At 40.9% G+C, this 144,179-nt stretch overlaps 7 protein-coding genes across 22 annotated transcripts in view; 5 read left to right on the forward strand and 2 right to left on the reverse strand.

Moving 5' to 3' along the window:
- The window catches only part of slc25a22a (solute carrier family 25 member 22a), a 15,176-nt gene extending 9,287 nt beyond the window's left edge, over nt 1–5,889 (forward strand). For both annotated transcript variants that reach the window (XM_079681109.1, XM_079681110.1), the window contains exons 6-11: nt 42–96; nt 755–815; nt 1,053–1,197; nt 1,287–1,441; nt 1,519–1,594; nt 2,041–5,889. In XM_079681109.1, coding sequence (XP_079537235.1) covers nt 42–96; nt 755–815; nt 1,053–1,197; nt 1,287–1,441; nt 1,519–1,594; nt 2,041–2,194 — 646 coding nt within the window. In that variant the 3' untranslated portion in view covers nt 2,195–5,889. The remainder of the gene's footprint in view (nt 1–41; nt 97–754; nt 816–1,052; nt 1,198–1,286; nt 1,442–1,518; nt 1,595–2,040) is intronic.
- A 3,348-nt stretch (nt 5,890–9,237) lies between these two features.
- Nucleotides 9,238–93,716, forward strand: syt7a (synaptotagmin VIIa). Of its 6 annotated transcripts, XM_079684134.1 has the most exons (13): nt 9,238–9,413; nt 41,162–41,265; nt 56,272–56,351; nt 57,656–57,790; nt 61,112–61,279; nt 63,794–64,192; nt 67,950–68,081; nt 77,023–77,116; nt 79,526–79,793; nt 80,659–80,828; nt 81,614–81,728; nt 82,360–82,559; nt 84,180–93,716. In XM_079684134.1, the coding sequence occupies exons 1-13, from the start codon at nt 9,380–9,382 to the stop codon at nt 84,282–84,284; spliced, it is 2,004 nt and encodes a 667-aa protein (XP_079540260.1). In that variant the 5' UTR covers nt 9,238–9,379; the 3' UTR covers nt 84,285–93,716. The 6 variants fall into 6 exon arrangements, 5 of the variants coding, with proteins under 5 accessions (XP_079540260.1, XP_079540261.1, XP_079540262.1 ...); XM_079684135.1 differs by lacking the exon at nt 57,656–57,790; XM_079684136.1 differs by lacking the exons at nt 57,656–57,790; nt 61,112–61,279.
- Nucleotides 93,717–99,069: 5,353 nt separating this feature from the next.
- saxo4 (stabilizer of axonemal microtubules 4) lies at nt 99,070–101,245 on the forward strand. The gene is made up of 8 exons (XM_079681467.1): nt 99,070–99,163; nt 99,620–99,743; nt 99,963–100,125; nt 100,232–100,277; nt 100,426–100,523; nt 100,654–100,716; nt 100,837–101,075; nt 101,168–101,245. Exons 1-7 carry the CDS (start codon nt 99,082–99,084, stop codon nt 100,978–100,980), a joined length of 720 nt encoding a protein of 239 aa, XP_079537593.1. The 5' UTR covers nt 99,070–99,081; the 3' UTR covers nt 100,981–101,075; nt 101,168–101,245.
- A 119-nt stretch (nt 101,246–101,364) lies between these two features.
- On the forward strand, nt 101,365–115,291 carry fads2 (fatty acid desaturase 2). Of its 2 annotated transcripts, none has more exons than XM_079681466.1 (13): nt 101,365–101,449; nt 110,074–110,345; nt 111,395–111,505; nt 111,684–111,881; nt 112,449–112,550; nt 112,620–112,745; nt 112,820–112,880; nt 112,962–113,038; nt 113,240–113,337; nt 113,718–113,814; nt 113,904–113,983; nt 114,427–114,552; nt 114,773–115,291. In XM_079681466.1, exons 2-13 carry the CDS (start codon nt 110,136–110,138, stop codon nt 114,822–114,824), a joined length of 1,338 nt encoding a protein of 445 aa, XP_079537592.1. In that variant the 5' UTR covers nt 101,365–101,449; nt 110,074–110,135; the 3' UTR covers nt 114,825–115,291. The 2 variants fall into 2 exon arrangements, with proteins under 2 accessions (XP_079537592.1, XP_079537591.1); XM_079681465.1 differs by lacking the exon at nt 101,365–101,449 and adding an exon at nt 109,333–109,519.
- lrrc10b (leucine rich repeat containing 10B) lies at nt 103,687–106,083 on the reverse strand. The gene is made up of 2 exons (XM_079683880.1): nt 105,648–106,083; nt 103,687–105,509 (listed from the first exon to the last, which is right to left on the reverse strand). Exon 2 carries the CDS (start codon nt 105,301–105,303, stop codon nt 104,119–104,121), a length of 1,185 nt encoding a protein of 394 aa, XP_079540006.1. The 5' UTR covers nt 105,304–105,509; nt 105,648–106,083; the 3' UTR covers nt 103,687–104,118.
- A 2-nt stretch (nt 115,292–115,293) lies between the features above and the next one.
- Nucleotides 115,294–136,686, reverse strand: eps8l2 (EPS8 signaling adaptor L2). 4 transcript variants are annotated; one of them, XM_079681462.1, is made up of 21 exons: nt 136,440–136,686; nt 133,046–133,096; nt 132,576–132,622; nt 127,685–127,749; nt 125,968–126,129; nt 124,549–124,698; nt 123,465–123,544; nt 123,128–123,237; nt 122,956–123,026; nt 122,733–122,859; nt 121,676–121,764; nt 121,502–121,576; nt 120,536–120,684; nt 120,163–120,331; nt 120,043–120,077; nt 119,841–119,946; nt 119,559–119,678; nt 118,492–118,564; nt 118,218–118,389; nt 117,278–117,410; nt 115,294–116,177 (listed from the first exon to the last, which is right to left on the reverse strand). In XM_079681462.1, exons 2-21 carry the CDS (start codon nt 133,078–133,080, stop codon nt 116,100–116,102), a joined length of 2,046 nt encoding a protein of 681 aa, XP_079537588.1. In that variant the 5' UTR covers nt 133,081–133,096; nt 136,440–136,686; the 3' UTR covers nt 115,294–116,099. The 4 variants fall into 4 exon arrangements, with proteins under 4 accessions (XP_079537588.1, XP_079537589.1, XP_079537587.1 ...); XM_079681463.1 differs by lacking the exons at nt 133,046–133,096; nt 136,440–136,686 and having other exon boundaries at nt 122,763–122,859; nt 132,576–132,790; XM_079681461.1 differs by lacking the exons at nt 133,046–133,096; nt 136,440–136,686 and having other exon boundaries at nt 132,576–132,789.
- A 6,432-nt stretch (nt 136,687–143,118) lies between these two features.
- The window catches only part of myrf (myelin regulatory factor), a 22,478-nt gene continuing 21,417 nt past the window's right edge, over nt 143,119–144,179 (forward strand). For 2 of the 6 annotated variants that reach the window (XM_079684659.1, XM_079684663.1), the window contains exon 1: nt 143,153–143,759. In XM_079684659.1, coding sequence (XP_079540785.1) covers nt 143,714–143,759 — 46 coding nt within the window. In that variant the 5' untranslated portion in view covers nt 143,153–143,713. Of the gene's footprint in view, nt 143,760–144,179 lie in introns of all 6 variants that reach the window. The other 4 variants (XM_079684658.1, XM_079684664.1, XM_079684661.1 and 1 more) reach the window with 4 other exon arrangements.

Consider the following 144,179-nt stretch of genomic DNA (forward strand, 5'->3'; position numbering starts at 1 on the left):
TTGCTTTAATCTGATCTTTCTATTTATCTTCTTTCTTTCAGAAAACTCACTCTGGTCAAGGAGATGCTGGCTGGGTGCGGAGCGGGGACATGCCAGGTGAGTGAGTGAGGTGCTGCTTTAATTGCATCCTCCTGTTCTCCATCTGGAACCGCTGCCTTTAGGCCTGCCAATGTCAACTCTCAAATACACCACTGGGCTTCAGTCGTCGCCTCATTTATCTCTGCCTGCAGCTTCAATTAACAAGGACCACATTTGAAGGAGAGGAGTTAGTCGCAGGAGCTAGCTCGCAGTTTGTCTCTGTAGATATGACGGTTATCTCTGACCTGAATGTGAGCTGTAACGTTCCGTTTTCATGAATGATTTCTAATCACTGAAATGCTGTCCTGTTAGCAGGCGATACACTGGCAGCTAGATTTGAGTGATCAGATCAAATGCTGTGAGAGTACTTGGCCATGTGCTTGAGTGAGTGAGTCAGACGGAAATGCCTCTTGTCAATGAGGGCAAAGGCTTCAAACCATAGGAACGTGATTAGATTAAGTGCAGCAGACCTTGGATTAAGATTGCACTGAGAGCACGGCCATCTCACCCTTAATCCAGTTAGTTAGTTACCACTGTGTGGATTACAGAGGAAAACAAGAGTGGACACAGGATGTCAGCAGATTGACAATGAACACATGTTTTGCCTTAGACACCAATAAACTGACCAATCATGTGTACGTATTTTGACACTGTACCTTTATTTGTTTTGTTGCAGGTTATTGTCACAACTCCTATGGAGATGCTGAAAATCCAACTCCAAGATGCTGGACGAATTGGTAAAAATAAATTGAATCCAGATGGAAATTAAAGCAGGAATGAAGTGTAGGGAATAAACTAGAACATAGTGGCCTCTTGTGGTCATGTCAGATATTACAACAGCCTTATTCTGATTTCTTCTTGCTGCTATGAATTCAAAATGTCTGCCCACAAACCTATTCTTAGCATTGCATGATTCTAGTAGCTTTATATAAAGCTGTTGCTTTTATTAATGTTATGGTTTTCATGCTCCACAGAGGCTCAGAGGAAGCTGATGCCAGAGACGGTGGCAGCAGGTACTCTGGAGACCAAATCCCCAACAGCCATACAGCTCACCAGAGAATTGTTTAGGGAAAAGGGCATTGCTGGTCTGTATAAGGGCCTCGGTGCCACACTGCTCAGGTAACATCTGTCTTCTAGCTTCACCAACCGACTGCAAAGAACTTCACATGACTTGCTCTGATCGTGTGTCTCTATTTCTCCTTTTCTAGGGATGTTCCTTTCTCCATGATCTATTTCCCGCTTTTTGCCAACCTGAACAACCTGGGAAAACGAGGCAAAGAAGGACCGGCTCCTTTCTACGTGTCGTTTATATCAGGCTGCCTTGCAGGGAGCACAGCGGCTGTTGCTGTCAACCCTGTCGATGGTGAGCAATGGGACTGTGTGCGATGTTAAGTGGCGTGTCAGCTAATGTTATATGTTCACCTGCGCTCTGTGTTGCAGTGATAAAGACCAGACTGCAGTCTCTGAACCGAGGGAGCACGGAAGACACGTACAGTGGAGTGACTGACTGTATCAGGTGACCTCATTATGTCTCTTCTGTTGCAGCAGGTGTGGCGCTGTTTGTATTTGTAAGAGTGTCTCGATACACTTTACAGAGAATCTATAAAAACAAACAGCAGAACCAACAAACTGTAATCTGTTATTAGGAAACACAATTGAAAAATAAATAAAATAGAGAAAAAACACCATCAATATCATACACGCTGGTTCATAGTTCACTGTTTTGCATAGTGCTGGGCAATGTCAATATTATTTAGATATCCTAAAATTAGCCTAGATATTACATTAAAGGGATGTTATTTAATATCATATATATCTAATATCTCATTGTGTATATATTTTGTAGAGGCAACCAAAGATAACAATCCAAAATCAATATTTAGCTATTTGATCAGAAAGAATTTGATTTGATGTAATGCCCACTCCTAGTTTGTATTAATGAGCTTTTTATTTGATCTCCAGGAAAATCTTGAAAAATGAGGGTCCATCAGCCTTCCTGAAGGGAGCCTACTGTCGAGCCTTGGTCATTGCACCGCTGTTTGGCATCGCCCAGGTGATCTACTTCCTGGGTGTGGGTGAAATTATCCTCAGCTATTTGCCTAAAAGAGACAAATAAGAAGCACATCCTTTCTGCCTTTCCCTCCCACAATGCATCACGCCAACTTTGTGTGGGTTCATCTCATTCTGAAAGAAATGTTCAATCGGTCGAAGTATGACCGATCAGTACATGTTGTTTTAAATGTGTTATTTTGAATGTCGAAGTAGTTTAAGGAGGGAGCCTTTGTTTGCCAAGCTGCCTGTGGTGGCACACACAAATCCAGTAGGCATGCTAAGCTAGCTCTCTGGAAATGAAGCCACACATATCAGTTAAGGTTTTAATGGAATATTGCTTTAATAAATGCATTTTATTGCATTTTTGAATATGATTGTCAAATTTTCATAGTAGATGTACTGCCCTAGGTTGCTGCAGGTCTGCAAGCCCAACACCAACTCATTTAAAACAGCGCTAGTCTGTAGAGAAACAATAGGGAACCATTGAAAATGCTAGAACATACCTAGCTAATTGGAGTGCACGTACTTTACTTGGAAATATATCTGACAACATTAGAATTACAAAAGATTTACCAAATAATATTCAAAGATTTCCCCCGACCTTATGTCTTAAAAAAATAGTATATATAGAATTAGAGAAAAATAAAGGCCTCTGTCTCAGGCAAAGACCCAGGGAATGTGTTGATGTGATGCCAGCACAGCCCCTCTGATCTTTCCTGAGGAACCACATCCCTTCCTGTAAGTGGTTATAATGAACTCAGCCATTCAGCTCTGAGCAGGCTTTGATAGCCTTGGCTTTTTAAGTAGATCAGGTTCCATCTGATATTTAGTGCTACCACAATGGTTTGACTGTTTTGCCTCTGTGAAAAAGATATCTCCTGTTTTGTAGTCTAACCCTAGACTGAAGGCTCAGGGTACAGCGTTTGGGCTTTATGCACTACTAACCTGCACGTACATATTGTTAAAATACTGCCTATACGGTTATTTATGGGTCAACTGTCAAGCATGTTGTATTTGTTGCCACACCTCAATAAGTGAAGTCACAGCGGGGGCTTTGCCTTCGAGGGATGATGACAAATCACCTGCTGTGATATCACTGATTGGATTGTGGCCAAATTGCTATGCGCTTTTAAAATTGCAGTCCACAGAGAACTGAGCGACAGCTGTTTTCTGCCTGTGTGATTCATGTTGGGCTCAAATGAAAGCTGTGAACACTGAATGGGTTGAGAGTAATTTTAGTAGAATAATATCCAGATTATTAGCGGCCATTTAGTAATTATGCTGACAAACGGTCAGAAATCACATGCCGAGTACAGTCGTCCATTGTGGAGCCAGTTACTACAGTAAGAGCAGTTCAAACCCCTTAGAACCAGACATAATTAATATTGTTTACAGATGATTACATCACATTTAATTCACATTCTTTGAATTCAGTGGCAGGACCCAAAGATCTAATGAATAACGTTCATTTATCAGAAAATTAAACCAATGTGTTTTCAATGTTTTATGATTTTGACCAAACATCTCGACTTATTTGCTTTAGAGGTTTTTGTTTGCTTTAAGCTGCCATGGGAAGCAGCCCTGTCCTATCTTGTTTATGCATCACAACACTGAAGCCTTGCCATTGGTTTATCCCTCCGGAGATCAAGGTGACTTTGATGTGAATTATCCAATCACATTCCTTTCTCACTCCCACTGTTTAAGCAGCTCGTCAACTGCACTGTAGAAACGGGATGCAACTTTCCAATGTATTATCATTTGTGGGAGTGAGATCTGCTTATCAATATTCCTTTCGATAGGCAGTATAGCACTATATATTTGTATGTGTTGTTTTTTCTGTGTCAAAAAAAGTGTCCACCTTATCTTTATTGTAGATATTCAGATGATATGAACTCTATGTTTTAGGATGTGTTGTTTGTTTTGTACATGATGGCTTATTTGCACACCTACCTCTCCAATTCCCCCCTCAATCCGTATTGTGGTGATTTCATTTTATGACGATGTGGACATATCAAATGAAGGAAAATGTTTTAATGCAACAAGGGTAATTTCAACTTTAATGCAGCACATTGATAAGTGTTTTTTACTGTATGCAAAGGGGAACACTAGTGTAGATCCAGGATGGTTTTTAGGGGTGTCAGCCGATTGTCTAGTTTCCTACAGTTTTATCAACTAGGACCAAACGGAGCAAAATATAAGGTTGATTGGAATTTAGCTAGTTTTAAGTGAATGACCTCTGGCACTAATCAAACCGTTCTGAAAGGGAAATAGGGAACCTGCTGACATGTAAATCTAACATCTGTGAATGGTGCTTTTTCCACGTGGTAGCTGCAATATGACATTGATGGCACCAACGATCAAGGCTGACACATGCTAGCTAGCATTATCAATGTCTTTACTGAAAGCCATAGGTCAGGGAGGGACATCACATCTGTTAGACATGGACTGGCGCCTCCAGCCGTGTTTACAAATGACAGCTGAGCCACAGGAAAACGGCAAAAAGACCTGCCTCTCATGTGAGCTTGTCTTTATAAATTACTGTTGTAGTTCTTCAACATTCCTAGTTCATCTCATAAATGCTGATATTGTGATCGTGCCTATTTTTTTGTGTTGTTGAGAATGAGATTATTGTTATGATTTTGAAACCTCCCACAACTCCTAACTGCCCTCTGTTTTTTCTTTTTTGGTTAAATCTTGAAAATGTTAATGTGCAAGTTATTTTCTTTTTCTCCGATGTGAATTTTCGCTGACCTTGTGAATTTGGTTTTGTATGTGCGTGTGTGTGTCTGACTGTGTAGTGCTGTAGTTGATGTGTAGTTGTTAGTGTGACACTGCGGTATTTTTCTCTTTGATTGTCAGACCCATGCTCTCGCCCCTCTTTCCTTCTATCTTTCACACTCCTCTGCCATCTACTCTCCGCAGCATCCACAGCTGCAGGTATATGTGGAGGAGCTCTAAAACACCAAATGTATGACTAAGAGTGTAAACAATCAAAGGAAAGCACACAGAAATATTAGGCACAAGAAACCACATGGCCCTCTTTAAATACACTCAAAGTCCTTGGATCTGCTGCCTTTGCAGACCTGGATTAAAGTCTGATTAATTTCAGTGGAGATGTCGATTGAGATTAACTTTGTAGTCTTGTAAGAAAGTTTATCTATGTCTGTAAAACTTGATCTATAGGGCTGAGACGACGGTCATTATAATAGACCCATGTGATGGTCCACTATGTCACCCATCAGCAGTTATTCACAAAAGGTATATCGCCTACATATTCTAAATGAATCAGATATAAGAATGTATCTTAGATATTATGAGATGTATTATAATTATAGTGAAGAGTTTATTACATTTTAATCGAAAGATTTGTGCTTTACACATTCACCGGGAAAAAAATCACGAACCAGCTCACTGATATGCAATAAGTAGAGTCAACACACAAACACACACTTGAAACAAATATATATACACGAAGCAAAACACAATGTATGATGCAAGTGGGGACCTTGAAGGCCTTCTGGGGTCTCCTCTCAGCCTCTGTTGTCTTCCTCCAAGAGGAATTGTGCATTATTGCACTTTAAAATATGAAGGACCCTCACCATATTCTCCATCTACTATGTCTCTCTCTGTGGAGGGTGTTTATGAAATGTTTGGTGAGTGACGCATTTGTCCAAGGCATTGTTGACAATGCCATTAAAAATAAATAAATATTGTGTTCCCTGTCACAATTTGCTGTTCAATAAACTGACTGTCCTAAAATTGCCTGCTGTAGTCTGTGCTTTGGGTTACAGTTTTGACTCACATCTGCTTTCAGGGTGCAGCACATACCAGAATACAACAGTCTGCCGTTTTAATCTGTAATAGTGTGAAAACCAAACAGCAGTGTGAAAGTTTTGAAGAGCGTGAGGATGACGCTGTGGTTCCTCGGGGCGTATGAGCAGCTAAGACTGTTTTCTGATGTTCTGCCTTGTGGAGCCACCAGGTGTCAGTGTGGGGTTGCAGAAGAGCTGTTAGTCCTGCTGTGGTGGGAGTGTAAGCAATGCTGTGTGAACTACAGGTGTATGCTAAACCTGGGTGGTGTGGCAGTAAATCACGCACACCTATGTCACTCAGTCACGCTACTTTCTATCTCTTGCAGCTTAGATGTTCACAGATGTGCCTCTACAGTCTGTGGGGTTTTACTCGATAAACAGAGTGTTTAAAAAGTGGTGATAAGGATGTGAAAATGTGCCTTTATGTGGATTTCACTGGGGGATGAAATGTATAAACCCCCCATATATCCTGCTCATTTCAGCAGAAGTGATGCTATGACAGGGGGTTGTTCATTGTTAATCCCTGGCTCTTTGCCATGTATTCAAAATGGTTGTTTATAGCATTAGTTACCTAGAATGCTATTTTAAAGTATAATGAAATCTTAGCAACTTCAGATATAACCCTGCACACACACACAGACACACACTGCTTCATTGTTCACATGTCTTATTTCAGCCAGAGTCAGATTTCATATTGAATTGTGTGGCTCTGAGACTCCTTTCATTAGACTTTATACGCCAGTGTTTACACACTCGAGAGATTAGCAAAAGGCTCAGTTTACCACAATGAGAAGACTTTGAAATATAGAAATGAGCACCAGCCACTGTTCTTATGCTCATCCCTTTCATGTGTCATGACTTGAGCTTCCACGATGAACTATTATTAGTCTTCCATGCTTTCTAGCCAGAGGAGGAGAGAAGGTGGAGGAAAAGGTAGTCTCAAATTGAGCTTAAAGGGTGAGAATGATGGAGAGGAAATCAGAGGTGCAGACAGTGAAGGGCCATTGATAGAAGGAGCAGAGAGCCGGAGGAAGAGAGGGGATGGTGTTGATGTGTATATAGGTCACTAAATCAATGGGAATCAGGTTTTTGAAGGGTAGAGAAGGGGGTATTTATAGATACCAGTGGAGACAGATGCATCTGTGACAGGCACAATGATGCTGGGAGGACAGGAGGGGGATATCTAAGACTCTGGTCAAATTAGTCTGCAGACAACTCTCCTCACAAATGGCAAATCATTCTCAATTGTGAACAAATAGCACTGAGCGCAGGCAAAATATAATCAAATGGAAATCACTGCGGGATGCTTTGAGAAAATGACCTTCCCAGCTTTATTGACAAATCGCAGGCAAACCGTTATTTGCGATATTGCTCACACAGCATTTGCATCTACAGTAGGGCTCAATTCATATCCTTTTGAATTGTAATCTGTGATATCATAGAGCCACAAAATTGAATGGAATATTAGCTTTCCATTTTGCAGGCTTGTATGGAGAACTTGCATACTCATTACTCAGGCGCAGTGAGAGACACGATAAAAACATCACAGAGCACGATGCAGAGATTTCAGGTCAGAGGTTATTGGTTGATGTGCATGCACTGTACGTTTTTCCATATTTCATAACAGCATGATTACACAACTTTTGTTTAAAACATTTAAATGCTGGACTTGTGCAGTAGTTGTAATAACTGTCATGACTTATCCCATTTATTTTATAATGTCCCATGCCTTCATCTGACAGCTTCATGTAACAAGAAGTCCCATTGCAAATTGGAAATGTACTCTGAGAACAAGAAGGAAAAATAATTGAAGAAATTGTTTCAAATTGCCTCCTTGCTGGATTTTTTTCTAGGACTAAGTCAAGGTCACAGACACATTGTTCCCTCACCACTTACTGCCTATGTGTGATGTAAGACAGCCTGAATACTGAGTGTTAGAATAATCTACATCTCATTTCTGCATCACATTTAGGAAGCATTTGCATAGCAGCCACATCACCTTGCATCAAAAACTGGCAGAGGACGCATACAATTACTCCTCAAGAGCTCTTAATCTCTGGCTGCAGTCTAATAATGTGGTCAATAAACTCACACACAGCTTTATGATGCAGGAACATCTGACCACCATTTGTGAAGGGATGAGGATATGGACAAGCAGCAGGTTGAGCATGGCTGAAGTGACAGGGCCAGGTGGGTTTGTCTCTCCTTATATCAGTGTTTACTGTCACAGGATGTTGTTGCTTACTTGTTTAATTTGTCATTGTAGTTTAGGAGGTAAAGTGCATAATATCTCAATACATTTACTTTAGTACTTTGCATGAGTATGATGCCTTTTGAAAGAAATTGGCACAGACAAATAGCAAACATTCATAAGAATCATAGTTTCGGAGGAATTATGATGTGACAAATGTAATGTTTTATCCAGCACACGTCTTAAATTAAATACAGCTAATTAACACAACAAATCCTTTCATAGGAAAAGCTAAGCTTTTTAATTTTTTCTTGATAAATCACTAATCAATTATCAAAATAGCTGGCAATCGGTTACAATGATACTGCACAATGCAACTAAAATCAGCTTTATGTTGACCAGGTACAACATTGAATCACAATAAAGGACTCTACTGCTTTTTAATTATGGGATTTTTTAAGAATTTAAGTATAAATAAACAAAACACATACGAAAGAAACTGTGATAATTCAATTATTATTTGTAGATTTTGTGAATTGCAACTTTTTCTCTAATTACTTCACTAATATGTTTTTTCTTACTTTAGTTTCATTTTTATTTATTAAATTATTATTATTTGACCCATGGGCTACATTATCTTTGTTACACTCATGCATATTGAATATATAATATATAACATTTCTGCAGGATGAATACTAATGTTGGATGCAAGTAAAGCCTGGCGTTGAGTGTAGGACTTCTGCAAGTAATTGAGTACTTTTCCACTTTTGCTTCATTAAAATCCGAATACTTCTTCCAGCACTAATGAGATTCCCAATTAAGCCATGCAACTCGGGTGCAAGCTTTGTATACATCCCATGGGTGGATCCAACTGAGCCCCTTATTACACGCACAGCTATACAAACTGACACATGGATGCACAAACAAATCAATAATCACAAGTGGCAGCAGAGAAAAGATAGGCTACTTCTTAACAGCAGAACTGCAAAAAGTCACTTTTTCCCATTTTGTCCTCTGAGCCACAATGAAACGGTGGTTAGAAGAGAGAAAGAGGGAGAGTGCGAGAGAGAGATAGAGGGAGAGAGAGTCTCAGACCAGCCCACCTATCCGCTAGGAGGAGAGGAGAGGCTGTTGAGGAGCAACAAAACAATAAACAGCTACTACTACAAACCACATCAGCGGAGTTCACGATACAGAGGAGTACCAACAAATAATTCAGACAACGCCTCGGAGTGAAGTGACAGCCATGTATCTGAACAGGGAAGAGCACAACAGCAAAGGTAAGATCCTGTCAAGAAATGCCACTCTTTGCGGAGAGCACCCTGACAGTTTCAAGGTGTTTCATTTCTGACCCGCTGTTTCTCTTGGAGCTCACTGGCATGAAGAGGTGGGGATGTACTGCCACACCATTTATTACTTATAAAAAAACAGCCTTCTCCTTTGACATGCACCGGTTGTGTTAGTGTAAAGTGTGGGCTGTCATTATGTAACATCAGTGCAAATAATTGCCTCCTAGGAGGATGTTTATCATTTAGCCCAAATCGTGCATTTATTCCAATGCACCGTGAACGATTCATTGTGAACCTGTGGGCAGAGCCACTTTATCATATGCATATTTTTCCCGGTTTGTATTGCCTTGTGTTGTTATAGTTTCAGACAATTACAATACCTACTTAAGGGCAACATAACACAAGGTCAAAGCTTCTAGCTACAATGAAACCCAAGAGTATAAAGCTTATTTGTGGTGCTGTACAGCCTCAGACATCCTGCATAAAAAAGAGTACCGTAATGGATCTTATTGCTTAACAGGGAGCGATAACCGTGCAGCAGCAAGAAGGCTAAAGAGGGTACAAAGGAGGCATATTTGAGTAATCTCTCCCACGTGTTTTTGAGGCGTGATTTCTTCTCTCATCGGGTGCCCAGAAACACATTCGAGTCGTGTCTCCTGCTGTTTCAATGAAGCATGAATAACTCTCTGGGGCTAAGAGGTAATGCTAATTACCAGCTAAATCTTCAGGTTATGAGAGAATAACACCTGCTGCTACCGAGGACCGGGGGAGAGGAAGGGGAGGAGGGGAGCGTAAGGAGCAAAAGGAGGAGTGGGAGGAGCCATCTTTGTAATTTCCCTGTGATGTGAGATAATGTGATCTCACCACACACGGACAACATCATGATACTGTACGGGGATGTGTGCGAGCAGCAGCATCCGTGGGTAGGGAGAGGAAGGTGGCTTACAATGAGAGCAGCTCCTGTGTGTGTTGCCAGAAATACAAATGTACCTAGCCCTTTAGAAAAAGAGGCTCCAATCAATACTTAATTTAAAGGATACAATACATTGTGGCACTGACGTCCAGAACAAGTTATTTAAATAGATGTTTGTCCTATTCAGTAAAAAAAAACTCTGGAAGGTCACTTTAAACTGACCTCCACATAAGTCCCATCACGAAAAAAAGAAAAGAAAAGAAAAGCTCCAGCACTCAGGATTTAGGGGCAGTATGGGTTGAGGTTTGCTACCAACTGAATACCCCTCCACTCAACCCTCCCTTTCCAAGCGAGTTTAAGTTTAACCTAAATTGGCCTTGAGGTAAAACACGGCAGAATTGAGTTTGTCTGTTCTGGGCAAGCAACATGGAGATCCACTCCCTATTGAGGAGCTTAATCTTATGCATAGTTCACACTACACTACTTTACCCCTGATTTTCCAGATAAAAGATAAAATCCGGAGGACAGAGGCAAATCAGCATCAGCGAATCGCTCGCAAATTGGCGCTCCTGTGTAATGTGTGAACTCTTGAAAAACACGAGCTGTGCTGCTCACCAATACGCAGCAGACACATTCCAGATATCTACTTTAAATTGTCATCTGTCCACCCATTTGGATATGCCCCTGTCAGCTGCAACCCCAATCAAGGAAACTATTAGATTCCAGACAACAAGTCCTAATATTTGTTGATCCCCTGACATGGTTGATATCTCTGGACCTGAAAACATTTTATGAGCCTCTGACTTTTCATTTTATGCCATCTGGTCAACATTTAAACTGCAATGCTTTACAAAACTAATGACATTACCATCAGCCTTATGTCCTTTATGTTTACAATACACTTAACAATTACATGCTGAACATAAGCACGCTAGCATTCTCATTGTGTGCATAATGTTTAGCTCAAAGCACCATTGAGCCTTTGAGTACAGAATCTTTATAGAGCTGCTAGCGTGGCTAGATATGTTTCCTTGTTGAAGGTCAAATAGAGATGCAGCGGGAAAATGTTTGGCGCATAACAGACTGTATGGTGTATGGAACTTCACGATACAGAAGGTCATGTTGGTTAGTGGTTGTTGTTGGGTGAGGTAGGAGCATTGAGATGTTGAATTTAAACCTGTTGTAGGACTTGGTGGTTATTCGGCAGGCTGGAATAACCTCTTCCATCGATTAATGGACTGCAAATAGAGCAGTAAAGTTATGAGTTGACTAGCTACTAATGTGTTGGGGGTATTCTTTTTAGAAAGGAGCTCAATACCTGATTGGCACGCTTTTAATTGATTTATGTGAGTGGGTGTTCCTTTCCGCCGGGTGTTTTCCTCGCCGCACTGATGTGGCCTTTAAATTCACACCGCGTCTCAAGGTGGAGTGGCAGGGAGAGGGAGAAAAGGTCTACGAGGGATATATCGATTATGGCCTCAGAGGATTAAAGGGGATTGAGGACAAACAGGTTGATCATGTGTGAGCCTGACAATCAGACAACCGCTGGCTACTGTCAACTGAACATCGGAAATACGACTGGATATGGGCTCCAATCAATACTAAACTTAAAAATAAAGTAAATTGTGCAAAAATAAATAGGGATGAATGCTGGGCTTACCATTGTCTCTTAGGCAGACAGTTAAATGGCTCTTTATTTATACCCACTGGAAAACATTCACTGGCTATTTAGACTGCTCACTGATGTTCAAAATGCAGCATGTGGGGCTCCTTAAGGGTTTGATTGTAGGTCATTAACCGACAACCTGGGGATGTGCAAACCTAACAGCCCACATAAAGGCAACTTTTTTTTAACATGGTGAGAATAATTTTGGAAAACTGTATTTGATTTCTTTAAAGGGGGTCCTTTAGAATATGTGTGCAGAAACAGAAACTAAAAAATGACAGAGACAAATAGTTTTAGATTGGCAAAGCAGTCATCACTTGCTGTGCTTTACTGTTTCTTTTGGGAAAAAGAGGAATTTACTTTTTGGAACCAATCGTTTCAGGTGAAAAGGCAAATTAATAGTAGTATGAAAATGCTGAAGATGTAGAACCACTGACCTTTTTAAAGACAGAACAATTAAAAGCCCATTCCACAGTTTATTGATGTGTGTTCATTAAATGTCGGTTAGTAATGGTTCTTTTCATTATTACTTATTCTAACAAACATAGTTACTTTTTTTTCTAAAATGCAAGTAAATGGCAAAGCATTCCTATTTAAATTCCTTGAGTCCAAGGTACCCAAGATGAAAATGAAAAAAACAAAACGTTTTTGTTCCACCAACCTTCAAAAGACCAAGTCCACATCATTGGAGAATGAAATGCAGCAAATCCTCATATTTGATAAACAGCAAATAGTTGGCAGTTTTTTGCTTGTAACGTGATTGTCATTGCTACAGTACCAATGTATGGTAGACTCTGCCTCCATGTGAATGTGTGATTGTATGTATGTAAGCGCTTTTATGTGTCACAAAGACTGAAAAAAGCACAGTATAACTGCAGTCAATTTAACATTTCATTATCAAAATTATTTAAATTATAACTTTATCTTAATTAATGATAATGATGCTATGTGTCACCATTAGTAAATTAAGAAAATGTAAGTTGGCTTGGTTTGAGGCTTTACACATGACATGATGGAGTGTGCTTCAACCTATTAACCGTCACAGGCAAGTGTGAAAAATCTGTCAGGCGGGTGGCATCAACACCCCGTGCACTAGAATAAGATCGTCCCTACTTGTGAAATGTCTGCTCTACAAAGATTTACTTCTTTTCCCACTTCAGCAGGAATTTAAGCCAGAACCTGAAGGGTTTATTTTAAACTGAAACGCTGTGCAGTTTGATCTTGTCAAACGGCAGGGGACAAGTATAGAAGAGCTTTTCAACTCCATCTATTGATGACCGTTTTGATGAAGTGACTGTAGTAGATTTGTTGGACAGGAGCTGATGCCGATCGATTTGATTCTAGGACGAATGGTGCAGGTACAGGTTGGGTTTGGGTGGACGTGTGGTGGACTGACTTAATGTATTATGCATGTAATCACCCGGATCTGTATAACTGACAACAAGAGCTGGATCAGTAGTTCAGCTTTATGGCCTCTCATGGTGGAGCAGCATCGCCTAAGAACATTTTACCCTGTGTTGCTGCAAAGTCAAAGTCTGTTCAGTCCAATCCTAAATAGCCCAGTCACAATATTAATGAAGACATCTGTGTAGCTTCCCTTGTTTGCCTTGAAGCAAAAAGTGTTTCTTTCTCTGTGTGGACATTTTGTTATCCCCCTCCTTTTTGTAGTGCCAAGTCATGAGACAGAGTTAGTGCATCAGGGAAAAATTGCCCTACATTTATCTGATGTGTGGTCCTGTACTCTGTCTGGCACCCCACACTACCTACCACTTGAATATGATGTATTGTCATACACCAGGCTCCCTATTGATTGGGTTGCTGCTGGCCTTGAATTTGGGCCGGAGTCTAAGGGTGTTTCTCAATGTCGAGGACACTTCCTTGGTAGGTCATGTCTTCAGAGTCAGGTCCTTCAGAAGCGAGGCAAGAATCCTTCCTAGGCTCGGAAAACGAAGAATGGTGGAACAGGCTAACAGGTGTGCGTCATATGTGAGGCCCGCCTTAAATGGTGCATGATTTCCGCCAAATATTTTGGAAATTGGTCTGTGCGCAAAGCATTGTGGGGATTTTAAGACCGCGAAGGATACACATGTGCAGCCTCAAAAATTCCCGCAAGGAAGGACGCCGGCCTCTGTAGAATTCCAAGGATCCTGGACATTGGAACAGTCCTTCGTCGGGACTCGATGAAGTAGCATCCTTGAAATAGTGGCTCTGGAGGAGCCTTCCTCAACTTTGAGAAACACCCTAAATGTTAAAAAAAAAGTTTAAGAAAAAATGTTATGGACATTTTCCTTTGTTCCAAGACTGACTGACCTAATTGCTCTTTTTAAATGGCATGCTAGTGGCTCTTGTTGTGTTCAAAATTCCAGGAAAGACAGACGGCTTCTACGTTTAACTATTTATTATGAGAGAGCAAAAGATATAACATGGCCAAGGACTCCGTCACGTCATAGAAATCACAGACAGCAAAGCTGTAATCTGTCAGTCTATTTCCGGACAAGAGCCTCGAACCTTGTGCGTGCATACATTTTATTACACAGGGCGTTGCCCGTTCATTTATGATTGGTCAAGACTAGCTGAAGAGATACCATGGTTTAGACTTGGTTCTCTTTGGTAGGCGCAGACTTAAAAAAAAAGTCTCTTGGCAACACGATCCTCCAATCATCATTTGGCCGGCCTGTGGATGTCCCTCCCTACTCTGGCGCCATCATACGTAATTTGTTTTTTCTGAAGCTTTCTGCAGATATAGTGGAATCAGATGTGTGTGGGAGCGAAGTTCAAGGCCGGAGCGATGTCCTGTTTATGAATAACTCTTTGTATTCTGCCAGTCTCTGCACCTGACCTTGCTACTCTGTATTGCAGGCTAAAGAGGTCTATTTATTCCAAAGTCACAGCCACATAAAATCAGCACAATAAGCTATATAATGTAATAATAAGAATCAGTCTTTCTAATGTTATATAAAAATAGCCTCCACACTATAGAGAGCTCAGAGCTGGTTGATGCCAGGGAAAAGAAAGTTTGGGGCTCTCTGCTGGAACTGCTACCTCCGCGACCCGACCACGGATAAGCGGGAGAAGATGGATGGATGGACTATAGAGATGGCAATATTGGTCACTTCACCACTTTGGTCCAGAATTTATTATCTTAGCAACTATTGGTGGCAATGCCAGGACATTTGGCACAGAAAGTCACAGTCCCGATAGGTTGAATTGTTCACATTTTCAGTTATCCCATTATGTTAAAACCCCTGCCATCTTCAGATCTATGAAGAACCACGACATTTTACTCACCCAAATTAAATTATAAGGTTGATAATATAACCTATGCATACAACTGCTTCAGAGCTTTTCACATAAAACTTTCAGCATCATGGTGAGTGCAACTCTGTCCAAGAGACTCTGCCATCTCCTCCCAACTGCAGGATTATATAACCATGCTGGTCAGCCCATAGTTTAATTCAGGGAAGAGAAAACATTGCGCTTCTTAAAAATAGGTGGCATAGATGAAGTGGCTCTTGTGAACACCCCTCTGGTTTTAGTTAGAATGGCACAGTCCAATCACCCAGGGTCATTTACATAAACAGGTGTAATTCAGCAGCTCAGCCTTTTGCCAGGAGGTGAGCTTTGAGACACTGATCAGGTTAGCACATTTAACACCTTACTAAATTAAAAAGGTAGGGTGCACTCAAGGTAGTAAAATAAAGTGTATTAAAAAGTGTCTGGGTTTATATGTTAAACAAAATAACTGAAAAGCGCCTGGTTGATTATGCGGCCTGCAGTTACAGCCTTCACAAGGTCAACATTTAGTATGGAATTACCAAATACACTCAAAACGAATTACATTTATGGATTTTCTTACTGCATATTAGCACATGTTAGCATGCTAATATGCTAAACTGAAGTGGTGAACATGGTTAACATTGTACATGATAACTATTAGCATTTCCGCATTAGCAGTGGGAGCATGTTAGCATGTGTATGAGGCTCCATTGTGCAGCCTTACAGAGTTACTAGCATGGCTATTGACTCTTGTTGAAATTACACAATACAATTTGGATTTTATTAGTCTCACCTAAAATGGCAGGTGGTAGCAGTAACCTCTTAAATAACATATTTAATGGTGTGGTTAGTGCCTTTGTATAGGTTTGATTTACTGTAGGTACTTTCAGCTTATTGAAAATGCCTACATTATGCCCTTGGTTTGGCAGTTCTTTGTATACTAGCTTGGGGATGTATGACAATTCTCTGTAAGCATCAAAGCACTTTAACTGCTCAGGAAATGAAATGTGGAACTGAGTCTCTAACATGGTGTGAAGTAGAAGTGTCAGCCGTTGACTGGGAGTTCCCATTCTCTTTGTTATTATTGCCCTGTAGAAATTGATTTATTTTATTTATAGAAGGACCATGCATACTGATACCTGTTCTGATGATGTCCGTCTACTTTCATGGCTATTTTACTAATGCAGGATGTGCAATGTCAATGCCTCTTAGAGCAAAAATAATTTAAACGGTGGCTGATACTGAGAAAAGGGGTATTTCTATGGGCTGCACACAACAAAACAATATTTCTATGTAGTTAAGTAAGTAAAAAAGGAATATTATCAGATATTTTTTTAAGAGAATTTTTTTATCTTTTCCATATTATGTAAAGCATAATGCCGCCAGCTATTCTGTAATCCTGATAGCTGCGTTATTTATATCAATGTAGAGTTCTTTATAATGTCATATTTTACTACAATCCTTAATCAAATGCATTGGATTCAATCTGTGAACATCAGATTGGTGAACAAAGTCGCAGCGAGACCTTTAGATATGTAAGGTAGGCTATATAACAGCGTAGTTGTAGCAAGCCTGTTTGACATTTAATAGATCACTGTCACTTGAGCTTAAGTTATTTAACTTTTGAATGGATAGTCTAATAGCTCCAATTTATTAGACAGATGTATGTTGTGAGCTAAGCCTTTGGGAACATCTCAAGGATCACTGGAGTCAGAGGAACAGGCTACAATGCAGCGATGGAGGCAATTAGATGCTTTTGTAGGAGCACCTGCATTGAAACACGGATGTGGACCTGCTGTTCCACTGAGAGCTCATCATCTCCCTGGTGAAACAGGAAGACGGACCCGCTGATTAGAGCAAAGCCTAATCACACTTTGAATGATCAAGCAATATGCGCTGCAGAGAAATAACAGCTGTAAAGAGGGACATTTATTTTGAGTTTTTATTGATTACCCTGCAGAATGCCTTAAATACAGCTTGGATAGCTTGAAGTTAGTGTTAGGTAATGCTGGATATCAGTTTTTGATTTGATAACACTTATTTGACCTCATAATAAATGAATGATGGAACAGGAGACAGGATGCATATGAGTGACTTGTTGATAGTTATTCTTATGCTGGACTCTCTCTCAGCTGACCAGATTGTGAAAGAGGAGGAGGGGGAGGTCTTTCACTTCTCCTTTCTCTGCCATGTTCTGTCCCTTTCTCCTCTGGAAAGGACAAGAGGTAGAGAGGCAGACAATAGAGTGGAGGCGAGTGGGAAAAGATGGGAGAGAGAAAGGGAGACAGAGGGAGAGAGAAGCAGAGAACAGGCCCCGGAGTGCTAGCCAGTCAAGGTCATACAGAGGAGAGGAGGGCCTGCGTGGATATCTCTGTGTGTGTGTTCAGGGAAAAACAGAGGGGATGGGAGGCCTACATAGTCAAGAATGAAGGGTTGGTGACGGCGGATTGGTTTGGTCTGGGATCGGGATTTATGGGGGAGGGGAAAAGAAAGGAGGCAGAGGAGGGAAAGAGAAAGATGGAAAATGCTTGTAATAAGACTTCACAACACTCTTTTGATACTTAATAGTCTCCTCAACCCTCTATTCATGTCAGGAATGGCTTAATACATTTTTAACATAGTTCAACCAGAGGCAGTCTTGGGGTCAAATGTATGAATATCTGCCTGTATTTGTAGTGGACCTTTCCATGTATGCATTCCCGTTGTGTTGGTCCATGTTGTCTTTGCAGTCTTTTTCTCTTATCCTCTCTGTTGCCCCCCCACTCACCACTTGATGACCCCTGCTGTCTTGTTGCAGCTACCACTTTTAAAGATGCCACAATGCATTTAGTTAAGTATATGCGAATAGCTCTGCAGGTACACCCTACCACCTCCCTGTCCTCTGAAAGCAGAGGCAAGAGGAATAAACCGTTAATCCTTTCCAGAGAACTTGCTATAGATTTGAGTAGTGTTGGAGAAAGGGAGGCTATTGCATAATGGATAGCCCGGTGCTTGTCATCTTAGGATCAAGTGTTTTGAAAGCGGCATTGTGGTTTGCTGAGAACATTCTTTATTCGGTTATCCTAGCAGGATGCATGGAGTCACTTGGAAATGTGATCACTGCTGTCTCTTCAAACATATTAGCCCTGTTTACATCTCCCACCCAGGAGAGATTACGTGTGAGCAGTTGCCATAATGTTTTGGAGCACCTGCGGGTGGCCTCTTGAGGTCACTCTCAGTTCTTACTGTCATTGTTTCTCATAGTCTCTGTCTTAAAGGGATCGTGTGGATAGTTTGACGTGGGGTTGCATGAGAACCATGGAAATGTTGTTGGGCACCCCGCACATTTTGAGAAACACACAGAAGTACTGGAGTCTATAAGCTATATACTGCATTACACGGGGGCCGCAGCAAAGCTTCTTTTAGATACATAAAAACAAGGGTCCACCCAAAAAATGTACTGTATCGTTTGTTTTATTGTGTGATTTTGGTAAAGCAATTAAAACACTATGTGCTAATATGTGGTGATAAGTACCTCATGAAACCCAACCTAAAAAGAAATGTGTTCATGGACCATATTTTCAAAAAAAGAAAGAAGAAATGTCCCTCTTCCTCTCTGTCATGCTAAAACGTATTCACCACCACTAATCCTCACATTGAAACCCCAGTGGTCACACAATCACATTCAGTTGAAGACTCCCAGCTAATTCTTGTCGAATTATCGTGTTTACTGTACAGACATCATTACTATTTTCTAAGAAGTCATTAATATTTCCACACCATGAGTTTACATAGATGGAGAGTAATGGCTTCTGTAATAATTGGTTCAAAGCATTTTGACAGCTATAGTGTAATTATACTCATCTTAAAAAGACCCTGCAGACCTGAAGTATACGCTGCTGTTCAAATGACCCTATTATTATATTGGAAAGCTAATTGAATAGAGATGGACAGGAAACTAGGGGAGAAAGACATGCAGGGGTATGATGCGCAGCAAAGGTCCACAGCTGGAATCAAACCAGGGGCTTTGCAGATATATTGTACACTATCTAGATTACCGTCATCCATCCACAAGAGCATTGCGACCCTTAGCTCGAAACTGCCCGAAGTCATTAACGAAATGCGCTTAAGGTGCCAAAATACTCTGTCAGAACTGATGTATAGATTCTGATCACCCCACTCCTTTCCGACGTTGTCTCTTTTACGAAGCACAGGGATGTTTACCTAAGAATCATGCAAACATTTTACTGATTGAAATACATGCCAGTTCATACAGTAAAAGATAATCATCTCATTGAGGTCATAAACACAATCAAATTTAAGAGTATTTCAAGAAATTAACAACCCTTTGATTGAGCAAAACATTAATTATTTTAATACTAGTCAAAATATCTATCCAGTCTTTTATTTAAAAATAACACTCAATTTGGTCACCATAAATATTCTCTATTTCGAACTAGGGCTGCACGATATTGGAATAAACTGACATTACGATATTTTCTCCCCCTTGCGATATGAACAAATACAGGAATTGAAGAAAAGACAGTTTTTCTTGCCGCAAACCATCCTTTCTTGAACTTTAATGCTACTGTATACAATTGGTATTTATTTTTACAATATTTAACCGGATGAAGGATTTTAGTCACGGACTTCTGGATCTTAAGTTATCAGAGCAACAAGCTGAGCTAGCTCGGTTATCCAGCTGTGATCTGATCAAGAATGGTTGTGATAGGTGGTTTAGGGTTACGGCTCAGAAGCGTCTCGGCGCTGGGCTCCGCTAAAAATAGGATCCAAGTCTATTTTCGGCGTTGCATAGCGCCGGGCAGGAATTGGACCGGTCAGAGCATCCAGTCAATCCCCAGAATAAACTAATTTTGCAGACCCTATCCCTCCGTCGTCTTTCAAGTAGGAGGAGAAATGCCAGCGTTCTCCTCCGGTTTACAGGCACTGTGTAAATTATATATAATAATTATGATGATGAATGCATTTTTTTACCACTAAAATACAGCAACACACCTTTGATTCATGTCGTTTATAACTGGAATATTACAATTATTATTATTAACTTTGTCTGTACAAAGTAGCCTGTCCAGGAAATATGCCCAAATCAACAAAAACTGTGAGCCGGCACGCAAGATGCTCCGCTTCTGAAATGCTTAAGCAGCAAAATAATTGTAACATGACGTGTTTGAGTTCATTTGCCTACTTAATATCGCACGTCCTAAAAAAAATTTATCGCAAATCCTGCGATGTCAATATCGCGCATGCGCATAACGCGATTATCGTCACGACACGATATATCGTGCAGCCCTATTTCGAACCATATATTTTGGAGTTGTGCAACTACTCTTAAAGGTGAGCTGGAGCAAGTACAAATAAACAACATGCATTATAAACACAAGTAGCAAGATAGCCCAACTAAAGTGCATAGTGACTGTGACATTAAATCTAAACTAAAGGGAGAATCTATGAGAATGTGTCACAAGGTCTCAGAAGACAAGGGTGGGCTTTAAGCAAGGTGTTGCAGGCAGTGCTGAAGTAGATTTGGACAGGAGTATGAGTAGACAGGTGAACATCTGAAAAGTAATGCATTTTTACTAGTAAATATTTTTTAAGGAGATTAACCACACCATTTGTTTCAGTACAGCGTGTTCCTCGAGTTTGTGTATGCGCGCAAGTGTTTGTGTGTTCAGCAGCACTGTCTCTTGGTATTTAGCAAAAAAGTGTGTGATTTTGTATGAGCCACCCTGTATCTGGCAAGGTAGTCAGACTGACAGATTGGGCTGTATGAGTGCCATCTCCTCAGCTTGGCTGCCTGAGCGTTCCTCCCTCGTTCCTCCTTCCTCTTTCCTTCCTCATCTCCCTATTACCTTGCTTCACTGGTGACCAGCGGGGCAAGGCATATTTTTCCTTCATTTGACTTATCTACCTAGCTGTAGGTAGGCCCTCTCCCTGGATTAAGTCCACTCACTGTTCCATAACTGTGGCTACAGTAACTAATGGATCAGCCGTCTGTCTCCCTGCGCTTGAACCAGGGAGAGAGCTTGTTACAGGGTGAGGTTAAAATGCCAGCGAGCGCTTGCTGTGTCCCTGCATCACTCCCCTTCGTTAGAGCTGTTCTCACTTTGTGGCTGCATCAGGAATAGTTGTTACAAACCTACAGATACCAGCCAGAACTATTTTTCTGTAAGGGCTGGTTCATGAAAATGATTCAACATAGGGATGTGTGTGGACTCTCAGCACATGTGTATGTGGTGAGAGTCCACACACATCTCTATTTGCAGTCATGCTTTAATTAAACCTGTAGTGATGACGATAGAAAGATTTGTAGCTCTCAGTAAGTCCTCATTTTGATCTTTTTAATTTGGGACTCTTGATATTCAAGTTGACACAATTACACAGTTATCATGTTTCATATCTGCTTTAGTTCTTTCTAATAATTTGGGCAAATAAGGCATTTTAAAATGTGTCTTTTGTGCTTTTGGTAACCCTCTGCTTCCAGTAAATAACAGGATGGAGGGAGTATGAGAGGGAGGAGGAGGAGGAGGAGGAGGAGGAGGAGGCAGAACAGGGAGTAATGAGCCCAGGCAGGAGGGACAGATGATTTGGGGAAAACTGACACTGACAAAACAAATACTCAGTCCCAACTCAAATGAGTTCATGTGACTGATTAGGAAATGGGTAACTATAGGAGGGAGGGTTTTCTTAGAGGCTTTAAGATTCATCAGCTTTAGTTTAGCTATGAAAAGCAATGACCTACCCCAATAACAGTGTATCTGAGTACCTTTTATGAACACAAACAGTTTTGATTTACCAATACCAGCAGCTGGGAGGCTCTTGTTATTGTTCTCTCTCCAACTACTCCATCTCCCAAAATGATCTGGATTACTGTTTTTGTTGCTCCTCAGGATTCCCCAACAGTCATTTAACTTTTTGCGGATGCAGGCTTGGCAGCGGTGTGAATTGATGCAGCTGGAGAGCACAATGGATTGGATGCAAGCAATTGTGCATGCATGGGATTGAGCCGAGAGATCACCCCCGGACTCAGAGAGCTGAGACACACCAGATTGGGCTGGCTCGCCCAGGCAATACATTTCTGATTGGTCTGGGCCTCAAAGCTGAAATATGCCTTTTGTGCCACTTGTCCACAATCTGATATGGTGTAGAAATATCTCTCACTGTTTTTCCCACTCATACTAATGAACAGCAGGGCCTTTCAACATCCTCGGATCATTTTTCATGTAGGCAACATTCATTGATTAATTCCTTGCGCCCTGAGACCTTTTCTCAGTCATTATGGCTCTCATGCTTGGGAGGGGCCATTGATAGGCTTAATGAGTCATAAAAGGCGTACAATTATGCACTCCAATAGTCTTGACATTGGGTGATATTTCAATATTTGGTCACTCACTGTTGGAGTCTATTTGCCCGCTGAGTTGGCACACGCTCAAATGCTCACAGACATGCATTTGCACAAGTAAACAGACAAATCTTGACTTTCCAGTCCCTTGGTGTGTTCCAGGATATTTGGGTATAGGGAGCGTCCTGCTGCACAGCCCGGAAAAACAAACATGCGGCTCAAACACAGAGCTCCCAGAATGCACTGTGATTCAGCTCAGCTCACTCACCACCAAAATAAGCATGTTGATTACATAATCGAAACAAGAAGCCTGAATGCCACAAACACTATAAAATAATTGTCATGCTATCATGCAAAGTGCTGACTCTACACCGCATCCTGCCTGTGGCGATGCTCATTCTGGGTGGTAATGTTTTTGAGCCGCTATATGAGACTGATTGTGCTAAATTATGTTTTCTAATATGTGATTATCCACTTGATAATGACAACGTATTGTTTGCCCATTGGTGACGGTCAGCACTCTCTTAACGAGATGATGGAGGTCTTCACTTGTTAATTGAGCTATCATAGAGAGGGCTAATGCTTGCATGGGACGTCATAGTATCTGCTTTCACACCATCTTTCCCTCGGGAATCTCAGTTCCTCCCTTGTCTGTGAGTCCATTGCCCTCTAAAACACACTGCTTAATTAGAGAGCAACAGAGGGAGGAGGTGAGGGCAACATGGGAGAAATGAGAAAAAGCCACAGATGCGCAGGAGGAAGCGCTGAGCGTGGAGCTAGAGGAGGTAAAAATGTTTGCACGAGAACAGCTGTGAGAAACTGATGCTGATTAGAGAGAATGTTTATAATTAGGATTGTTTTAGCATTGCTTAAAATCACTATTCATATCTGATGATGGCTGCACTGAGCTGCCCCACTGAACAGCCTCTGTCTCTGAGGCAAACGGAGAATGACTGCACATCAGACATGGCTGAAGATTGACAGGCATGTGGCTCCCAGCTTCTTCCGACAGTCTTCCTCTTTCTTAAAGCGCCTGACAAACCTCATTAAGTAAGGTTCACGCAGGCTCTATTGACATCAGACATACCATCATGTATAAAACATGAGTCGCCCAAGGCTATATAGTCGAGCCTATACATGGATCAATAGCGTTTTGTGGTTTATAAGCTTTACCTCAAGTGCAAACACATGACATGTGTCGTATATCGCCAGTCCCTCGTGTAGTGTAACATATTTGTGTGTGAGGGGTAAAAAATGATGAGCACTGTTTTTAAATAACGGTGGGAATATTATCATTCAGTGCAGACAGATTTTTTCTCTCACTTCCGTTTCAGTCGATCTCCCAGAGCCCTGCACTCGTCTGAAATATTCATAAAACGTAATAGGCTATTTGTGTTAAATATATAATTCTGTATCTGTCATATTTGCATCTCATAAACGGCCAGTCTCTAGTACTCACGATTACCTTTGAAATTTTAAAATATTTGCAGGACTGATAGAATGAGAGTGGTTGGAAGAGGAGGGGGTGTGCAGTGTGTGTGAGCTGATATTTGGGAAGTTCACTGAAAAAGGCTTATTGTGTCCTATTGGCTGCTCCAATTTTCTCTTCATCTTCTTCTTGTACTAAACACAGTGTTTTCAGATTCTTCTCCCTCTGTTTACTACCCACTGTTTGCAGCACTTTATGTAATGTGCATCAGACCGATTTGACAGGCTGGATGTGAATGATAAAATACCTCTTTAAAGTAAACTGTATCTAAGAGATAACATGTCGTGGTTTAGGTAGATGAGGAAACAAAAGATGTTTAAAGAGGGCAGGGTAAAGCCCCGTTCATGAGGACACCACAAAAGTAAATATATCCTTATGTAAATAATACACATCCGTTAATTTAAATAATCTGGCAACTCCTAAACAGTTCCCATTTATTTTCTTTTTACTTTGTTGCTCTCCCTTAAGGGCCCATACAAAAATGAGTCTAATACATTATCAAGAAAATAAACAAAAAACACAATAAACAACTTTAAAGATACATTTGGCTGATATTATCTTTATAGTTTAAAAAAAAAATGTATTCCGATAAAATGATCATCATAATTGTGTTGAAATATAATCAAGTTTAATTTGAATTACATGCTTTTCATTTTAGGTTAAATTGGTAATATTCCAGTAGAGAAACAAATGATCTTAAAAGTTGTAAAGAACCCAAACCCAAACATGCACAATGTTTGATGCTCGTTTGATGCTTGGGTTTTCATAAAAGCCTCTTATGAGCTTGAATGTGTCTTGTGTGGTGGTTATATTGAAGCGTATGATCATCTTTATAGTGCTGACCTGAGGTTATTGCTGTGTGCACTGATGGGGAAGGAACATCCGCTGCGTGCAGCCATTGTCGTGCTGTTTTATTGGTTTAAGGCGGTGCTGCTGGACGTTAAGTTGTAATATCAGGCCTGTTTGTGCACTTGATGCTCCACCTGTTGAATGCTGTGACCTGCCTATCTGATTAAGCCACATGTTGAACCACCTGGCCAGTTTTCATTCACAGATGTTGCACTTTGCTTTGTTATTCTTAATCTACAACATATTAAGCCTGGCAACTAGACTGTAAGCTAATGTAATAGTGCATTATACAGTTGTACACTGTTGGCCAGAAACAGTTGCATGTAGGCATGTGATAATATGAACATTTCATTTCACAATCTATCTGGCAAAATGTTCTGACCTTGATTGATAATAGTCAAAATATGCTCAAAACTCTTAACATTTCACTAACACATACTTTATTTAAACAACCTAACATTTGGTCAGAAACGAATATTTATATTGCATTCAATTTATTGTACATAGGATGCACTGCATTTTGCTATAATTTCTCAGTAAAAACAAACAATGAAACAATCCTAAATCCTAAATCAAAGGGCAACCTTGCATGAATAAGCAGAAAGTATATTTCTTTACCTCAATAGGCAGTTTCAGGGTCAAGTAGTAGTAGTTTGAACAAGTTGTGAGGATGTTCAAGATTTCCAGATAAAGAAATGTTCATTCACAATCTGCAGTAACATCAACACTAATACTATCCCCAGTTGGATGATAATGTGAATAATCTTTCAAAATCACAGATCTCTGCAAGGAATGATTCTCGTAAAAGTGAATAGGTTTTTGCTCGGGGGATTGCTGAGACCTCAGGTCTATGTGCGTGACTGACCTTCCTTATTGAAGCTCTGTTTGCATTTAGAACCAAAATACATCTTATCTGATCACCAGTGAGCAGCTCTAAACACAGGTGTAATTGCATCCAAACAGCTTTAAGGCTCTCCTGGGATTTAATCGCTCAAACAGCATTCAGGAGGGGTCAGTGATGCATGTGACTGCATATTCAATGTAACGTAAAGAAAGGGTCAGGGGTTCATCCCCATCTCTGTACGACATGTATACAGCACAACAAGATGTTTGTTTGTGGCAAAGAGCATGGGCAGGGTTTTGAAGTGGCTTCATGAGGGAAAGTATCAAACAGCACGTATTTTCTCTGTGGCTGAGCAGCACAAATGTGTTTCTGTTTGGCAGCGGTTGCAGTTTACCACACACAAAATCTAATGTGAGCCAGGAAGCAAAGTAGTCACTTTATGACACATTCAGATGCCAAGTGTGATTTGCAGCTCAATCGAGACACTTTGTGGATACAGTAGGTCTGAACAGGGAATGAAACACACGCAGAAGGCCGTTCTCTGACAGGATTATGGCCCACTAGCCACAACAATAAGGCCAAGGAGAATCTCTCAGCATCATGGCCAGCTGTAAAAGGTAGACATAATATGTAATATAAAAACATGATTAGTTCCTATCAATCTATAACCCACTTGGCAAACATTACCGTCAGCACCACAGTGAGTGAAGATTTATAGTTGTTTTAGGGGGGAAATTGGTTATTTGAGTAATGAGTAAGTCCTCTCGTTTTACTTTTGGCTTTGCAGTGGAAAGCAGGCTAATGAAAAAGCATCTTTAGGCCTGCGTGCCTATGCTTGCTCACTGTCTTCCTCCGGCTCGGCTGCACGGCCACAGCCAGCCTTACGCGTCGTCTCCCCCCCCCCCCCCCCCCCACACACACTCCAGAGCCCCAACTAGCACAGCCTGGAGGTAGGGCATGCTGGCAGTCCTAACATGCTCTGGACTATTCCTATTTTGGGTGCTTTTTGAGCGAAGGTTTGCACAATCTCTCCAGGCCAGATGCAGGATGGAGTGAAACTTCAGTCCCCTCCCCCTGCTTATTATTATGTCATCCATTTATGACCACTGAGCCATACATCATGCATCAACGCTGTGAGAGTGACACTTGTCATTTCACCGGTCACTGGAGACAGGAAGTCGCAGGGTCATTGCACAAATCTTTGTACCGTTTGTGCCATTCTCCTCCTGTTCCTCTTCCCCCGGCTCTTCCTCGTCTCAGGACCTGTTTTCCACGACTGTCAGCCCACGCAGGAATCCTCCAGAACAGCCTGGTGAATCACCCTGCTGCATCCACTGGCTAAGTGAGCACACGTTGTAACAATTACACAAATAGGCATGGACACATGCCCACACACACATTCTCCCCCTTGAACATTACATCTGTGCATCAATTAGTGTCTTCAAATGGTATAATGCTAACCACTTTACACATACCCATCAGATAACTGAGAGGGGATTTGTTTAAAACCATCCCATTAACGTGTGAATAGCCACTGATTTTCTGAGTGGTGTGTTTAGTCACTAAATGTCCACATAGCGCTTACGTTCTTGAGGCAATATTTATGATATCATGTGAAATAATGTAAAAAAAACATTATTGGGAGTCTACAGCTGTGTTAGAGATGGTGCTTTTTATATCAGTACCAAGTGGCAATCTTTGGGTCTGAAAAGTGAAGCAGATGCAAAACTTGCCTTCTTTCTGGTGGCCACTATGGGATGACTCCACAGATTGTATCGAAGTATAGCATAAAATGTCCATACTTTTCACTTGAATTATTATCTCAGTAAATATTTGTATGACATGTTTATGGCCTCAATTTCTAGTTTTGAATCTTCTTCAATAGAGAACGATATATGTTTTGTAAATGGAACCCTTTAAAGTAAAACAAACTATAAAACAGGGTAGGCTTCAGGGCTTTGCTACCATCTGACAGACCGTTACCACTGTGTTTTCCTTGTTTTTGTCTTATAGTTTCAACCCTTTCCAGACCATAACAGTTAACTAACAGTTTTACAAAGCTCCTTAACTAAGAATTCCAAACTTGAGAATTTAAACGGCAGTCCTCAAACCAATGGGTGACATCATGGTGAATATGCCCACTTCTATTCTAGCCGATATGTTTACCATGTTTCACAACGAGCACTTAGTACAGTTGAGGCAGATGGAGAGGTCATTTCTTTTATGCAGAACTATGAAACAACGTATCATTTTAACCCTTGTGTGTTGTTCATATTTTTGTTATTCAGCCAGTGTTCGTTTGTCTGGTGGACCCGCTGCCTTTTTGGGTTTCAATTCAACATAATCAAACTATTTTATGTTAAAATACTCAACAGATGTTTACTTCATCTCAATTACAAGCAATATAAACAGCATACATGGTTAATATTTGCCCTTTTATATTTGTTGGATCACATTAATGAATTAAAGTACTACTTGTTTTTTTGACTGCTTCTTCAAAGTGGACTTTGAATTCTCAGAAATGTGATCCTCACATTCTGAAACCTCTTACTCTTCCTCTACATCATCATCAAATGGTTCGCTCTCTTCCAAAATCATTTGCAAGGCCCTCTGAGCAGAGAACCTTTTGGCCATCTTGATCAGTTGTGATAAGGATGCAAACTGGCAAAGCTTTATTTATTGCCCCAAGTCTTGCCCCAAATTTGCAGCTGGGATAGAGTGGGAAAAAAATAAAGATTGGTTCCCGCAAAACATAATGCGGGAATGTGAGAGCAGACAGGTTTCGGTGCTTGAATTTATCAACATTGTGCACACACACACACAGGACCTACAATTTCCAAACACCCTGTATGTAATGTAAGTGTGTGTGTGTGTGTGTGTGTGGGGGGGGGGGGGGGGGGGTACAGTGGGTGGTCATTGAAAATGTGTTCTGATATATGTTCTTTACAGAAATGAGCCAAGGCCATTGAGTGTGGGTTTGAAAAAATAATCAATCACATAATTTTTCTTTAGATAAATAATAAAACGGGTCCCACAGACCCGAATACCATACAAGGGTTAAAGGTGAAACAAGCTCAAATTCATCCATGTTCCACATTTCATGGCAATCCATTTAATAGTTTAAAATCGACGTATCAGTTTAATCCAAAATGACTGAAGTTCCAAAACTATATTTTGGCCATAATATATCAAACTGAACTTAACCAAACCTATGAAGTGATGAAAAAAGAGCAACTCAAGATGATCAAAACAACCAAATCTCCTGCACCAATCTAAAAAGGAGCTGCTGTTTGCTCCTGGACAGCTTTGTGTTCTCAAGAGCCCCTCAATCCGCTTAAAGGTCAGGTTGCATACAAATCACACAATCACTCTGTTTGTCCTTCGAGGCCTTTAACAAACCTCATAAGACACAGGGCTGAGAGGCGGCCTCAGCCAACTAGTATCCGTGATTCTCCGCCAACCCTATTACAAATGAAGAGAGTTATAGCCCTCTTGAAGAATGCTAATAAATCAGCCACGGATCAGGTTAGCTCTGCCTGTTTGTTTTTCGTCCTAATCATAATAAATAATGCTCGTAATGCCATTTAGATTGCTTGTGACAACTTAGTTTCTATGTGCCTGGGTCAGGCGGTGGCCCAGTGAAAACGGCACTCTAAACTCTCAAGAGGGCACAGAGTAAATTGAGAGAGTGATGGAAAACAACGCTTTCCACAATTAGTCATATATTTGTAGTAGAAATACGAGAAATACTCTGCTGCTTATTATTACCCTGCCAAAGAGACACTTAAGGTGATTTCCCGTAATAACTCAAAAATCTTCTGTCTCGCTCTCCAGCCTGAACTCACTCTGCCTCTTATTATTTCCCCCCCTCAGCTACGCCTGCAACAGTTAGCCAAATGACATTCTTCTCATGATGTAAGGGTGATAATGTCAAGTAGGTGTTGAGAGCTGTATGTGTGTGTCACTCTGCTTAATGGCAGCAGCCAAGTCTGCCATTTATTCTCTGTTGCCCTGCCAGCCAGTTGAATGCATCGCAGTTTTGGTGGACGTGACAAAGCTTGACATCCTGCGCGGTGCTGCAGGTGATACGGCCACTCCTGAACTCTGAGTTGATATCGACTGAAGCAACAGCAGCTCATATCTCCCCAACAGCTATACCATTAATAGGCTCGTGAGTAAAAATTAAGACAAGCTATTACAGTATGGAGCGAGGCTAAAATGTCCTCAGGTGCTGTGTAATTGAGTTAATGTGGAAAGAAAATTACAGGCCGCTCCCAGCAGAAGTGAAGGCCAAAAGGACCGGTAGTTGTGGCAAACTGTAGTTCCCATGAGACTGTGAGGCTGTATCCTGCCGTGAGCAAGCAGCTACATGGCGTTGTCAATATGTCTCAGGATGCTGGCTGCTACACAGCTGTAAATTGTTGACAGATATACAAGCAAACACATCAGTGGGCAGTGAGGCGGCAGACAGCAGCTGAATGACCCTGTTCTTAATAAGAGAACAATTATGTTTGTGCAGAGCTGGCTGTCTGCAAAAAGTAAAACTTCATTCTGGCAAACATCACACATATTAAATGTTCTCAGCAATTATTAGATGTGTTTTTTGGAAGAAACCCACTTACGAGTCAGAGGAAGAAGATACATTAAAACCTACAGTAGATGTTAGTGTTTCATTACTTTAATTTGTCCTTCGATTGACATTGGCTGATGCTAATTAGAGTTATTTTCTGTGGATTCTGTCCAGCTGGAGTCTAAAAGCAGAGGGGTATTTAAATCTCTTCCTGACACTGAGCCAATGTAGTGTCTCCCCTGAGGCCTCTGCTCTATCTACAGGAGTGAAGAGGACAGGATATCTCCAACCACAGCGGAGCTTTACTGTTAATGCACAGAAGCTGATGAGAAAGGTCACCTGGGAAGGAAGGTGGCCGCTGGGGAGATGCGATTCTCTACTCCATCTGATGAGAGCCGTAGTCTCTGAACAAATATAACGCACCCTGTCGAGGAGGTTCTCCCATGACAGTTTAAATAACAGTCCGGCAGCCTGTTGCTCGTACCAAAACGTCAACAGACCCATTATTTCTTCCAAAGTAACCTTTCGGCATCCCGCACTTAGCCGTCACACATTTGTACATCTTCCCGACGTCAGCACTCCTGACACCAGATGTTTGAGGTCGGAGGAGTGATCAGTCATCACTCCAGCCGAGGGTACAAATTAGTCAGTGTGAGGTTTTGACTCCAGGGAAAGTGAGCGCCACTTGCAGAAAGAAAAAGAAATAGACGTACAGATGCAGAGACACTCAGCATCAGGTTATGAGGGATTGGTCTTATAGTGGCTTTTTCATGGAGTCTTAAGAGACGCAACTTTGAATGGGTTCACGGCCTAGTCAATACTGTAACCTCAAGCTGGAGGGGAGGGTCTGCCATGTCCTGGGTTTTTACTGCCTGCTGGTCTGATGGGTAATAAACTGCTTTTTACAAGCAGTCTTTAATTGAATGAAAAGGCCTCCAGGTAGCCATAAATCTTAATTATTCATTTATGACAAAAGGAGTCTGTCTGGCACATGAACCTTGCTCGACAGATGTGCGTGTGTTTTGGTTGTAAATAATCACGTTAACTCCTTAAGCTAAGCCCATTGTGTAGTTGTGTTGTGTTTAATGAGACCGTATTAAGCCATAACAGACATGCTGGGAGTAGGTTGCTTCACTGTCATTTAGCTGTCATTCAATTAAAGTTGCACTTGTCCTACCAATACTTTAATTACACCCTTAATAATTGTTTTCACATTTTTGGTGGAGCGAGAATATTGAGGCTGATATCTTTATGTGATGACAGGCACTGGAAATTGGACATGGATACAAATTGCACCAGTCTCTCCACACACAAACACCCATACCATGAATGCATGTGACTCAGCCCTGTATCCTTAGGCAAATACAATTGACTTTGACTTGGATTAGATTTTATAATGCCACCCACATAATACATCTGGAGCAGCAGAGACCTCTTTGTCTTAGTTGATGTCACCAGCATCGAGCTGATGTGGTGGGCAGAGGGGAACTGTAGGCCTGCATGCATATGCACAAGCTTCACAAATTGCTCCTCAATAGCATTACAGTTGAGTCCTCTTCCCTCACTCCCACTCTGCCTTTTTTCTGCACCGCTCTCTCTCTCTCTCTCTCCACTTTCTTGGTTTTCTTAACATCCTAAAAGCGCATGTGTTCCCACTCATGTCACTGCACTTAAGCTGTGTCAAGTGGAAGAGTATGTGTGTATTAGTGTTTGTAATGTTGAGCACATGACATTGTACCATTTTCCTTTTTTAAAAAAAGGCTAAAAGATATCTCACAATGCAGATGGTAAACGTGAAGCAACAATGAATCTGTATATTGGTGCACAGAGGAGGAGAAAGTGATGGAAAGTGAACATCGAGGGGGTGTAGGATGTCAGAGGAGCCAGGCACATTTTTTAGCACAGCTCACAAGACTTGCATCATAATTTTGGACCTCGATAGATAACCATCCTTAAGCTGTAGCTTTTCATACGCTTGAGGGTTGCGGGCAGCTGGCTGAAAAACAAAGTGAAAGAATTGGGATCTTTGAAGGTCTTACAATTCGGTTGTTCCCAACCACTTAAATTCAAAAAGTAAACAGTTTAAAGAACGGATTTGACGGTGTGTTTATGTGCTGTACTGTACAGATGTGAGATGTTCTTACAAGTTAAAAGGCTTCGATTGGCTCTGACATCATCCAAATCTTTTTGTACTTGTAAATCATCCAACCTCCATCCCCCCGCAGGAATTATTTTCTCCCATTTAGACCGGTATAGACCCTTCACCTTTACTGGCCCTGTCGGATATTATAGTGATTACATATATCACGGAGATAAGCTGGTTTTAAATAAATGAACACTATTAAAATTACATTTCTTGGTTTTCTTATGTTAAAAAGAAAAAAATATTTGAAAAGAAAAGAATCCCACAAATGTTCCTTAAAATCTTGAGATGTATAACAACAGTAGTTAAGGGGGATAGGGCTCATTGCATGATCACTAATGTGTTGCAAAGTAGGAGACTCCAGGGAAAAGAGTGTTTTTTGTGAGCAGCCGTTTTATTGCATACCCTAACCTTGCTCACAACAAATAAAAAAAGTCTACATGGGCAATTTAATGCCCCTCAACCTGGAATAATGTTAGTCATGGCTGACTTGGTTTACAGCTTTGGAGCTCATTACTGAGAGACACTAGTCTACCTCTGGAGTATCAACAGCCACCATGTGGACTCAAGTCAATAAAGTCAAGGGCATCGGTGGGACCGGTGAGTAATGGGTTGTTTTTAACTGAGAGGAAGCCATAACGTCTTGAAGCTCTGGGGCCACTAAACGGGAGGAGCTCATTTAGCTTGATCAGGTTTCTGAAATATATAACAGCAATTTGTCCCAGTGTGACACCCAGGAGGACCGCAAGTGGGAAGACGAATACTGGAGTTAAAGAAGAGAAAGTGAAGCCATGAGCTACAACTCTAAGAGACAATAATCAGTGATTATTTTTCAGAATCTTTTTATTAATCATGAGGGATCCGGCACAGGTTACTTAAATGTAATAAGCTGGTGAGCAGCACTAATATACTAAAATAATATCCAAGAATGTAGAGTTTTGAATTATTGTTTAAGATCTGGGTCGGAGAAAATATACTCATCTATTGATATATGACTGTAATCCATTATTAATTTGTGTTGGATGCCAGGCAGGAGCACTCAAATAAATATTGGAAAACAAGTATGAGGCGGCAGGGGGAGAGTGTCCTTGGTAATGTGTCGAGTCCTTCTTGTGGCTTGCATATGAAAGTCATCCATTTCAATCTGGCTATTTAATTCAGTCTTTCTGAGGCAGAGCTCAGGGAGAAAACTATAGCAGAGACACTGATAGATTAGGAGATATGTCGAGACCATGCATACTGTAGGATGACCTGATCACATACATCAGGAGAGTGAGATGTAACCAAAATGTTATCTTGAATAAACATTGAATAAAAGGAGATGATATTTATACATCTTCCACTGAGATCACCACAGTCAAGAAAGTTAGTTCAAAATCAATTTGCTGTTTCTATTTTCTGGAAACTAGGGCTGCACATTGTATACAGAAACATATTAATATCACACTTTTTTTGTAGGCTGAAGGTATTTTATGAAAAGGATAATTTGAAGAACAATAGGTGTTTTAGAGAAGTATCAAACAGTCCCTCTTTAATGTGATAAGATGAAAGATACTCAGTTATAACACATTAATTATTCTAAATGCAGAATGTCACGTTCACAGTATTTTACAGCTGCAGTTACAACACAGAAGTGAAGATATTCAGTCTTTTCACTGAGCGTCTCACTGCCAGCCGTAAGCTGGTTGTTTTTCACATACACTCCAGAGTATTTACCATTTGCATACAGTTGATAAGGGTATTTCAGTGTGTTTTATTAATGTGGGCATTATATGTGTTGACACTTACATAATTACAAAAAAAACCCAAAGGGTATATAAGCTATATTAAGTCTCATAAATATATATCATGAAATGTATGCAAAAGTCACATAGGAATATAAGTGTGTTGGAAAATAATATCATCTTTTGTATTCAGGTTACTTTTAACACAGTATACTGTATTTATGTATCTGTTGTATGGCAGTTGGAAAAATACCACCCTTGAATTTGTACTACATAAAAGAAAATTTCACAGCTTCAGTTCACTTCCACCCCAGAGCCCAAATCTTGTTGGCTTTTATGAGTGATTCACCCCTTCAGTGCCGGAGGTGTTAATAAGATGATGGTGCCATTATAGGGGGCGCCAGGCATGTGTCACATGACGTCTTGCTGGTCCCACTCTAGCCCGCCTGTCACTGGGCTGAGATGGATCTTATCCCTCTTCTGAGAGCAGACAGATCGTGGGTGGCGGTGCTCTTACTCCTGCTGGGAAACAGCCTTTGTGACGGCCCAGCAGTGCAGCTGAGCCGCGGGGAGCATGCCGGGACAGAGCACCGGCAGAACTGCCTGCTGCCTACAGGGGCAAGAGACTCTCACCACAGGTGCTCTCCACCTGTCAGCATTTCACTAGTTGCTCTACACATCTCTGTGATTTGCAGCACATGGGGCTTTACTGGCCATTGTGGCCTTGGTTTTTAAAGTAGTTAAAGAACGATAGTAAAATGCTGTCTGTCACTTACCAATGGACTACCGATTGAGCAGATTGCATAGATTTAATATTAATACGATCAAAGTATCAAGGCATGCAAGAGCTTTATCGATAAAGTGATTGGTTTGCCATATCTTCTTGATACATTTGCTTTTGACCTTGGCTGCCAACTGGCTTGAGAGAGTTAATAAATCACAGGGAACATTGAGTTGTCTTTGTTGTTTCTCAAAATTAACTTTACAAAGTAATGGAGCATTAAAGGGGGGTGACGAGCACTGAAAACCAAGCAGTATTGAGAGTTCCTTGCCAAACTCAAAGAACACCAACCTGAAAAAAAGTTTCTTTTATTGCAAATATATATACGTTTTATATACAGTGAGTTTAATAAGGAATAAAGACAACTGAACGTTACCCAAATCGGGTACATTTTTATACTAAATATAATAGAAACTAATGGCTTTTTTGGAAAATAGAGAAAACAATATTAATCAATCTGAGGTGTATTGTGCTTTCAAATTGGAAAACTTATAACGATCAACTATCAAAAATAGCTGTGTTAAATAAACGCACAAGGGGTTCTTGATATGAAATAATATTATCAAGGCAAAATAGAACTGATAAACGGAAAATCTACTCTTTCCGTTAAATAGACCCCACGGAAGTGTATTTACTACTGTCTATAACCACACATTCACAAAATAAACAAAGACAGGTTTTTATACTTTATTCAATTATATTGACAGTTTTCCAGCCAAGCAAAACACAAACAAAAATCAACAAAAAGTCAGCTCGTCGATAAACCGAAATTGTCTTTACTGCCTAATCCAGGCCACTATACAGTAGTTCATTGACAAAAAAAAGGCTGTTGCTCCTGCGCCCGTCGGCAGCAAAAAACTGTTTTGTAGGCCTATGTAGGCTATAATCCACAAAAAAGGAAAACCCGATGATCGGCTTGGCACAAAGGAGCGATTTCACCCTGTGTTGGAGACGTGCTTCCAGGTCGGTCGATGCAATATCCACATTCAGTTACTTTCAGTCACTTCCCCGTTGCATTTTAACATATGTATACATGCTGAGGAAACTTAAATATCCCGCTGAATACCCGGATTCACCACACACACAGACTTCCTCCTCCCGTGAGAGCCAACCCCTGGCGTCCCGGTGACGCGCCCACTAAAAAGTCTCTGGGCGCGCCGCGACAGGTGAGTATGCAGATGAGGCTTGCAGTCCCACACCCTCAAACCGTACATAACGGTGGACATTAACTACTGCAGTTGCGAGGACAATATACATGTATCATAGTTCATTTCATTTTTCATTTCACTACAGAAGAAACACCTTAAATCAATGTGCGGCCGTCACAAACCTTTCACTGAAAATCTATTGAGCCTAACAATGTGATTATACAAGTCGATGAAAAATACAGTTCTTAAATTGCCCCACAATCTTAAACCAATTAAACTTTATATATTATAGAAAATGAAGCACAATTCTGAAACTGTAGAATAGTTAGGAATATCTTCTGACATCTTCAGAGAGCTGCAATGTTTTTTAGGGGTTGGAAATCATAAACAAATACCAAAGCCCAATGGTACATTTGTTTAAATAGCTGTGAGAATATTTCACAATGATGTCTGCATGACTGAGAGGACTGTCAATCATCTGTCATACATCCTACTGGAAATGAAGTGCTGTCTGGCTTTGCAACAAAAAGTAAAAGAGCTAAAACATGTTAAACCAAAGCTCATCCTTTGAGCTCACTGTGTGAAATGTCACCTCATCAGTTCATTTGAATACCTGGAACCTCTGTGATTATTCATTTTATCCACTTTCCCGTCTTGAATCAATTTAACGCTCTTTCCACACAAATTATTTGTTTGCGACTGAGCAAGGATATTTAAAATGGCAACCTTCAGATGTATGTGTTGTTTACAGACACACAACCTTTTGTCTGGAGAAATGACTCCAAAACTAAAGCAATAAACTCCAGCGTACTATTGAGCCAGAAGGTAGATGGAAGCAATTTAAAATGCTGATATAACTAGAAGTAGGAAAACATTTTGCTGTTGCACACAGATTTGGCCTCGGAGGGGACAGACTGTAAAGACATCTAAGTGACATCTGAGGATTACCCCAACAACAGCTCAGTGGTTACAAAGAGGGCACAGCCTGAGCTCCAGTACATGGAGGGGCACTTTGAAGTGGTGATAAGGCTGTGAGCTTTGCACCCAGAGCTTCTGAGGCTCTGCCCTCTCCACCTCAGTCGGAGCATAAAGATGTGGTGTGGCAGCTTTGCTGACTGGACACTGCTCCAGTTCCGCCTGTCCAATTAGCAATTTCTTCTTACCCCTGAGGACTGGTCCCTTTCTGCTTGGCTTAGCTCGCTGCATGTGTGCCATATCACCTACATGTGCTGTCAGTCTGTGTCACCACAGCACTGCCTGTTGGACTAAATGCACAAAAAGCATGCCATGTCCATGCTAAAGACTACGTTTCTGCCCCTTTTTTTACCCCTATACGTCCATCTTTAACCTACGCCTACTTGGTCTTTGTTGTCCTCTTCAGTCAGAGGGTTTATTGCAAGCTCATTTAGACCATCATCGTCACCACTCACCCCAGAGCGTGGTGCCTTTTATTTCTCTTTTATGTGCATATAAAAGAGAGCCACTGAAATCTAAAACAAGTGACTTTCAAGTTCAAGAGTGGTGTGACTTCTAAAGGCTTCTGATCAAAGGGTTCAATAGGTTGTCAGTTTTACTGGATGGTGCCATTTTAGATGTGATTCATCGGCCCATTGCTCAAGTGGAAATTTCCAATGCCCCCTTTGCATACCCCTCGGATAAGAGAGCTTGTTAATATTTTGTACCCGGAACGCTCTTGGTCCATTATAAAGGACTTACTGAAAAAAGAATGCATGTTCTACCCTCCTTTAAGTTTAGGCAGATGCTCAGGTACTCCTGAAAGATTACTACGCCATTTTAGCAATACAAATTGTTAGAGCCAGCAGACCGACAAACAAACAACTAATTTTGGTAGCATTAAAGGGTCTTTTTCAGTAAAAAGTTGCATAGGCTCCACCATTTTGTTTCAATTCTTGTTAAAAAAACAATGTCGAGATCATTTAATGCAAAACTCGAGGCTTAAAAACAATAATCCACAAACAATGAGTGACTTCATGTTGACCATGTCTGTTCATTTTTACAAAAATGTTTATCTTTATTGGAAGAATTTTCATCCCTTACCTAGAAGAATATGGTTAATATTACCACATGATAGATACAGTAGTAGCTCTCCTTTAACAGCATCCAAACACTGTTTCATATATCACCTTACCAAAACATCACCTGCTTGAGTATTTCAAGCGGAAAGTTGTGTTATGTTCAAGGGGAAAGATAAATTGAATTTCCTGAGCGCTGTGATAGCTGTGTGTATTGCGAGCGTCTCTTTCTCTAATGATGCCTCTTTTTCTCCACAGCCACACTGCTGAAGATTTGCATATCTTTCAAATACCTCAACGCATTGATTTCCTTCCTTTTATTCCTCGGCACTGCCGGCACACACTGCCTTTTTGTATAGCTTTTAAAAAGGAAGTTATATTTCCATGAAGTGAGAATCCAGCTGTCCATTTACCGAGTGCGGTGACACGGGTGCTGCGGTTTAATTTGGAGGCTTTTTACTCCCTGCCATGACTGACACACATCATAAAGCATACCACCCTTCAACCCACCCCCCGACCTTCACAAACAGGACGTGGGGCTCGACGTCAGCTGCTGGCGCTCCACCTGCCTCTCTAAGCCCCTCGGAAATCTCAACATCCATCACTGGGACACTCAGCACTGATGCTACTATAGATGCCCTTAGCTGTAGCAGTTCAGCCTTCCTTCCTTAAGACCCATTGCTACTGATGTCCTGCTATCTAATGGACACTATTGACCTCTTTATGAATATACAGTACCAGACCATATAGCCTCTGTCTATTTCTGAACATCTATGTATAGTTATATTCATCATTCAGGAGCTCGCTGTGTTTCATTGACCCTCTCAGGTCCAGGAGGGCATTGCCTTCTAACCATTAGCAGTCTCTTTGAGTTTAGATAAATAACTGGGGGGGTCACTGGTAATGAGCATTACGCCAATTATATCGAAACCTTTACGATCTGAACGAGATCAGTCCTGTCCGCTCGAGTGTTTCACAGTCTGGAGCAGTTGCTGTTGTCAGGAGATAAACTCATGTAGGGGGCGATGTTAAGGATTGTTATCTCTCAGGCAGTACAGAGACTTCTGATAGTAGTTTGAAGCACGCAAGAGTGAAAATGTAGTTGACTTTTGTTTCTTATCGTATGCAATAACATGCATCATCAACAATATACAATTACTGTAAGTGCCAGTTAAAGGTACCGTGTGGAGTTTATTATCCACTAGTAGTGCTATGGAGTTGATGCACACTCCTAATAGTTTGACACTGTTCCAGGTATCTACTGGTGGCAGTCAAAAAGATAAAGAAACACAACAATGTGAGGATTAGGGAAGAGGATGCGTGCTAGCAATTAAACATGCATTTAAAGCAGGTTTTAGAAAACACTGAAGGTAACGTAAAGGCGGGTCTTAAAGGGATATGAACGTATTAATTAACTGAATAGCCAGTAACACATACACAAATGAAATATACAATACTTTTAGTATATGATCATTTCACAGGTCCACCCTGGGCTTCGACTTTAAAGAGCCACTCTTTTTATTTGTGTGTACTGTGTATGCCTATTAATAAACCTTTTGTGTCCATAGAAAAGGTCTTGAATATTATATTTAAACTAAACTACATGAGGAGAATAAACAAGTGCAGAGTTTATATTTTTTAAAGAATTGCACAGTTGAATAAATACCAAGGCAAATGTATCTTGGTTTTACAGAAGCCTCACTTTACCCTCTTTTTTTTGCCACTTTCATACACGTTTCTGTGCAAATTCACAAACTAATGGTTCATTTTTGACAGTCACACTCTGGAAAATATGGTCTCATGGGATTTTAAGGACTATCTAACAGTGGAAGGCTGATCATTATCTTCAAGTCATTAAATTTTCTGTGTGTATTTCTCCTTTCGGACTGCAAGTGGCCACATGTGTGGATTATTGAACATTGCAATACAGTGCTGATCATATTCTTATTTTCCATATCAAAACAACTTCACTCACCACTGTGCTTTCCTTTCTGAGCGAGTCTGTTCCCAGAGGACATGCCGAGTTGGAGAATAAAGCAAAGATCTGATGGAGGAGTGAGATGAAAAGGCCAGTTGTGACAAGCCGAGGAAGGGAAGGAGACAGCAATTGGGAAGAAAACAAACCCAGTTATTGAAAGGAAGGCATGGGTGTTAGTCACTCAGCGCTGTGAAAATGCCTCCTGACTCCCGTTTATCACTGTATATTTAGGAATATGAATTGTTAGAAGGAAATCACAAATTTGAATACATTTGCATCATTCCCGCTTCTCAAATATCAAAGCTCAATGAGGCTTTATATCCTTGTCCTCAAAAGTGAAGGCCTTTGAATTGTTACAACGTGTGAAACGTGAATCGCAAAGTCTAGATCCACTTATTGTATCAGTATCCTAACCAGCGTGTAAACAAACACAGGCGCACAGGTGTGAACTGTCTCTCACACACTTCCTCAGGTGTTAGATGATGTTTTTTTATGACTATCTTTCAAAGCCACCTCTCTCACTCGGCATCTACTGATAGCCATTAATCATGAGCTCTATGGTATTGTCAGCCCAGCCTCCCCTCCTCCACTCCCCTCTCCCTCTCCTCCCTCCCCCCCTTCACTTCCAGCCTGTCAGTTAACAAGCTGTGACACCATGACAGTGATGTGTGTGCAACTGAGCGATGGGTTGCTGCAACCCTTATTGGAAAGGTATTGAAATGCCGCGACTCGGAGGGAGTTGTGATGAGATTGTATTTTTCAGCTTCTTATGATAAAATGTAGAAATGGAAGCTCAGCTTTGTTATTCAATTAGATGTGGAGGAGGGAGCACCTTGTTTTAGGTTGTTCCTCTGACAACATGATTTACTGTGGCTTGCAATCAGCTCTCTAGCAAAAAATCCCATGTTTTTATTTCAGACACGATGAAGAAAAATAACTGTAGCAAAAAAACATAACACTTTTTACTCATGTGTTTGTGTGTGCAGGCTCAGTGTCCCTCAGTGTGTTCCTGGTCTCCCTCGCAGTGACAGTGTGTACTGTTTGGCTGGTGGCTCTTTGTGGCGTCTGTGGTTGGTGTCAACGCAAGCTGGTGAGTTTACACACACACACACACACACACACACACACACACACACACACACACACACACACACACACACACACACACACACACACACACACACACACACACACACACACACACACACGGACACACATTAGCTGCCATCTTAACATGCTTTAATAATCAGAGAACCTTAATAAACATTGTCTGCTGTGAGTGTCCTTGAGAAAGACACTTTGGTGAATTGGAGAAACAACAATGTGTTCAAATATTATGAATAACTGTGCAAATATTGTGTTCTGTATTATTAAACTGAGAATTAAACACCAATTATTCATGAAGACATATAACCACTGGAGAAAGTAAAATACCCTGCATTCAATACTCAAGTCACATTTCTTATACTAGGGTTATACTGTAGCAGCAAAATGTAGTCAAGTGTTTGTAATACAGACAATTAAATCAACTTAAACAATGTGATATATTATTATAGGTGAAGCTACCCGGCAGAAAATGTGGTAGTTGAAATACAATACAAGGCTAACCAACAATAGTGATGCTTTCACAATAGTGATTCACTTAATATTATTATTATCCCTGCAGCAGTCAGACTATAACCACCACGGCTCATGGTAGACCACTTCACACAAGGACTGTAATATGTGCAATAATGCTGCCTGTAAACACTTTGTACAATATACCCTCATGTGCAATGTGCGCTTTCTTTCTTTCAATTTATTTATTTATTATTTACATGACCAGCTACTTATATATTTGTATATGGTCTCTTTAAAAAATATATACTACTGCTTTGTTTTTTTTACCATGGTATACTTCTCTGTGATTCGTTTTTACTTAGTGTTTTATTAATTATAACGTGTGCCTTTCTTTTTATATAATATGTAAGTCTACTTGTTTTACTTTAATCTGCAATGACGTGAATTTAACAACACAGAATGTTGTAATATAGTACATTATTACGTTCCTGTGTCTCACTTAAATAAGATTTTGAATGCTGGACTTTACTAACATGGTATTTAAAACTCTGTTTAACCCTTTGTTAAGTACAGATACTTAAAAGCTCTACTTAAAGGTGGGGTACGTAATTTATTTCAGAAACACTTTTTGTTATATTCCATGGAATGCTCTTAACATCCTGATAGCAATGAATACATTAAATGCTTTGACAATAAATACATAAAAATGTAATCTGTGGAACCCATAGCGCTGTAAAAAGCACGACCAATCATTTTAGCCGGCCCGGCGGAAATAACTGGATGGCCTACCTGCCCGTAGTACGGTACCTATTACATTTTCACAACTACATTACTTTACTGTAAACATCAACAGTTGCATCAGTGTCTACATGACCCCTACAGTTCAGGCTCAAAGTAATGACTCGCTCAGAGACACAGCTCCAACATTAGTAAACTGATGCGAGACCAGTACCAGTCCACTATGTGAGCAGAAACAGAACACAGATCCAGCACAATGACCTCTAATAGAGGGCATGTCATTGTGATAATATGGTATGAAATGTGATTGATTAAAGAGAGGCAACCCCTCATTAGTCTGACAGAGCTGGACGGCCCAGTGCCACTTCACTTGACTGATTTCTTTTAGACTTGCATGCCTTTTAAACTTAATTGATTTCTGAATCATCCTGTGCTTTTTCAACCCAGGAACACAGGTCACATATTTTAAGTGTGATGTTGGCTCGAAACTTGTTTCAGCTCACCATTACGCTGCTGTGAAACTTATTGGTCCACAGATGGCAGGACTTGGCATTGCAGCGGGCGCCTCACACCACATGCCTCTCTACTTTAAGTAATATGCATTGCTTGAATCCCCAGAAGGTGACTGTACTTAGATTACTCTTGGATGCCGTTAGAACGTATACGAACCAGGGAGGAAATGATCTGTGCAGAAATGGGATAGTGTTACAGCACCGTCTTTTTGTTATATTTGATATTCCACTTTGAAGTAAATGGACCAGTGAATGACTCCTGGGTTCCAGCTGTGGATGAAGGTAGTTCTGCAGCCAGCACTTTGGAAAGTGCCCTGCGTCCTCTCCGGAGCACTTCTGTAAATGGATCTTATTTCCATCCTGTGACAGTGTCGCATGGCAAACTCAGAGCAGGGCGGCCTGTGATAGGATGACAATATATCGGCCTTATGAGCCTGGGAAGGCCTCGGTGAACCACTTCCTTGCACCAATGTTGTCGCAATACTGGACTCCTTGATTGTATACAATATCTTGTTGTCGTAGCTCAGTCTGCTGAGACTTTGCTCTGGACCCTGAGGGTTCCTTGATCAAGATTGGATCAGACTGTGTATGCAGTGTGGACGGGTGCTTTGGGACTTGACACAGTGTGCCAGTTCACCTCCTGGGCGATGTGCAGGTGTCCTTGAACCAAATACCAGGGTGGGTTAAATCCAGAGGCTTTATTTCACAGTGTGTGCTACGGTGTACATGTGTGGCAATTAATTTCCATTTCAATCAATTACATGTTCAACAGTATTTTCAATAGCACACAAATAGATTTACAGAAAATGAAGGGCATACATATTTCATATTTTAATTAAAAGAGATTTTTAATAACATAACAGATTAGCGGGCTGGTAGCACAAAACAGCAGAATTTAGTCAACATTAACAATATCTAAAACTTTTATGCATTAATCACAACAATATTCTTCTTGAGGTTGTAAACATGTCCAAAAGCCTCTTATTTTGTCACATATTTGTTGGGTAATAATAAAGTGCTGGTAAAAAACAAATACTGATATAAATATATGATATCCACCCGGGTGAATTAGACGAGTGACAGCAGGCGGACTGCTTGAGTGAGAGGAGGCGGGGCCCTGCAGCGAGAGTGTTAGCTCGCTGTCAGAGAGACAATAGTGCGGAAAATGGGTATTGAAAACCTTTCAGATATTCAGATTGGATATGTAGTGAAAAATCTATATTTTTTGACTGGACTAGTTCACACATGATGTGCTTCTATTGAAATGGAGATGCTGTTCTTGCATGTTTTTATTTCTTATCAGTGCATCTTACCCTGGTTACTTCATGGTGTGTGCTTGCGTTAGTGTGTGTGGTGGCGGGGGGTAACACAGAGCGGCATTAAGATTGTTAAGTATTATTATTTGATGACGCCCTTAGTCTGTGTACTACGGTAGCAGTCGCACTGTTATTCTGTTCTTGTATGAAGGTACGTCCTAATGTGACGTCACTACGTTGACTGTTGTCAGTCTGTGAATAAACTTACCGGAGACATGCTGAAGAGAATACCGAGTCTGATTTACTTATTGTTCATACGCGATTCATGTGCACCCAAGCTTAACAGGTTATGGGCCCAGGCAGAGTTGGACACAAACCGACTTGGAGATAAGTGAGTTAGATTATCGGAAGAAGTGTTACGCGACGTATTACGCGTTAGCCAATTAAGCTAACAAGCTAGCTTAGCAAGTGAAGTATATTAGCAAGCTAGTAGCCCTCGCGGTAAAGTTGGCGCGCAAAAATGGCAAGCAGAGAAACAGGTCTCCTGGCACCGCAGCTCTTATTCAAAGGATGTGAAGATAAGTATGACCTTTGGGAAACAAGATTCCTAGGCTGCTTACATACTCTGAGGCTAAAAGAGACTATCTTACATGAGCCCACCGGTGCTGATCAAGAACAGCTAGATGCAGATAGAAGGAAGAATGCTGATTGCTATGCTGAGCTAATAAGGCTGATAGATGATAAGAGCCTGTCGCTAATAAGACATGAGGCCGCAGATGACGGCAGGAAGGCTCTGAAAATACTGAAAGAACATTATTCAGGGAAAAGCAAGCCGAGGATAATAAACTTATACACGTCGTTAACGAGGCTGCACATGGCAGACAACGAGAGTGTTACCGACTACATGATAAGGGCAGAGAACGTGATTACAGCCCTGAGAGATGCAGGCGAGACCATGAGTGATGGACTGACCATAGCCATGATACTAAATGGGTTACCAGACTCCTTCAAGCCATTCGCCGTCCATGTAACACAGAACGAAGATAACGTTACGTTCACAGACTTTAGAAGAAGATTAAGGGTCTATGAAGAGTCGGAGAAAATGAACACAGCAGAATCCACAGATAATGTGATGAAAACATGTGCAAGGCAAGGCCGAGGCACCAAGACGCACGCTAGCAACAGAAGAGATGAAGATGCCAATGTGACGTGCTACAAGTTTGGAATAAAAGGACACATATCAAGAAAATGTTTTCGAAAAGTGTGGTGCGGTTACTGCAAAAGGAATACACACGATGAATCACTCTGTAAGAAAAAGGGGGGAGAAGATGGTGCCAGAAAAGTCGCAGAGGAACAGAATGGCAACCAAGACCATCTCTTCAAGGCCAAGCACACAAAGAGCGGGAAACCACCAGACAACGTGAAGATGAAAGGCATCATGGTGGACGCAGGAGCGACATCCCACATCGTGAACGACATCGGAAAGTTTAAAAGCTTCGACGATTCATTCCAGCCCGAGTCTCATTCAGTGGAGTTAGCTGACGGGACCAAGTGCAATGGAACAGCACAGAGAAGAGGAACGGCGGTGATATGTCTATTAGACGACGCCGGACGACAACACAGAGCACAGCTACGGGATGCACTGTACATGCCCTCATACCCACATGACATCTTTTCGGTGGCAAGAGCAACAAACGGAGGGGCGACAATCACCTTCAAGAAAGGGGACAGTCACATGGTTACCAAAGACGGCAGCAGGTTTGACATCCATGAAAGTGTAAATTTGTATTACTTACCAACTGTTGAGGGGAATGTTGACCAATGTAAAGGGTGTCACGACATGCAAACTTGGCATGAAATTTTGGGTCATTGCAATTACGAAGATGTACAAAATTTACAAGGTGTAGTGAAAGGCATGGAGATAAGAGGAAGTGCAGTCAAACCAGCTCAGTTGTGTGAAGTGTGTACACAGGGCAAGTTCACCCAAACGAGAAATAGGGAGCCAGACAAAAAGGCTAAGATGCCCTTAGAACTAGTCCACACAGACTTAGCCGGTCCCATGTCAACACCAAGCATAGAAGGGCACAGATATACACAGTCTTTTACAGACGACTACTCTGGTACTATTTTTGTGTATTTTCTAAGGTCCAAGAGTGATACAGTGCAGGCCACAGAAAGGTTCTTAGCAGACATAGCACCTTACGGAGAAGTTAAGTGTATCCGTTCAGATAACGGCACTGAGTTTACAAGCCGAGACTTCCAGGCACTGTTAACCAAAAATAGGATTAGACACGAGACGTCTGCACCCTATTCACCCCACCAAAATGGTACAGCAGAGAGAGGTTGGCGAACTCTCTATGATATGGGCAGATGCTTACTGATAGAAAGCAAGTTACCAAATAAACTATGGAACTACGCCATACAGACAGCAGCTTATGTAAGGAACAGGTGTTACAGTAGGCGCACAAAGAAAACGCCATACGAGCTGTTCACAGGCAAAGAACCAAATATATCCAAACTTCAGAAATTTGGGTCAGTGTGTTTTGCTTACAAACAAGAGAAGGGAAAGCTCGACCCTAGGTGTGAGCAAGGTGTTTTCATAGGCTATGATAAAAATAGCCCAGCTTACCTGGTGTATTATCCAGACACAGAGAGGGTCCAAAAACACAGATTGGTAAAATTCACAACAAAGGGGGATAAAGAAAAGGAAACACAAACACCAGAGTCATACAATGAATATGGTGATAGTGATGTACATCCCAGGGTCAAGGACAGCGATGAAAATGTTGTTGATGAATGTGATGTGGGAAATGTGCCAGGTCAAGATACTCAAAGTGGTGCTTCTGGGACTTTACCTGAACAGACTGAACGTACACAGCCGGGTAAAGTCACCGAGACTCCAAACAGAAAAAACCCACCCAGAACCAGGAGGAGACCAGCTCACCTACAGGAGTTTGAGACTGACGATACGGAGGACAAACTGCAAACATGCATGGATTTTTGTTACAGAGCAGTATGCGACATTCCTCAAACCTTCCAGGACGCCATAGCGTCACCCAAATCAAGGCAGTGGAAAAATGCCATAAACGAGGAGATGAGATCACTGGAGGAGAACGAGACCTTCAACCTCACCCAATTGCCACCAGGCAAACGGGCAGTGGGGGGTAGATGGGTCTACGCACTCAAGAGTGACATTGATGGGTCAGACAAGTACAAGGCGCGATTTGTAGCTAAAGGCTACAGTCAGAAACCAGGAATCGACTATGATGAGACATTCTCACCCACAGCTGATATGACAAGTGTAAGAGTACTCATGCAAAAGGCAGCACAGGAGAACTTAATCTTACACCAAATGGATGTTAAAACAGCCTATTTACATGCACCCATTGATTGTGAAATATATATGACAAAACCAGCCACCAAAATAAAGCTAAAGAGGTTTGCTCAGGATATGTTTGGCACCTAGAAGGGCAAAGAGTTAACATAGTTAAGGTAAAAGAAAAAGAAGCCTTATTTTGTTTTGTTCTCAGGTAACCCAGTAAGCTAAGAGCGAGTGGGGGTGTTAAGTATTATTATTTGATGACGCCCTTAGTCTGTGTACTACGGTAGCAGTCGCACTGTTATTCTGTTCTTGTATGAAGGTACGTCCTAATGTGACGTCACTACGTTGACTGTTGTCAGTCTGTGAATAAACTTACCGGAGACATGCTGAAGAGAATACCGAGTCTGATTTACTTATTGTTCATACGCGATTCATGTGCACCCAAGCTTAACAAAGATGTTAATTAAGCCTCTTTGTAGTCTCTTTGGAAGACTTACTTTGGGGAAAATGTCAGCTGCCCACTGGTGTGAAACCACATTAAACACAGCTGCCTAATGTACACAATAATAAAGTGTGACAGAGATAAACGGCAGTCATTTATAAAATGATAAACGTGTTATTGATGATGCGCAACAATTTGACAATGCATAAATACTGTTAATCTTGTTTAAAAAAAACTGTGTGATGTATTCTATATATAACTAACAACCATGAAGGCGCGGCAGCTACACGATCTGTTCGTGTTGCAGAAACTTTCTCCGCTCTCTCACTTCCCTTGATCTTTGTTATTTTCCATGGTAGCTCTATATTCCCTGAACACTTGATTAGAATGTAAACAGAATAATTTGCATACGCCCGTTAATGTTCAAATAGGATGCCTATAGATGCATACTGTATCTAGCATACTTCGAATCAATGAAGGGTGTTCTTTTCAACACAAAAATCTTATTTATAGGTAAAAACATGCACAGTGGCTAATGCTCATTTCACATAAAGCTACAACAAGCAAGGCAATTTTTTTATGCTTCCGAGTGTACTCTTTCACAGTGTCAGCTTTCATAAGAACCAATGTTTGCCTCAAGCTTCACGTGTCAGTTGCGAGTGGGCCCATGCCAGTTTTGGTTATGATTCATAGGTTAATAGACAAGACATTTTGGGTGAGTGTTGCTTTCGGTGTTTTAACTTTGGCAACCAGTGCGATGGATTTTATTTTAAAAGTCGTCATGTGCAGTCATCCTGAAGCCTCCCTCCTGCTTGCCTTTCTGTTATCCAACGCCTTTGGAAAAAAACAAGCATTAAATGCTATTGTCCCTCTCTGCTGCCTGCTAAGTTTGCTTATTGATGTTTATAAAGCATCAGCGTGAGATTTTTTGAAATTATGCGGTTAGACAATATCATTTTTACAAGCACATTGTTACTCAGGTTTCACAGCCAGTATTCTTCTGAATTGATTTATTTCGTTTGGTTTCATACCCTGAAATTAAAGACAAAGGACGTAACGGCAGCGACAGCGAAATCAAACAAATGGTCACGTTGTGAGTAAGCTGCTGTGTCGTGGAGCTGATGATTGTCAGCAGGGGCTCGTGTGGTGGGTGGGATTTTCAGATATCAGAGGTGGTGCAGCTAACATCTGTTTGAGCAGCAGTGGCTGTTTGGCATTCAGAAACCTTCTGCCTGCTCCTGTGAGCCCTGTGCCGTTTGATCCGTGACATAGTTGTGAGCGGGGTTGATATTGGACCTGACCAGATTCACAGCCTGATTTGATCCCCTGTTGGGCTTGTATCAACAACCTTCAGTATTTTTGTTGCATTTACTGGGAGTTATGAATTCACAGATGTTCAGAGTATCATGAGGAGAGGGAAGATGTGCAAATCAATAAGTACGTAATTGTCACAACCATGGGAATATTATAGTAATAGCACATAATGTGGGTCTTAAACCTCGACCTGTCACATTTAAGTGATGTCTTCCTGGTGCTATGTTAATTTTATGTCTCTGTGATTACATGCTTCTCAACGTCAGCAAATACTACACGAGAACACAGGTATAAAACAAATGGTTGTGACAGATGCTGAAAGCGAATGATCGCCTGATGATTTAGCAGTGGACGACCATTTTAATAGTGCACTCCTCTCTAATTATGGTGTGATGTGGGTAATATTGAGCGAGCATGTAGACTCTCGCTGCCTGCTAATTCACAGCAAACAAACACAGCTGGGTGTTGGAAGGCAGCGCTCTGCCAACTGAGACAGAGCGCTGTCTCAGTCTCACTCTGTCTCCTCTCATGTCTGGATTCTTCAAGAAAACCCTCAGCATCACCCTGGGCAGTCCAAGTCTTTTCTCTCTCATCTGCCCTCCCCCTAGCAAAGAATCTGGGCCCAGTTCAAACGGAGCCTCAGCGGGCCGCCTTCCTCTCTTAATACATCCACTGGGACTTCTTTACAAATCACTGAATCAGCAACTACACACCAAAATCTGTGGTGGTTATTAGGGCAATCAGCACGTGTTTATAACTCATTAAAGATAGTCTGCTCAATCTGAAGGCTCAGCATATTTCAGCCCTGTTCGTCAACATACTTTAATTACCGTGTGAAGCTTTCATTCAGTTAAAAAAAATGAACTTTAATACATTTTCACAAACCCTTGTTCATAAGAAAAAGGGGAAAAGACAAAAATATGTTTTTTTGTCCATGCTCTATCTATTGAATTACACGTTGGCATTCTCTGATTATTTGTATCTGCCTTTTAAAACTGGTATATTACTATATATAATATATTTGGCATATGCACAAAAACAGACTCTGTCGCAATATAACATGGTCATATGGCTTTGCTCCTGTAATAATGATAATAATAATCTGGAACCTCCTTGAAAAGGATCACTGAATTACTGTTTGCATTCTTAGTTTTCAACAAGTTTTAGCATATTAAAACTTCAGAAAAGTATTCAGCCACAATCTATGTGCCTCAGATCCCTTTACTTTTGCACACTTCATTATCTTGTACATGTAATTATAAATGAAAAGAAAAATGCCATTGTCCCATCAATCTATGCTTAATAACCTATAATGACAAAGTGACAACGTATTTTTAGAATTGTCTGCTAATTTATTAAAATCAAAAACTAAAATATCTCATTTACATAAGTATTCAGACTCTTTCAGTACTCAGTACAAGCCCCTTTGGCAGCAGTGGGAGCTTCAGGTTCTCTGCGAAGTCTCTACGAGCTTTGCTCACCTGGAAGTTTATCCCATTCTTCCTAGCAGATCCTCTCAAGTTTGTTCAGATTGGATGGGAAGCGTCTGAAATGCAATCTTTGGGTCTCTCCACAGACGATTTATGATGTTAAATTCTGGGCTGGCCACTTAAGGACATGTCAGTCTTCTCCCGAAAAGACCCTTGCCACTTGTTGGCTGTTTGCTTTTGGTCATTGTCGTGATGAAAAGGGAACTGTTGCCCTAGTCTTAGGTCACGTGAGCTCTAAGGCAGGTTTGACCTCTCTATTTGGCTGCATTCGACCTTCCCTGAATTCTGACCAGTGTCTCTGAGAAGCTTACCCAAAGCATAATATTGTCACGATCATATTTCACCTTTACCCCTGCTCCTGGAAACACTCAAAGCTTTTGATTGTATACCCTTGCTTTAATCTAGGCCTCGTCACACTTGTTTGGCAGAGCTCTACAGGGAGGTCCTTGGACTTCATGGCTTGGTTTTCATCCCGAACAATTTAATCAATTGCTACATCTGGACTCTAATCAAGTTGAATAGATCTTAAGGATAATTAAAAAAGGAAGCACCTGACCAAAATGTTGAGTGCCACAGCAAAGGACCTGAATACTTAAATGTGAACGATTTCAGTTTTAGTCTTTTACTTTGTCATTTTGGGTTTGTTAATGGGCAAAGGAGGCAATTTCAAATATCATTGACAACACAATAAAGTGTGCAAAAACTAGTCACCGTGAGAAAATTATTATAAGACTACGTATATACAGATTATAACCTGGACTGCAAATACAGGAAATCTTTTTAAATAACTACTGAGTCTAAATTATTAAACATCTCTGATGCAGCTAAAGATTTACTTCCACCAGTGATGTTAGTAAACAAGTGCTCCTGGAGGCTGAACGGCTTTAATAGAGGCTCGATCCATATTTATTTGGCCAACAGTAATAGTTTACTTTTGATGCTGAAAGCGTTATAAAGGATTATTTCAAATTTGCAGATAAATACAAGCTTAATTCCAGCGTTTTTGAGCCACCTCCTCTGAGACACACCTGCTCATCTGCTGCTCAGACGCTATGCCGTTTATAACTCTCTGTTGGGGTTTGATTATTAAGAAAAAATGTTGGTTGGTTGTTGTTTTTTTTCTTCTAAATGAGACTTGCTGCACTTTGTCTCATAATTGGTTCACTGTATCAGTTGGAGCTATTTTGAACTCATGGATCAGAGCCAGACAGCACTGAATACTGTAATCATGTGAAGCCATTTGACGCCTAACAAAGACGTCTGGTATAAATTAAACATAAGTATATTCAAGGGTATTTGAGCAGAGGATGAGTGGGAAATTGCTCACTCCTCCATTGGTATGCGTTAACCCTCATTTGGTGTATTGAGCTTCTCTATTGCATCTTCTTATCTTTACAGATGGAGAGCTTTGTTATGTTCATCACCATGGATCCTTGCAGCCTCCACACCTCCCCCAAGGATAGAAGCAGAGTTGTTTTGTTATTTACTCTTGTGAATGAGCTGGTGGAGAATATGTTTTGAAGCTGTGTAATTCTTTGTGGAAAATGAGGAAATGAGAATCATGGGATTCGATGCCCATCCATTTCTGGCTTCAACATCCAATGCACCGGGGACTTCCTGTCACTCATTGTCTCCCTCAGTTCACTTTTCACACCTGCCTCTCCCCATCATCTCTTTGTCTCTCACACCATCCTGCACTGTCCTTGTTTTTCTCTCCTTCTGACCGGCTGTTTTTTCTTTTTTCCATTACAGTTGATTTCTATTTTCAGCTCTCACTCCTCTGGACGCTCGCTCATCCACTGTCTTCCCACCATCCTGACATTTTTTATGATAGCATTGAATGATACATGAGTTTCCTTTTGATAGCTTTCCCCCGCATGACAGAGATTCAGAACGTTTTTAATCCCCTGAAATTGACGTACAAGAATGCAGTATTTATTGTGAAACGTCTACCTCCTGTGGATGCTTTGACGCTTTAGTGGTGCATTGTATGCATCTTTGTGTACTCAAAATGGGGTAAACAATTTAAAGGTCCCATGTCATGGCCATTTCTACTGATCATAATTCCATTGTTGAGGTCTACTAGAATAGATTTATATTGTGCAATTTTCCAAACTCACATTGGTTTCTCATACAGCATCTCTGTATAGTATGTGTAGTCACACTCTGTCCTAAACGGCTTGTTGGAGCTCCTGCCCCCCCCTCCCTATGAGCCCACTGTGCACTGATTGGTCAGCTCGCCCACTCAGTTCTGATGAGTCTATCACTATGGTCCACCACCGTTACAGCGGAACATCAGTGATTATGTGTTATAATGGCGTTAGCAACCATAAAATGACACCAGTAAGTACAAACAGATGACAATGCTGCGTGCGTTCTGCGAGACAGCGAGACATCGCGAATGGACGCGGGAAGGGGGGGATGCTGAGGAGGCTGCAGCACCCCCATCTGCGAGGCTCCCCTAGCATCCGCAGCCCCCCCCCCCCCGTACCTCCAAAAGCGGAGCACCTACAGAGTAAGCGCCCCCCAGGACGTCACAGTTTCGCCACTGACAGAGAGAGTGTGTGTGAGGAGCTACACGGAATGGTCCATTTGGGTATGGGCACGTCACTGTACTCTCCAACGAGGCGTTCTGGGGCAGCATAGACAGGTCTTTTCTGTGTTAGAGTTTTACCCGCTACAGGGTGTACTTCGAGGGTTTGTGACTTTGCAGACCGTTTACATGCATAAAAACCTTCATAACACACAAGGGGACGGGTAATAACCAGAAAAGCATGACATGGGAGCTTTTAATGTATTCATCCATGATTTCAGTCCAACGATACGGCTATTATAGCGGAAAAACAGACGAAAAATATCCTAAATTGTGTCCATCAATTTGTGATTTGTTCAGTGATGGTTAATAAAGACACTGTTAATCTATACTGTAAGTATGCGTTTGATTAACACACACATCTCTTGTGTGCAGCTGTTTAACTAGTCGTTCCGGTCAGAGCTATGTTTATTCATTTGTTGACCTTTCTATTTCAGGTTGGTGGTGATTATACAACAGATGAGTGGTTTTGTTTTCTTGTGTGTGATGGATATCATTTTTTAGCTCAGTAGTGCCATTGTGGGCTTTATCATTTTTGTTCAGCAGGGCTATTGTCAACTCTGGCTTTGTAGCAGGTTTAATAATATCAAGAGCCACAATCTGTGGACAGCAGTTGGAAATTATATCCGTGTTAGCTGGACATAATGGAGTCTACTCTGCCTGCTCAGTGTATATAAGCTTTAAAGAAAAACTGTAATTTATCATTGTTATAAATTACCACTACATTGAACTCAGATTACCAGTATGATACGTTTTCAAAAGAAATCGAGAACAGCAAATATTAGAAATAAATCATGCCGGTAGGACTACTTGCTTTATTATGCTCTTGTGCTATTAATAAGCATTGTATGCATCCTACATACATCTGAGTAAATTCGATCTCTGGTACATAACCTCTAGCTGATTGCCTCTCTGAGTTTCTCTTCACGTTTACCGCTTGGCTCGATGGCTTTGTGTTTATGAAGACATGTTAAATATGGGCAGTTGTAAATGCTGTGCATACTGTATGTTGCACAAGTGGCAGAAATATGATTGCAAGCCTCTCTTGCTCGTATGCTTCAAGCCACCTGAGGGGGAGATATCCTCTCCATACTGCCTGTTGTTTTTCCTGCCCATTGGTGGCTGTTTCAGACAAGGAAAACCCATGTTGAGCCACAATGTTGAGCAACCAGAGCTTATTTTGCAGAGTTGGGAATGGGGACATCCTCTTCCTACATAACCACCATTCATAATGAATAGTAACATAAAATGTCAACAAGAGTCGATGAGACTGATGCAGCAGTACAAGTCTATTCACAGAAATATAAACTCTTGGAGCGCCTTATAGCTAAATTGTTACAGCGCATGCCGTTAGACTGCAACTTCCCGGGTCAGACTCTGGCCTTGGGACTTTTGTTGCATGTCAGACCCTTTTTCTCTCGCCTAGTTTCCAGTCTGCCTCTATGCTGTCATCTGCATAATAACAGAGCCCCAAACAAATCATCTAAAACCAAAAGACAACAAACAACTATTGATTCAACATATTTCAGTTTTTCCATTTTTTTGTGTGGCTTTTAATTCTAAATGGAGCTAGGTGGCTACATAGGAAGAGGATTTTACCATTCTCAATTCTGCAGACTTAACTCTGATTACTCTTTTGTTTTCCTTTCCCAGAACAGCCACCAACAGGCTTAACGAACAACAGGCGGTCGGTAGAAGAAGTCTTCCACTCAAGTGGCTTTTAGCACCGAGAGAAAGTGTGGCCAGCAAATATATTTCTGACCACTTTAAGCATTAACGACAGCCCATATTCAACCTGTCTTCATAAACACAAACCAATTGAGCCAAGCAGTAAAGATGGGAAAAAAACGCAATCAGCTAGAGGTTATGTACCAGAGACTGAATTGACAATATGTAGGATGCAAGCAATGCTCATGAACAACACAAGCATATGGAAAAACGAATTGTACCACAGCAAAAACGACTTTTGATTCAACATATTTATTCTATAACAAAAAACACTAACCTGATAATGCTGTCTTTAGGATTAAGGACATGTAGCATACTGTAACTCTACCTGGGTTTACTGAGGCTTATAATAACGGCTCATTACAAAAGCAAAGTCGTAGCAGGGTTGCCTATCCAGGATCACTGGTTTTAGGCTTCACACTCAATCCACAATAAGCAAGCCTACCATAGCAAATTGCCATCCAACTTAATATCCAATTGTCCACACCAAGCCAAAGTGGCAGCTTAGTTTGGTTTCCTCCCACTCATTTCCTGGGAAGCAGAATCTTTGCCCATTTTTGATGTGTATCAGAGCATCACTTTCAAGGAATCATGCGTGGTGTTCGGGGTGGAGCAGGGCGGCTTTAGGCTGATCCCCTCCCTGTCCCACTTGTAGCAAAAGTGTCAATACAGATTACATGGATTGTGACACATGTGAAACACCTTTAACTGTAATGAGCTTTTCCTCAAGGATGAGTCCAGCAGACCTCACTTTTCCAAGCCTTTAAATTGCCATTATGTCCATGGTTACAGCAGGTCATGCTCTAGCTGTTTGAAATCAGGTTGCTGCAGGACTTTCTAGATGCTTCTCTTCAGTACCCAACGGATTACCTTAAAGAGGCAATTGCCATGTACATTTCAGGGTGGTGCGAATGATAATCGTAGTCAGAAATGTCTCTCAAAAGCAGATTTGATTTGACTTTGATGAGTGTAATCAGGAGACCACCGGGCGAAGGACTGATGGCACAGTGTTCCTGAGATAGTGGGAGAGGCATTTACACTTGAAATTAGTAAAGCAAAAACACCGCTTCAAAGGACAAATCTAAGCTAACCTTTTCTTTCTCTGCTTTCTCTCTCATCTCCTCCCTCCACTTTGCTCCAGGGCAAGAGGAATAAGCCAGGAGTGGAGACAGCAGACACTCCAGACTCGGCACGTGGGCGAGGGGAGAAGAAAGCCATCAAGTAAGTGCCTGGTAATGGGTTGGGGTAGAATCATTTGGTGATGATGAACTCCTTTTTGGTTCGGCTTCGACTCCCATGATGTACATCACACACAAACAAGGCGGAAAAGGAGGCCTGTAGTTTTAAGAGCACAACCTCTACAAGAGCATGTTCGCGTAGATTTAATCAGTATAGATTACATTTGCATTATTTTACCTGTGAAGCTTTTTTTTTGTGAGATAGGTCTCCCTTAAGTGCAGGCCTTTACCTGCTCCTGCATTGCTTAAAATGCTGAAAGTTTTGTGCCTTCATTAGAGAAATATATTTTGGGGAATATTTTTGATTTAACATTTCTTTCAGGGCTCAAACTAAGAATAAATTGGTTTCTGTTCTTGGGAAAGGAGAGCTACAGGTCAGCACCAGAAAATGTCAGCTTTGTAATGCTAAGCACAAAACTTCTTTCTACAAAATGCCTTCTATTAACCTGCTCATCACTCCTTCTCTTCTATAGCCTGTCGCTGTCTCAGCTATTTCTGAATGTCTTTTGTTTACTTTTCATTTTCTGTACGGACGCACTAAAGATGGACAATGTGAATGTATTCTGACTTGAGCTCCCTTGGTCTGAATCCTAATTTAGCCTTTTCTTTCTCACTGGCTCCAGCAGCATTGGTGTGCTCAGTTTGTCATTTCAGCTTGAAACTTCTTCTCTGTGTGCACTGGCTTCTCTCCGGCTCTGTCCCTGTGCTGCAGCTCTGACCTCTGCTGTGTGACTTGTATGACATCAGTGATTCTGCTCACCTTTTCCTCCTCTACTTAACTGTCTGCGATGTATACCTCTGCCTTGTGTCTCATGCGTTTATGTGTTCTCACTGCTCACGCCGAGGATGGGGGCCTGACTTCTTAATGTTAACTCTAATGTGTTTCATCAGTGGTGCCGTGCTAGATGAACAGAATGTAATTACATGCTGTGTGTATTCATCAGATTATAACTTCCTCTTTTCTTGCTTCTCCTCCTCTATCTCTCTGTGTCTTTGCTACAGCACATTGCTCTTATGAAAAAGCTTTTGTGAATGCCTTTTTCCCCCCAGGCTGCCCCTTTCTTATTTTTAAATCTAACCACACATTTGTCAAGTGCGGGTGGTAAAATAGACATTAATCTGGGCCTGTTTTGTTTCAAACTCCCATTCAGTGCAGCTGTATGAGACTAACCATCTGCCTCAAACTAAGCCATGTCGTCAAAGCAGGAACGCCTGCTGTGATTGGCTGGTTGGTGCAGAGGCCGTCAAAGTTGTGTTGCTCTGACCTGTCTCTCTCTTTGGCCGCAGTGATCTAGACAGAGACTTTTGGAATAACAATGAAAGCAGCACAGTGCAGCAGAGGTGGAGCTCCTATCCGCCCAAGGAGTTCGTACTAAACATTTCTCCCTATGCCCCATATGGAGATCCACGCCTCACACTCAAGTGAGTCTTGGTCCAAGGTTGGTAAGAGTTTTCCCCTGAGCAGGGCTGTAAGGAGGCAGGGGCAAGTGTCCTACCTTAGTTCCTCTCCTTTAGTCCTGTCCTTCCTGTTCCTCTCCACCCCCAACACCCTGTTTTCAAGTTGTGCATCACCACAAGCCACTCATCAAATTGAACTATTAGATGTGGATGTTATAATGTCTGACAGCTAATTTAAATCAACCAAGTTTCATAATTTTGATTATTTTTTATTTTCCTTGGGTTAAAATGTTCTCATGAGTAACCGGGGATGTTCGGCTAAGGGCGTTTTGAAAAGGAAAAGCCCATGCTATAAATGTCACAGTGTGGCAATATACACAAACCACACATTTCTGGACTTGAAATTGTTGTTTAATGCGATTTCCATCAACAATAGTAATAACGGCAACAATAACAACCCACCCGATGTCAGAACACTGGAGGGCACAAATGGTTACTAATGATTACTCATAGTCTGCTTGGGAAATGTGAGTGTAGGAAATGTCACACACGCACATTACAGCATCCCCACAACAGCAATTCGGCCATTACTGCAGCGTCAAAGCAGCAAAGCTCTGTAACCTCCCCGGGCTAATTTCTGCCGCTACTCCTCACATCCCCGTCACCTCCTCATAAACACAGAGGCGCATGTTCAGCTGCCCCCACACTCCGTACAGCCCTGCCAGTCCCACTAACTCCCGACCTCTAACCTCACGTCTCTCCCATGGGGCTGTAACCATGGAGACGGACAACCCTCGTAGCTTTCCTTTTTAAAAGACAGGTGTATACTTTAACCCACCTTCTTCGTAATCTGTGTATCTCCCCGTCTTTTGCGTGTGTGATCGGTTGTTGTTGTTGTTGTTGTGGAGGGTTGACCGTTAAACCAGGTTGCAGTGTGCTGCCAGTGTTCACCTGTGGTTTACATCCATCTCAACATACAAATCTGATGTGTTCTGCACTTACGCTATAGCACTTGAACTGTGTGTCTATCAGAAGATAAGGTAACAGTGTTTTTTTACTTGTTGCAATAAAATTCACTTTCTCACTCACGAGGCAATTGAATCCAATAAAGCAGTGGCAAGGTCATACCTACAGTATCTCCCCCTGGGCGCAAGGAGGCTCTAAGCCCAGACATCCTGCTACCAGGCATGTGTCTGATTCACTGTCTAATAACTGGTCATCTTTAATAGACCTCGCTGTTGAGGACTATTTGTTAAATTGCCTGAAGAAGGGAGGCAGCAGTGCTTATTAAGGCGGTGGATATATGGATTAATGTCTGGAAACTCTGCCTGCAGATGATGGCTGCTGATCTCAGAAAAGCCTCTATACTGTATACCCTAGTGCGTCTGTTTGAGACGTTCATTTAAAAAATAAAAAATAAAATAACTCAAGGATGTCATTTATTGTCCATAGAGCTGTTTTTCAGCCGGTCCTGTCTTTGCAGCGGTAAAAAATGAACTCTTCAATGCAGTAATGTTAAAACAAGTTGTTTTTATCGATAGTGTTTGAGCCAGCAAACTTTCTGAAATGTATTTAAAAATAGGAAACATTATGAAGATATTTTTTAAGTAGGAGAGACATGGGACGACCTCTCGACTTCAACCAATAATATGCCGATCCAGCCAACACACAGCTGGGAATTATTTCCTGCTTAAGATTCTCTCGAGATCAGCAGCTTTCAATCTTTCTAATGACATCGGGCCTCATTTATCACACAGGAAACCATCAATCTGCATGTTTAAGGATTTATTGGACTCGACATTCAATACTATAATTATTTTAAATAATGATCTCTTTAAAAACCTTGTATCAGCAAGAGACAGAAACTTAAAAATGTCAGATGGACATAAACCATTTTTCAAATGTATGCATCAAGTATATTATACTTGAGTTGATCAATCCGACAGCTTCGTGATGAAAAAAATGTCAAGACTTTGTGGCTATATTTCTTTTACAAATCACTTCTACTGTCAGAAGTTCAGACGGGAGCAGGATTGATAACTGAAAGCTATATTCCTGTAAATACTCTTTAGTGATTCATGGTCCCATTTATTTACGTCTTCCCATCTTTTTAAAGCAGAAAGCCGTTCACCTTGTGCTCGATGAATGGGGCCCGTGTCTCTTGTGTTGACCGTTGCTTCAGCAGTGTCATCTATGCTGTTGTTGTGATTGATAACTTATCCATGTCAGGTCAGTTGGTCAGAATTAAATGTGAAAGGTGACCTTCAGAGCGACATGAGGCAAGTGTAGCCCCCCCCCCGCCCCCCTCACTTACACACCAGACGACAGCGTCCTCTGTGCCTCACATTTGATGTCTCCCCGAGCAGGAGCACCATGCATTTTAATGAAATGTAGTCATGTCACCAGAGGGCACTACTGTGCTTTATTTTTGATCATCACTGCTTTCGGTAGATTTGACATTTTAAACCCAAAACCTAAAACCAGTTTTTAAAGGAACTCTGAGTTGCTCTTACTGTAAGTACAAACACGGATTAATTTCTGAAACTTTGTGCGAGGTCGATATGATTAGATTGCCCTTATGATCCTTTCTACTGTGTGGTGTAGGTATTTCACTACTTCCTGTTTACTGTTATTGATGCTAAGTGGTGATCAAATGACAAGCAGATCTTTAACAATGAAATATTGGACATTAGGATCTAAAAATAGACTGTAATGGATGTTTTTCAGGGCAAATGCACTTGTATTTAACCAAATGGCCCTTTGGATGACTTCCAAAATGAATTATTTTCTCGTGAGGCACTTCAGCACAAGCCTTCCTCGAGTTGCTCTAAGTTGCTCCTATTCAATTTCCCTGTATACTAGCACATCTCAAGGCCCAAATGCCTAAATGAATGAGAGAATGAGCCCCAAATCACTGGCGTCCGAACAATGTTGCCACTAGTGAATGCTGGCAGCTGTAGTATTGGTCCTCCAGGCCCAAAGGAGTGACTTCTTGTTGGTTTTCCATCCTCCACAGGCTGCCTGTAAATCTCCTCCTCCTCTTCCTCCCTGCTCTCCTCTCCCCAATCCCTCTCTTTCTCCCCACTGGACTCCACACAGACCTTTTCATCCTCCTGCCTCTCTGTTGGCCTGGAAAACTAGACCTGCCCATTCACACACTACTGATCTGTCTCACCTCCTTAGCCATGTGGTTGCTCAATCTATTTTCCTATGTATGGTTGTGTGAGTATTTGTCTCTGTTTTTCTCACGCTCTTTGGTCTTTTTCTCCTCTGCCTGTTGTTATTGTCCCTCTTCTGTACCTTCTGTCTGCTGTGGGACCTCCGCACCCTGTCTCTCTCTCTTAGTGGGGCAGTGTCAGGGTGTCAGAAGGGGGCAGCAACTGGGCATGGGGATGATGGGGGGGGTCCTTATCGCAGTGACAGCGTGAAGAGCATGGTGTCAGAGGGAGTGAAGGCTGGGAGGTGGCAGACCGTCCAGGGCCACATGCAGTCTGGAGGATTGAGACCCAGCGAGTGAGTTCAAACCCGGGTAGAAAGAAAAAGTATTTCAGTGACTGTGCAGCAGAATCAAAACCCATTATTACGAGAGTTGTTCCAACACCACTGTTGGGAATGCCTCCAATATAGCCTAAAATGAAAGATCATGTGTCAGCAAGTATGCGAGTGTATGCAATGAACCGATATCTCATTATCATATTATTTTTCTGCTCAATTACTCTACACAAAAACGACAACACGTACTCCATATCCACACAACCTGTCCGATCCAAAACTGTGAATCTGCAACCATCAACAGATATGAGAAAGAACCGAAACAGCTGACATGTTAGCAAGAAATAAGTCAGTCATTTGGCAGTATTTCACACCAAAAAAGAAGTCTAAAAATACGTTTTTTAACACGCTGGTATCACCCAGTACGCAAGTTAAGCTAACAGAATTAGTATCAGGAGGATACAAATTGTATCCATTAAATTATTCCATTTGACATATTCTTACAGGTTTGTGCCTCGGCCACAGCCATGATTAGCTATGAGTGGGGGGGGGGGTCAGGTCACATTCAGCAGGGAGGAAAGAGCAGCTCAGGTGTCAAGGTGAGATTTTGCCCACAGATCATAGTGTGAGCACTGAGGAAATGTGAACCCTCGTCATCATGAGACGATAACAATAGTTGCTGGAGCGGTATCACACTGGCTCAAGCCTTCAGCTGTCACAGTGGGCAAGCTGCTGCACAATAGAGCCTCATGTATGAATCTGCAGGAGAATATGATTTATTTATGTGAGGAACTGCAATGCCTGCAAGTGTACTCTCCAACACGAGACACAGAAATAGTCTCATTTTCACACTGACTTAAGTAATGTCTCATGTCGTGCGAACTCGCTCTTTTAATTAAGATTTAGAAATGTGAACCGCATGCTGGTTACTGACTGCTTTTTTTCCACAGCCATGACATATGACATGAGTTAGGGTCTATAAACAGCGCGTTGTGAATGAGACAGTTAATTTTCAGTTCTTCGTGATGCTTTTGCACCTTCCTTTAGCACCTCGTGCCTGTGACTTCTTCCTCCACAACACATTTACGCTCATCACTACCTCACTCCTCATTCCCTCCTTCTCTTCTCATCTTTCTTTTTGCCCCCTGTCTATAATTGGATTCTATTTTCAGGCTGCTATAAGTGTCTATGTCTCTTGTGTTTGTGTCTCGCACCCCATTTTTCTGTCTCTCCTCCATCGTCACCCTCTGCTCTTATCGGTCCCATCGGTCCCTCCATCATTCTGTCGCTGTGTAAAAGCCACTCCTCTCCAACAAACTGTTTTTCTTTTTGCAAAAACCTTCCATTACCCTTTTTATCCTTTCAGTTGTGACGGTTAAGTATGATGGACACTAAAAGCCTAAATAATCTGAGGTGAAGTAATGCAGAGTAAACTGCATCTACAGTAACTGATGTGAGTGGCTCTCATGACCTCATTCTGGTAGTCTGGGTTACACAGCGATGTGAGAGGAGGATATATTTGGAAATACATATATCGAAGATGATACATGATACTGTAGAGCCAACAAAATAGGAATCAAGTTGGCGTAAGTGCACTGTGATGACATCTAAACAACATGTAAGCAATAACATTTGTAATAGAGGCAATGAACCAGCATTAATAGAAGGGAGGAGTGGAAAAGAAGAGGCTGACAGAGGGAGGGAGTCGTACTGTAGGACTTGGTTGGCTGTTAGGATGTCTCTAGAGATGCAGCATGTATTCAAAAGACTTAGACAGGAAGAGAGGCTATCAGAGATGGAACAAGTCAAGTGACGAGTAGAGGACATGGGGATCGCTCATCAGACCAAAACACCCTCGACGAGAAGGCTGGGAACCTGCAAACGCTTGACACACACAGCGCGACGCGGCCCTGTGCGGACGGTGCACATCCGCCCACTCCCCACGCGAAACACACTCTCACGCAAACAGCACGCTCTGACACACAGGGCGCACACACACCTGGCGCAGACGCACAGGGCGCGCTCACACACTGCGCACTGCTGCCCGACTCGGGCCCATGAGCAGCACTCGGCACACAGCGACCACTCGGGCTGCACCTTCTACTGCTATTTCTGCTACTGCTGTTACTGCTGCTGCCTCACGGTGCTCTCTTTCTCTCTCCTCCTCCTCCTGTCTCCACTTCCCCACGCTCCTCCCCCTCCCACTTCATCCAACATCACTCTTCCTGCTTCCTCCTCCCCCCCAACTTCCTGTTTTGATGCACTTTCCTGTTTCTATCCTGACGTCAACCTGACCTCTTCTCCCATGTCTCCCTTCTGCCCTGTGCCACCATGTCTCATATCTGATGATTCTCTCCCTCTCTTCTACGTCTCATCCCCTGACCACCTCACTTCCTGTTGCCACGGCTCCTCTACCACATCCTCTTCTTCCTCTTCCGTGCCCTCTGACTCCTCTCTCCCTCCTCATCATCCCATCCTCTGCCGGCCGTGGCCTTCTTCGCGCTCTCTTTCCTCCCTGCTCCTCTGCCCTCCCAGCTTTGGGGATCCGGTCTTATCGTACGCGTCCACTTTGGAGCACATCCCCACCCGGCCCCGGACGCTGCTCCGCCAGCAGAGTCTCCAGCAGCCTCTCATCCACCCGCCGGGACCTCTCCTCGGCAACCCCCCCACAACATCCCAGAGTTTGGGACAGTTACACACAGCACCTGGTCAGCCTGGGGGAGGCGGGGGTGCTGGGAGAGGAGAGGGAGGTGGTGAGGGTGGGGGTGCAGGTACAAGAGGCGGTCCCAGAGGTGCTCGGGGCAGCCCATCAGGAGCGGGGGCCTCTCGCTGTGGGGGAGGTGGAGCCAGAGGGCGCTCACAAGCTAATCCTGGCAGCTGGGATTACACGATGGACCAGATGAAAAATCGTGGCCTGGACGTCAAATCCTTCCTGTGAGTCTCTTCAGCTCTAACTTCATGTCTACATGGAGTCTTTGTGGTGTCCCCTGCTTAGGCCTCTGTGTCTATCTGTGTCTTAACGTACTTGCTATGCTATTCTATGCTAACTGGAGTTATTCTATGTGTTTGTTTAAGGTTATTATAAAGCTTATCTGAGAATCAAGTAGTTAAATATGTAACTCTGTTAATCCTAACCAATCTGCCTTTATCTTTCTGTTCTGTTTCTTATCTTTTGGGTATTTTATTTTCTATTTGTATCTGATATCCAGGGAAGGATATTACTTGTCTCTTTCTCAAAATACAAACTCTATATATAGTTCTGATGTTTGAGATTGTGTGATTGGATTGTGTGTGTGCAAGTGCTCAAGATGAAGTCATTGCTTTCACTGTCACACTTTCAAGGAGTTATTCTGAATACAGTTAGAAAGGCAATTTACATGCAGCTAATCATTTGAATGCAGAATGATGAAGTTATGCATATGAGATGAGAAATCTATTATACATTTTAATAAGGATGGAGTTATGAATCTAAATAAGCTGTTGTCTTTTAGCTCTAAGCCCTCAGTTGTATAATCTAATTTATGACAATGTCATAGATCACACAGGGATATTAACCATAATAAATTATGTTTACTAGATGTTGTTGTCATAGGGGGATTATATTACTTGATATATGCTTTATGATCCTTTCAAATCTCGACTGAAACCAAACGCGTTTACTGAATGAATAAATAAATCGTGAGCAATGATAGTTTTCATGATTTATTTGTAATAACCTACAGAGCTGTAGTAATGATCAGTTGAGATGAATTACAAAGCTTCTTATTGAGCAATCTAAAACCCATTTTTCATGAGCATTCAAAAATGACAAGGAAGTTGTGAGATATTGAGGGCAGTTTCTATCCTGTGAAATGTTGTTCAATGTTTACACTGTATGCTCTGCTAAACAGCAACATCTGTTTGGATGGCATCAGCCTGTCTGCTGCAATTTGCTTTACAGGACAGAGCTGGTGGTGCCATCTCACAATATTCATGAGATGGTTTCTTAAACGTCCCATTTCATAGTCATCCTTTGGAATGAATGTTGAATATCCTGCTTAAAGGAGACACACCTAATCCATATTTCATGAGTTATTTCTCCTAAAACGACACCTTTTTTCTCCTGTGACACTGAAACGTTTATGCTAATGGTAATGCTGTGTGCCTGATGACATGTGTGTAAGCATGTGTGTGTATCACACCGTCCACGTGTGATAGTGCATCAGCGGGAAGAACCAGGGTTAAGCAGCTGTGTGTAGGTTTGTGTTAACCCTGGAGCATTGATCTTATGTCACCAGCACCATTACTCCTACAACATATTGTTACTCCAGGCCAGGAGTGGAGGGAGAGCCGATAAGGGAGGGAGGGGTGTGAGGAAGGACACTGCCAAGGTACAACATGTGTTTCATGTCCCTTTGCACAGAATCATTTTACAGTAGCTTTTTACCATTTGTTCTTTTTTTATTTGGGTTAAAGCTTCTCGGGGCAGTTCAGTATGACGCAGCCGGGCTAATGTCACTGGCTAACTGAGCATTAGTAACGTAGCACATGCCACCACCAAGGTCATTGAGAATATTGCCCATCACACGCGACTAAACTAGCCTCTCATCATCGTAAATGTGCGGTTGAGGTCATACTTTATGATGTATTTGCTCCTCTGCAACACCTCTTATGATTGATGGCATAGCGGCCCAGTAATAGACATGACCCATTGTTCAAGCCAGTTAATTTCAATGTTGGCCTGATTCCCTATCTGGGTGAATCACTGCTCTGTGGGTGTGTTGATGTGATTGACACAGATATCCTGCCTTTGGAGCCATTTGACCAAATGGATCTCATGGGTGATTGGTCTTCAAGCTTTTTGGCTAAAAATCAATTGCCTAGTGTCATTAATGTCCATTCCTTCTCTCGCTCCTGCGCCATTACCTTTAGACACATCTACAGAAGTGTTTAACCAATATTCTTGAGTGTAAATGTTCATACTAAAAAAACGTGATGGGAGAAGGGCAATCCAATAGTCATTAATAAATAACCCATATCTAATTTATAGGTACATTCTGAACATTTAGTGAGCTGTAACACATTAACACCACATGTTGCTATTGCTGTAAAAACTAGTCAGCAATAAAGCAGAGAAGTTAAACAGAATAAAAAATAGTATAAATGAAAAAAGTTAAAATGAGTAAAAAAAAGACAGCATTCAGCTAATTAACTACAGAAGTTCTTGAAGATAAGGTAGACTGAGGAAGATCAGATTTAAATTGATCTGAGTTATCTTACTATTCTTTGATTTTGATTTATTTTGTCTCTTTTGTTAAGTAAATAAACATTCATTTAATCCTTGTCAGTTTAATTTCATTTTGAATCATCCTTTCTCTAAATAATTTGCTTATTTTCTCTTATCATTTTTCAAAACGATATAATTATAATTATTTTCTATGAATAGAAATAAACAGTAACACAAAAAAACTTCTATGCTCTTCCTTCGCTCAATAAAAAGTACTTCAGACAGACAATTAGCTAAAGATCATGGATATACAATTCAAATAAGTTGTTAAATGTATATGTTCAAAGTAATGGATAAACAGTTCATATAAAAAGCTAAAACTGATAACATCTCTAAATGAACATTTGTGACGGGTGCCGTGTAGGGGTTTTAAATTAATCTGAAAGTGGCTGTCGTTCAGACATAAAAGTTTGAGTATAGCAGTATAACAGGGAGATTATTAAACCAGGCTTTATGGTGCAGCAAAAAAAGCTTTTGACGTCATTTCAGAAAGATGAAATTGTGAAGTTTGGGGTGATATCTTTCCACAGCTTGGCGGCTCTGTATGCTCTTAGTCGACGTATTGTAACGCAGTGAGAGGCTTAAGCTATAGAATGGTGGGTGTGGGTGACGGGAGGAAGGGAGGGAGGCAGAGAATTAAGAGTAGGATAGGATAGTGATGAGGGGGGGAAAGGGGATTTGGAGAGCGAGTGTAGCGTAATAGAAAATATGAAATGAGAAGAGTGCAACACGGAGAGTGAGAGAGCACTGACCCAGAAAACGGTGACACACAGGGCACCTCAAGATACTATGTCACTCAAATAGAAACAATTAGTCCAGATCTTCTTAATGAGGCTTAATTAAATCTTAATTCTGGAGAAAGGCGACAGGCATGTTCGATGTGAAAGGTGAGTGCGTAGTGAAAGCAGAAGGCAGGTTAAATAACTAGAATCATTACTCTGAGTGTGGTGTGTGGGTCTGTAAATACATAGCTTTTACATCCGTGCACGCTGCTGAATACCACATCCATTAACTATCATTAAATAATCAACAGCAGTTCCCTTTAATTATTTGTTGTGTGTACGATGTGAACACAGCCTGCACCTGTTGTCAGCACCACTTCATTAAAACCATTGCGCTATTATTAATCTGACCTTTTTAGTTTATGGTTTCTTACTAATATCCTTCCCTGGACAAAATGCTTACTGCTGATGTTGCAGATTCTCCTTTATGTCCGTTTCTCTGTAACTTTTCCTTCTGTTTATTCTCCTATGGTCTATTTACCTGCCGCCTCTCTGCTTTGTGTTCTTGCTGTAACCTGAAATAACATCTCTCTTCTTCTCTCCCCCCTGCACCAAACCTTCTTTATGACCGATTTCCCTCTCCTTCGCATCTTTTCTGGCCTCTCGTTCTATCTCTTTATCTTATTTGTTTATGGGGAGCCAGTGAAGGGAAGCTGGTGGTCCTGGCTTTGGCCATTGGTGTGGCCGAGCAAGATGACTTTGCCAATATCCCTGACCTGCAGGAAACAGCGCAGGCACAACCACCAGCCAATCAGGAGCCCCCTCCTGAGAAGAGGTACCAGATAAACTATGAGAGTGCCTGTTGTATGTGTGAGGGAATGATGGTGTACAAATGAAAGTACGTGAAGGATATGATATCGAGGAAAAACGGCAGATGATATCGGAATCTAAGTAGAGGAGAGTAGATTTGTTTTGTAGTGTTTTCGGTGAGTCACAGCACTTAAGTGCTCTGTGCTACGGCCCTGCTACTAAAATAGCACCAGAGATTGACACTGTTACAGAAATAAAAATAAGAGCTGACTATGAATCCAAATGTACGAAAAAAAATCCTGTAAGGATGAGATGAGAAAAAGAGAAAGCAATTTGGATGTAAGCTGTAAAGCAGTAATGAGCTCATAAATCACAGCAGTGAGATTCTTAATGCTACTCCAATCCTTTTTTCTGCTTTTAGGGATAAAAAAAAAAAGAGGCAGCGAATCAAATAAAACATTGTTTGCTCATGCCAGTGGTCTTCTTTTCTTGACCATGATAATTATCTCCCCCATCGCAATGACATTATCCGTCACCATTTCATCTCTATTTGTGTGTCTTTTCACTCCTGCCTTACAGAGACCTCCCATTGGTAATTGTCATATTTCTTTTGTATTTCATGCTTTTTTTATCCAATTCCTTTTCTATTCCTGTGTTCGTTTTTTCCCTCCTGCTCATTAGCTTCCTTCAAACAATCACCCTCTGCTTCTCCGAGAGTCCCGTCTCTGTAGCTGCACCGAGGGGCCCGGAGAGCCTCCTCATTATTCCACAACATTTTAGTCACGTAAACACGCTGCTAAAAATAAACCTTTTCCTTGCCAGCCACCTTACACACTAGAAGCCAAAAATATTTCCACTCATCTATAAGGATGCACCGCTCTTGCATGCGTCTCCAAAAATAATTAGTTAGGCATTCTTTTTAGGAATGGGAACAATGTTTTCGTGGAACAGTTTAAGACTAACAAATGAGTACAGTGGGCGTGTCCTGTGAAACAAAACATTTAACTGCACTTTTTCTAGTGTTGTTCAATTTTCGGCAATGGATGGTGATTTTTGATTATTTGCATCAGTGTGTAGCACCAAAGCCAGAGTGAAATCCAACATTTGGTCCAGCCTTAGGCAGATGCGACACACTTGATTTCCTCTGCAGTCCAATTAGGCCGTTTTAACCCTCACTTTGATTCTGTGACAAATTGGAGACAATTTGGAGATACATAATATGACACACACCTTAAAACAAAATGGCAGGGGAGAGCGAACAAATTCTGATTTACTCGACACACCAATTATTCCTCATTCATAAGTGTTTCATCAATTTGACACATGATTTTAAACTAGGGCTCTATTAGAAAACAGATGGTAACTGTTTTCTTATCTGGACTGCACAGATGCAGTATGAAGCCCTGAACTAATAAGCATCTTTATTTATGATAAAATGTTACCCTTTAGAGTAACACTATGACGACAACTTGTGAAATATATTTGGCTCTTGGTTTGCCTGCCTCATTGTTGTCTCCTGCCCTGAAGCTTTCTGTGGCCTTTTCTGAGTCAACACCGCATGGAGTTGCAAACAAGCATTAAAATATTCTTTCAGCAACAATGTCGCCTTTTGTAAAACATCAAAACTATCTCTATTGCTAAGGATTAGTGTGAAACCTGCCGAGCCACAAAGGTGTACAATTTTCTGTGTAATTTGCTGTGCACATTACATCTGTCTTTCCGAGTTTGTGTTTACCTGGAAACCTCCTTCAATGGCTTGTGAAATCCACTAATAGACTAAACAGAAGGAGGGAACCGCTCAGTCCAGCCGGTGGCCCCGCAGGACTCACCTCGATTTAACGGTGATTGAGTGCATTGTGGCATTTTGTAGATTAACCTGAGGTTCATTTAATTTCTTTCAGTAAAAACAGAATGACTGGCAGCTTACACTCTGTGAACAATGAAGAACTCGGATGTAATAAAAAAAAGATTTGCATATAATGAAAGCTTCAAACGTCTCGGCCCTTTAGTAAATTCTCCTGAGAAGTAAACTAATTCCACCGGAGCCACTCATTATTGTGCTTGTTTCATCATTGATTACAAATTCAAATGTATTATAAATGATTTAGGCACCCTTTAATTGGATACTAAATATAAAATAAACATATGGGCACAGTATATTAAAAATGCAAGGTGTAAGCTTGCTGGGAGTATATCATTCCCTTTGGTGTTAGTGCTGACTTCACAGATGTCTGACCATGATTTAATCAATCATGCTCTTGGCATATTGCTCATTCCAAACCGGGCTCTCGAGCCGGAGACAAAGCTACGCCTTCATTCGTCTCCCTCTCTCTCTCCCTGTGTATAGCCATATCAACGCAGTCTGTGTATTCACATCAAACATGTCCTTTATGTGCCTGCCACTCATCTGCATACCTGCATCACACATGTAATACCTCATTGATTTATTCAACCAAATGAATCATCTGCACGGCATGTGCCTTGCTAATTATTTCAGTCAAACAAAAAGCCTCTGAAGTTAATGTGAATACTTGATGTGACTCTCAAACGTTGGCATCATCAATTCGGACATAAAAGGGACATCTCTCCACTGCTCGTGAATATGAAAGAGCTGCTCTGTGATGCCCTACATGGGAATGAAAGTTACAACTTCAACTGCATTTATTTAACAGATAAAGTCAAGTTACCGAACAGATTTAGATTTCACATAATAAACATGGGTTACCTTAAAATATAATGCATAGTTCAAAATTAAACCAGTGATTTCAAACCTTTTCACCCAAAAACTGTATTTAGTTGCATTTGAACAGAACTTTGTGTATTTTATAAAACATAATAACAGTAAATATTGTAAACGCCAGACTTCAACAGTAAATTGATGTTTAAATATTGATGCATCAGTAATTGCAATCTAAAATGGTCAAATATAATAAATTAGTTTTCTGCAGAATGATTACTGATATTTGATACTTTATGTATATTATGCTGATAATACTTTTATATTTGAAGTGAAGTAGGAGTTTAAACGCTGGACTTTTAACGAGTATGCTTTCTCCACCACTCAAACAGCTTTGCTCTTGACCTTTAACGACAGTTGGCCAAACAATCTGGTTAATAGGATCAAGTATGAGAAGTCCTTCAGGCACAAAAAACAACAGGGGGGCTTTCTTTTGCCCTTCAGCCATGTGTTAATGCTCCACTGTTGTATGGTCATAGTTGAAGGCAAGCCAATCAAACATACTGTTCTCCCCACTGGCCATGAGAAGGTGCGATAGTGCTTGATACTCATGATGCTCCTTCACTGACCTTGTGTGTGCGCTGGCTGGATGAAAGTGTTCTGCGTGGTCTTTTGTTTATGAAGTGAGGCAGGAGCTGACTTAGAGTTTCAACCTTAGCGTCAGTGGTAGTGATTGAGACTTTCAAACCATGCTTCACATTTAAAAGGGAGATTGAGGAAGTGAAGGTCGCATGATAAAAAAGCAGAGGTTAGATTACAAAAGATTGTTGCTTTGATCCTGGGGCCACACATGCTGAGATGTTCATATCCTAGGCATCATCCATAGGTTGTGCGTCTTAGAAAGCGTATCAGGATGTTCGAGTGCCTCCGTGATGCCTCATTGGTCTTCACTCATACACTTCTGTTGCGATTCAGTGAACCTATACTATAGATTCTCCTCCTGTGTTGCTATAAAGAGAAGCCACAATCCCCCAGAGCTTTGAATCTAGATCTCTCTCTGAGCAGACAGCCAACGGTCCAATGAGGATGGAGGTTCAGGACAGAGGAGGCGGGACGTATCTTCGTGCTACATTAACATTCAATCCACTTGCCTGTGGTCTTTCAATTATTCATCCATGCATGTTACATCATTTTGTATAAGCCAATGGAGTTTTCTTCCTGCTCCAGTATACATCTTGTAGATATCAATAAATATAGATCACGGCCTCAAAGACATGATGCACTCAGCGAGGTTTTCTGAGTGTCTGTTAATTGCCAAGTGAGCTATATAATATTGCTTCATAATTTATGAGCTTATTACGTTGCTTAACTTGACGTGAAAGGCAAAAATGAACATAACGTATGGAGGTTGTGACCTTTAACCTAAATAAATCTATATAAATGTGTTTTATTTAACGTCTTGAAAGTGTTTGTGCTCTAACCGCATTAGTCTGAGTAGGAGGAGTTGATATGTCTTTAAGCTAGTGAAGTGTTAGGTCATTCCGAGGTCACATGTACAGTGTTATAGTGTAAAGTGCTAATTCCAAGCTTTGTTTGCTCAGATAATAGACAAAAAAACGACTGTTACAATGCTTCCAGATGATATAATCTGTTTGTACATAAACATGTAAATTGATTATGCTATGCTCTGCTAGTCTGCCCCTCCTGTGAAAGGGGCTTTGCGGCCCGGCTAATCAGCAGAGTCTTCAGGGGGCTCTGCTTAAGACGGTCCCCGAGGCTCCGGCCCCCCGCGGCCATCCCGCTCATTCTAGCATCACACTGGGAATGTTGATGCATTTGCTTATGTGCTTAGAGAAGGGAAAGTAGATGGCACTAAGGCGGAAAAGAAAAGTCACAAAGAGGCGGAGGTCAGTGCATTCGAACATCCATCAGTCCGTATGTCGGGGCAGGATGAGGGAATATTCAGGGTGCAGATCCATCTACCATCCAAGAGAGTAGTAGGACGAGGGAGTACTTATTGTACTCTGCACATCCATGCGTTATGCGGGGCTGAAGGCAGCACTCTAGCCAGCAGCCACTACATGCTGGTACACATCTCATACATACAGATAGATGGATTGTGGTTGGGTAGGGGGATCTATTTTGAGCATTAACCCGGGACCCTCGTATCCTGCCTCATAATCGGTAGCACATCAGCAGCAGCCTCCACATCACAGGCAATCTGAGGATCTAATCGGTATTCAAAACACTTTGATTTGGATTTGTTTATTTTAATGGACTTTTAAAAAAATGTGTTGATGATTTCATGTTGGGAAACTCCCTGGTGCGATTGGGTTATTTGTTTTAATTGAGCTCTGAGAAATCTTGAATGCTTCACTGTAGAGTTTATAGGGAGACCATAAAGAGAGTCAGGGCTCAACGGCCACAGTATAGATAGTGTAGACACTAGGCTCATCTTTGGATTAAAAAGTAATCATGTTTGTAATGCTGGACTGTTTCAAAGTGAAAAGGGCAATTGCCGGCTACCGAAGTCAAAAGCATTGCATCTGAAATACCGCCTCTAATAAAATGAAAACAGACTCATAACGGCGCTTATAAAGATCAACATTTGGCACCCACTGAATTGTCTTGTGGTTTTTCTATTTCCATTTGAAGGAGCAGAAACACAGAAGGCAGCATTTAGCACCTCCCTTGTTGCTGCTGGGTGAAGTGGGATTTCAGTAAGCGATGCTATTTTAGACTCATTTCCAGTTCCAACGTGCAGGAAGTAATTAGTTAACAGTGAAAGCATCCATATTTATATGTCGCAGCAGAATTGTTGGTCGTAGGCTGAGAAGTGAAGCAGCAGGAATGACTCCAGTGTGAATGTACATGCGTTTCATGTGAATTATGTAAGCAGCGCTCTGCTTCACTGCTGTGGTTTTGACTGTGTATGATCCTGGGAAGTATGCTGTGGCCCCTTAAGAATGATAGATCCAGTGGGCGTCTTAGACATTGCAAATACATTACTTCATGGTTCCAGGCGAGCATGTTTGTTTGGGTGTGACATGTTTGCAGAGGGGTGAAAAAAAAAAAAAAAAGAGGGTCTGGGTTGGGCTTTCTTTCTCGCGTCTCTCTCCAGCCTAGAAGTGGAGTGTCTTTCCCCCCCTCCCCCTCTCTACGAGCTGCTGGCCCTCGGTCAGGTAACAAAAAAAAGGATAGTATCACAGGACGGTGAAACCCAAAGTGGCCCCGCCTGCCTCCATGTGTCTGTCCATGTGTGTGTCTGCGAGGTTCTCACCCGTACCTGTCATATATCCTAAACCTTAATGTTCTCTGTGTGTTCGCCTGTTTGCTGCACCCCTCCAAACACACCCTTCCCCGACGCCCAACAACCTCTCGTCACACACACCCCAAACCCCCAAATGTATGGTCTGTGTTTCTAGAGCCGTTGCTATGCCAACAGCCCACTTTCTGTGCCTTAGCTGATGGAGAATGTGAACTCGAGTCCACTCTGCCTCCCACTGGATACTGTAGATAACTGCAGGCTTTAGAGCGTCAATTTCCATATCAACCCCCCTAAGGGTCGGACTGAAAAAGCATTGGCACTGAAATGTAGCAGTTGTAGTATCTCCATCTGCCACAATTAATTTAGCTTTTTCCTGAAAACAATCCTCGTTTATACAATTCATGATCTTCTGTATAATCTGGAGGAAGTATTTTATTTTCTGCAACAAATCTCCAGCTCCAGCCGCTTTGTCTAAACAGCCTGGAGGACGTTCAGGTGCTGTGGAGCAGGGCTGGTAGGAAGGCCATCCCTCGGCTGCACTAGATCTTACCTGAGAATGCACTGAACCCCTGAATGAAGCATGAAAGAGAATGAATAATTGAAGACGTTCACTACCCCATCGATAGTGGGGATGTGGAGGAGGAGGGAAGTGCCTTGCTTTACTTCAATCCCAAAGTCTCTCTCCGTGCTTTAGAGTTCTTTCGAGCTGATCCTCAGATCTTGGTTTAGTGTTATAACCAGCCTCTTCCTCGCCTCTCAAACTCGCCTGCAGTTTAGAGTCTGTGCAAGGGATTAACAAGCCCCCTGAAAATGTAATGACCTCCCTTGGCAACTAATACAACTAACACCAATTGATGAATATTCCCTTCCCTTCCTGAAACGGTTAACATCCCTCCTTCCCCCCCGTCTCGCTCTGGTTCCTTTGCTGGTTGCAGTGATTGTCTGTTTGCTTGTCTTGTTTCCTTGCTTGCTTTTTCTGTCTGTCTATTTGTCAGTATATTTCCCCCCAGTTCTGTCCTTGTCTTCAGCAAAAATGTACACATTATTACATTCAACATCAATTGTCATCCCAATTCGCAGCCCAACAAAAAAGTACATTCTCTCAGTGAGACGCTCGGCAGATTGCTGGCCAGACGGACAGACTTTCTATGCGCTCCTTGTTTTCGGCCTGTCCAAGGCATTGCTCTCACTCTCGGAGTGACAACTACTTGCATATAATATATATGCACATGTAGCCAATGCCAGTTTGTGCTTTGGCCTCTGTGTTCCCAGTTCAAACTTTTAGAGTGTTGCTTAATGGTTGGAAAATCAGGTTAGAAGTCAAGTTAACTTCTATAATTTGTAGCTATATTACTTTATTTCTATCAACGCCCTCTTTTGTGACACTCTAAATGTGCATCTCCTATGTTCTTACTATTTGTCCGTTTCTGTGTTTTCAATGATATTATATTTTGGTACTGTTTATCCTTATCTTCCTATCATACTATATCTCATCTTGTGTTTCTTGCTCTCTTTAACTGGTGATCATTTGTATTTATTGTCTTTTTTTTCTTCTGTGCTCTTTTCTCCCTTTAGCATGTCCACCCCTTTGCCTCTGTTAGATGTATTGTGTGTGAATAGCTCTTTATTTCCATCTCTTATTCTTTGATACTTATCAGACTGACCAAACTAAGCCTTTCTTGTGTTTCCAGGCTTTCCTTCCTTCATTTCCTATCTTTTCTTGCAGCTCTGTTTCTCTCTAATGTGCTGGTGTTTGTAACGATCTCACTCTGTTTGGTTTTGGTTTCCGTAACCTCACTGTTCATGCTATTAATGCTTTCTATCTCTTCTGATACAGATTAATAATTTTCCGCTTTCTTTTTTCTATTTCTTACATTTCTTATTGAGCAAGTCTTTATGATTTCTGTCTACTGTTGTGTGTGTCTGCAACCTCTTTGAGTCTTCTCATTTCTATATGTATGTGTCTCCTTGTATTTCTTCTCTATTTACTGTTTGTTTATCGCCCTACAGTGTTTCAATGTTCAGCCTCTCCATGTGCCTTGACCAGTCATCTATGGAGTGCTGTGTGTCCAATGTGTCACATTACATTGGCCAAGACTTTCGCATTTGGCTCTTTCTTGTTCTACCTTTCTTTCATTCTTTCTTTAATCTCATAATATTTATTCTCTTTTACTTTCTTTACACTTTGTGATTGTTTTCATGATGTATGTACCTTGAGGTTTTTCTCCCACACTGTTTGTCCCACTTTAACGTTATCTTTTCAACAATCCTCGTGTGAGGAAACTAAACTTAACATCTATTAACTTTTTACTAAGTACCAGCGTTGCCATGGGAGATCTCTGCTTTCTCTTGAGTTTTTTTTATATTTTTTGTTTTGTTGCATATTCTTAATAACTGAGATATAAACACATCAACACTACTTCATCTGTCCCGTGAAACGTCTGATCCTCTACCCGTTGCTATACATGTCTGTCTTTTGTACATAAAGTGACGTCATGTTGCTATAAATGTCTTTATACATGTGTGTCTCCTTAATATCTGTAGAGGGAATAAGGGTTGATCATAAACTCTATGGGAATTGGAGAATATATTTATTAAATTAAGTGGTTTTGTTTTCTGTCTGAAACTGTGTTTGTTAACTTGTCGGAGGTAACTTTTTGGTTAGAGATATGGATGTTTGCCACACTGGACATATGTACAGTCATCTCAGATTCCAAGTTTCATCAAACACAATTCACTGCATCAAATGTCCTCAGTTGCAGTGCCCGCCATTAATCTGTGGAATCTTTGGAAGATTTATTTGGCTTCGCTCATGGTAGCTAGAGAAGGCACAATCTACTTTGAAGTGACATCTATCCAAAGCAAACTTGGTCGTTTCAGATAGGCATTTTTCAAGCGCCAAACAGGTGGAGGTTGGACTCCCTGTGTGCTCAGACATTCTCTCTTTCCAGAGACGTGTTAGCTTCTCAGCACATGTCCTTGCTTTGTTTCCTCTGGATCAACCCATGTTTTTGCTTTCAGGGGCAACAAGCCAGTTAACAGCCCCAAGGGCCGACCCCCCGACGGCCAGTCCGTGACTGACCTGGCCAACTCACTCACTGGAGACATGGTGATGGTAAGACCCTCCCACCACACTTATACATGACATATTTTCTGCGTCTATCTGTGACACCAACCTATACACATTGTTACCTACATGTAATGAATATCTAAGCCTTCAAAGGGTACCTATTGTGAAAACCCTTTTTTTTGTATTTTTCTATCTGGACTGCTCGCCAAACCCACAAACTGTCAAATAAGCCCAGCCAGTTTTTTGTGGGCTGCCTAGATAAGAAAATATGGGATTCAACAATTCAGATTTGGCTCCCCTTACCATGTCACATGCAGGCTTATTATAATATATTTCCCCCCATCTGGGTATATCCACCAACAGCTGGAGAACAGTACTTTTTGGCAAACTGGGGTTAAAGAGACCGTCATAATGCAGAGCTTTTTAACGGGGTGAAAATAACTATATTCAGACAGATAGCATAAAAGCATAAAATAGCAGACAAGCTATAAACTGTATGTAGCTTCTACACTGTAATGTTCCCTTTGCAAGAAGGTTTTTACTAAAACAGCTGCCCAATGATCTATTGGAGGATCATGCCACCCAGTGCAACATTTAATAGATTTTAGATTACAGTATAGCACAGAGGACTAAGCAATATGAGCAGTCGGCGTTTTGTAATTCCCTGATTGTAATTACAAATCTGTCTACTGCTACTAAAGCACCACAAGCAGCGCCATGGATTCATCAATACAGAGCGCAGTTATGCTACTGATATTTCAGAGACATGATCAGGGCAATAGATTCTGAGCTGCACAGACATTAGTCAGATAAATGATCAATGTTTCAGGCCGACTGGACACATTTAAATAAACTTCCCCTCTGCCCCTGCACTCTCTCTGTCGGGGGTGGAGGGGGTTAACAGGGGACATCACTTTTGGTCATTTGTCTTACAAGTAGGATGCTATCCACCCTGAAATCACTACTATATGACTTATTCAGCTACAAACACAACTGTAAGAAGGATCAACTTGTAGTTCTTCACTTTTCATACGATGTGTTGACAGTAGGGGACATTTTGAAATTTGCCAGACTAATTTGTGAAAGGAAACCTTAAAGGAGCACTCCAGCAGTTTTCTATATAAAAAAAAAATAAGTATAACATATTAAAGTGAAAAAGGCAAATTGTTGATGTTTAATTTCCATAAAAACGACTGTACATCCTATCTGTAATGATTGTGTATCTCAATCAATGCAGAACACAGCTTTAAAGAGGCCCTTTTAGACATGTTCCCTTTCCTCTAGTGTGTGATATCGTTTTTTTTGTGCAATTAAATGGTCGGACAGGGATAAAATCCCAAAGTTCCCTCCATAGGGAGTTTCTCTCCTGAACCAGAAGCCATTAGAGTGGAAGAAACGTACTGATAAAAGTTACATTTAGTAAACTCCTATGTGTGTGATTTTTGTAACTATTCACATATTTTTGGTAGCCTACTACAAGTCATCCTCCATGCTAGAGCCATGCAGGTTGATTTAAAGCTGCATGTGATAATAAGAGAGCCATAATGAAACAGTTCTTACAGCGGCAATCAAGTGAGACGAGCTATCCAAGGTGACTCACACTGTTTGATAAATTAGACGTGGAATATTTCACACTTGCGCTGCCTGTCACTTTTAAAACCCATATTGTCAGAAGCTGAGTCTTTTCCTCTTTGAAATTAAAGCTCTGAGCTAAAACACTGAGAACAACTATTTCAGTTGATGCTCCGATTGAGGTGACATGCAAACCAGACCACCAAGATGATATTTTCCAAAGTATCAATGGAGGAACTTGCACAAAGTGAGCTACTGATTGTATTATCTCCCTCAAAGTCCTCTAACGCTTCTTTCTAATCAATGCTATTGTTGCATAGAAAGAAGAGGAGAGACAGGAGGAGGAGGCAGGGACAGAAAAGAGGTGACCACAAAGCCTAAAGCTGCGAGTGCAGACCACCAACCTTGAGCTGAGCTTTCGTTCACTCTGTGCCGCTCGTGAAACACTCTCTCTCTCTCTCCTTCCCACTCTATCTGTTTGTCTCTCGCTCTCTCTTTCCCCTCTCTGTCCGCTGCTGTCTATCAGATAGTGGCCTTTTAGTGCACAGCGGTGATAAAGCAGTCAGAGTGGCTGTAAGGGAGAATGGGTGGTCTAAAGCTCGCCTATCTACAATCTGAGCACCTCCTGCCTCTTAAGAACATTAGAAAGGAAATGAAACCCTCTCAGTGTTCTTCATGTCAGACCAATCTCTGCCTTAGAGCAGCTGCTTGAGTTGGCTGTGATAGAAATGCTGCTCTAACATCTCCTCCCCTCACAGCGTCTCTCTGTCACGGTCTGTGTGGGAGGAGGTGTGTGCCCTTGGTCTGAACTTCTCCTGTGAGTGGCTGCTGTTGCTGCTGCATGTGTTTGATATTTAATTGCCTACATTTGTGGCCCCGCAGCTGTCTCCAGGTTCAGAGGATGATGATGGTGAAGGGCCCATCAGTGAGAAGCTGGGCCGGATCCAGTTCAGCATAGGCTACAGTTTCCAAAACACAACTCTCACCGTCAAAGTTCTCCGGGGCCAGGAGCTCCCCGCAAAGGACTTCTCCGGCACCTCCGATCCCTTCGTCAAAATCTACCTGCTGCCCGACAAAAAGCACAAGCTGGAGACCAAGATCAAAAGGAAGAACCTCAACCCGAACTGGAACGAAACCTTCTTGTTTGAGGGTCTGTGTTGTTTCCATTCAGTTACTTATCGAAGAAATGCTGCAATTGTTTTGTTTTTTTGTTTCCAAATGTGCTATTAACATTTATTACACTTATGAACAACCCTTCAAAAACCACAACAACTTGCTAAACATCAGTCAATGCTCACTAACTGTTTCCCCCTGCATACAGTTTTAATGTAGCTAACCTCTGGCTGTATAGCATCTTTAATTAATGAAGAAATCTGAGTGTGTTATCGATCCTGTCCTTTAGGATAGACTCATGAATAAAACTCATTATATTGTTTATATTACAAAGTGTTGCGGAACTCCATTCTGAACTCACTGACAACCTTAAGTTTGTTTCATTGTTTCATTACATTTGAATGAACAAAGAGTCATTTCTGAACCCACAAGGAGCACTGTGGGAGATGTGTGAGAATTCACAAACAAGGCGTGATTTTTTTTTTTTTTTCTTTTGTTCATTTATTTAAAAAAAAAAAAGCAATATTTTTGAACATAGCAACTGCAGAGGAAAAAAGCAGACACACAAGTATCTGTATGATCTGAAGTTGTTTCATTTTAACCATCCTGCCTGGATGACAATGCCCAATGGTGAAATAGCCAGTGATGTTCAAAAGGCTCCACAATGAGAACAGAAGCCAGTGCTCTTGAAACATGAATGAAATAGTTCTTGTTACTCGAGTAGAATGATCCCTCTCAGTCTTTTGAGAGAGCGCTGGCTGGTCTTGCAGTTTTCAAAATCCGCTTTGGCCTTTGCCAAATTCCTCCCCGTTAGCACAGTGCAGATTACCCTCTCTGTACGGTCAAGAATATTTATTTCACTCTGCAACGTAGCTCTCCCCCTGTTTCTTTCTCTGTTTTAGGCTTCCCTTACGAGAAAGTGAGAGAGCGAACTCTGTACCTCCAGGTGATGGACCATGACCGCTTCAGCAGGAATGACCCCATCGGAGAGGTGTCAATCCCCCTCAACAAGGTGGAGCTGGGACAGATAAAGACCTTCTGGAAGGAGCTGAAGCCCTGCAGTGATGGCAGCGTAAGAGAGGGAGGAATGGCCATGAGGCTCAAATGATGAAGAATCCAGTGTTTTCATTAATTGCAGTTTTAATTTAAAGGGGACCTACAGTATCATGCAAAATGCACTTTTGTACGTCTTTTATACATGAATATTTGTCCCCGGTGTTCCAGGGAACTCACCAAGTGTCAGAAAACACAACCCTCTCTATTTCCCTCTATACCCAAATCTCTTAAAAAGGGGCTGCAACAGATCTGATACAGACTGATCCAGATTTGAACACTTCTGTGACGTCACAGAAGTGACTCTACGGCTATTGGGCCAACTCCACCAATCAGGAGGAGACAGCCACGGACATTGCCGTTCGAAAGCGCTGGAGAAGCTGTAGTACATATGCCAGGCCTGTAGATAGTGCTGTTCTCACAGAATCAGCCCATGAAAAGACAGTGTTAAATTGAGCTAAATGAGGAATGACTAAAATGCATGATCTGTTTGGTATTTTGAAAAATAAAAAGTATAAATATGCCTTATATAGGTATGGTCCTACACTATATTATTCAAATATAGCATGATAGGTCCACTTTAAAGTGTGATGTCATTTGTCGACTGCTCTTGAGAGCTCCGTTGACATTATGTCAGCTTGAGCAACAGGCACAGCTAAGCCCGCCTGGTCACTGGACCATCTGTGTTTGGCATGAAGGGTTAGAGCAGTGATGTAAGATTACAACTAGTGAGTAATCTGGAGTTTGACTTTCCCTGATGAAATCTGATTGGGTGATTCATACGCAATTGTTTGTGTTCCTCAGGGGAGACGGGGAGACCTGCTTTTGTCTCTCTGCTATAATCCCACTGCCAACACCATCACTGTGAACATCATCAAAGCGCGCAATCTCAAAGCCATGGATATCGGGGGCACCTCAGGTATGTTTGTTTTATCTTTTCTCTTTCTCACCCTTGCTCACCCGTCTGAAGCCCTTGTCATGACATTGGAAGCTCCATCTCTGTGTTCAAACATTTGCTGACCTGTCCGTACTGGAGACGGTTGCCGTCTGGCTCCTAAGCCGAGTTGAACCGTAGATAGCTGCGGCAGCAAGGTGACATTAAATCAAGCATCTCTCCCTTGCCCTCTATCTTTCCTGCTCTCGCTCTCTTTCTGTATATCTAAGAGGATCTTCAGCCTCCAAGCCAAATCTGTGTCAGCTCAGTCTGGTTGTAGTTCTTAAAGTGTCAAGTCTCCCTGTGCCTTCTGTGGCATTTATCTTTGTAAAATGACTGCTTCCTGCAGTAGTGTCTGTTAGTATTACAGAATATGATAATGCTCCAGTATCCTAGTACAAATCCCAGGCCCTATTTCCATAAATACTTCCTCATTTGTATGTTTCCTAGCTCAGGGGAGAAGTTGACCTTGAGCTCAAACTAGCTATCTGCTTCCCTGCTGTCTTTCATGACTTTAATAATTAAGAGATTAATTGCAAACCTGACACTAAAATGCACCTTTTATGGACATTTTCGCCCCTGCTATCATGTAAACTGCTCTGCGTCTACATTGCAGATCCATATGTCAAGGTGTGGCTGATGCACAAGGACAAGCGTGTAGAGAAGAAGAAGACAGTGACCATGAAGCGCTGTCTGAACCCCATCTTCAACGAGTCCTTCCCCTTTGAAGTGGCCGCCCACGTACTTAGGGAGACCACCATCATCATCACCGTCATGGACAAGGACAGACTCAGCCGCAACGACGTTATCGGAAAGGTAACGCTTCACACTACTCTTTGTGTTGTTGCCTTTGGTTACGCATATCCTTCTTCAGCTCCTTTTAAACTCCAAGGAGTTTGTTTTCAGTTTTGTTTGTGTATTTGTCTGTTGTTCTGCAGGAATGAAGGAAACACTCTGTGTTTCATGTAAGGCTGTAGCATGGGCCAAGAAAGAACCCATTACATTTTGGAGAGGATCCCAATCACGAGGGATACACAAATTATTTTTCACTCTCAGTACGATAGGGCATGGCCTTGGCAGAGAGCCCTCCTATTACATAGATGTGATGCCAAATGTTGGTCTCATGTCTATAAAAGTAAGCAGTCGCCACTGAGGTCAGTCAATTTGTGATGAGGTTAACAGTCCAGTAATTAATAATTGAATTATTTATACTCTCATACATTTTTCACCAGCGTTGACCAAAGTGACCAATGAATAGAAATATTCCTGGAGCAAAGTTTAAAAATCTGGACCTATAGGTCTACACAACAACATTTACGTGTTAGCAAAACTTACTGTTTTAATTTTGTCATCGGGCTAACCCTTTCTCTATTTTAAAGGAATTATTTGACATCAGGAAACACACATATTAGCTTTCTGGGAGACACTCTTACTGTATGTCTTGCAATGATGTATTAAAGCTACAGCCAGGAGACTCGGGTTAGCTTAGCATAAAGACTGAAAGCAGAGGGACTTGGTCTAGCAGTTGCCAGGCAACCAGTGGAGACTCCAGGGCCTTACAGCAACAACAAAAAAGGATTAATTGATGTAAGGTTCCAATGGCTAAAATATGTTTCAAAATCCATAATGTGAGGCAGCTTGAAAAAACTCCACGCTCCTTCTTTCATTTCAACTCATCCCTGCTCGCAGCACTAGTCCCTCTGAAATACCTGATGCCAGATATCGCACAAGCATTGTGGCTCTTTCCGTTAAGGAGCTGCCGTGTCTGACTGAGGGCAAAATGAATGTTTTGACATGTCTAAATGACAAAATGCCATTACCTAAAAATGAAGAGATGTTTATTAATTTAACCTTTTTTTATATTCAAGGTATCATTGAGGTGCAATTTTCAAATGCATTACATGTCACTTTTTAGACACTTTTTTCCAAAGCGACTTACATACTCAATACTACAGGAGCAATTTTGGGTGAAGTGTGTTGCCCAGGGACACAACGACATGCTGACTGCAGTGAGGTTTGAACCTGTGACCCACTGATCCAAACACCAACGCTCAACCCACTGCACCACACGCCTCACCTTGCAATGCAAATGCAATGACAATTTTCAATTGCAAAAACAAAGAACAGGGATAAACAAAATGAAAACCTATACATAATTATGATTTGGAAAAACCATTGTAAAAATAATAACAACTAAAACGTTCTGATTGGGCAATAATATTTTGAAGATAAAATAAAAAAAAGTTATGCAAAACTGTTACAATAAGAGGTTTAAGATCAAATAAGATATCCAGCTAATTGATTTTAATCTGGTCTGGTATTTTGTTAAAGGAGTAATGTGCAGTAAAATGTTAATGTTCCCATAATTAAAATGCACTCCATATCTGAAAAGGGTTATATTCCTAAGTTTACTTCATCATCCTTCCCCTCTCTCAGATCTACCTATCGTGGAAGAGTGGACCCGGGGAGGTGAAGCACTGGAAAGACATGCTCGCTCGGCCGCGTACTAACGTCGCCCAGTGGCACGCTCTCAAGGCTTGATCGCACCGCCCAGCTTCGTCCACGGCCCCTCTCCGTCTCCCACTCCCCCTCCCCCCCCCCCTCCTCCTCCCACCTGTCCTTATGCACAAGACTGACTTGCTGCCAGGCTGCGAAACACGGGTACAATTAGCCATCTGCTCTCTTAAACCTTTAAACTCTTTTTCTTTCAAAATCTCTATTCCTCTCCCACTCTTCTAACTTCTTCTATTCCCTCCTCTTCATACAGCTGTGTCTTAGTTTCTGTGTCTCACGACTTTGCCAATGGTCCCCCTGTTTCTGACCGTCTGTATGTCTGTCTGTCCTTATGCACTTTGCCTGTGGAGGTCCGATATTCAGTTTCTTTGTCGACCCCTTGGTTCTGAACTGCACTGCAACCCTCGACCCATTTAAGGTGCCAGTCCCGTGGGATCACAGAGAATCTTAAGTAACGATCTAATCTCATATAATCCTATTGTATGACTATTCCAGGTACACAATACTATACAGTATGTACATTATGTACATGTACATATTAATATATTAGGAATAGATTGGCAGAACTCCCCCTATACCCATGATTAATGTAACGTATGCTATCCATAGCCTGTCTGTTGTTTCCCATCCCTCTTTTCTCATCATTAGACGCCTTGTCATCTGTCTCAATTGTACTATATCCTGTCCATTCAGCCTCCCTCCTTTTACCCAAAAAGTGGTTTAATGTTCAGCTGAAGTCGTGGAAAGCAATCAATACTCGGTTTGTGATGAAACCTGCTAAACTCGAGATGAAATTGTTGATACTGCTTTCTCTTCTCTCCCTCTTTTTTCCCCCTTTATGCTCTTCTTCATCTCTTGTTATCCTTATGGTTTCCTCTTTCTCTTCCTCTGGCACAATGTTAGTGTATCCAGCCTTTCTGGACCCCCACCCCTCCTTGTCGTCTGTGTGCTGTGGGTGCTGTGCTGTAGCTCCAACAAAAATAGAGATTAAAAAGAAAAAAAAAACTGGACTTTCCAAAACTGGGAAAGCAGGAAAACAATAAACGTGTGAAATGGACCGCTCCTGATTTTTCCAGACAAAAAGCCCTGAGACGGAGAGAGAAAAAAGAAGATGAAAAAGACCCAAACAAAAAGAAATCCCACATGATACCATGATGTCATTTTTCACAGCAAAGGAAACCAATTTAAAATCTTCTTCCAATTTTAAGATGAAAACAGAAGCAACAAGTTTGTGCACATGCATTTGGTTTTGTGCACACTTCCGTCTGTTTATTGATGCTATGATCTTTGTCCTGTTTTGTGGTCATGTGCTGAAGGAGGTCTATCTCCACGACTGAAGGTGGGTTAATGTGTGCCTCTTGCTATGTGTATGTGTGTGTTTGTTCACAGGAGCAACACGACTCAGACTTGGCAGAAATCTTCTTCTCTTTTCTCTTTCTCATCTTGCGCTCTTCTTGCTCTTCTTACTGCCATTGTTTCCCCCATCCTACTTTACTGCCCAGCCTTCAGAACGACGGCACAGGGAAGTTCTATCTGCACTTTTTGAACATGTTATAACAATAATAATAATGATAACGACAGTTTTGATGATGATTACAGTTCCGGTGAAAATGAAGGGAGGAGTATCTGAAAGGGTGAGCAGCAGTTGGGGAGAGGAGACGTCGTCTGTGTCATTTCAGGGTTTGGAGATGAAGTGAAGGACACAGAGGAGTGATGTAGGGCTCTCATTCTCCTCTTTTTGTTCCCCGTTTTCCTCAGTGCACCTGAGTACAAAGATATGTGCAAGTTTGTGTTCGTCAGCTGCCAGACTCCTGGTGTCGGGCCGCTAGTGTCTGATTGCCAGGCGAGGATAGAGAGGTCGCGCTTGTCTGCTTGTCACGCTCAGGCTGGCCACCACAACAGTGCTATTAGACAAAGTGTTGATCACAGCGAGCGCTGTCAGAGCTCTAGCGAAAAGTCTTGATGCTCCTATGTGAGTCCATGATGCTGAACAACTGGAGCATGTCTGGAAACAGCAAGGCAGATGTGGATTCTTGCTTTATTGCGGAAAGATAAAAAAAGATGTCATGCCTTTCTCTGAGTTTTTGTTGCCGTTCACAGACACTGCGAATGACCCAGACAGCTCGTGTGATATTAGATGATGGTCTGATGTTCCGCCGCGAGATACTGTGGAAGCAGATTAGACATTATCTTTTCCCTGAGTGCTTGAAAGCACCACAGAGTGTACTGGTAGATGCCCTGCTTGTCACACACATTCAGCTCAGCTCGATATTCCTGTAACGTAAATAAAACTGTCACAGAGCAGCACCATGAATACTGTCAGCCATTAAGAGCTGCTCACAGACGTCTACTCTTCCTTAGTGTACTCTCTCTATTCTAACAGTGTGTGCTTTCACATTCATAAAGACTGGTGAAGCATAATCCTGTCAGGATTTGTGTTTTTCTTTATGTCTAAATGAGCATCCACCTTTCGAACATCTGTCATGTTTGACTGACTCACCGAGCAAATGAATCAGTTGTTTGTTTTTAGTTGAAGCGTCCCTGCTTCTGTTAATGCAGCGTTAGAAGTTACTTTCAACTGGCCCCATTCAAATGATACCTAAGATACTTTGGGCCCTGCAGTACATTGTATTCCCTCTTTCATGCAATCCCTTGATAGTATCTAATGCTTCTTTGCTTGTTTTGATTTACGATTATGAGAACCTGATCACCACCAGAGAGATGTTATTGTAGTCTTATCTGCACCAGGCTAGTCCTCATCCAGCGTCTCTATAGGCCGGTGTTGGCAGCGCACCGTTTACTGCGAGTGTGTTCTGGGCAGTGCGTTTGGTGTGAGCCTCGGTGCTGCTGTGATGCACTGATCCAGTCCAGCACCCTTCAGAACAATTGGTCAGCCGTGGAGCAGGGCCCACTGTTTTGACAGCCTCTGCCTGCAGTGTCACAGCACATTACCTTCCTATTAGTTAGTCAGAACGCAGTAATATCTGCTTTCTTGGACATTAGGGACTCACTATTTGCAGAGCTAATACTCGCTAAGAATAAAAACTAACTATGAAGCATTTCCATTAGCAGGCATGAAGATGATGGATGGGGATGAAGATGTGTCACTCAGAATGAAGAAAATAATCAGGAAGCAATCGCTGTGTAAAGCTGTGAAAACCGAACGTGGTTTGAATGTGCAGGTGATGAGTCAACACAATACCGCTGCCATTTCCTTTCACTATGATTACAAGTAGCTCAAGGAGAGATAAATTGCTATGCTACGAGGGTTTGCAACGCTTAGTCATCAGTGACCCTGTAAACTGGGGGATATGGCTTTATTTTTAGTAACATGAGGCATAGTGCGTTGTTACTGATCCTCAAAGGTGCACTGGAGGCTGGAAGCTTTTAGAAAAGTACTGAGTGCTTTTGCATTACAGAGTTCTTAAATGCAAATTCATTCCGCGGTCATTTTTTATTTTCAAAAAGTTAAGTGGAATGCCATTAAGTAATTACTGTAGCAGTGACAGTTTGGCAAAGACAGGAAGTTATTGACCTTAATCATTTATTGGGTTACCAAAGGCCCCACTGCTATAAGTAAATGTGAAAATAATATCAAATCAAGTTTTATTTATATAGCACATTTTTAAAATGATTTTTGGTCGAGCCAAAGTGCTGTACATATAATAATTACCTTACAGTAAGGACACTATACAGTAAATACAACAGCACAGTTTGTGCAGAACATCAGTATGAGAAAATGACACCCTCTGACCTTAGACCCTCACATCGTACAAGGAAAAAATCCGGAATCAATGGAAATATATTTTTTATCGCAATATAGTAATTATTATTTGCATTTTTAAATACGGTCTTATAGAAACCCAATATTTAGATGAGGATTAAACCCCTCTCTTTTACATTAACTGCATATTTGTTGAAGGTGGAAAGATACTAAAATGTAATTCACTTTTACTTAGCTGACCTTTAAAACATGTCATCAGTACAAAATCAAGCTAAATAAAAATTGATTATCTTCATAAAATTAGGACAAGTCAGCAAGTATTGGGCTGGTAAAACAGTGAAGTATATTTTTTGGACTGTTAAAGAAGAAAGCCGTAAACTCTACCTATGGTAATTCTAATCCATCATTTATTCTTATGAATTTAAATAAAAGATATCAAGTGACAATTCATCCTCGTTGTCACAAAGTTAACTTTTTAATCTGAAACTGACTGAAAAAAACTCTCAAATGTCTCTGTACAGTACTATAGCCTCTCCTTTCCTAAGAAGAGGAACACTGTGGCATATGATTCATCACAGGGTATCCAGAAAGTTGCACTTTCCTTAAAATAACCAGGAGTCTCAAACCTTTTATTCTCTCAGCGCCAGCAGTCAAAAAGCAACACCATTAAAATGGATGGTATGCTCAGAGCCCGACAGTACAGAGGAGAAAGTAATTTCAAAATCCCAGTTTTATTATTCCGCCACCTGTCTCAACAACTCTTAAGGAGCTGCGTTTCTTTTGGCACCAGCAGCAACGACCTTCAACAATCTTGGGCTCATGAATACAGCATGGCAGTGCTGCATATGTTGGTGACTTTTCTCAGGCTAACTCCACTCTGTGTACCTGCTCTCCTTGTGTTCAGCCTCGCTTTTTTGTCATCAGTGATTCATCCTCTGGCAGGTCATTGGTCGGTGAAGGTGTGGATAATTAACATTTGATTGTTGAGGTTTCATTCAAGAAGACTGACACTGTCCACAACTCTGCCACAGAATTAAGGCTCACCAAACTGACTCTTGAGTTCAATTACATTTGAACCAAGGTGCTTTGATTTCTCTTTATAAGGTGGTCAATCTGAAGGTTGCTTTTACTTTAGGAAAAGTCAATTTGTCACAGCCATAGTAAACATTATACTGGTTAATATTAGCACGTTAGCATTGCCATTGTGCTGTCGTGGGAAGTAACATTTACTCGACACTGTGCGTACAGTTTTGAAGGACTTGTACTCTACTTCAAATATTTGATACTTATATTTTAAGTTGGCTACCTCGCAGATTAAGATAATTAATGCAAAGTATGATTTATACATTATGATATATTATTATAGGTTAAGATAACCATCAGTGTATAACGTAGTTAGAATTAGCTTCATTTTCGCCAGCTGCAACATTACAGTGATAGATGCATTAATAGTTAAAATACAGTGATATCAAATATATTTTTTTCTGAAATGGGCCCTTCGGCATATTGGCTACTTTACTATGTGACGTGTACCTTAAATTTTGATGCTGTACTTAAAGTATTTTTTTATTTCTACTGAATAGCATTTCGCTTAAAATATAAGATCTTCGAATCTAAATGAAGCGAGTGATATTGTTTCTCCTTGCCATGCTCCCACCCTCGTGATTCTGCAGCATTAGATTTCCATTGATGGATATGGCTTTCATAAGATGAGTGTCAATGACTCACTCTATTGGAAAGGTGCCTGCTTTGCTGTGGTGTGTGCAATATTAATTTAAAGGAAACTGTGCTTTATGTCTTAGAGAACTTTGTGTGTGTCTGCATTACAATCAGGCTGTACTTATCTCATACTGGAGGGACTGCAGCTGACACTTTATTCTGCTGAATCATATTATGACAGCTGAGTCAGCCCCAAAGTCTTCTGGGTCACATTTGTCATTGTGCGGTCATTCCGTGTTCGGGTCTCACCCTGCGCAGACAGACCTCGCCTCCCCTAACTCACCCTTTCAATTGTTTTAAGCATCTGGTGAAAACCAATGTGACTTCTCCCAATCAGGGTTCAAGTAAGCATTATTTGAATGGTAACAAAATGAATATGAAAAACAATAACGAGTAATAATATCTTTTTTCTTTCTGTTCACATTTGACTGTCGGTCAGTGTGTATGTGTGTGTGTGCTTGGTGTTCTTGTGTTGGGTTTATTTCTTTATAAAAATGTGATAAGAAAATCCTTCTGTTTTTGGAACCTTTATGTAAATATCGTTGGTGAAAATTAACATTTGTTGTACGCCGAGTTTTCTTTTGTCACTTAAAATGATGAAGAAAACAATGATGTTGATGAATAACAGTGGTGATGTTGATGATGCTGAAGCTGATTATACCTGCCCTTCTTGAATAAGGGCTTTTGATGTCCGCTGTATTTTTGTTGGAGGTGTCGTGAGGCTGAGGCAAGAGAAACAAAGGGAAGGAGTGATACCCAACACATCCTACATTATCAGGAAGTGGACTGAGAGATATGTGGCGCAAATTGCAGCCTGTCTTACTCACGGCGTGACACCTTGTTCTACTTCTACTATAAATTTGAAGCGGTCTTTGGCTGTGTAAGAAGACACCTCCCTGTGGAGACAGTCTGCCCGGTCGCTTGGCATCACATCTCACCCCGTCTGCTTATAGGCTTGGGGATTTACTGTAATGCCATTGTGTTAGACAGGATTGGCCCTGCGCTGACACTGATGATGCCTTCCTCATTGAATTTGCAGTCATTATCGCTCTGCTGGAGGCCATACATGGGGATGGGCATGTGAGGAGGTGGGAGATTTCCAAGTGGGAGGATGTTTGCCATACTCCGACCCTGGAAAGACAATTTGCTTGTGATTCAGCTTTCTATTCTGGGGGAAAACTCATGATTAAGCACTGCCATGAACTTGCCACATTATATGCTCGTCTCCTCTTTTATCAGATATTTGTATGAACTTTCAAACTCCAGCAAGAAAAATCCAGGACTAGTGCTATGAACCCCATATAGCAGACGCATTGAAATGAGGGGTTTTGTGAGGTAGAGTAAGATTGATTTCTCTAAAAATCTGCCCTGTGCCTTCTCAACAGACATATGTCCGGCCCTCTGCTGCATCCAAAAAAGAAAATGCACAGGGCTGTAGTCCAGTAATTTTTAATAACAGTCCCTGCAGGTGTCTGTACGCCTACTCCCCTATTTTCCATATGCCACAGCCTTGTGTATCTGGCTGGGTTTATGTACAGTACAGGGACAGAGCGTATCAGTTTGGTTACTTTTAGGACTGTCTCCGCCACAGACATGATATGATACAGCAGATACTCCCAGCAGCTGCAGGAAGGAAGGACATAGAATACAGTCCTGCCTTCATCTGCAATACCATCCTTTAGAGGGAGTCCCACGAGGAGTCAGGAAACAAACACACACACACACACACACACACACACACACACACACACACACACACACACACACACACACACACACACACTATCTGTCGCCTATCGATCCACTGAGAATAAATTCAGAATATGAATCCTTGAATCCTGATCCTTCTGAAGATGTTTGTTTTTTCTTTCCTCGCTGGTTGTAAATAGAATTGTGATTCAGTTAGAGCATACTCTAACTCCTGCCATAATGTGGACATTTTAATCAGGTAGGTAATAAGCAATACACTTATCGAGTCCTAATGCCATACACTGAAATATTACTTACCAAGTCTGATGGTCACTCTTGAATTTTGAGGGATGTCGAGGGTAACACTCCTGTTTCTTCAACTCCTTTCTCCACTTGCCATGGCCCACCTCTTCAACAAAGAGTGCTCTAACTTAAAACACACAATTGTGATGTGTACAATCTGATTTAATGTATTTATTTATGTATTTTTGCCAACTTTGTATAGTGTATAAATATCTATAAATATATGAAAAATGACAGTACTGTATAGATTTTAGCTGCCTGGTAAGGTTAATAGTATATACTTGGTAGACTAAAAGAAAAAGCGTAGAGCTGTTCAAAAGCCAGTCATTGAGAAAATGCTTTCTGTAAAACCCGGTGCCGCTGGCTCTTTTTATATCCTAGGTTTCGTTTCTGGTTTGTTTTTTTATTATTGCCAGTGGGATCCAAAGTGTGTGTTGTTTCTTCTTTTCGTCCGTTTGTTTGTTAATTGGTTCGTTTGTTGTTTTTTCTTAACAAGACACAGCCAGGTTCTGGCAGCCAGGAGAGTGCAGTGGAACGCAGACTGGGACCCTGTGCAGTAGTGTGTGTATGTGTGTGTGTGCGGGTGTGTGTGTTAGGTGTGTGTCCGTCCATGGTAGTACTAGTGCTCTCTGTGCAGTGCCTCCCCACCCCTCTCTCTGATGTAGTTGTGTAGTGTCATGTGACGCAGTGTGTGTGTTAAGGTGCAGGATGACTGTTGACTGAAGCTGGCAGATGCCCTCTCTTCTCTCTGTGTTTCCTTGTTTCCACTCGTCTTCCTCATTACGCTCCGTCCTACACGTAGGCTATAGATTTCGACTTCCTCTGCTCAATTTCTCATTTACTCTCCCATTCAGCTTGTAATGCAAACACCACCAGAGTCTAATTTCCCAGTAATCCATGCTTCCTCATCTATTTGTGATTCTTTGACCATTAGCATCTGTCGTCCGTTACACTGCACATTACCTAGTTTTTCCTACAGCACTCTGTGGACCAGAGAATGATTTAGCACAAAAAAGAGCATCCTCATCCCTGTTCATGTTTCTGCTTCTCTTCACGGAGTTGTACTTTTATCCACCTCTCATCACAATCCCCGAGGAGAAGGGCAGCTGCCAGCTCAGCACGCAGAAACACAAAGCAGCCATAATCAGATGTCAAGCACAGCCCTGATGCTCAAATCTATGTTGTGGTGGCTTCACTGCCGCCCCGTTTGTAGCAAGAGAAGGAGAATAGCCTTAAAGATTGGACCAACTACACACAAAAAAAAGTAGTGGGATATGTGCATTCGTAGTGGATTATTATTACCTTCCCCACACCAGATTTATTACTAAGTATTCCGATGTGTTGCTTGGTTGCTCTGTATATATCTGTGTAGTACTTCTGTTGATGTCCCTGTGTTAGGATAGTAACGGGTTCTTACTGGGCGGCCTCCGCAGACGTCCTCTCCCTCCTACCTCGTCTCATTTCCTCAAAAACTTCAAACATTCCATCTAAATCTCAAGTGAGCAACATTTTAAAGACGATTAGATTACCACGTAAACTGGGGGAGTAAAAACAACAGAGGGACTGAGCTGCAGACATTTCCGCTGGAGCCATGATAATAACCAAGACGTCTTGTCTGTGTTCACGTCCCTCTGAGAGCTGATGGCACGCTCAGCATAAAGACCAGCACGCTCGCCTCTCTGCTCCTCCGTTACCCTCCTTCACACCAACCTCATGGGGGGAGAAAAGGGTGAGGTGGGTGAGGAGGTGGCAGAGCCCTGGGGGGCGGCAGAGAGGCCACATCCTGGGTCAGGAGGGAAGGGAGCAAGGGCGTCTCGAGGTCAAACCCAGTAGCACTTTGGTTTTGCGTTCCATGTTTTTTTAGCCTCTCCTGTTTTTTGGCCGAGCGGACTGTGATCTTACTGGTTGATTTTCTCGTTCTCCTCCACCCATCAGTGTTACAGAGTGTGTTGGGTGGACGGAGCCATGGAGCTGAGCTCTGATTTTGTTCCATATTAAAGAATCATTTTTACAAAAGAACTGTACAGAGATTCAATGGTCTTTCTTTGAAAAATGTTCTTTCTTTAACCTGTTGAACCCCATCCCCCCGGGCGGAAAAACGCATCATCTGCAGGAAACAGCGTCTGAGGGCTTCTTAATATTTAATAAACTATGAATGTTTTATATCCATGTAACGGGAAGGAACTCTGCTAACTGATCTTTTTTCTTTTTTTTTGCAAAAAAAGACCACAAAGCTAACACTGAGCCTCTGAATTAGCCACGAGCAAAAAAATGCCAACGCCGGTTGCACAGAAACTCACTCATAACACCCTTATTACTTATCGTAACTGCACATCCAACCCATCCATTAGCATCGTGAGAAGACACAGAATCGATGGGTATGTATATCATCACTCCATGATAAGAACTCGCAACATAATAAAAAAAAACAGACGTAACACGTGACGCTATAGGTAGAAAAAATGGCACTATGTCTTACCTTCGTTGTCTGATCAAAAATGTTGATAATCCATAAGCAATAAACCTACTTTTCCGTTTTCAGATTTCAGAGCGTGAGACAGGTTCGCTCTGGGCAAAACTTCATGCGCGAAGCCCCCATTTTTTTTGGTGACGTGTGTGTATATGTATGTGGAAATTCCCCTTCGATTCTATTGGCTCTAACGGTTAAAAAGAGATGTCAATCACCAAAATCGACCAATGGGTTCCAGAGAAATGGCAAAAACGCCCATTTCTACCCAAATTACCCCAGAGGTGGAGTTTAAATTGATACAGGGTACTTATTATGTTGTACTTTAGATTCCTAAAGCTTTTAGTCTACCATCCCATCATTCAAGGGTGGTTTTCTCTATAAGTAAAAAAGAATTTTTGGACGGACACTATAATTTACAGTTTTTTTCCATGTTCAATCGGAATTTTCTTTAAAATAAAAAACATCTATATTGATTCTGACTTTTCTACATCCAACTCACAGGTTTATCATTACTTTGAGAAAAAAGATTATTAATTTTTACCTTTTTAGAAGTGTAGTTATGGTCATTTGTTCTGGAAATGTCATTTTCGAGCCTGAGACCTGAAAAACAGGGATGGGGTTCAGCAGGTAAAGGACCGGTGTTCAGGGGGATTTATTGGCAGATAAGGAATATAATAAATATGTTTTTATTTGTGTTTAATCCCATAGAACTATGAATTGTTTTGTGTTATTTATCTTAGAATGAAAGCTTCACATCTTAAAAGGAGCAAGTAATTTTCCTGGTCCATCGTTGTATGTTTCTACAGTTGTCAAAAATCAAACACTGGTTATAGAGAGGGACTCGAGCCTTTTTCATGTTAAAGTGGCAGAGTGAATTTAGGGGTGGGAATGCACCTGAACTACTCTGTAGGTTCTCTACATTTCATAGGTTTCCTTTCATGGTTTCATGGTCCTCAGAAGTCTTACTGACTTAAGTGATCCTCTGAATTCTTCTTCAGTACCACCATGAGTTTGGTATTTTTGTTTTCATAGTCAAACGTTTTGACTACAACGCGATAAATTGCAAAGAAAATTGTAATTCAAGAGATCCAAGGTCTCGAGGGGATAGATTCATATCATTTGGGTGATCCTCTAATGATACATTTAGTACCAACACACTGCTAAATTGAGGCGGATATAGTCATTGTGATATTATAAGTATGATGACTATAGAAAACAAATCATTGCCAAGTACTCACAGAGGTTCTAGCCTGACTGTAGACTTTCAAGCTCCTAATTGTGACTATATGCTCTCTTTTTTTTATCATGAAACATGTTTTTCTTTTACTGATAAATAAACTCAATATCTTTGGATTTTTGAATTATTTTATATTTTGGACAATTAAATGGGTCAACTTGGATACGTACTTATTTTGTGTAGGTTTAAAATATGATTTATGCTGTTACATTAACGCTTACCCTAATTGGAAGTCAGGTTTCAAGACCAGAAATAAAAAAAAATCCCGACAGCTAAATGTGAACAGGGGTATCTAAATTGTTGTGGCCATGTTTTGTCTCACATAATGCACATTACAGTGTAATTAAACTGCAACATAAGTGATTAGAGTGTACCATTACAATTCAAATTGTTCTAACATTTGCTGATAAAGGTGACAATTTGCAAAGGTTGTTTTTGCCTTTGAGTGCAATTAAAAATGTATAGTGGGAAGCTTCTACTCTGAGCATAACATTATTAAGCATGAAGGTAAATGATTTGCAAAGCTACATGCTACACTCAGAGGAAATCTTTCATCCCATTTTCAAGGATGATGACACTCATTACTTAGCTCTCATTGCAGTTTGTTTCATTTCGTGTGTGTGTGTGTGTGTGTGTGTGTGTGTGTGTGTGTGTGTGTGTGTGTGTGTGTGTGTGTGTGTGTGTGTGTGTGTGTGTGTGTGTGTGTGTGTGTGTGTGTGTGTGTGTGTGTGTGTGTGTGTGTGTGTGTGTGTGTGTCCATTAGACATTATAAACATTCAATATTGCAACATCAACATGGTGAAATAGTTTGTCTTTAATGTAATCTTCTTCTCATTGAGTTACATAATAGTTAATATTGTACATGTCAGGTAATGTACATGTTTTGACTTAAAATATCTTATTTCATGCCTGAATCCCCCTCTGCTCGTCACAGCCTGCCTCTTTAGCATTGCACGCACCAAAGATGACTGAAACTCGAAATGGAAAAAGATGACAATGCAATTTACACCAAACCGTACCTGCCAGATTTGCCTATTAAGTAGAGAAGTCAAAAAGGAAGCAGGAAGGAGATAAGACCCAGAACAGAGAGGCAGTGAAGCAGAGAAAGCACCTCCGAGACCTGACACACAAAGAGGGGTCTTAGCGCTTGAGCTGTCTCTTTATGTCTCTCTAAATATGAATTCCATGCTATTGTATGGCAGACATAGAAACAGGTTATTGAACCGACAGAGAAACTGTCGAGACTCTCCTCCTGGCTCAGAGTTGGGCAGGAAGCACAGCCGAGCTCCTGCAGACGGGGCCGAGGGTTGGTCCCTCCCTGAATTACAACAGACGGCTGCAGGCGAGCCAAACGCATCAACTCGACGGGAGACCCATGCTTGCATCACCTCCATCTATTTTTAGAAATACTGCACCCACCTTTTTCAGTCTTTAAAGCTCCCTCTGTATTCTAAGTGGTATCTCGAATGTGAACACCCTCCCTTCACTTTTATTCTAAATTTGATCATAAATCGCCTATAGCTGGGCCAGGCTACAGCACATTCAGATCGTATGTGAATTATGCAAATGCAGAACAAACACAGATTGCTGTACTGAAGAGATCACATGGAGAGTCTGCAGGTTTTCATTTCAAACAGTACAGCAGGTGCTTGCACTGATGGGCTCTTCCTATCTGAAGTTGGTCCAATAAGTGAAATCATCTGCTTTAATCTTTAACTGGAATGAAAATGGGCGGCTGGTCTATTCCTGCTGTATGGATCGCTGTGAGTTTATAATTAGAAATGCCAATAATGTGAACATTGTGTTTAAAGAAAAGAAGCAGGAAATGAGACTGTCAGTTTCAATGATGCAGGCGTTCCCCTGTAGTTATTTTTTGAGAAAGATAATGAACAGTCCCAGGCTTGGCACGACAGCACGTCAAGAAAGAAAGAGTGTGGAACGACAACAGAAGCAACAGCTTGGCAAAGATAGAGTGCCAGCGTTGGGCAGATGGAGAGAGCAAGAAGTGATGTGACAGAGGTGAAGATGCAGAGCGAGTCTAAGTAAATGAGATGGAAAGAGAAGGAACAGGAAGTGAGAATTAAAGGAAATGTGTGGAGATGATGTAGCAACGATGCTTTGTCAGATTAAATGATCCATTGGGTGAGCAGCATGTTATGGCAAAACCCTAGTTAGATATAATACTTTAAATCCCAAGTAAAAATGAATCACTGAAGAAAATCACCCTTTTTGAATTGTTCATACTGAGTTCTACGATTATGTGGCATCTCTGATATAAAGCTGAGGCTATTTATAGATATCCCTCTTTTACTCCTTTAATTTAATACAAAAACCCTCCTGTTGGGGGGTTAGTTAGTGAGAATATGTATATAGCATCTGGAAAAATGACAGTTTTTCATGGTGTCCTAAATACACCAGATGTTCACATCCTCCAGATCAATTTGAGATGCATGTACAGATGTGTGGTGTACAGACACATTCTCCTGCTAACAGCGCTAGATCATAACTTCCTTTCTCGGATGGACATTTTTATCAAGATGTCATGCAAATATCTAGCCATCCATCATTTTTTACATAACCTCACATCTTTTCTGGGCTAGCCTGAAGTCAGAGCCACTGTAGCATCACACTGCCATCCAATGGACGCATGAGGAATCTGTGCAGTCTGATGAGGACTTCTGCTACTGCACGGCTCAAATGGAATGCAAATCAGTTTTATTTATACATCATGCCACTTAAAAGCTTTACAACCTGTAAATCATACAATAATAGTAATCTTTAAAACAGTCAAGGAACTATTTAAGCTGAATTAAATAAGGTGTAGGAATTATATAAATTACCTTCAACGATGATAGTGAATTGTGCAAATTTGTATGGGCAATAATTATTATTATTATTATGAATTAGAGACACTTGTTAGATTAAAACCAGTCAGACAGTCATAGTGTCTGTACTGTAAATAATATAAATAGGTATGATTTTGAATGAGAAATACAATGTAGATATGTTAAGATATATTGTTTAATGTTTGTACGATAAAAGAAAGTTCCCAATACACAACATTACATTGGTAGAACTTTACTTTACCCCCTTTTTAGGACACATATCATATAAACATTTAACACACTGTAATGCAGCTGCACCTCGTGTAGGATCAGTGTTAACGGAAAAAAGCATGGACCTGAAACAATATTACCTTATGATATTATTAACTGTAATATACATATAATCATTGGACACTGCAGTCACTGTTGAGCGGTAATGTTGCTGCCCCTTGTGCTGAATCTCCTAGCAACAGAAACATGTTTCCCTTCAAACTACCAGAAGACAGAGAGGTGAACAACAACCTGGAGATGCAGGTACGTCTCAGGAGCTTTCTTTTTTATCTAAGATAATTTGTATTTGGTGTATATATAGATATCTGTAGCTGTACTGCTGTGCTGCTGAACTTTTTCTCCTCTCTCAAACAGCATGTGATAGAGGGAGCACTTATTGCAATATTATCTACAGACTCAGTAATCTCTTCTTGAGAAAGCTTGTGTTTCTGTCAAACCTAAAAACAAAGGAGTTACACTTTGTTTGCTGCCTCTGTTTGTGGTTACAGCGCTGAGCACATGCCCAGAGGATATTTGTCATCCATCACTTTCTTTGTCACTGAGGGTTTCCATTACAGCAGTCACAGATGGCTGCGCAGGGGAGGATGGTCATGCCGACAGGCAGCAGGGGACGACCGACCGGAAACAAACTACAAAATACTTCTTATGGTGAGCATGATGAGGGGGGCTCTTTTATCTCAAATTAGAGGACCCTGTCAGAAAGTCTCAGAGTATACATAAATAACCAGTGGTGGACGAAGTACTTTACTTAGATCTTGTACCTAACTTAAAGTAGTTACACCACCTTATATAAATATCAAAGAAAAGTCAAAGTCCTTAGTCAAAAGTATTGCCATCAAAATATACCTAAAGTACCAAAACTAAAAGTAGCTTATTTTCGCTTTATATATATTTTGTATATGAACCTGCTTGTTTTTCTCTCTAGTATTTGCTTCCAAACTGAAGTGGACTACTATGGACTAAAGTGTAAAGGCACAGAAAATAAAAAGTATCTCTAAATTGTACTTAATTACAGCTATTGGGTAAATGTAGGCTACTTTTCATCACTGTAAGTAACCTGTATTAAACTGATTCTCAAGGCCAATATTTGTACCACTGTCTCAGTGCCAGGCACTACAAACTTCTCCTCTTACCTCGGCCACCCCAGAGGGACGGGCTTCACATCAAATCAGAGACCAGCCATATTCTACAGGCCCAGTTTGGACCACATTGATAACCCTCAATTTGGGTAAGTGCCAGGGCAAGTGAAGACAATTCAAATGAAATGTAATGCTTGATACTTAATTGTAATAGCACTGTTTGTTCTGTGTTTGCTTTCTTGTAAACCAACTTCCTGAAGTGGTTCAATTGACTGTGAAATCCCCACTGTCATGTATAAAACAACTGTTCCTCTCTAGCTTCAAAAAGCTTGTCTCCTCAAACACAGATGTGTTGTTTTTGTCCTCAGACTCCTGTTATCTGACAGTTTCACGACGCAAACTAAGCAGCACTACCAGCCTCACGTCCGGTCTGACTGCTGGGGGTCTTTACCAAGCCTCATTAACAAACCCAGAGACAGCGGCTTCTACCAGCTGAGGATGCACCCAAAGGCAGAGACTGTGGAGGAAAAGGTGAAACACAGAAAGATAACAACGCCTGAGATGTTGAGAAATGTCAAACATGCAAAAGTATTGAGAATGTAATTACTAATTGTCTGCTTTGAATATTTTCCCTCAGACAGAATACCAACATTTTTTTGTACCACACTGTCAAACACCAAAAGGTAAAATGATAAAAAATGTTAGTTATATATAAATATAAGATTTATAAGGTCTTCTTTAATGTAATTTGTGCCAATAACAATGAAAAGCTTTTACTTGAGTGCAGTTTGGAGTTTGTTTGTAAATGCATTTAGAAAGCACTTCCTCTAGTTTCACAGAACCGTGTGACTGTGGCTCCAAGAGGAGAGAGTGGTTTCACAGAGGGAACAAACCTACAACTCAACACATTTCAGGACAAAAGCTGCATCGTAAGTTTGGTAAATTGTCAAATGTATAAATTATTATTACTTTTCTTTATATGTAATCACACTATAGGTTCAACATTTATTTAAAATGTGTGGTCCGTCTTTATCCAATGTGTACATTATTCTCGTTCAGGTTGAACCTCTCCAGACTCACACAGTGATGACAAATGACTTCATTCGGCCGTCATTTCCGCAGGTTGACCCACAGAACTTACATGCATCCACTCTGACACAATCTTTTGAAAGAATGCAGTTTGTAGTATCATTTTCCAGAAGCCATGACTTTTAACAGCATTTTTCTGTGCTTGTGTTTGAGGGCACTGAGGCGAGACCGAGCGTTTGCAGCAGCCATTTCTCTCATAAAACAGGATTCAATCGAGTTGCCATCGCTCCTTTGACCTGCCGAGTCAGTATTGATCTGCTTCCAGTCAGCTGTAGATTTGAATGTTATCCCTTTTAACTTTAACCTGCCTCACTCTGCTCTTCTAGGCCTCCCGCTTGCCCTCACCACAGACTAAAAGCAATACACCAACTGCTACGACCATTGGAAAAAAGGTTATAAATTTGAATATTTTATATTATTTACCTTTACTCAATACAACCTCTGTGAGATATTTGTTGTTTTACCATGTTGTTGTGTTTTCTAGGAGCCAACAGGGTTTATTCTCAATGCTCCAAACAACCAGGCTTTGCCTAAGACACCTTTTGATGGTTCACACTTTAACACACATTATAAAAGCACGTAAGTGTGTTTAAACTGTTCAGATATTGCCAATCTTAAAGATTCAAGTTTGATTTGTTGACATGTCCACGTTATATTCCAGCTTCTGTCATGATGCCAATTGGGAAAAGTTGAAATCTGGCCACACTAGTGCAGGAATCGTCTGCACAAAAATGGACAACGGCTACAATTGTCGGGACACGGACAGGTACATAAACAATCTCCACACATAAAGTCCCATAATGCAAATGTTCCCTTTACTCAAATGACCTGCTTTTATTTCACAGATTCATGTTGAGGGGTTAGATCTTGGAACACCTGAGATGGGACCTGCAAGACTTATAATAAAATGTAATTCTCTGGTTAACACATAACTCCTGGTGATTTGTGCTTTGATTTGAGTAAGAACCGCATTAGCAATACATATCCTTGTAATTAAATCCTGAAATCCTTTATCACTACACTGTCTGTGTTGTTATGCAATAGTCCTGTCTAAAAGCGGCACATTCTCATCTCTTTGTGAAGTCCTTTTTGTGTGAGCTGCCAGTCAGACAAATGTGTGAAGTAGTGAGTGGTGTGAAAGCCAAAGAGGGAGAGAAGGTGATGATGCTTTGTCTTTGACTGTCTGGCTTTCACTGACCTACAAAGAATGAGAGTGTAAACTAATGAGCAAAATAATTATACTCAGATTCAGAGTATATGGCACAGACTCCCATCCACGTCTGCTGTGTGTCAAACTGTTTTGCCACCCACTGCTGCGGAGCGAGCAGCCGAGCACAGGCCGAGGACAGGATCGAGTTCCTAAAAGCGTCACATTATGGGTTGTATACTGTTTCTCCATACTATACACTAACTGTGGGAAACTCTCAGCGGTTTTACATTGTCGATGCAAGTCCAATAAACACAGGATTACGGTGTCAAAACAAGAGATACAGAAAACCGCAGTAAGTGTTGTTCTCAGCAAAGTGTAGACAGTAGTGTTTGATTATTTGCCTACACATCTTTCTGAGGTGAACAGGGAAATAATACGCTTTATGGAAATGTGGCTCTTCCAGCAGCTCTAGCGATATAGTTGTTGGTCAGTCAGAAACTATGATCAAGAGTGAAGTATCTCAACAACTACTCCTGGATGGATTTCAATGACCTTTGGTACAGCCAGTTTGTGCCTGCCATATAGTGCTATTATAAGGTCAACATATCATTTTGCCAAACTCTTTATCACCACATACCTTCTAAACTAATTACAGTTCCATCCACCTCAGCTGTACTTTGTGTTTGGTGCTAATAGCTAATTTAGCATGGTTAGCATTACACTGGCTAAATGTCAGCATGCATTGTCAGTGTGCGGTCGCTGCGCTGTGCCTGTATGAATTTAAAGAAACACATTTGCTCTAAAGGGAACTGTGAAGGGCAATTGTAAAATGTTCTAATATTAAATTAAACAATCACTCAATTAAGCAATAATTATTACAACACTGATAGGTTATATAAATGATCAGTTGCAGCCATAGGCATAAAACACAAATACCCCTAAACAAAGTCAGGACATAGAATGGTCATTTTCGGTTTTTGTTCTCCTTTAAATGTCAAATGTCACTCAAGCCCCTCTGGTTCTCACTGTTCAAATACAAAATATGGGGCCTAAAAGAGAGAATTCATGCATTTCATGTTTTAGAATTGAAGACATGCAATCATCAGTTTAAGTCTGTTTTCCAAATGTTTCCCTCAGCACAGTCGAGACAAGCTGCCATACGAGAATGAGCATGAATATTTTAGCATTAGGATAAATATTTCACTGAATGAGATGCGAGAAAAAAGAAACGTGGAGGGAAAGAGGATTGGATTACATGCGAGCCCCACATGAATAATGAGTGCAGAGATGAGAGGAGAACAAGAGCCAGACCTGCTTCATGTGAGAGGCAGAGGTAAAAAAAGGTGCAGTGGAGACAAAAGGGGAGTATACAAAGGTCATGACGGACCTGAGTCTCTGACCTGCAAAGGGCATCAGGTTGTTTTATTTGAAAAGAAAAATCTCTTACTTGATTTTTTTGTGAGTCTATTTCATGTTTGGAGCCTCCCTATGGACTTACCTTTTATGGTGAGGCACCCCAGCTATTCATCCGTTTAATAATCCTGCTTGTCTCCCTCTCTTTCTTGGCACTGACACTCTCAGGACTGCTTACACAACACTGACAAGGGTGGGGGGGTTTTGTTAAGTATGTCATAAATATTTTGTAAATCTAAATTCAATACACACAACTACATGTGCACACACAGTCTCGGTTTATAAAAATAGCAGCAAGTCGAGCAGAGGTGCACTGGCACATTAAACAGACACTGACCGTGATGGGTGGAAATACTACAGAGTGTCATTGAAGTAAACATATGCTGGTGCGTTCACTGGCTCCCAATTAAGACATACTCCCATGAACAACTGACACTGACTTCATCAGCAACATTAATATTTAATAAGGGAAGACTTGGTCTCCTGTGCACACTCAGAAAACAACATAATGCAAAAACAGCCACACACACACACACACACACACACACACACACACACACACACACACACACACACACACACACACACACACACACACACACACACACACACACACACACACACACACACACACACACACACACACACACACACACACACACACACACACACCACCTGAGTCCTGATCTGATTTGGTCATTAGCAGCTGATTGAGATGTCACGGTGCTGTCACTTTACAGTTAAATAATGCCTCATTCACTTTCACAGTTAACGATAGATTAGAAATAAGCAGCACGGCTCATTTGTGTCAGCTTCTTTCATCCACCTCCGCCTGCCAGCAGATCATCAGAGTCTGGATGGTTAAGGGATTTTCATGCCCCTTCATCTTGCCTCCCTGTGTCCTCCAGCTCCTCATACTCATAGTCCAGCTGAGCCCTCTCGTACTCCAGCTCGTCTCCCTCATATTCAAACCCCTCTCCTTCACATATCAGCTCCTCCGTCTCATACTCAACCCCTTCCTCGTTGTATTCAAGATCACCTGCATCATACTCAGGGACAGGAATCTCCCCTTCCTCCTCCTCAATTGTCATAGGCTCTTCCTCATTAGCGTCTGCGTCCCCTGAAGTGATTTGTTTTGAGTTGGAGCTGCTGTTCTTCAGGATGCCGTGAATCACTGGCTCCTCTTCCGCCAGAGCCAACTCTTCGGCCTCTTCCTCTGCGGCCTTTCGTAGTCTCTCTTTCTTGGCCTCTCGAGCCTCCAAGAACTCCGCAGCGCCTTCCCCGACCACGATGACCTCCCCGCCTACTCTAGGAGGGCTGTCCACTGGGTTGTGGTCGTAGGAGAAGAGATGAAGGTTGTGGAGTCGCTTCAGGCTGGGGAACTCTGTTATCTTGTTGCGGTCTATATCTAAAATCTCCAAATGCTCCATGCGCAGCAGGACTCTGGGGAAGGTCTCAAAGCGGTTCCCGTACAACCATAATCCCCTCAAAGCCTCCATTCGAATGAGGTCAGATGGCAGCGTCTTCATACGGTTGTTCCCAATCTGAAGGGACTTGAGGTTGGGGAGGTCGTAGAGCTCCCGGGGAAATGTTTGGAAGTAGTTGCTCTCGACCCACAGACAGCGCAGACTCCGGAGGTTCTTCAGCTCGGGCGGGAGGCACATGAGCCGGTTGCTGCCCAGGTAGAGGCGAGTCAGTTTAGTGAGCTCACACACAGCAAGGGGAACGTCCTCCATCTTGTTGAAGTCGAGGGCCAGGACTCGCAGACCCTTCAGCTGGGAGATGCTGTCGGGCAGAGTGCGCAGGCTGTTCCCACAAACATACAGCTTCTCCAGATGCAACAGTTCAATGACTCGTGACGGCAAGCGCTTGAATTTACGGTAGCTCAAGTCCAGCACAGGGTCTCCACTCTCGAACATCTCCTCCACCCCCAGTGGAAGCTCTCCCTCCACCACCACCTCTTCTTTCTTCTTCTCTGTGATTTCGGATTCCTCGCCATCCTTTGCCCCCTCCTCTTCTTCTAGCGCCCCCTCTTCCTTGGTGGAGGAGTTGCCCATGACTGCAGCCCCTGACTCTATGTGAGTCAGGACAGAGTCATTTGATGAGATAGTGTCTGTGACAAGTTAACCCTCAGCGTGGGAGCTGCTGTTGACTCCTTGATGAGCCCAACGGCTGCAAACGCCATCCACCCCCGAGACAGTTAACAGTCTTGCAGCCATATTAGAGCAGTTTGTCAGGTGAATTTTCATCGCTTCATCTATGCCTTGATCAGAAAACAACAGTGTCAAACTTTGACGTAATAGTTTTAATGGCTGTAGTATTAGTAATAGTGCTTCTTATAGTTGAGCTCAACAAAGTACAGCAGCATTTGCAGTTTAAATTTAATCCTTGCAGTCCTTACCCTTTCTTCTCCTCTTTAACTTCCTCCAGGCTTTTAAGAGAGATAACGCGCACCTGTCCACGTGATCCGGTCACTCTATCAGAACAGGAAAAAAGTGCCACTTTGGGACTTTAATAGTCCGTTAAATGTCTCTCGTGCTGCCGGATGTTGCTGGATAAGTCCACAGTGCGTGCAACCTGGCCGGCGGCAAAGGAAAGGAGTTAATGGAAGTCTGCCCACTAGTTAATGCAGCTGCTCCCCATTAGAGGCCGCGGTGACTCCCGGAGTTTTAATCCGCGCCGGAGAAAGAAATTCCACATTTTGGGAAATTGCAGCGCAGACTGCCTGCCTCTGCCCTCCCGATGCTGACCGCGTCTCTCCATCAGTGTGAAGCTTTACATTGAACTGCTGCCTCCCTCCTCCCCCCCTCTGTAACCGGAGCAGGGGGCATTCTCATCACATGGTCAGTGTGTGTGTGCTTGTGTGTGCTTGTGTGTGCTTGTGTGTGCGTGCGTGTGTGTGTGTGTGTCCTAGTGTCCTAGTTTGTGTATGAAAAACGTTCACTCCTACTCGCATTTTATTGCACGTGCTCGTATTGAAACGATTTTGTAACAACACTGCAGCACCTCTATGCTCAAATATACAAAATTTAACCTTTCACCTACATTTGGTATATATTTTTATTTTACTTGCAGATGATAACAAACATCTTTTCATTTCTATGATCAATATTGTTATTATTATTATTATTATTATTAATATTATCATTGTTATTATCTCTACATAAAACTTAAGCTTGTTGTAGATTTATATATCTAAAATATACATTTTCACATTATTTCATTTACTTTTTGTTTTGTTTAGTTTTTGTTCATGTTATGGGTATAGGGTATGTCCTATTCTCTGTCCCAGTCAACCTTTGATCAATGGATATGTACTTATATAAAAAGGAGAGAAAGTTTCAAGACCTCACCACTCAAACAATCGGAAATGGACAGACTGATTTCAAATGTACATAATACAAAATACATTTTCACAAAATCATGCGCCACAACTAAAGTATCTGACTCTAAAAAAATACAGAAAATGTCACCTCAACCAGCCACAACAAGAAAATACTTCATAAACTTGAAAATATCAACAAGATATTCTGTTATAACACTGACAGTAGCAATAATACTGTGTAATTAGTACTTTTGTTTTGTTCTTAAAGTATATTTTGCTGATTACACCTTTACTAAAGAAACGTCTTATTATTAGTAATATTTTTCTCATGTACTTTTACTTTTACTGAACTTCTTAACCCGAACTTAATAATGATACCTGACACATCTGAGTAAAATAACAGTAATCTTCAGGCAGTCCCCTGGACCTCCAAAGATGGTAACTTTGGGACTGGTTTATATCAAACACTACAGACATTAGCTTCAGCAGGTTTTTACAGACCAATTAAAAAGCTGTGACGACAGCCGTCATGTGACCTTCTGCTTTGACACAGAACAGACACAAAAATGACCTGTACACTTCTGCTAACCCTCACAGTGTTCAACCTGAGGACAGTGTAACTGTTATTATTCATTGGGCAGTATGAAAGAGTAAAAGTCTCACCAAATGCCAATAATAAAGTAAAGGTTTTCCATACAGTATAGGTCAATGTGGTTACTCACCACCTCAGAAATAACTAAATCTATTCAAATGCAGTTCAGATTATCATGAATGTGACTAGACTAATATTCATACTCTGTGGCTCAAAATAGATCCAACATTTTCATGAGCCTAAAGCAAGTTTTAAATAAAAGGGCAACAGATGTTAGGGCACAAATTAGATTAATCATGGATGAACATTTGCATCCTGCAAAATATACTTTGAGTATGGTACAAACAAAACAGTATAAATCAATGCATCACTATAAATACAATAAAGCAGTAATACAAATAAATGAATACTTCAACGGTATTGTAACTCTGACAGAGACGATTCTGCTTGAGATCAGTAGTGCTTGAGTGAAAAAAAGTGTATGTTTGCACTCGAGCACTACTAATTAAGTAAACTACATGTAGTATTAATTTAAAACTGTAATAATACTTCTTCCATTGTACTTCTGAATGCAGGATATTTGACTTGTAATGCATTATTTTTATAATGCAATTTCTGACATTGCTGTATATAATACTTGCAAACCATTGATCTAAAATAAGCATACATTTTAAATTTATGCATGCTAAGTTTTAGTATTATTGCTTGAATTGCAGGTGGTGAATATGTCAGTTTGGAAGCCTTAAGATTGGAAGCCTCCCAAAACAGAAAATACTTATGTGAAGTTCCAAAAACTCAGACTTTAACTTGTTACACTAACTTTATTCGACAATAGCTGGCTTGTTTTCTGATCGACAGCCTGTTTGTTGGTTGTGAAACCAAAGAAAAGCCTGGAAAAGCTGCTGGGGTCAGATGTGCCGAGCTACTGTCAGCCTGATGAGCTGTGGCAGAAGAAGCGGATAAACAGGGAGACAGTCCGCATGCTGCTTGAGGATAATCCTGTCTGATATGCTGAAGACCAAAAGAGCTGATTTGCAAATTTCTGCGCCGCATTCAAACGACCCTGAAATGACACAAAGGACTGTAAGCAGCAGACAGACAGAGACTGCGGGCGGTGAATGGCTGTGACTGCTGAGGTGAATGTGTTGAATGCAGATTAAGAACTGCATGACCCAGCTGGTATTAAAAACAAATGGAAAAGCAATTAAAATGATAAAAAAAACACACAAAAAATGACACTTTAAAGGTTACTTTCTATCATTCAAGAACAAATAATTAATAATGAAACATACTATTGGGTTAAATTACATTATTGTATGTATGAGGATCACACATGCAACACTAGCCTGTAATCTACCTGCTGTTGTATCGTTGGGGTTAAATGAGGACAAAGAGGTGTCTGATGAAAGGAGCACATCTGCACTATCTGCTGGTGGAGGAGGGTTCTGCAACACACATATTGCATAGCAAACAATGAACATATATATTTAATGTTGTTACAAAATCTTAATAATAATATCAAACTAGACTTGTTTCGACTGTCATTTGTATGAGTTCAAGAGATTGCGAGAGAGCTTTAAATACAGGTACAGTATGGCTACATGTCTGAAAATATTCAGTAATTAAATGTGTAAAAAGATATCTCGCAACCACAGAATATATTACGTAATATAACTTAATTTAGCAGCAACTATTTTCTTCTTAGAACATTGAATCAATGTAGATGAATTTAAGATATTTTGGTAAAAAAAACACAAAAAAACAAGATCAATCTCAATATATTATTTCTTTGACCCAGGATAGTTAAATCATTATTTGTAAACACGAGCTACTCTCTTTCAAGGACAGAAACCCTTTTTATTCCCAAGTAAGCTTTATTTTATTGGAAACAACAAGAACAATGCAATAAATCCTGAATAATCATCAACCAACTAGAATGGAGTAAATATCGAAAAATAAAGACTTCACTACGACCATATTTAATATGATATGCAGTGATAATGCGCATTTACATTGTAGATTATGATATACATGTAACGATAGATGCTGTAACAGTCACTCTTTCACAGACGAGTGTGTGTGATATTCAAACGAGCTGCTTGTTGAGCCCATTGCACATCAGCCAGTGGTCCAGGATATACTGTACGCTCATTGGCCCAAAAACCCTCGAATGATCGGCTCGGAAGTTGTTCTAAATGAGTGGGTGAATGAGTCCATGAAAATATTAGGGAAGACACGAGGATGAATTTAGGATGTTGGTAATATTTCAAATGTGTCTGAATAACGGGATCATATAAAGTGAGCCGGTGTGTGAATGTGACTGAAACCTGGGGAGAGTTGCCAAAATCTGGATCCTGTAAGTGTGACATATTTGTCTTTTTTTATGTTAATGTGGCGGGCCTGTACAGCCTACCGTCTGCTATCTGTGATCAGTGTTTAACTGATCAATAACCAACCGATCAGCGGTAATGGAGAGACTGTGATTTGATGGTTCTGTGTTTTACAGCCGCGTTTTACAATGAACCGCGACTTATTGCTTTCATATGCGGCTGTGAAGATGAAGTCACACACACACTCATAAGAGTCTAAATATACAGTAGATAATTTGCGTGTTTTATAATGTGAGGATGTGCACTTGACATGCACATTTGAGGTAAAAGTCGATACAGACGAAGGATGCAAACTCCACATTTGAATCCGCCCTTTTTCACCAGCAGCCTGCGAGTCGAGTTTGATCTTCAATCATTAGTGAAGATGTTGCTGTGCTCTTTTTCTGACTTCAATTGTGTAACACAGGCTGGGAGGTTAAACTAAAGAGAGCAACAGGTTAAAATCCTCTTCTTCCTAACTCCCTCTGCACGCTGCACACTGTCCCAGGGGAGATTAACACACCTCTGTTTCTTCATCCAGGTGTCAAGTCTGTTATTGGACTTAAGTGCGCAGGTGGACCCAGGCCAGAGGCAGCAGTGAAGATGGGAGGTGGAGGCCATCTGACGGAGGCAGGGGAGCCGGGCAGCGGGAGAGCCGGGGGGGTCTACACCTGGGAAGAGGTGCAGAGCCACTGCAACAGGAACGACCAGTGGCTGGTGATTGATCGGAAGGTTTACAACATCACACAGTGGGCCAAAAGACACCCAGGAGGCAGCCGGGTCATCAGCCACTACGCAGGAGAGGACGCCTCGGTGATATGTTGCTTGATATAATTACTTTTTATATATGTTATGGTTAATATAAAAATATTACCTGAGAATATAAGTGGCTTCAGTTGGTGTGGTGTTCAAACATGTCAGTGGGGAAATGTAACTCAACATTTTCAACAGGTAAAATACTTGTTACTTCTATAGTACACCCTCACATTTCAGAGGGACATGTACTATAGTACTTTTTAATTCACTGCATTAATCCGACGGTCATAGTCACTTTGTGACTAGAGAAATTCACGTTTCATGTCCTATGCTCTTAAAATCCAACACATCTTTGAATATTTAACTAGTGGTTTCCATCCTTTATCATACGACCTCAAAGATGTATCATGTGTCCCTTTGAAGTGTACCTGCCCCTTACGTCAGGCTACACCAGCAATATGCTGCTTACACATTGTTACATCAGTATTGACAAGCTAGAAATATATTTTTAACAATTACAGGGTCCATATTTATGCAGAACCAGTACTTTTACTATAATGAATACTTCTTTCACGCAAGTAAACTGTCTAAGTGAGTCCTCCCCCAAAAGAAATGTAAGGCAAGGCAAGGCAAGGCTAAAACACTCATTTAAAAGCAAAGATACATGAATCACAGTTACAGTGCAGTGTGAGATACACACATCTGAACAAACCTTTGGAAAATTATAATCTGACCCAATGGTACCTTTTATTTTTCGCCAAAACTATTCCTCTTTTTTATTTTTAAATGCAAATAGTTAAGCTTACCTTGTCTTTCTAAGACTTTTTTGGTATCCTCTGTGAACCAGGGTCTTGAAACCAAAACTAATTCCTGTACCCCATGGTACCTTTTTAGTTTTCGCCAAAACTATTCCTCTTTTCTTTAAATGCACATTAGTTAAGTTTAAGTTGTCTTTTCTAGGACTTTTTTTGATGTCCTCCGCGAAACAGGGTCTTGAAACCAAAACGGCACACGTAGGGGACTTTAACCACCTACAAGGGGACTTTAAACCCAATAATGACTTGTACAATTATTCTCTGACAAGATTTCTCATTTCTGTTTTCCAGGAGGCATTCACTGCTTTTCATCCCAACGTAAAATATGTACAAAAGTTTCTGAAGCCCCTGTTCATTGGAGAGCTGGCAGCGACAGAGCCAAGTCAGGACCGGGACAAAAACGTGAGATGTGCTTCAGATTCTTCAAATAAATCAACATCTCAATAGTCACGTCTTATTGGTACAACATGGTGAATAGATACCATGTACTGTATAGCAACATGCATGCATACTTTTTTTATTGCTTGCATCATCTGTTGAACTTTGCTGGACCTGTATGTTTCTTCTTCTCTACTTTCAGGCGGCAATCATAAAAGATTTCCACTCTTTACGTGCGAAGGCAGAGAGCGAGGGTCTGTTTGAAGCCCGGCCTCTGTTCTTCTGCCTCCACTTGGGTCACATCCTGCTGCTGGAGGCCCTCGCCTGGCTCATCATCTGGGTCTGGGGGACCAGCTGGACTCTGACGTTTCTGAGCGCCTTCATGCTGGCAACTGCTCAGGTGAGTCAAACATCATACATTTTCTCATAAGGTGGAAGGGATTCACAAAGAAACATAAAAAGACTGGAAAAAGAAAGTTATGCAAAACCGTTTCAAAGACACACAAATAATCCATAATAAACTATGACTATTAAAAGGGGAAAAACAACCACAAAGAATCATCAAAGACACAAAATAACCAAAATGACAAAAAAAAACATTTTAAAATCACTAAAATAAAAGGGTAACAAAATTAGATACAAGACCACATAGAGAGGTGTAGAGACCACAAAGAGACACAACTAAATAATACAAATAGGCTAAACACAACTATAAAGTCTCTCTGCTGCTTGTATAGGAGTGGTAGTTGGGCCTTTTGCATATCTGTGCCCAACTATAAATTAAGGTAGATGCTATATGCACCTGGGCAACTATATTGTACAATGCCTGGGTGTGTATATTACATGTATGGCAAAGAAACAATGCACCCAGTTGTCCATACTGTAGTAGACAGTGATATTTACACCCAGGCGTACATTCGATTATGTTTTGAATATATTAATGCTTTTTTCACTTCTTCTTCTGCAGTTGCAGGCTGGGTGGCTGCAGCATGACTTTGGCCATCTGTCCGTCTTTAAGAAATCCAGCTGGAATCACGTGTTGCACAAGTTTTCCATCGGCCATTTGAAGGTAATTGTTATTCCTAATCCTATTTTCAATGACGTTTTTTCACAGTTATTAAGAGATTGTTTTTCTTAGGGTGCGTCTGCTAACTGGTGGAATCACAGACATTTCCAGCATCATGCTAAACCCAACATCTTCAGTAAGGACCCTGATGTCAACATGTTGCACGTCTTCGTGGTTGGAGCCACTCAACCAGTGGAGGCAAGTTCAGTAAAAAACAAATATATACAGTATTTGACCAGACTCTCATTCTAACTCTGTTTTCTCTGTTACAGTACGGCATAAAAAAGATCAAATATATGCCCTACCACTACCAACACCAGTACTTCTTTCTTGGTATGTTTCCTGGTGTCATTTAAAAAAAATTGAAACTGTAAAACTTCACAGGTATAACTGTTATTTTTTCCTCCCCTATAGTTGGACCCCCGCTACTCATTCCAATTTACTTCCACGTGCAGATCATACGCACCATGATTTCACGCCACGACTGGGTGGTAAGATGCTGTCTTATCGTGTTACAGTGCAGATTACATAAGCAACATTTTCTGTCTGATAACTGAATATGTATGCGAGAAACCCCTGAGACACCAGTGAGATAAAAAGTCTGATCTAAATTATTTTCTTCTTTGTTTATGTTTATGACTTAAGAAAAGTAGATATTATATACATCTAATTAACCTTCCTCTCTTTTGAAGGACCTGGCTTGGTCTTTGTCGTACTACCTTCGCTACCTGTCCTGTTCTATACCCATGTTCGGCCTGTTCGGCTCAGTGATGCTCATCACCTTTGTCAGGTAATCAATACAACCCCAACACACACACCTACTGTAACACAATCAAATACTGACATCTAACCACTCATACATGTCTCTTGTTTGTACTTATGCTGCAACGATTACTCTAAACAAATCAAAAAACAACCTAAAACTCAAAAATACACATTTATTGTCACTTAAACTGCGAGCTGCAAAAAATGTTATGCTAGAACAGGATTCCAATGATACCCAAAAGTTGATATTTTGTAAATGTTTGATTCATAATATAATCGTTTTTACATAAATTACAAAAATAACCTTATTTTCAACTAACAAACCCTTTATAATGTAATAGAAGCCGACATGTCATCAACCTGGATCACATGGTTATTCCTGACTGGTGTTGTTGTGAATGGCAGGTTTTTGGAGAGTCACTGGTTTGTGTGGGTGACTCAGATGAATCACCTGCCGATGGACATCGACCACGATAAGCACCGGGACTGGCTCTCCATGCAGGTACCCGCGGGTTTTTAGGGGACAGTACACAGTGATCTGTATGTGATGCTGATATATTCATTTGTATTTTTTCTCGCTCTCTGTTTTAGCTAAAGGCCACCTGTAATATCAAGCAGTCCCCCTTCAACGACTGGTTCAGCGGGCACCTCAACTTTCAAATCGAACATCAGTGAGTCAATGATCTAGTCTGAGTAGAGCATGTGTTCATCAGCTCAAAAGCTTGTAGGAAAACAATCAAAAAGATCTTCAAATAAATGAGAAATAATCATCTTATAGATACAAAAAGTATTACAAGTCCATCAGTCCATCATTCCGGAAATCTTTTTAATTTCCAGATAAAAAGAGAAAGTTTTTAAAGATTTGTAAGTTTTTACTTGAAAAAATGTGTATGAAATTATTTGAAGACTATATTCAGCATAAACATTACACAGTATAGCTTCATTGAATAGAGTTGTAAAAAGCTAATATACTATTAATTATATTATAATAAACTCACATATGACAGTGAAATAAGCTGATTTTAAACAACGACCTTGATTTCAATTTAAAATTATAACACTATTTTTTTAAACATGTCCGATGGACGCTTTCTGTGCCGTTTCTCGTCTGAAGTTTGTTTCCCACGATGCCGCGCCACAACTACCGTCGGGTGGCCCCACTGGTCCGTGCTCTGTGTGAGAAACATGGGATTCCTTACAACGTCAAAACAATGTGGCAAGGCATTGTTGATGTTTTCAGGTAAGTCCAATACTAAAAGTAGTTCTTCATCTACTGCTGGGAAAGGACATGTTGAGGTTGTCAACAAACAAAAGAGAACATTTAAACAAAACAAAGGTATGAAACCAACCAACTGACAGATGAATGAGGGCTATAACTAAATCAAATGTTCTTGCTGAACAAAGTTAAGTGATGAACCTCTTGCCTGATAGATGTCGTGTGTATTTTTGTTTTTTTTCAGGTCACTGAAGAACTCGGGCGACCTCTGGCTTGACGCGTATCTCCATAAATGACGTCTTTTCTCTACACCGTACCTACAGGAAGTTTTTCTCTTCTACTGCATCGTACATTGATTGTATCTGTTCGGTTTTATACTCCAGTTGATAGTACGGGAATGATCCTTTCTTAGTGTCGTTTTAGTATTTTCCGATTCAGTGCGCAATGTTTGTGCTCACAGGATTTCTCTGAATTGCCTTACAGCGCCTTGAGCAACAGTGGTATGGTGTTATAGATACAGTTGTGAAAATGGATTGTGAGGTATTTTAAAGTGATGTTTTTTTCATTATCTATCATGCTGAAACAACAAAAAATGACAAACCCTGTTTAATTGAGGATAAGTTATCATTGTACTTCATGGAACTTCTTTCTTGATCTTACATTATACAATAAAATAACTATTGACTGTTTCTCCACCTCTGGCTTTATTAATCCAGTGACAAACACATGAAATAAAGTAAATACAAAAAGATGAGACATCAAATATTTAACAAGATATTTTTTTTATTGTACTGTTTTTTCAAACTGTGTCCCATTATATTTACAACCCCTTGAATGCATGGCCCAAATCTTCATTTAAGTATTATTATCAGAGCAACACACTTTCATGTTTTCCTTATTTTTCCTGTATGTGCTCAGCTTACACTGCAAATATCATGCTGCTCCAAAACAACATAAATGACAGTATCTCACTGTTATGTACAATAACGTCATGAATGAGTTTCTCTTGCCAGAATGTCTGAATTCTGATTAAAAACATTATTTCTATTAATACCTACAGCTGAACTGCAGTTAGTAAGCAGGATAGATGAGAATACTTCTGACATATACTGTAGTTTGCGAATTATTATTTATTATAGTTGTAAACAGTAATATGAAAATAAATGGCTATATATCAGAAAAGGTGTCAAACATTCTGGCACAGGTTTAGTTATGCTATAGCTAAGATCTACTTATTGAAGTCATTCAGTAAACAGCTACAATATTGACAATAAGCATAAACATTGACCACACTTCAAATATGCACGATACATGCATGGTGTGCTTACACATGCTCCCACACACACCCTCTCAAAACTGTACATGGATTCACATTCACCCTCTTTCATACAAACAACAATGAAAACAGAAGCAACATAATTAGATAAGAAAACACTGGAATACATACATATTGGGTGATACAAAATAAATATACAATTAAAAATGTATACAACATTTCAGTATGTTCCACTGTTGGTGATCATTGACAGGAGCTTGATTGAAGAAGCTTCTGAAGAGGGGAAAGCGTCCGTTCAGTCTTTGCTGTAAGAGTTGATTCTCTCCTTCTGCCGCTTCATGACCTCCTGCAGCTCCGTGTCTCCTTTGCTGTTCTGCAAAGGAAGCGTAAGAAGACTTTTTTTATTTATTGTTTATGAATTTTTCTCCTTTAGTATTAGGCCAAACTGCTGTTTAAGGATTCCCTTATTACAAAGAGAGACACAGGACCACAAGCTACTCAATAAACAATCTAGTGCCTTTTTAAGAAATGCTCTGTTTAGATGTGAATCTAAACTTTTCTTACCTTGGCCTTTATTACAGCATTTTAAAACAAGGAAGTACACACAGTAAATGATCCTGTCTGCTTTTGAGGAGATTTGAGGATCACACTGGATAATTAACGGAAAGGTACTTAGAAAACCATATGTTTTGTGTTGATAATATAAAAAGACAACAATTCATTACATGGACAACAGATTGACTTAAAAAATAATATTTAAAAAACAGAAGTTGGTCAAAGTGAGTTGAAACGGTAAAGGTTAGAAAGAAAATTTGCATAATCCTAAAAAATGATTTTTATAAATACATGACAGGCTCTAACTCCTTATCCTGGGCCAATACTTTTAATAATGTTAGGCTTTAAAATACCAAATATCTTTCTTTGTCAATATTGTTTTTGTCCCCTCCATATTACTCTAGACCAGTCTGCTTTGACTTAGTCAGGACTCATTGCTTCACCCTGATTTGCTAATTAAAACCACAGGTGATTTTTTTACAGTTTAAGATCTTAAGTTGTCACTCTCATGAGTTTCTCACAAAGTGTGTATGTAATACTTGTGATACTGTATCATGTCATTTGCCAATTTGTTGCAATTGCGTTTTGTGAATTTATGAATCTGCATAACTGCGGATTAATATGTCATTATCCATGTGGGAAGCTGTTAAATTGTCAACGAATCCCACCTAGTCAGTTCTGACCTGATTATAATATGAGGATGACTCTCAGCTGAAACAAACTTTTAGTAAAGTGACTTGTCTTAACATGCCCTGAAAGACATTGAAAGCTGAGACAGGATGGTATTATTCAGATCTAACAAACACGTTTTGCATTTGATACAAGTGAGTTTATATTTTGTTTTGGTCTAACCATAAAAGAAACGGCTTTGTCGTAACAGGGGTGTTAGCAGTTTGCGTGCATGTGTGTGTGACAAACCTCCAGCAATTCTTTCTGCACTGTGATCTGAGAGTTGACACGATTTCCTTCGTCTCCACACACCGCCTTCAGCTCCTCTTTGTTGAGGGAAAACAGCTGTGCTCCAGTCAGGATTCCCAAACATTCAATGGTCCTGTGGAAAGTCAGGAATCTCATTATATATGAATGTAATGTAATTCTAAATGTATACATAGTCTCCGATAGTGAGTTGACCATCCAAAAAATATCCATAATGGCATTTTTAAGACACAGATGTAAACAACAGCAACAATGATGAACTGATTCTCATTGGTGTCGGTTTGGCTGATGTTGCGCATAATGCCTCATTGGGGTTTTAAAGGATAAATTAAGCCGAACCATGAGTAAGGTTTTTTCAAATACATGTTCTTCCTAATTAATCCTGAAAGCAGGCATAACTATCACATTTTATGACAATCAATCCAATATTTGTTGACACATTTTAGTCAAAAATAACCTTTTTTTTATTGGGAGGGATGAAACCCTCTTTAATGGTCACACATGCAGAGCACACAGTGCACACAGTGAAATGTGTTCTCTGCTTTTAACCCATCCTAGTACCATGAGTCTAGTGCTAGGAGCAGTGGGCAGCTATTGTACAGCGCCCGGGGAGCAATGGGAGTGAGGGGGGGAAGGGGGATGTCTGGTGCCTTGCTCAAGGGCACCACGGCAGGGCAGGAGGTGAACTGGGACCTCTCCAAGTAGCAGTCCACACTCCATATTTAGGTCTAGTCGGGGACTTGAACCAGCGACCCTACGGCTTACAGTCCAAGCCCCTACTGACTGAGCCACTGCCGGCCTGATGGTAGTTTCAGAGGAAAAGTCCGGATATCAACAACGTTTTTTTTTTTAAAACATGAAGGTATTTTAGAGGAAAAGGTATTTGGATTTCCTGGATAGTTGAGCATCGGGGGTGACTTACGGTTTCGAGAAACCTTTTGCGCTGAGCCACGCGGTCACCTGCTCTGGGGTTGATTCAAGGTTGAGCGGTACATGAATGCTGGTTGATCCCACCCCACGGTACTTTTTGACAGCCGGCTGGTTTTTGTTATGGATTTTCTCCAATAACTCACTTTGGACCTTCTGCATCTCTTCTGCAAAACACAAAAATGATGGTAGCAGACATTAGAATCAAGCAACCATTACTCTTATCTGTTATTCTTGGATCTGACTTTGTGATGTTTGTATTCACTCACTTTGATCAAAGGGTTTACCATGTTTGAAGCTGCTTCCAGGGCTCAGAGAACTAGGAGATGTCGTCCCGTAGCCCTAATGAACACACACACAAATACACACACAGCAAATATACAGTTCATGAGAAAGCCACCGCAGCCACTATTATTCCAAAACAGGTTCTTCTCTCTCTCACTGGTGGTTGATACATTTTTGCCCTGAGGCCAAAAGAGAAACTATGTGTGTGAAAGAATTTGGCACCAGGAAGAGTAGCTGCATACAGTATGAGAAGGGCGTTGGTAAACCTGCATGCAGCGTGATGATTTGTCCTGTAAACAACAACCTGTATCTAGGCTTTTTACTCATCTGATTATTTTTTTGAAATCTCTGTTATGTCTCTTTATTATGTCTTCTTCACTTCACATGTGTTATCTGTTTGTGTCCTTATCATCCCTTTTACTTTTAACCCAGATGTTACACTTCCTAGCCGCGTAACAAATGAATAACAAGCAGTGATAAGAAACCTTGACCTCTCCTGTTCCCATCACAGAGATGAAAACTGACAATTATATATTAAGTATAATAATGTGAACTCAACTATTCACTCATTATACTTATTTTGTTAAAAGAAATTGTTGTCAGTATTTATTTTTGTTTATTAATTTATCTTCTTACTGATACTTACTGTTATTGCATTATTACCATGTGCTGTTGTTACACTAAAAATGGCTCCACTCCCGGACAAAATAAAGGATGATCTAATCTTATCTAATCTTAGCTCATTTGATCTAATCTTAGTTTATTTGATCTAATCTTAACAACAAGCCTGAAGTTGTGTAGCTGAGATAAGGATGGTGAAACGGATCATGTCCTGTTGCTGCATTTCATTCTATTACCTACATTTGTTTATGTGTAGCTGCAGGAAAGATTGCCCGTATGAACGCTTCAAAAAACACCACACAGCTACAAAATCCACTCAGAAAGGTCAAGCATGAATTTTAACAAAGTAATTATAAAAGTGGCCAAGTGTTATGCCTGTTCCTCTTATAATGTACTGTTATTGCACCACTTGTACACTACAACAGGTCACCTGGTTATAGGCAGCTTCTGAGTCCTCGATCTTCACAACTTCCAGGATGTTTGCCGGGACATAGCCTGCCTGACCGCTGCGATTTCGTAGTTTCCACCACTGTTTGTTATCCTCTATCACCTGCAAGACACATTTCACATCTCAATCCAGTCCATTCAAAACTTGAAAGCAAGTCCTTAGTGTTGGAACTGACATCGTCATGCTTGAGGACTGCACATATCAATTCGTTCACAGCTGCATCAGCATTTTGTTTACATTTTGAACACATGTCTTTGTTTTTACCTCGAGGATTTCGTCCTGCAGCACCGACAGCTCGTTGGCATTCCGTGCTACAAAGTGGTAGTGAATTTTGGCATGTTTGCGGGTGGGGGGCATCCCGTTGTATGACCTGTTAAGAAACATTGTATCCTCTTATTTCAGTTTGAACGGTTTATTGAAATGTATGAAAGAGACAGCAAAATGTATGAAGGACTTTATAACTTACCCATTTGACGAGTTTGAGGAATGAGTTCCATAATACTGTAAAAGCAGAGGAAATTGTTACATTTTTCAGGTGTTAGGACCGGCAATGGTAGCCAAATCCACAGACAAACAAAACCCTTACATCCTCAGCTGAGTGTTTTTTGTAATCGGGGCTGGTTGGAGACCCCGGTGGCCCCTCAAGTCCTTCTGTCTCCCACGGGGCCATCCTGAAGTAGTCCGCTGGCGGCTCCCAGCCATTACGAAACTTTGGGTGATAAGGAGGAGCGCACTGGTCCCTGGGCCACTCCGCTCTGCAGGAAGAGGGACAGGAGGGTCATAAGGTGAACTTTAAGCTACACATCAACACCACAGAGCCATTAGTAATTATGCACCCAAGTGTCCTTGCTCCCAATGGTCAGGCCAGTGACGTCAGGGTGTGACTTTGTGTGTGCACGAGAGGCAAATTGTAAAGCACTTTGAATAAAAGTTGTATTTAAATACACTCATATGTTCACCTAGGTTTGTTCCATCCATCCCCCATTAGCTCAAAGAGGGTCATCTCTTTGGGGGTGAGGTGTCCCCGCAGGAAGTCCACGGTTTCTTTGGAAAGGTGCGGGGAGATTACTGAACGCACCAGTTCAGGACTTCCATAGCTCTGCAACACCTGTGGATGCATCCAGAAGTTTATTGAACAATTACATTAAGTGCTTTTCAACAATTTGGTGAGAAGGCAACTTAATAAGATATTCCAATTCCATTATTATTTGTTTGCATTCAGAAGATACAAAAGTAATATATATTGGGTGAAAAGAACAGCAGCAAACTAAATATATATATATATATATATATATATATAAATATATTATAACCCTATGTTAACGCATCACAAATATCTGCATCTTATTTACATTGCAAAACAATTTAAAACCGAATACACATGTATCCAAAGCTTCTGCATGTTGGGATCTATTGTTGAGGACAGCTAGAGATCAACTTTGAATGATACGGCTACGGCTTTCTCTTGGTCTTATCAAGCAAATCCATGCTGTCCAGAGGTTACTGCACCATATCACCTGGCAGAGCCTAATGACTGCTCTGTGTTTCTATCCAGCAGTATCGAAGGTGTGGCCGTACACTGAGGCTTGGGAAACCGGCTTTATGTAAGTGTGGCTGCACCTAAATCAGAGCTGAAAGCTACGTTGCTCCAGTCTGGTGTGAGTTTAACAGAGCGACAGTGGGTGTGGTGCCAGAAAAAATGAAAACAATTGGAGGAATGTCTGATGACAACAATGCAAACCCTAGACGGCTTTGATTCTGTGTATTTAATAAAGCTTCGTCAGATGTGCTTTCTGGCCCAGTCAACAAAGAGGTTATCTAATGAAATGAGTAACTTATTTATAGAGTATGAGATGATCGTCCTTATAATGCTATATCCACCTGTTTGACATTAGACACTTTTTCCACATATGTGCAGCTCTTACCAGCTCCAGAGGGCCGAAGAGGAAATGAACCAGCTCAGACGCACTTGGATTCTGTATGTGCTTCTTCAGTTTGGCCTGCAGGGGGCACAATGACAGATGCACAGTGAGAAAGAGTTGAAAAGAGAGAAAAACTGATGAACAAAGGTGGAGAGGTTAGGAGCTGTGATATCTCACCAAGAGGTTGAGGGCCAGCTTCAGTTTCTGCAGGCTATCAATAACCTCAGCTTCAGAGGGGGGCTTGGCTCGCAGGGTCAACATGCCCTCTGTAAACAAGCAGAGCAACAATGACCACACACAGACTCCAGAGTTACCGGCCCTCCATGCAGACTTATTACAGACTGGATACAGGTTTCACTTTATGGCCAAGGTTTACAGAAATCCTATTGTTTGATCTCTACTAAAGCTTGCAACTTTTTATTACGGTTAGTGGTACACTTATGGTTAGTTATAAACAGCTTTACAGCTGAAAACTTCACCTTGACCAGAGAGAAGAAGAGAAAATGTGCTACATCAGGGTTTCTAATGTTGTATGACTCGAAAGGTCCTAAAATTCACATAACCACAGAAACCAGAGACATATACCTCAAATATAAATTGTTCTTTTGAATTGTAATTTTAGGTGCATGTAAGTTCCTTATTACATCAATTATCATAAATCAGACCTAATAAGTTAAGTTTTAACTTACGTTTACATACAAAAAATATTCTCTATGTCTCAGTGGTCAGGGACAACACACACCTGTGTTGTCTATTACCAAATGATTTGTAGAAACACAACACGTCATGTATGTGTGTTTGCGCCTCACCATGCACATACAAAACAACACATCGATGTTTGGCGCCACATGTATGTATGTTGAAATAAAGACACAGCATCACAGCACTGCCAGTTTTGGTGGTTAAATATTACTCAGCAATATGTTGTAAAAATACTTTGCACAGTTATAATTTGGGAGAGCAGTCGATAATACACTTTCACTTCATAAACATGTTGTTCCAATCTTTTGGAATTGGCAATATTTTGACTTTGTTGGTCATAACCTCAGTTATGATGAGTATTGTTTTACTTTAAATAACTCCAAACTGGTCACTGCTACCACACACACAAACATCACTAGATGATGGTCCTAGGCCGCAGGACACAAGAGGGCACAAACATGGTGACGTGAGCAATATGAACATATTGTCACTGCATTCCTGCCACCGCATGAAAGAAGAAAGGGCGACAGACCTGCTGGTCCTTTCTTCTTATTCTTCTTACTCTTGTTGCGGTGGTTGAGCTGAGAAAAGGCATCATTTGCCTTTTGCAGCCGTGCCACAAAGATCTCTATGTCATCCAGGGAACAGTTGAGGATTTGCTGAGGGAGACAAACCCTGAGGTTAAGTATGATTAACATAGCATTATGAGGCTGTGTAATGTACTCACAGGTGTCAGTGTGGATAAAAACTCTCACCACATCCTTCTCAATCCGCTGAGCCAGCTTTTCATGTGACTCCATGTCATTTTGTCCAGATGCTCGTTGATCTACATTTACACACAAAAGCTCATGTGAATGCAACTATTGAATAAAATGTGAGCATGGCATGTGAAAGGAGATTTCTTTTAAGAACCTGTCCAATTCTTACGTTGTGTGTTTGAGGCTGCCACACGTCCCTTTGCAGCGGGTGAGGGGCCCTTAGGGACCGAGGGGGGGAGGATGCTTTCTCTGTGACGCTTCATTTTCTCCTGGTTCACCCTAGAGGAGGAGGCATCGAGAGATTAAGTTAGCTAACTACTCATTAAAGGTCAGTGTGTGTGTGTGTGTGTGTGTGTGTGTGTGTGTGTGTGTGTGTGTGTGTGTGTGTGTGTGTGTGTGTGTGTGTGTGTGTGTGTGTGTGTGTGTGTGTGTGTGTGTGTGTGTGTGTGTGTGTGTGTGTGTGTGTGTGTGTGTGTGTGTGTGTGCGCGTGCACCACAGTTCTCACTTGAGAGTCTGAAGCCTCATTTTCTTTCCATGCTTGTTGTCTCCAATGGCACTGTCTATATCAGCATGAACCATCTCAGCCTGAAGGAAATGAGGAGAGACACAGAGTCAAACTTTAAGAACATTTGTAGCTTCAAGGCCAACAGCAGATTCCCTGTCAGACGCATGTAACCCATCTAGGCCTTAGAGATCAAATTACGAAATTGCAATGTCAAATGAAATGCTAAACTTTCGAAGTCTAATATCTCAATGCAATCTTATCAGTAAAATCCCCAGTAATGATTAATTCTACATTATTCAAAAAAGGAAAAAACAATCATCATTTTGGTAATAGGCTGTACAAACCAGCCCTAACCCTGTGTCTACGTACATATGACTTGTGATGCACTCAATAATGCTTGCTCATAAAAAGTGTGAAATAATTATATTTAACTGACTACTATTCACATAAAGCCAAAACCAAAATCAATACGATGTTTTATTCATTGCATATAAAATGGGTATGGTGCTCACTCATTTGACTTTTATATTTGTTTGTATTTAATATTTGAATGTATTGTTGTATCAATGTGTATGGTCTGTGGTTTGGTCTGGTCACTCGTGCAAAAGGGATATTAATGCCACTGAGACTTTTACCTAGTTTGATAGAGGATAGTAAAGATAAGAACCGTTTTGATATTCATTTACTGAAACAGCGCAATATGTAATAAACCAAAGTTTGTTATATTCATTCTCGTCAGCTTTTATGAGCCTGATATAATGATCGACAGTCTCTTGTAAACTATTTCTTTGAACTTACCAGTAGTGTTTTGAACTATAGAAAGGCAGTGTCATTGCAGGAAGTTATAGTATTAAATCCTTTCAGGGATGGATCTTTTATTGAACAAATATAGTTTAACAAGTCTTGTAAAAATGTAAAAGGATACACTCTAGCACACTGCCACAAACTGCACTGAAATCTGACCTGGCGCTCCAACAACAGCAGCTTGGATTTACGACGACATCAAACACAAAGCCAGCCGATCATGCAGAAATGATAAAGGACGCAAACTGAGCCGAGGCCGCGGCATTAAACCCAGACTCACCTCCACCTCGTCACAGTGGAAGAAGTGGATGTCAGGTTTGTGCTGCTCCTTGTCCTGACACACCAGCAGCAGCACAGAGGGGTAACGTGTTTGATTCAGGACCGCCTGACTCATGTGGATGGTCGGGAGGGGGAAGTTCTCCAACTCTTCCTGCATCACAACAGAATAATGGTTAGAGAGGAAGAGGTGGAGGCAGAGAGAAAGCAAGATAACATCAGAATAGGCAAAGTCATCCGTAATGTAAAAACAAAACACTAAATAGTTTTGTAAAAGTGTTGAGAGATGAGAAAATTAAAAGTACTATCAACTCTACTGTTACCTTTGGACAAAACTGTTTCCTCCTGCTTTAAGTCTTTATGCTAAGCTAAGCTAACTGCCTATTGGTTGTGGCTTTATATAAAGCAGATTGTATCAATATCTAATTTAGCAAATAAGATCAGAACCATTCCTTTAAATGTTATTCAATTAGTGAATCGACACAATCATAATATTGTCATACCGTATGACAAATACATAGAAAAGGTTTTTAAAACTTAAAGAGGCATCTTTGCAATTCAGTACTGTAAGGTTACAATATAGGGGGACTTGTAAGAGACAGATTTCAAAAAGTTTTCGATGCACGAAAGGCAAATAAATCCTGACTTTAGCTCCAAAACAATCTGGATAAAAACATTTGCATAATGGGAATGTAGTTCAATACAATCCAGAAGAACATCAAAGCAACGCACAGTATTGAAATGGTTGCATGTAGGTCACTATCGGCATAGATTTTTAAAGCACAATATAACTCAACCATTAAAAAGTGGAGTAACACCTTTAGCCATAAACTTCAACATTGTATTTCAATATTTTTATGAATATAAATGTTATACCTTTTTATGTATAATCAGTGCTTATGAATGTTATTTAGAGTGAATATGAACAAAACATGTTAAAGGTGGGGTAGGTAAGTTTGAGAAACCGGCTCGAGATACACTTTTTGTTATATTCCATGGAATGCTCTTAACATCCCGATAGCAATGAATATCTGAAGTGCTTTGACAAAAAATCCATAAAAAAATGTCATCTGTGGAAGCCATAGCACTGTAAAAAGCACGACCAATCATTTTAGCCGGCCCCGCTAAAATAACTGGATGGCCTACCTGCCTGTCAGCCTTCCATCTGTGCACAAACTTATCTCGTGCCCTCATTGGTCATGTGCGCGTTCGTGTGTGTTGGAGGAGGGGCTCTGTAAGGAAGTGGCAGATTTTTTCCGGTTGTGTATTTTCAAATTCTAGCGCACTCGAGCAGGTTTCTCCAAAATGACCTACCCCACCTTTAAGTTATGTGTTCGCAAACACATGACTGTAAATGTGAATCTTATTACATGTGAACATATTGCGATTATGTACTTAGTGTGTGGACAGAGTGAAGCAGTACCTGTGTGTCACAGTCCAGCAGCCGGACCGCCTTGTCAGTGACCTGCAGGAGCATCTCCTGGGTCCAGATTTTGTCTTTTGAGTCCAGAAAGTCTAGTTTCTTGACGGCATCGTCCACTGTGACGATGGACTCTGTCTTGTCCATAATGAACGTAGAAAGATGCTGATGAGGAAACAAAGAGTTGGTAAAGGAAAACGATTGGTTGTGAGGTGAATTAAAACACAATGGCTCTCTAGAAAGTAGGAAATGTGTGCTTTAGAAAATTGGATTGACAAAATGCACATTTAAATAACGCTTACGTTATAGTTTGATATTTTGGGAATTATACATATTGCCTTTCTTGCAGAGAGTAAGATGAGAAAAATTAGCACAACCTGCTAGCTTAGCGTATCAAAAAGACTAAACACTATGGGAAACAGCTAGCTGAAAAGATCTTAAACTCACTCATTAGCTGTTGTTTTAAGTAACACATCTTCTCTACTAAATCTCAGCATGAAAGCAAATAAGGATAATATATTTCCCAAAATGCCAAACTATTTCATAAACTGTAGGCTGTATTTAGATAATTTACCTCTAAAAATACTTGGCATTTATATGGCTCTATGCTGCCAGCTTGGCTGTTATTTTGAGGATTAGCTGCCCATGTGTGATAATGGCAGGCCTCTAAAGAAATATAATTTGCACGTACACAGGACTAACGCTATCCCTGACCCAACGCACATCTCTGCCCAGAGTCCTTATTGCTTTATTATCAAACCTTCCCGTACATGAGATGCAATCAAGACATTAACGACTGTGTCAACTTTTATCTCTGGCCAGAAGAACAATAAACCCTCACTTAGGGTAAGTGCTTTTTTCTTTTTATCATGAGGTTCAATTACCCATTTTAAATTATAAATCTGTACAGTTGTAAACCTCAGGTACAAGATTTTCTATCCTTTTTTGGGTTGTTGTCATTTTTTGGCAGTGTACAGTATGAAAGGGAACGTTGAGGGAGGAATGAAACTAAGATCTACGGCTGGATTCAGTTTAGAGACATAATGCGTATGAGGTTTAAAACTACTGGAATATCCGAAAGAGAACTACAATTTTTATCTAAGTTGCTCATTTATATACATATGTTAAAATTCACTATCAATGATTATTATTTTATATTACAGTCAATTATATGGAATAGTAAATCAAAAAATGTAACTATATAGAATAATAAAAGGTGAAATTCAAATGAGATTTCCTATAGAAAAAAAACGAATAAATATAAAGTGTGTTTAAGTGCCATTTACTTCCAGTTATAATAACATGGATTATATATGCAGTACATCAGCTTGAATACTTTATTCATCTACGTTGTGCTTTTTTCAAAACTATTTTGAAAAAAAACAGGAACGCTCAAAAATACAACAAACAATTGAAGCTACAACGCTGATTAAATCAAAGATTTGTTTTCATTTCCGGGCTCTCAAATGTGGAGAAAGACAGCTTTTCTCAGTTGTTATGTCATATTTAACTAAATACATATGAGTTTTAAGAGGACAAAACATGACATTTAAATCTGCTCCATGGAAATGTTTTACCATTTTCCATCTTTTATTTAATTTGATCAATTGGTGGATTTAGAAATACATCTGCAGATTGATCGATAATGAAATAATAATATTTTGCAGCCCTATAAACATAACTTTAATCTTTAGATAAACACATAAGGAGCAGATCTTACCTCGACATGATACTGCGACGTCTCTTGCATTATATAATTGGAGTTGGAGTACTTTTTCCTCTGTTCTGTTGATAAGAAAAAAAGACATAAAAAGTGAAAATCCAACAAGTCCGCCTGCGATCTTACTGTCAATATAACTATGTAAACAGGTAACAGTGACACTGACCTAAACTCCACATGTTGCACGTTTCAGCAGACCCAACAAAAGAAATGAAGCTCTAATGTCGAACACACTGAAGAGACCCAGCAGGGCAATAAGGAAGTCATAAGAACACGTAATGCGTTTGTTTTCATGGTTCAACTGGAGACTCCCACTCAATGACACTGTTATGTGAAATGATAATCACGTAAGTATTGCATGTATAATAAGGTGATCATTTAGAGGGTATTTTAATGTGTATTTTACAAAAATGCAGTTAAAACAACAGCATATTTTCTCTTCAATAAATGAATACCTACAGTATATATACTCCAAATATGAAAACCACCTGTGATACATTTTGTGTCCAAGGTCAAATGAAAACCCCATTCTTAGGTTTTAATGAACACATCTCATATCATAAAGGTTATATGACTTGATTTGCCCCTCTAACTTGTTTGCTAGCCAGGCTGGCATTAAATCTAGCTTTATCTGGGCACCAATTAGAGGCAGAGATTTACTGCAGGGTCAAAGAACGTTGATGTAACTTCTCGAAAGCACCATGCTTCCTCAGTGCACTTCCTCGTCTGGGGCACAGCATTATAAATTAACATGCATAAACTTCAAGCTGGTACAAAAATATATAATAGACGCAGGTGAGAGTGTCGTGGTAAGCAGCATGGTGCATGTAGTAAATTATTGTTGTCAGTGCTACCAGTGTTTTTAATAGAGAAGACAATGATGCCAGAACACTCCGCCAAATAAAGATGCACTCAAGACATGTTTTAAGACATAAAATATTTGGTATGGTGACAAAACCAAAAAATAAAATAAAGTACATACGCACTCTAAAAAGCACATCTGGTCCATTTATAAATCCAGCAGTAACACAATATTGATACAATCACCTATAAAGTTAGTTTATATGGTGGAGTAGTAGGCAAACAATTGCTTATTTACACATCCAGCGGTTACGGAGCAACATTATCATTCATTCGCAGTCGCGTTTCTGTCTACCTGATGAATGTTGGACCAACATTTACTCTCTTATAGCTCTTTACCAACTCCAGTGAGATATGTCTCTTTAAAGCAGCTAAATGCTTCACAATGTTCACAAGTGAGTTGCTAACTATTCTTCTTTCTGCTGGTTGGTGTACATTGCCACATTTTAAAGAAAGAATAATAAAGAAATCTATTATAGCGGCTTGAAAGATTGAGATTTTAAACTACGTGGCGACACATTAAGAGTTTAAATAATGTCACCTTAAAGATGCCAGTGTTCACTGCAGTGCATGTACTGTTGGCTGAGGCCATTTTCTTTCAACAGGCCAACGCTAATGAGTGTGCCAATGTGCCCATTGACCTATTTACCAGATGAATAGTCCGCAGGTAACAATTACTGCTTAATGAGAACATGTTCCTACCCGCCAGATCTCGTATCAGATCTCTTTCTGTCCCCAACCCAATAAAGTCAACAAGCTGATGCCACACAGGTTTTTTTCTCCACACAGTCATTCAGTCTCATTTCACTAGATGGGCTTTATGGTGAAACGAAAGCTCTGCTGTTTGTTTGGCAATTGAAAAAATACGTGTTAACCATTTGTTAATATTTTCCATTTGTTGATGATTCAGCGAGGTTTTAACATCCTGGATTTGGCTCGGACTCTTTCATGAGAACTCTTTCGTGTTCTCAGCATCTTTTCGTCCATGCGGTATCTAAATTACGCTAGTAAATTCCTGCTATTTCCTCTCGGCTGATTCCTTCCTGCTTGGCTTTCCACAGGTGAAACATAAGCGTCATGTGTCGTACTGAAAGTTGAGCTCGCCCCATGACTTATTGATGGCCTTTCATTTATGCCAATCAATTCACAGCTCTGCAACAGCTTGCAAGAAAAGCCACTTAGCTGCAGATGGTCAGATCCTCAGAGCTCTCCAGAGTCATTGACCAGAGATAAACATGGCTGCTTGGCGGACTATCAAACCAATACATGGCCGAGATCAATCTATCCATATGACCTCAGCTTTAACTGCTCTTTAGACTGAGATCTGGTATGTAAAATGACTACACCCAAAACAAAGACAGTGGATATAATGTCACGAAACTGAAGTGTTTGCAAATGTTGTTTGTTTAATGAAAAAGAATAAAATCTTGTATCGCAACATCAAAAGGCTGAATAAGCCACCCCGACGACTCAAACAATAAGGAGTGTGCTGCTGTGTACACAAAGATGTGTCCGCATGTCGCCAGAAAGTATGACCTCAACACACATCACAGCCAACAGAGAGGTCCTCTCAAATATATGAAAAGCAAATCTAAACAAGGAAAGTAAGATCCGCTGCACGTACCAGTATTTATCTTTAAAAAAACACTGATAACTCTGCTTTAATAGCAATAGAAATGACACTAGGTATCGGATCCATACAGGGACAAACATACACAGACTTCAAAAGGTAGGATGAGGTCAAGGTGAGATTTTCCACCAAATATTTCAGTAATTTAGCCAAAACATATTTTACCTGACAGAGACCTGTTCCTCAACAACAAACCGAGAAACTTAATAAAGCTGATGGAGGGTCTGAAGTCCAGGGATGATGAATCTGATGTGGCACCTCTCTGCCCTGAACCTGCTGATAACACATCAGGTGGGAGGACCTGTGCATCATTTGCATCAGTTGTGTCCTGCACTGCAAGGTGTGAAGGACGAGGAGCTTTGCATAAGGGAGATTGGGCAGGGACTTTAGCTGTTGTTCCTCTACCTGTTTATTCAGCAGCAGACCTTTATCTATCCAAATATCTCCTACTGTTATGGTGCCCCATTTGGGACAGGCCTGCTGCTATCACCCTGCAGTCAGAAGGTAGTGGGGACCATCTGCCACACCAGATTAAACCAGCCAATGAAAAACAGCAGAGCCTGGTCACACATACTACAGCCGGTTATTTGAGTGGGTGTGTCCTGTGGCTATTTGGATGAGTTGCAGGACAAACATATTGTATAGACAACAAGGTGCACAGTCAGATGCTTTGGGAACATGTTGCATCGCTACAATACCATAATGCGTCATTTGAAGCCAATCTATATTTGGAACAGTGCAGCCATGCACGGGAGCAGATTGTCCCTTCATACTTTAGGTTTCTATCTGGACCTATCATATGCTGTACAATGTTCCTCTCTGTGGGCAGAGTGGAAGGAGGTGCTGGCCGGAGCCAGTGAGCTAATGTCTGAGGCAGCGAAGGGAGGACCAGAAGGGAGTCCGCCTCTTCCTGTCCACTTTCAATGCGCCTTTTATTCACCTGCAAATCACGGGCATCCCCACCCTGTTCCAACCACACATTAAAAACAGGCACACCCTACACTCCCTCTTAATGCAACAGAGCACATTTTAGTCTAAAATACACACACACACACACACACACACACACACACACACACACACACACACACACACACACACACACACACACACACACACACACACACACACACACACACACACACACACACACACACACACACACACACACACACACACACACACACACACACACATACACGCCCTAGCAAAAGTATGCAACATGCTAAAATAAAATGTAATGTTATGCCAGTCATAGTGAAGTCATAACAGTATTTCTGAATTACATCACATGGATGAAAGATCAGTGAGGCAGCCTGACGATACAAATGGAGCCCTATAATAACACAAACATATATTTTTGACTCAAAATAACCACAAATACTGAGAGCCAGACAGCATGATAATACATCTGCTAATGTGACTTCAAACACACAACCAAAAGCCTGATGCTACAAATCCAAGCATGCTCTGGAGGTTAAGCACAAACCTCTGGTGGTTTCGGCCCCCCCTCCCATGTTACTCAGTGTCTGACAGAGGTGTCAACAGGACGGGGCCCCTCAGCGGGACCTTGGCCCCCTCTTATCAGTGTGTGTGTTTTGGGGAGAGGACTGTGATAGTCCTGCGAGCCCGGGGCCTGCAGCAACAAGCCGCAGGGAGACCGTGCTGGATATCCTGACAAGTTATCCGCATAAAAATGAAATATAGTTGTGTGGATCAAATCAATAAGTGCTGATCCACACAGATTGACTGTTCACAGTTTGGAAAGATGTCACCAGAGCTGGCTTTATATTTGACAAAGATGGGCGATTTACATTTTAAGTGAGTCTTAAATGTACTTTAGCTTAATTAAAAAAATGTGCAAAATCAAACGAGAGTGAATAGTGTATTTGTTGGGGACTATTTTCAAATGTGGATCAATACACAATCGGTGCCTAAGAGAATATTAACGTCCCAGGACGATGGGATTGAGTCAAAAATAAAAAGGTAAACTACTCAAGCTTTTTTAGTTTTTAGACAGAAATGTAGTTCTGTCTCTGGCTTTCATTAGTAGATGAAAATAATTGTTAATATCATTTCATAGTTTTTTTTTACAATAACACAATTGTAGAATATTGTTTTTCCTAAGTAAAGCAAGAATAATGGGTGGTGAACAACACATCGAATACCATTCAACATAGAGCAAGTGTTCCTAAAACTATTTCTTGACAATTAAGAGTTACAATCTCCTTAATCATGAGCTGTCAACCGTAAACAGTCTGTGTTGACTCATGCCACAAAAAGAAGGGCAGGTGTTACTGCAGGTGAAGGGCATGTAAAGGCAAAGTCTTGAAAACAAGCCAACATGAAATACTCCCTCTGACAAAGAAAGTAACTTCCCAGCTCCATGCAGTCACTCACCATAGAGGGCCTTGGCGCTGATCTTGCTGTCCGATCTGGCCACTCCACTGAAATGACAAGAAGAGGAGACGGGGTTACGCTTCATGCTCTTCATCAAACCCTCTGAAACTCCCACACTGTTACTTTCATGAACCTTTGCCCACAAAATAGGAGTGATATATGGAGAGAGCAGACTGTCCAGCACTGGGTGAGATTAGCCTGAGATTCTGAGCATATGGACCAGCCGGGGAAAGAGAGCGAGAGTGGAAAAGGGAGAGAGGAGGGAGAGAGAGAGAGGATGTGTGCGGGGCATGGAGGGAGAGCCATGAGCCCAGGCAAAGCAAACAATTCTCAACAGAGCCGCTCTGTACCCGAGGTCCCTGACCCACACCACCTTCTACATACTAGGTTAGTGATTCTTCCTCACATGTGTGACAGTAACACAGAAAGGTATACATGTGTGGGGAAGCAGAAAGGTGTGCGACACTCACTTGGCCTGGCTCGACGGAGGTCCCTGGGCACTCATGATTTAAGACATCCACCTGAGGACAGAAACAGAGAGGATTAAAATCAGATAAAGGAAGAGAGTGGGTGTAAATGAGTGACTGAGAGAGGGAGGTGGCTGGTTTCCACCCAAACAAACATTTATTATTTATCCTTTAAGAACTTTAAAAGCCTGTTGAATCAGCTATTCTTCCCTTTGTCTCCCTCTCTCTCTCTCTCTCATTTCGGTTTGTTGATTAAAGCTTATAAAGCCAAATGGACCACATCAAGGTTGTAGAAGGTAGGAAACGTTGAGGCGTAGTCTACTAAACAGCTTGTTCTTCCACTGTGTGGAGCCAGGTGTCGGCCCTGGACTGCTGGTAGTCAGGGGAATTCTCTGGGACAAAGGCAGACAGCAGGCTGATATGTGCTGTGTAATAAGATCCACTTTATGTTGATGACTATATCTGCGTAGCTTCTATTAATTCATTTGGTCGGTTTTAGAGTCAGCAATGCTCAGTATTTGATCATTAACATCAAGTGCTACATTTAAATCTGCTAACGGGAGCAGGAAATGAGAGAACTGAACCCTCCCACACCTTCCGTCTGACTTGTCTGTCAAGGCATGTTGTGACAAGGTTATGTAATCAGGTCCGCAGCACAACGTGGCTAAACACCCATGGACCCTAAGGGGCAGTTACACAACAGGTTGGGCTCTGATTGGTTTTCAAACGATTATTTATATTATACAACCAATAATAAGTGGTCATACGTTAAAGTGAATTGTGCTTACACTGGTGATAATAATCACCTTCTACCTTGGGTGAGTTTTAGATTCCAAAGGACCATGTATCCCTTTAGGCAACCTGTTCGGTTTGTATTATTAATTGGAGTTTGGATCCTATGTCACCTTTTAAGTGTCCTGCAAAAACAACCGGCAGGATAGTGACCTTATGACACTGAGCATGCCTCCCGCAGTAGTCTTCCAACCAGAGTCTTACTACGTGCACATCACAGCGTTATGAGACAGCCATTTCCTCTGAAGTATAAAAGCGTTTTTGCATAACAAAAGTAAGAGTAAATTAGATTAAAATGGTGTATTAAAGATGTAGGTTACAGGTGAGGTGCGGTCACTCAAGCTTATCTATGCAGCAGATCATAAACATAATCGCCCTTTGCAGATAACCCGCTCATAACTCCTGCAGCAAACAGAGGCTAAATCACAACAACAGCTTTCTCAGATAGTAACCAAAGTAAATGCAAACAAAGTACGATTCTGATTTCAGATCCACACATGTAGCTCACTGATATATACTATATGCAAACAGGCAAATAAAACAAATCCTTTTACCATTTACATTAGTATGCCTGCAGAAAAGATATACTTCCTCTTTCTGCCCTTATCTCTCTAGCCATCATCCCTCCGTGCTATTGTTCCCAGCTCTGGCCCGCAGCCAGGTTTCAGGAGGGAGGTAGCAGGACAGGCTGGGTGTCATGTGTTGTCACCCTCATGGCGAGAGGCTCTGCACACACCTCTTTTCCAATCAGCTTCAGGGGCTTATTGTTCAATACTGTCAACCCTTTATTCAGATGTAATCACTTGTTGGAAGAACTACAATTACATTCAATTGAAGTGTGCAAAGGCTTGTTTTAGACGTAGACTCATACATTCCTGCTTATTTAATTTGATCTCCATACTTGAATGGAATGAGGTGAGACAAGTAAGGTAAGTCATATGTAGGCTGCCTCCTGTGACAACAAATCATTTGAGAGTGAGGAAAGTAAAAGCGATTACTTCTGAATCCTGGTTCAGCCCCATCTTTTTTCAAATGTTGAGTATAATTTTGGATCATTACACATAATCTAATCATCCTCAAAAACAAGTGCAAAATATCAGTCTTTATATACATCAATAACAATATCATAAATCAGTGTGACATATCAGATCATCTCTGGTTATACTACAACTTTCAACCCGTCAAGTTTAGCAACCCTGACAACATCTTTTTTACTGGATATGGATTGTGAAGTCAGAGTTTGTGCTCACAGGACCTCATGATCGCTGTTTTGGATGACAACAATCTGGCTTCAAGTGTAAACATGTCAAAGACTCTGAGCAGGAAGTCTAAAACACGTTAATGCTACATAATAACTCTGTAAGAGCAAAGGAGCACTAAACATTTAGTCTCCCAACAAAAAGTGCTCTGACAAAAAATAGAAATACATCTACAGACCTAAAGCTTAAACTCAGGACTTTAGAGAACAGTAATAAAGACTAACAAGAATCACTGCTGACATGAAGTCAGGCAAGTGTCAATTAAATGTTATCCAAATGTTCACTTCACAATGACATTGCACAAAACACAGACTATTGGGTCAGGAGAATATGAGGTCCCATGAGGCTCACACACATTTCTGGCATTGTTATACTACAAAAAAAATACTGACTCTGATAGCTTATTTAATGTCTCAATAACATGATATCGCTCTGATATGAATAATCAGAACTTTGCTTTATGTTCTTGAGTAAGCATTTTGTAAGATAAAAATGGTTATCGGCTTGTATTTTATTTCATACGCCATGTAGCCATCTGGCTGAATCAAAGTACACTTTTTCGAGATCTGTTGATGATTTTACAGATTCATTCCGGGTATAAAGTTCTCCTTATCTGGGCACAGAGAGCCAGCACAGTTTGAAATCAGGTCACGTGCATCAGATCCCTTTACTTCACATAACATCCATATAAATCTCTCAACACTTCGAGAACAACAATCAGTGTCAGGACAAAACACTACTGACAAGACTGTGAAATAATCACATTGATGACTGTTTCTAATGTTAGTGGTAATTGTGTAGTCTTGAGGTTATTCCTAAACTTAGAGAACCCAAATGAAAGCCCAGTCCTCTCATTACAGGGTAAAATTATGTCATTAAGGCTGAGGGTGACATCAGAATTAAATGTATGGTACAGCATCATGATGTTTTCTGCTCTCCTGCAACAAGCAGAACCAAGTGTTACGAAGTTACAATTTCCAAGTAGCTTGAAAACTGCAGCCTTGATCACAAAACATATCGTTTTAGTGCTGATATTTAATATCTATTAAGAGAGATTTCATAACACAAAATATATTTCATAAAAGATAATCTATATAAAAAAACAATGCAACCTATTTTAAACCACAATGAAGTCATTAAATCTCTCAAAAACATAATTTTAAAACGTTAACATCGATTAGGCAACTCCAGCTCCTGGATGATGAAACTTCTGTCAGTGAGTGGAACTTGTGTTCAGATTTGTCAAGTGGGAATCAAATGTATGCGCATAACAATAAAGAAAACAACGAAGGTAAACAGACAAAAAGAAAGCGACAGTATACATTTTACCCCTCGTATGAACTCACAGTGGTGTTTTCGGGACGGGATGCTCAGAATGACAGCAGTGGTTGAGACAGCGCCGGAAGCTTCAGCCTGCCATCACATGCCGACAGGACAGGAAACTCCGCAGGAAACTGTAGATATTTGCAGCCGCTTGTTTTGAAGTAAAACCGATGAATTCCTGGACTGTAAAGTAGTCGTCCTGTGTTTGTGAGTCAGAGTGACAGCGCAGGTGTTTGTTGCCGGTTTGCAGTGACACAGTTGCTGAGGAGTGACAGGTGACTCTGCAGGTAACTCTACCCTGAAGGGGCGGAGCTCCACAGACACTTCACTGGGGGGGGGGTAGGTTGTCAAGCAACTTCACCCAAAGATTGCCCCCACTAATTTCGTTTTGTATTTTACAAGAAAAAAAATAGTAAAACACTACATAATTCCAAGAAACAGAAATTACTTTTTTTTTTTATTCATTTGTGAATTTCTGATTTATCTTGGGGCCGTTTGCTGGAAAGCACGGGTGTCAAACTAAATTTCATCGCGGGCCACATTCGCATAAAGGTTGCACTCAAAGGGCCGGTTGTAACTATATAAATATATATATAAAATAATGTATTATATTACATTATTGCCTCTGAATTGGATTATTATCAGATAGGATAATAACTTAGTAATTAACTACGTCTGAAAGCAGAAGTCCAGGGCAAATAATTGCAAGTCTCTTCAGTGCGCATGTCACAAAACGAGATGCATTGTGGGACATGTAGTTTATGGGCAACCTGCTTCTGTAAAGTGGCATGTAACCGTATAATAAACGTATTATATTCTTTGCAAGCTCTTGTGTGCCACATAAAATGAAGTCGCAGGCCGGATTTGGCCCCCGGGCCTTGAGTTTGAGACCCCTGCTGTAAAGCTTGACCCAAGAAGACCTTTGCATGAGGTGCCATGTGACTACCAACATTTATATAGTAATGCAAATCTTTCAAAAATGCTTTAAATATGCAATAAAAAGGCCAACAGACGGTATATTTGAATCTTTTAAGTTGTGGGATAGTTTGATTTAAACAGGTTTTTACTTTGTGCTGAAAGCAGTGGCTGGTCTAAACTAGTTGGACTCAACAGAGTGAATGAAAGAGGAGCAACAGAGTGGAACACTGCCCAGGTTTCAATGTCACTGACTGGTAAGAATGACCACGCTTTGTCCAGTTGTAGCGAGCTGACCCTGCACAGAAAACCATTAAGATAATGCATTTTTCCTCTTATTAATTTACAGTATGTGACCATCCCCTGAGTGATAATGTTAGAACAAAGCATTGCGATACGATGAAAATGAAAATATATAAATGCTTGCAAATTGCACACACACTGGCCTTACCTACAATCAGTGATATGCACAAGTGTTTTTCCGTGTGCTCGGCCTTCACTCAAGTTCAGGCCCTCAGAAATGGGAATTGTTTTGAAACTCGTTACTTTGGAGACCTTGCCATTAGGTTTGAATATTAACTTTAGCTGTCCGTGTTGAGAAATCACCTGGAAAGAATGTGGGTTAGGAAATGGCCGATAACTAAAACAATACAAATCGGAGAGGTTCACCGGAAAGAGCAGAAGATCAGTGGTGGTAACATCACATGCAATTAAGCTAATTAAAATAATTTATACAAATAGAAAAATACTTTTTTAACCTAGAGTATTTCTTACTTGTGTAAATGTCAGGTATTCTAAGAGATTTGTGAACAACTAAAAGCAATGTATAGATCATAAGAACACTTGAGGGTTATTTATTTGTATGTGTATGTACTAAATATACTGTACTCCTAAAGTCTAAAGACATAAGAAAATGTTACTTATTTTGTACTTAAATCAGTGTAGTCCCTCCTCAAGTGTTAATCAAAACGATTCTGCCCTCTACTGGAGAATAGATGAACAAATATGAGACTTGTATGTCAAATGCTGTATGTTCAATAAAAGTAATCAGTAGTAACACACATTTACACAGCAGGCTAAAACCTATTTGTTGTTGTGCAGAAGGCTGTCATCTCAGATATTAGGCCTAAATTCAATATCACACTCATATGAAAGGAAGGTGATTTCATTCGAAGACACTTAAAGACACCAAGAAAAGCAACTTTACCAATCTGTTATTACTGTACATTTGAACAGAACAATTATTTGAAAATAACAATTATGTCTAACGATGTAAATACGTCCAAAATCAATCTTGTAAATAACGTTTTTCACGGGTATTCATCCGCATTGATTTATGAATGTATTCCGACAATCAGCCACCTTAATAGACAATATCCATCTTTTCTAAACAAACCATTATTTTCTGTGAAATTAACTTTGGAGGAACATTTTAATGATGAGGCAATATTACAAAGTATACAGTTTCAGTTGAATGAATGCCACCCATATCAATAATTCAAACAAATCCTAAAGAGAACCAGGGCTTATTTCATTCAGGGACAAAAGCGTGAACAAAAGGAAAGCTTAGTGCAGTCGGGTGTTTCAAAACGTACGTATGAGATGCTAATTACGAAGGCATATGTTTTCAATCAAAATAAATGGAGACTTAAATGTAGGCCAGTCTCTCCATGTGATGTTATCTGTGTATGACACCAGATATTGTAATTTACCGACCTGTCTATCATTTATGTTGACATTCAACTGTCGAAGAAAGGCGGTTTGTAATCTCAGATGCCACATGATCTAAGAAAGCCATTGACCATGGCTGTTGAAGTTTAATATAAAATGTCTGATGGAAACTAAAGATAGTGGAACTAACCTGGCCAGGCGGGCTAAAATTATCAAAGCTAAGACTACATTTAAGACAAAGACTACGAGTAAAACAATGCTTGTGATTATGCCTAACTGTGTCATTGTTAGACTGACCTTGGAAGGCGTCAAGACCCAAAGTAAAGACGCAGATGCAGTCCCACAATGTGGGCATCAATTTTATATGATTTACATTTTGATGGCAGAACACACTCGGCGGCATGGCCTGTTCCCAAGCCCGCACTACTACACACAGGTACTATTAGAAAAGCAAAAGGAGCAGTATTTTATATTCCCCACCCTTAGGTGCTACCAAAAACAGGGGTGATATAGTCAGACCTGTTTTAGATAAAATACTGAAACACATTTCAAAGATAATTCAACATAAAGAAAAAACACTTAACATAAATGTATTAACCTACAAATTAATACATGCAAAACAAAACAAAGCTACCAAACATAAATGTGACATGTATTTACCACCACCCCTACTCACTCCTACTTGGTGTAGCCCTCCCGGAACCATAAACAGGTGTTGAATCCCCCGGGAATGTTTTAATGGCGCACTCTGAGATTAGAGACAGGACAGCACAGGTAAGGGTTTAGTACATGATAGCTGTTTAATATTGGCTACCATTTTAACAAAGTTAACACAATTGCATTACAGCCACGGTTGATTGATTGAGCCACGCGAAGATCGCTCTGCTAATCACACACTGTAATTAGGCCTATGTTTTACCAAGCATTACCAGGCATCTAAACAACGTGCATAACGGCATTCAATAAAGGCTTTAATACTTGCTTGTGTCATTACTTTAGTGATTAGCCCTTGTGTTCCTGTGTAAAACGTCACAATGACTAACTGTGCACAACCTGATATACAGCAAAAATGCTTTGTCAATAATGTAGCTCTGCACAAAAGTAGTGGAGACTCACTTCCGTTACAGTAACGTGCAACACCGTCACTTTGAGGTTAACCAAAACAAAGTCCCTTCTCTCAGTTAGGACCATAGATTGTTGTGTTGCAAAAGAAAAAAAAGAAAATATTATAACATAAGGTCTGGGTCAAGTATTTGATAGACATGGGCATTTACTAGACAGAGATGGTTAAAGTATATTAATGCCATTAGTTGTGTCATGGGAAATGTATAAACAGATCCAATGTGTGTGGAGTTTCCGATGTTAAATCCCATGTTATGGATTGAAATTGAGATCAGCAGACAGACAATGAACCATGGCATCAACAGGACAACACTGATCCGAGCCTGACCACAGAAGACACATTCACTGTACTCTACAAGTACATAAAAAACACTTAGAAAAAAGGCAACGTGTGATAGGCTATGTACCATACTCACTCGTTCTAATCATAAATCTGTAAGTGAACAGGAAATAAAATATATTTGCTTCAGCCATCCCTGGAAAAAGTAAAATATGACAGCTGGTTACAGAGATAGATGTGTTATCATTAATTATCAGTCATGCAGTGACAGAGAGGCGCCTGTCCTTCAGAGCTGCTTAGTTTATTGAAATGAAAAGGATACTGGCTGATCTTCCACTGGCTGAGGGAGAGAGCTGGGCAGAAACACAGTTAACAAAGTAGGCTCACTTTCTTTCATTTATTCAGCACCGTAAAACAGGAGTATTGTAACCCATTCTATTCAAAGTTGCTGTCAACAGTACGACTGACTATGTAATGTTTGCATTAAAGCCTTTATACAGTCTATGGTTAAAGCATGTCTATAGCAACCAATACATCCTACTTACCTGGTTCATTCACCCTCATTTTGATTTCTTTCCTTAGATTTTCCGTTTCCATCCAAAAAGATGAACATCTCCACCTACTGGCTGAAAGAAGAACTACAACCTGAGAGTTGGTCAAATAATGGGAGAGGTTACTCTGTAAGTGCTCAACATATTGACCAAGGTAGACAAACAAAACGGGGAACAAAGCTTAACATTAGATATTCAGGGGAGAAACTTTGCTGAGAAAATAAAACATTTGAAAATGATAATGAGCTGGGGAACATAGATCCCACCTCGCAGCTAAAGAAACAACATGTTTTCAGAAGTTTGAGCCCAAAATGAAAAACTTTATTTATTTATTTGGACAGATCAATTTAAAGTATTGCTTTTGCTGCTGCATCATGTCTTCTGAATTTGAAAAATGTTGCTAAGATATATGTTCGGCGTATAAAAACTTGTTGAAAATGTGAAAGTGTTTTTCTTTTCAGCTTGTTCTGCTACCGCCAAGTAACCGAAAATCAATAAATCATTGTCCACATATAGATAAAGAATGGAAGCTACTCTGTACAAGAAAATAGTGAAGTGAAGGCTAGTAACCCTCCACAGAGTTCATCATTTTCAAATCGGGACACAACTTGTGTTTGCCATTTATGTGCACCTTGCTTGACTTGGCAACATTCCCCTGAGACTCTCTACCTTTACATACCAAACTTTAAACTAAATCTAACCCTAACCTTGATCCTAAAATATAATTGTAGCTTTTGTCACAAGCAGCAGGTGAGACCCTTAATGTGACTTTGTGAAAAAAAGGGTTATATTGACACAACAGGCAAGATTGGTAGAAGTGTGCTACACCCGCACACCAACACATGCAGTGAGAGAGCTACATGTATGAGATAAGAAATATAGAATACCGAAATGAACTGCTTTAGCATAGCCAGCTGTTTCATTGTCCCCTGCAGCCTCTCTCTGTTTCTCTTTCTTGCTTGTCCTCTGAAAACAATCTGCATAGTGTGGCTGAAAGAACGGAGGCGTTGTTTGGGTTGAATGGAGGAAAAGCAGAGGGGTGGGGGGGTGTAGAGGGAGATGCTCCAGCTGTGGGGGAACAAGACAACACAACAGCATCTCACATGTGGGTGAAGGGGGGGGTGGGCGTCAAGGCCGTGGGGGCTGCACACAGTGGCATTGTTATAAGGGGGGTGGGATGCAGCTGATAAGGTTGAGAGAAATGGATCATTCCCTTAAATCCGACCCTTGGGAAGCCTTGACACAAAACACGCCTGTTACTGTATGGATGTTTAAGCTGGAGGAATTTAAAAGGCTGCGTTCTTAAGAACACGTACAAATATCAAATGTTTTTACACTACTAGTCTAGGAAGAGTGAAAATATGTATTTTTAGCAACATGGATCAGGAAGTGTTAATTCTGAAATTGACAGCTAATCACATGAAATGTGTTGGAAGCATTTTCTCAAGGCATCCTCACATCTGACCTGACTGCACGCTGATTCAATTACGTTTAAGTGTTTTAGAACGTTTGAAGGAAAGTTGGATACATTTACATTTTAAGCCCTAAATATTTTCCGAAGGGTGTACAATGTGTTTAAACCTACGGTTTAAACACATCTATATAGCCTCTACCAGAATACAAACAAATACATGAAGAAAAAACAGGAGGGATACCTCTCCAGGTATAGGAAAAACATCATTATGTGTCACATAGAATATAACTAAGTCATCAAATTACAAAAGGCAATAGTGTTAGATGTTGTGGCCCGAAAAGTCTATTTTAAAAAAAAAAGGCATCTTTGTTTAAGAACATTTTTCCTCAAAATAAATATTCAAATATTATATTAAATATTTACACTAAATGTTTATGTTTACATCTAATCAAAACAACTATTCAAACATAATGTAATTCCAGATTATGGATTGCCTTTTAAAAATGCAGAACCCAAGTGATGTTTTCAAATTCGATTTTTCTAAAATACAATGATAAGGAAAATAATGCAAAAGACTGCAAAATCCATTTTACTTCAACTGGAACCAGAAACGTCAAACATGTATGCTGGTTTGATCATCAAAATAGTAAATAGCTGATTCATTTTCTTTTCATGACCAGTCAATCGATTAATCGACGCAGCTCTTTATACGGTTAAGGGTCATGGACACACGCTCCTAACATACTTTTTTGTGTCCGGGGATGTTTTCAGCAGCCTGGCGCACATCCCTCACCTGCCTCCTCTCCTCCTGCTGCACACATCCCATCAGAGAGGGAGAGGCGAAGGACGAAGAGAAGCAACACAGGAAACTCTCAAGTTAGCCAACTTTTACGCTTACTTTTTTTTTGAACGAATTATTTCCTGACGATTTCTCAATTTCTCCCAGGACTTATGATAATTATTTCCCAACTTTATTATGAAGCTTGTAGGAGCTGAAGTCAAGGTGCGCCTGAAGGCAATTTTTCTAACGTTCTTCTTATATCGTTTTTTGTCGGCACCTTAATTATAAAAGAAACACCTAAGACTTTAGTTTTAAGTTATAGCCTGTTGCGCAGCGTCACTGGAGGCGTTTGACCAAGGGACGTCAATCCAGAGCCAAGTTGCTGAACAGGAGAAGTTCTCCGCATGAACCGCTGGATTTATGTGAATGTATACAAGACGAAGACGATAAGAGTATAATCTGGATTCCGTGATGTGTCTGTGAAAGTTTCCCCCATCCGAATTGATTTCGTTCGGAAAAGGGGATACTTTAATGGATGGATTTTTTATGCGGGACCCGCTAGGATGGACGTGGTAGATGAAACAGAAGCGTTACAGAGATTTTTTGAAGGTAAGAATGTCTGATTTATTATAGGCATTTGTGTTTATAATAACCTACAGTTGGCCTAGTTGAGCATAAAATGTGTGATTTGTGTTACCATTATTTGTTTTTGGGAGCTAAAAAACTAAATGTAACACACCTTGTCAAATCCAGTTTTAGCTGGTGTGTTGTACGTACTTTAACTACACAGTCAAAAAGCCTGGTTTATACTATTCTGATTCACAGATCACATGGCAGGTGGTAAACATCATAAGAGAAATAGCTATAATATTTGCAAGTGATCTTATAGGACTTGTGGCTTTCCAATGCATCATTTACAGTGCTCTGTTTTTCACTTAAACCTTCCTTCTTGGCTCTTCATCTTAAAAACAGAAATGCAAGAATGCAGGAGGTTTAACTGGTGCAGGGAGCAAAAGTGCTGGTGATGGG

This window comes from Notothenia rossii (genome assembly GCF_949606895.1).
Source record: "Notothenia rossii genome assembly, chromosome: 5".
NCBI classification, from domain to species: Eukaryota; Metazoa; Chordata; class Actinopteri; order Perciformes; family Nototheniidae; genus Notothenia; species Notothenia rossii.

What these genes read in the sequence shown, in the direction of transcription:
- syt7a (XM_079684132.1), top strand. Translation starts at nt 63,084, where the DNA reads ATGGGGATCGCTCATCAGACCAAAACACCCTCGACGAGAAGGCTGGGA. An exon ending in TCACTGGAGACATGGTGATG is followed by an intron (nt 77,117 to 79,525) that starts GTAAGACCCTCC and finishes GTGGCCCCGCAG; the next exon opens with CTGTCTCCAGGTTCAGAGGA. An exon ending in GCAACGACGTTATCGGAAAG is followed by an intron (nt 82,560 to 84,179) that starts GTAACGCTTCAC and finishes CCCCTCTCTCAG; the next exon opens with ATCTACCTATCGTGGAAGAG.
- saxo4 (XM_079681467.1), top strand. Translation starts at nt 99,082, where the DNA reads ATGGCTGCGCAGGGGAGGATGGTCATGCCGACAGGCAGCAGGGGACGA. An exon ending in ACTACAAAATACTTCTTATG is followed by an intron (nt 99,164 to 99,619) that starts GTGAGCATGATG and finishes CCACTGTCTCAG; the next exon opens with TGCCAGGCACTACAAACTTC. An exon ending in CAGAGACTGTGGAGGAAAAG is followed by an intron (nt 100,126 to 100,231) that starts GTGAAACACAGA and finishes ATTTTCCCTCAG; the next exon opens with ACAGAATACCAACATTTTTT.
- lrrc10b (XM_079683880.1), bottom strand. Translation starts at nt 105,303, where the DNA reads ATGGGCAACTCCTCCACCAAGGAAGAGGGGGCGCTAGAAGAAGAGGAG.
- fads2 (XM_079681466.1), top strand. Translation starts at nt 110,136, where the DNA reads ATGGGAGGTGGAGGCCATCTGACGGAGGCAGGGGAGCCGGGCAGCGGG. An exon ending in ACGCAGGAGAGGACGCCTCG is followed by an intron (nt 110,346 to 111,394) that starts GTGATATGTTGC and finishes TCTGTTTTCCAG; the next exon opens with GAGGCATTCACTGCTTTTCA. An exon ending in TTTCCATCGGCCATTTGAAG is followed by an intron (nt 112,551 to 112,619) that starts GTAATTGTTATT and finishes TGTTTTTCTTAG; the next exon opens with GGTGCGTCTGCTAACTGGTG.
- eps8l2 (XM_079681461.1), bottom strand. Translation starts at nt 132,669, where the DNA reads ATGAAGAGCATGAAGCGTAACCCCGTCTCCTCTTCTTGTCATTTCAGT. An exon ending in GATGGATGGAACAAACCTAG is followed by an intron (nt 120,332 to 120,535) that starts GTGAACATATGA and finishes CTCTTCCTGCAG; the next exon opens with AGCGGAGTGGCCCAGGGACC. An exon ending in TGCAGAAAGAATTGCTGGAG is followed by an intron (nt 116,178 to 117,277) that starts GTTTGTCACACA and finishes CTTCCTTTGCAG; the next exon opens with AACAGCAAAGGAGACACGGA.